We start from the raw sequence: 114,067 nt of genomic DNA, 5'->3' as shown, positions 1-114,067 counted from the left end.
GGGTCTTCCTCCCATTTTCCTCTAAACTCAAGAAGCGTTGCTTCTGAGAAAGAAAAAGATTACCTGTGATGATGACTAGAAGGATGCTGAGTGGGACTTGCTGGCGGTCCAGTGGTTAAGGTTCGGCGCTTCCACTGCCGGGGGCACAGTTTCAATCCCAGGTCAGGCACTAAGATCCAGGACGGCGTGACACACAGCCAAGATAAAAAAAGGATGCCAAGTTCCAGGTCAGAGTCATCCCTACTGTGAAACTCACTTTGCCTCCCCCAAGTGTGGTGTCTCAGCCTCTTGCTTTTGGGGGCTCCCTCTGTGGGGTGCCTTCTGAGCCCCTGTGCACTTTTCTCAGGATACCGACCATAGTTCATGACTGTGTGCATATCTGCTATTGCTTGAATTACATCTTCTGCCCACACTGGCTCCATAAGAGCAGAGACAGTGTCTTTCCTTTCTTAAAAAACCAACTTCATCAAGATATAATTTCATAAGATAAAAGGCATCCATTTTAAGTGTGCAGTTTAATAAATTTTGGCAAACGTATACACCCTTGTAACCAACCATCACAATCAAATTACAGTTCGTTTCCACCGTGCCTCCTGCGGTCAGCCCCCTCCGCACCCTGGCAGGCCACTGAGGGTCTGCTTTCTGTCAGTGTGAATTCACTTTGCCCAGCCCGGAATCTCAGATAGGTGGAGGCATGCAGTGTGTCCCCTTCTGCGTCTGGCTTCTTTTCTTTCGCAGAATGCTTTCGAGATTCGTCCAGGTTGCTGCGTGTCTTAGCGTTTCTTCGTTTGTTGCTGAGTCCCTTGCATGGACGTGCCACCATTTGTTACGCTCCATCTGTTTGTGGACATTTGGGTTGTTTCCATCTTTAGTCATTATGAGTAAAGCTGATACGGACATTCAGGGACAATCATCTGTGTGGACATAAGCATTCATTTCTTTGGGTAAATATTGGGACTGGAACTGCTGGGTCACGTGTAATAACTTTTTAAGAACTGCCAACCTGTTCTCCAAAGAGTCTGTACCGTGTAGCTCGTCAGCAGCAGCTTGGCGGGGCTGGGGCTGGGGGAGGGAGGGGGTGGGCGGGCAGCAGTGACTGCTCAGTCTCCAGCTCTGGAGACCACGGCGGTGCCTCTTCATGCAGAGCAGCATCCTCAGCCCCTGGCCCAGTGCTGCTCACCAAGGGCACCCCATCCATCCTATCGAATGCATGTGTGAAGGCACTTTGCTTTTGTCATTTTCTTATCAATTCTAAACCAATGTTTATTCCACTTCCACTTCTCTGGGTGTTTTAAAATCTTTTGTTATTCTTAATAATCATATTGTACACATATTGTACAGGATCAGGGTACAGAAATTAGAACAGTAATGAAAAACACAATTTTAAAATTACCCCTTCTTCTGTCTGTCTAGAGATCCACATTCCAGGCTCCATACTGGGTGCTGGGAAAACAGAGATGAATAAAACACACTGACAGGGGGCTTCCCTGGTGGCTCAGTGGTAAAGAATCCACCTGCCAATGCAGGAGATATAAGTTCAATCCCTGGTCTGGGAAGATCCCACAATCCATGGAGCTACGAAGCCCATGAGCCACAACAATTAGCGCAGGGCACCAGCTCTGGGTGCACCCCAGCCCCTGGGTTTGCTGAGATTTCCATGCTCGGGCATAATCTCCCCAGGAGCTTACAGCCACCTTTGCTAGCTCCTCCTCCTCCAGGCCCCAAGCGTGGAATAACCAGGTGGGCTGACTCCCTGGACCTCTCTTCTCTAGCTACTCTCTTTCCTTCACTGCCCAACCAGTCTCCAGGCTCCACAGGTCACCCATCCAGTCCTGAGACTCATCCCTCCTCCAACCCCTGCAGTCTCCCCTGGGCCCCAAGCCTGGGGGTCCATGGTGTGGCTGCCATTCTTTCCTGCTGGCTGTCTCCCAGGTATCTGTGCTCTCAAGGGAACTCTGGCCATTCCTGCCTCCAAACCTGTCCATTCTCCATTCTTTCCATCCCAGAAATAGCCACCACCATTTGCTCTAATCCACAACCAAGGAATCCTTCTTGGCTCCTTTTCTCCTCCCCACCCACATCTGATGCTAAAGCCGAAGCTCCAATACTTTCACCACTCGTTGCCAAGAGCCGACTCATTGGAAAAAGACCCTAATGCTAGCAAAGATTGAAGACAAAAGGAGAAGTGGGCAGCAGAGGATTAGATGGTTAAACAGCATCACTGGCTCAATGGACATGAATTTGAGCAACTCCAGGAGACAGGGAAGGACAGGGAAGCCTGGTGTGCTGCAGTCCACAGGGTCACAAACAGTCAGACACGACTTAGTGACTGAAGAACAACAGCCAGCAACTTCACTTCTGGGAGTACATACACACACACACACACACACACACACACACATATATATACATATACCAAAGAGTTTAAAGCAGAGACTGGAACTGATATTTGAACACCCATGCTCATAGCAGCATTATTTACAACAGTCAAAAGGTGAAATCCACCCAAGCACCCCCTTGGACAGATAAACCAAATTCCATCCATGCAATGGAATATTACTGTCTTAAAAAGGAGGGAAGTTCTGACATGGATGAGGCTTGAGTTCATTATGCTCAGTGAAATAAGCCAGTCTCAACAGGACAAATGCTGTATTATTCCATTTATATAAGGGACCTTGTGTAGGCTTGATCATAGAGACAGAAAGTAGGATGGTGGGGGCCAGGGGCTGAAGGGACGGGGTGGCGAGTGGGTGTTTGACGGGGACAGAGTTTTGTTCAGGAAGATGACAAGGTCCTGAAAATGGATGGTGATGACGGCTGCACAACAGGGCGAATGCACTTAATGCCACTGAACTGTACACTTAAAAAAGGCTCGAAAGGTAAATTTTATATTTTGCCATTATAAAAATTTTATCCCCCCAAAAGTATACATCAGCTCTTGGCACTTTCCTGCTGGAAACTCGCTGAAGGCTTCCCGCTACTCTATGCTCTCCTCTGGGCCCAGACTGCTCCCCCCGCCCCCCACCCCCTCCGCCACCAGACGCCAGCCCCCTCCCAGCTGCTCCCCAGAGGAATCTCTGGAGCAGCTCTGCAAGCTGCCTGCCTGCTGGCAACTGTCACCATGGTGGGCTCTGGTTTGCCCACATTAGCCCTGTATTCAGGCCATTATCTGTAATGACAGCCTGGCATAATTATATTTTTACAATTTGTATAATTATATTCTATTGAGCCAAGTGATCATTATTATTTTTATTCAATATTTATTAAGCACTTTCAGCCATGCAAAGCAAAATAAGATGTAGCTTCAGCTCTAAAAAAATCTTCCTGCCTAATCCCATTCCAAATTCATTTCAACTTCAGTTTTCCTCCTTCTTGGTGCCTCTCCAACTTCTATGTGTTTTTTTTTTTCTTTTTTTGCCTGGGGCTTTTTATGCATATAAGGTTTATATTATACAAGCTTCTCTTTATATCATACAAGCATTTCAGTGACGCTCAGGGAGCAGGTGTGATCACCCTTAGCTTACAGGGGAGGAATGTGATAGGCAGACTAGGGGAGCTAGTAAGTTAGTAATTTAGGTCCTTGTGATGGGAAAGCCTTTACCACTTCTCTCGTGCAATGTGATAGCTTGGCTTATTAGGAAGGGCTTCTTTCTTTTCCACCTTATTTACATCTTACAAGCCAAACACTGCGCCAGTCCAGTGGGAGAAACACGTGCACAAACAGATGGCTCTAAAACAATGTCCTAAGCCTGGGATCACAAAGTCAAAGGCTCCCAGGAGTCAAGCAGGGAGTGGAGATGACAAAGCAGACAGGTGCGTGATAGATAGTGGTGGGAGCTGTGGCAAACCCAAGAGCATGTGACTCATCTAATGCCAGCCACCAACTCTGCCATGAAGCAACGTGGGGTCATGTCCCCTGACCTTCCCACTCTCTGAGATAGATTTACAGGTGAAATCTCCAGAATTTTAAATGTTGCCAACTTTGGCAGATACTGGTTGTTCTCTAATCTACAATCATTCTTTGCCTCAAACCTCACCTCCCATGTCCCTCAATTTTTGTCAGTGGGGATCAGATATCCTTTGATCACATGAAGATAGCCCTAGGGGTTAAATCCTAATTGATATAAAGCAATCCTAGCAGTCTCCTTCTCTTCAGACAGTAATTGGTCTCAAGGTGAATCAATTCTGACAAATAAATGGAAGAAGAAGACCCCTAAGGGGATCTTCTCTTGCTTTGGAAAAAGACAAAGGCTTGAGACCTAATGAGGAAAGAGCCTTTTGCTTGTGGCCCTCTCCCCTTATTCCTGCCTAATGCAGTGAAGTCTGGAACAGCAGCAGCCCTTTTGGAACTATGAGGCAATAAACATGAAGACTGAAACCAACATTCCAAGAATGACAGAGCAGAAAGATGGAAGGTCCACAATGATATCCTTCCTGCATCAGCCCCAGCTGGGGCCATGGCCACTATACATAAGCTCAGTGGAGCAAGCCCTGGGCAATGCCACAGTGGCTGCAGACAGAGAACAGCTGACGTGCACAAGTGAGGCACCCTGCCACCTGTTTACCAGAGGCCTCCCATGCAGGAGCCCTTTGGTGGGCATGGATACAGGCCACACTTACCTTCACACCTCTCCTCATTTTGGCAAGTTCACCCACAAACCCCTTCCCCAGACCCTTTTGTCTCTAAGTCTCCAATCTTGTTCTTTCCAAGCTCCCAGAGCACCAGTCATTCTGTTAGCTGCCGCCCCTGAACTGGTGTCGATCCTGACCTCTGGCTTTCTCTCTTCCCAGGCAGGTGGCCTTCTAGGGGAGCCCCTTCACCTCTACCTTTCAGGCACACTGGGTGAAGCTGCTTTGTGTAGCATTCCCAGTGTCCCTGGTGCCAGCACATTTACAAAGCAGTCTATTACCTGGGTCCTAGGCTGGCATTCTTCCGCCCATAGAGAATCTCCTGAGGCTGTCACTGTGGGGAGTGGGGGGCTTGGGGGGGGGGGCAGAGGAGGTTCCTAGAGTCTCAGCCACATGTTCATGTGACTTCCTTATGCTCCAGAGATGTGCTCAAGGCTGGCATCATCTTCCACAACAACCTCCCCTGGACAGTGCAGTGAGGCATGCAGCTCAGCTCACATACTCTCGTGGGGTCTGGTATTTGGTCTCTCTCTACCAGTGTCCAGCAGCAGATCTGGAGCTGTTGTTCAAATGGAAAATAGTTATTTTCAGCAGCTGTATCTTTGCTCCTTGCCCCTTAGAGTCTGTGCTAGGATTCTCTTCCTGGGATCTGCCCCAGACACCCTGCCCTAGATCTGTGGGGTTATCTGGTGAAGGGGTCAACAAAGCACACTCAGACGAGGTTCAAGTAGTCTTTTAAGGTCAGAGAGCCTCCAGCTTAGCTAAGCAAAGTGATCAAGCCCCTCCCAGATGTTGGAGTGAACACACACTGAATCCAGTTCAGTTCAGTCACCAGTCAGGTCCGACTCTTTGCAAACCTATGGACTCCAGCATGCCAGGCTTCCCTGTCCATCACCAGCTCCCAGAGCTTACTCAAACGCATGTTCATTGAATTGGTGATGCCATCCAACCATCTCATCCTCTGTCATCCCCTTCTCCTCCTGCATAGTGGGAATTTCTAATAGTGTACTTTCATGGACTTGAGAAATTTCATAGAAATAGCACCTGGAAAAACAGCATGATTTGATGATTATTTTTCATATTTTTCTTAGACTAATAGACTTCTTACAAACCCCAAGGCCAGACCTAGAAGGGAGTATGACTGGGATCATGAAAGTATGGACCTTGGAACACGGAGTCGGCATTAGGTATGAACACTGCCTATGCACTTGCTGATTGTTCCAAAGACTAGAAGGGAACGGCCTGGGGTAAACACAAGGAGTTCTAGACTATGTCAATGTAGTGTCTTGGGAAAGATAGATCAAAGAAAGTTTTGTAGTCTGCAATCAGGAATAAAAGCTGGACTCAGAGTGGACTCTGCACCTCAGTCCAATAGAGGCTGCAGGTCCCCTGACCCATTGCACCAGATTTTGTGTTCTGTTTTCATTCTCATCGCTTGTTCCTGGACCTTTAGGGTAAAACGCCTGCCTTCTATCTTTGCCAGTATCAGAGTCTTTTCCAACCAGTCAGTTCTTCGCATCAGGTGGCCAAAATATTGGAGCTTCAGCATCAGTCCCTCCAATAAATATTCAGGACTGATTTCCTTTAGGAATGACTGGTTTGATCTCTTTGCAGTCCAAGGGACTCAAGAGTCTTCTATAACACCAGTTCAAAAGCATCAGTTTTTTGGTGCTCAGCTTTCTTGATGGTCCATCTCTCACAGTTCGAGTAAACTTCAGGAGTTGGTGATGAAAAGGGAAGCCTGGCATGCTGCAGTCCATGGGGTCGCAAAAAGTCGGACACCTATGAGAGACTGAATTGAACTAAGTGAACTCTCACATCCATACATGACTTTGGAAAAACCATAGCTTTGACTAGGCAGATCTTTGTCGGCAAAGTAACGTCTCTGCTTTTTAATATGCTGTCTACGTTGGTCATAGCTTTTCTTCCAAGGAGCAGGTGTCTTTTCATTTCATGGCTGCAGTCACCATCTGCAGTGATTTTGGAGCCAAGAAAATAAAGTCTGTCATTGTTTCCATTGTTTTCCCATCTATTTGCCATGAAGTGATGGGACCGGATGCCACAATCTTTGTTTTTTTTGAATGTTGAGTTCTAACCCACTCTCCTCTTTCACTTTCATCAAGAGATTCTTAAGTTCCTCTTCGCTTTCTGCCATAAGGGTGGTGTCATCTGAATATCTGAGGTTACTGATATTTAGATTCCATCTCGAGCTTCATCCAGCCCAGAATTTCACATGATGTACTCTGCATATAAGCTAAATAAGCAGGGCGACAATATACAGCCTTGACATACTCCTTTCCTGATTTGGAATCAGTCCATTGTTCTATTTCCAGTTCATGTATGTTGCTTCTTGACCTGCATACAGATTTTCAGAAGGCAGGACAGATGGTCTGGTATTCCCATCTCTTGAAGAATTTTCCACAGTTTGTTGTGATCCACACAGTCAAAGGCTTTGGCATAGTCAATAAAGCAGAAGATGTTTTTCTGGAACTCTTTTGCTTTTTCAATGATCCAACGGATGTTGGCAATTTGATCTCTGGTTCCTCTGCCTTTTCTAAATCCAGCTTGAACATCTGGAAGTTCTCAGTTCACGTACTGTTGGAGCCTTACTTGGGAGAAATTTGAGCATTACTTTGATAGCATGTGAGATGAGTGCAATTATGCAGTTGAGCATTCTTTGGCACTGCCTTTCTTTGGGATTGGAATTTTCCATGAAATTGGAAATCACAGGATTTCCAGTCCTGTGGCCCCTGCTGAGTTTTCCAAATTTGCTGGCATAGTGAGTGCAACACTTTCACAGCATCATCTTTTAGGATTTGAAATAGATCAGCTGGAATTCCATCACCTCCACTAGCTTTATTCATAGTGATACTTCTATGGCCCACTTGACTTCACACTCCAGGATGTCTGGCTCTAGGTCAGTGATCACACCATTGTGGTTATCTGGGTCATGAAGATCTCTTTTGTAGAGTTCTTCTGTGTATTCTTGCCACCTCTTCTTAATATCTTCTGCTTCTGTTAGGTCCATACCATTTCTGTCCTTTATTGAGCCCATCTTTGCATGAAATGTTCCCTTGGTATCTCTGATTTTCTTGAAGAGATCTCTAGTCTTTCCCATTCTGTTGTTTTTCTCTATTTCTTTGCATTGATCGCTGAGCAAGGCTTTCTTATTTCTCCTTTCTATTCTTTGGAACTCTGCATTCAGATGGGTATATGTTTCCTTTTCTCCTTTGCCTTTAGCTTCTCTTCTTTTCTCAGCTATTTGTAAGGCCTCCTCAGACAACCATTTTGCCTTTTTGCATTTCTTTTACTTGAGGATGGTCTTTATCACTGCCTCCTATACAATATCACAAACCTCTGTCCATAGATTTTCAGGCACTCTGTCTATCAGATCTAATCCTTTGTATCTGTTTATCATTTCCACTGTATAATCATAAGGGATTTGATTTAGATCATACCTGAATGATCTAGTGGTTTTCCCTACTTTCTTCAAGACTGAATTTGGCAATAAGGAGTTCATGATCTGAGCCACATTCAGCTCCTGGTCTTGTTTTTGCTGACTCTATAGAGCTTCTCCATCTTCAGCTGCAAAGAACATAATCAATCTGATTTCAGTATTGACCATCTGCTGATGTTCACGTGTAGAGTTGTCTCTTGTGTTGTTGGAAGAGGGTGTTTGCTATGACCAGTGCATTCTCTTGGCAAAACTCTTTGTTAGCCTTTGCCCTGCTTCACTTTGTACTCGAAGGCAAAACTTGCCTGTTACTCTAGGTATATCTTGACTTCCTACTTTTACATTTTCCACTCCCCTATGATGAAAAGGACATCTTTTTTGGTGTTGGTTCTAGAAGGTCTTGTAGGTCATCACAGAACATTCAACTTCAGCTTCTTTGGCATTAGTGATTGGGGCATAGACTTGAATTACTGTGATATTGAATGGTTTGCCTTGGAAGCAGAGATCATTGTGTCATTTTTGAGACTGCACCCAAGTACTGCATTTCGGACTCTTGTTGACTATAAGGGTTACTCCATTTGTTCCAAAGAATTCTTGCCCACAGTAGTAGATTATAATGGTCATCTGAATTAAATTCGCCATTTTGGTCCATTAGTTCACTGATTCCTGAAATGTTGATGGTCACTCTTGCCATCTCCATCTCTCGGACCACTTTCAATTTACCTTGATTCATGGACCTAACATTCCAGGTTCCTATGCAATATTGCTCTTTACAGCATCAGACTTTACTTCCACCACCAGTCACTTCCACAACTGGGGGTTGTTTTTGCTTCGGGTCTGCCTCTTCATTCTTCCTGGAGTTATTTCTCCACTCTTCTCCAGTAGCATATTGGGCACCTAGCAACCTGGGGAGTTCATCTTTCAGTGTCATAATTTTTTGCCCTTTCATACTGTTCATGGGGTTCTAAAGCAAGAAAACTGAAGTGGTTTGTCAATCCCTTCTGAATCCAGACTCTCTGGTAAATCAGTTACACTGATTTAACTGATCAATCAAGTTACATTGATTTAACAGCCAAAGCTGTTAAATTAAGCTGTTACATTAAGCTCTGTCCACCTGGACTGATGTCATTAGAATCCATTCCCCACACACTCCTCAAGTTTCCGATGATAAAAGCAGTGAGTATGCAGCAATTCTTTTGTTGTGTCAACATCTCTGGCCTTTGCTGCTGCCTCCCAGGGCACGCTGGGATCTGATTCCAATTATGGACTGTTGTGAATGAGAGGCGTGTCCTGAAGGCTCAGCATCCCTGTTCCAGGTAAGCACAGTGAGCTCATTAAGAGGACTTCAGGGGGTGAGAGGGGAGTGAGCTCAGCAGGCAGAGGGGCTGTTTGCTCTGACAGAGGCTCAGAGCGGTAGGGGTGGTTAAAGCTTTGCTAGTATCCTCCCTACTGTCCTTTTCTAAGCCTCAGGACCCCACTCTTCCCAATAAACAGCCAAACTTCACAGAAAAGCCCGGGTGAACTTGTGACTTCAACTTCTGTGGTAATTATCTCTCAGGTAAGACTACAGGCAGGTCTGACCTTTAGCCCCATCAGCCCTGAAGCTACAAAAGATCAGGAAAGGCTGAGGGCTTGCTCTGAGAGTTTACAGTCAGAGCTTCCAACTTTCTGAAATCTCCCCATCTCAGGAAAAGCCCATCTCACAAGGCTCCACCACCTTGGGGCAGCCTTGCCTTCAGCAGGCTGTCACCCAGGCAGTGGTAGGGACAGCCTAAGTGACTGTTTGGCCAGTGCCTGCTGCCAGGGAGGTCATCTCTGCTCTAGCATAATCATATCATCAGCTCCAGATCCCCATTTCTGTGGGTCTATTTCCCGTACCAACTACGTATATCTCAATGTTCAATCAGGAAAGCAGAAACTTCTTCATATATTTCAGAGAGGGATTTAAAGCTGAGAAATGACTTTGAGGGTGTGGAAGGGCAGATACTGGAGCATGAGGGAGCTGCCACTGAGATGCAGCTTGGAGATGAGGAAACTGCTGCTGCCCCTGGCTGGGGGCTGGGCCCACATTGTCCCCTAGACTGCCCAAGGTGCTGCTGCAGAGTGGAACCCCACCCCACTGTGCGCAGTGCAGGTGACTTCCTGTAACCACCCCCCACCCCAAATCCCCACCTGCTGCCAACACCTTCACACAACCATAAACGATGCTTCCTCCTCCATCCGTGCTGCACCCTCTCACCTGGGTCTCCCAGAAGCCAGCTGGCGGGGGGTTCTGGGAAGCATAGTTACCTAGCGCCCGGGGTACAGGTGCAGGTGCAGTGGGGAGGCAGCAGAAGCAGCGGGCACACCTGAGAGGCTGTTAGGATACATGGTGAACAAGAGCACTGACGACAGCATGATCTGCTGACTCATGGGCTGCTTCTCGTGCAGGGAAGTTCTGAGGATCACAGATTCTTCCCTTCTCCCACTCTCTTAGGTTCCAAGCTTGTTTCCTTTTTTACAAATGCTGGGCACATTCCCTCTTTCTGCAGATCTCTGTCTTTGCCCCACTCGTTACTTCTCAAAATGGCCAAATACAGCAATGTGTCCTGCCTATTCCACAACCTGAGCTTCTCACCCTCCTTTTCTCCTTGAATTATTCTGGCTCTTTTCATCTTCCAGATGCTTGCCACTCTCCTTCCTAAACTTAACCCATCCTGCTCTCAAATATGCTGAAGTCCTCTTTCTCCTTGAAACCTGATTAACAAACAAACAATAACCTTCTAGAGAAACGTAACTTAAAAACGATGGCTGTCTGCTTCCTGTGTGGACCAAGGACCCTCATGGGTAGCCTGTTTGCAGAGGGAAGGCTTTCCTTTGGCTTGGAGCTGAATCCTGCAGACTGAAACAGCGCCTCCATCTCTGCTTGGCACAGGACTTGCTGCCAGTCAGTCACCCCTCAGCAATCAGGATGAGCTTTTAAGTTGGGTCTGCTCCCTAGCTTCAGGACTCTTCAGGCTCTCCACTGCTCTCAGAAAGCAAGCCAAGCTTCTCACCTGCCCATTGGAATGGGTCCCACCTACCTGGCTCACCATGTCTCCTGCACTCTCTGCCTCACTTGCTAAGCTCCAGCCATACTGGCCTTTTTGTTCCTCAGATCTGCCAAGGCGTCTTCTGGCTCAGGTGTTTTCCCACAGGCTATCATGTCAGAGTGCTCCATTCCTGCCTCCAGATCTGACCTTAGGGACTTTGCTGGTGGTCCAGAGGCTAAGGCCCTGCCCACCCAAAGCAGGGGCCCTGAGTTGGATCCCTTGTTTGGGAACTAGAGCCCGCAAGCCCGTTAGGATGGGGAGCAGCCAAACAAATAAACATTAAAAAAAAACAAAAAAACAAAAAAAAACTGACCTTAAGTTTCATTTCTCAGACACACCATGCCATCACTCTCATAGCATTTACCACAGGGGATGTTACTTTTCTTATGTTCCTTGTGCTTGAAACTATGGTCTGTGAGAACAGGGACTAGAGCCATCTTGCTCATTGCCTGTAGCTTTCCTCTGTGCCTAGAAGGGCCTGCCATGCACTGGGGGGGTCTTGCCCAAGACCTGAGGTCACAGTGGTGAAGATAACACTGTCCTTGTGTTCTCGGCTTTCTCCTTCTGGAGACAAAGCACACAGTAGGTGCTAAGGCGGCTGGGTCATCATGGCCAAAGGGAGATGTGAAGACTTCTGGCACTGCAGAAGTCAATAATCTGGGGCATCTGTGTTCTCTGGCTTCGGCTCCTCTCATTAAGACTGAAGGGCAGTGCTTTTCAGAGCCTACGAAACTTGCAGAAACACGCTCTGCGAGTACACATTTTATGTTTTGTAATCATTGCCTAAGTGACAGGCAGAATTGAATCAAAAAGGTTAAACAAGGTACACTTTTAATCTTCTGGACCCCTTTCATGTGAATTTTGGAATCAAAGTTGATTTGGGGTGAAAGGACCTTCTAGGAGGAACAAGGAAAAATTTACACAGTAGTTTAGGCTTCTGCAGAGTGCGGCACGGTTGGCAAAGCACTTCCTTCTTTTCAGCTCCTTTGACGCTCATGGCTGACCTGAGAGGGAGCTACTGCTGGATGGGTTGGGGGATGGCTTTGATCTTTATGCACCAGGCATGTTCACACCTTTTAACAACCCAAGACGGTACGCTTCTCCTGTCTCATCTTTGCAAATGAGGAAACCGTGGTTTGGAGAGAGTCCTTTGTTGTGAGTGGAAAGACAAGTCTTATTCCACCTCCCAGCAGTATTCAACCCCATTGAAACAGTATTTTTCAATTGGCTTTATGGATACATGCTTCTGCTAAGTTGCTTCAGTCGTGTCCAACTCTGTGCTACCCCACAGATGGTAGCCACCAGGCTCCCCTGTCCCTGGGATTCTCCAGGCAAAAACACTGGAATGGGTTGCCATTTCCTTCTCCAATGCATGAAAGTGAAAAGTGAAAGTGAAGTTGCTCAGTCATGTCAGACTCTTAGCGACCCCATGGACTGCAGCCCACCAGGCTCCTCTGTCCATGGGATTTTCCAGGCAAGAGTACTGGAATGGGGTGCCACTGCCTTCTCCTAAATTATTCCTGCTGCTGCTGCTGCTGCTGCTGCTGCTGCTGCTAAGTCGCTTCAGTTGTGTCCGACTCTGTGCAACCCCACAGACAGCAGCCCATCAGGCTCCACCGTCCCTGGGATTCTCCAGGCAAGAACACTGGAGTGGGTTGCCAGTTCCTTCTCCAATGCATGAAAGTGAAAAGTAAAAGTGAAGTTGCTCAGTTGTGTCCGACTCTTAGCGACCCCATGGACTGCAGCCTACCAGCCTCCTCCATCCATGGGATTTTCCAGGCAAGAGTACTGGAGTGGGGTGCCATTGCCTTCTCCATATGGATACATAATCTGTTGGTTGTTCTTTTGCTCAATGGGCACTTTCGTGTTTCCTTTGCTGGATCTTTTTTTCATCTCAAAATGTTGGGGTAACTCAGGTTATGGTCCTCAGATCTTTGTACTCTTATCTACACTCTCCTTCCAGATACATTCATTCAGGTCCTTGGTTTTAATTACCACCTGGACAATGGTGGTCTGTATTTCACTGCTCCAGCCTGCCAACCGGCCAGTCAACACTGCCACTAGTGTTTCAACAAAATTGAGACTTAATTTACTCTAAACTACACCCCTAAACTACTCTAAACTACAGCCAAATTTGCTCCTCCTGGTTTCCCCAGATCAGTCAACAGCACCACCATCCTTTCCCTTAGCAAGACCATGATGAAGTAAAATTTGTATTTTATGGCAAGAAAAGGAAACAATTAAATTTTAAATTCTGTTGGGCCTCCTCCTTGTCTCCCTGATGTGCAGTGTGCACCTGCATTACATATTCACCACAGCTCCTCAAAGTCAGGAGGGCCTGCTCAACTGTGAAGATCAACTTTTTTTTTCCCTTTCTTTTGATGCTAGCAATGGAACTTCTTCTAAGAACACTGTGCTCTCTGCTCTTTAGGGGGGTCGTGTGACTTGCTTTGCACGTGCTTACCTGGGTTGTATATCCTTGGTGAACTCTATGTAAAACATCAGTATGTCATGTTGATGTACAATCCTCTGTCTTGAAAATGTACCTACTATGCCTTTGACTTCTAATAGGTATTAAGGGCTCTCAGAGCTTTCTGAGAATCTGCTTCTCCGTTATAATCCTCTGGCTTGAATAAAATCCCTTTTTTCTTCTTGATAGTTAACTGAATTTTCAGAGATTACCTGTTGGCTCTATCTTCAAATTAGGTCCCCCAAATCTACTATAATCTACCATTTCCACCACCTCTCTCCATCCCTGTAACAGCTTCTTACCTGCACTCTCTGTCTGCTTCCATTCTCACTCCTCTATGGCCTATTCACATATGGCCACCTGAATATTCCTTGCAAAACTTAAGTGGGGCCTCCCAACTCTTCTGGAAAGAATTCCATGATTTACAACTCTATCTGATCTAGCCCGTGGCTATTTCCTACCATTCCTAACTCACGACACCTTCAGTCACACTAGCATCCAACTCCTCACTTGCAATCATCTTCAACTCTACAATCTCTATCCATCCTTGCGACTCCTCTCTGGTCTATTCACGTTCAGAAGTCAGAGGCATCTTTATGAAACTTCAGACACATCCCATCATCCCTCTGATACCTTTCAAGCACTTCCCATTTTTCTTAGAGTATAATCCAACAGGACCTAGCCCCTGGCTACCTCTCGGACTTCACCTAGGACACCTGCCCACAGAGCGGTCATTTGGGGCTTCTTAGAAAGGTCCTCCCTCAGGGCCTTTGCCTTGCGGCTCCTTTTCCCGGCAGAGAGCTTTCTAATCAGTAGGGTAGTTTTCTCTCCTCACTGCCCAGCCTTCTCCATTTTTGCCCGGGTTTCTCTCTTCCCACGCTCTTTTCCTTCACGGAATTCCTCAGCGTCCTAAGGCCGAACCCTCACCAACAGCCGCCCCCACCCCACCGGAGCCTCAGGTCGCATTTCCGCTCCGCGCGCACAGCCGCGGGGGGAGCGCGGCATCACGGGATTTGTAGTCCGCCCCCGCCGCCGCGCCACCCAACACTACAACTCCCACGGGGCAGTGGGACGTCGCTCTCCTACACCGACCGTGTAGGCCGGCCACCTTGCGGCTGGTAGGGGCTGCCGCCGCCGCCGCGGGGCCGGGGCGCAGAGATGGCGGACGTGGTCATGGGCAAGGATAAGTGCGGGGAGCAGCGGTTGGTGTCGCTGCCCCTGTCCCGCATCCGGGTCATCATGAAGAGCTCCCCTGAAGTGTCCAGCATCAACCAGGAGGCGCTGGTGCTCACCGCCAAGGCCACGGTGAGGCGGGCCGCGCGGGGAGGAGTCGAGGAGAGGGGGACCGCGGTGGGGGCCGCCCGAAACCATCGCGCCCCGCCCCGCCCTCCGGGCCCTGCGCGCTGCCGTGCCCACTTCGGGCCCCTGCCCTGCCGCCCCTTTTCTTTTGAGGGCCGCCTTACGCCCCTCTTGTGTCGCGCGCGCCCCAGCTCCCGCGCGCGCCCTCCGCCCCGCCCCCCGATGCTGCTCCCGCCCTCCTTCGCGCCTCCACCCGCCCGCTTTTTCCGCTCCCGCCCTCCTTCGCGCGCCTGGCCGCCCGCTCTTTCCGCTCGCGCCCTCCTTCGCGCCCTCGTCGCCACGCCCACCCCGTTCCCGCCGTCCCTCGCGCGGGGGAGGTCTGGGCTGCGCGCGTAGGCGACTTTTGATGTCCCCTCCTCCGGCGTCACTGTGCCAGGGGCCCCACAGCCCCTCCTTTCGTCGCTTCCGGTCTTTTAAGTGGCTTTGGGCCCCAGCTCCTTAAACGGTGCAGGGAGAGGGCCCGCGGCTTCCTCAGGAGGTGCGGCCGGGCTTGGCCGCTTGCCCACGCTGTCCCGAGTCTCCTGGGCCAGTTGTACAGTGCACGAGTCGTGTCCGACTCTTGGCGACTGCGTGGGCTGCGGGACCCCAGCCTTCACTATCCCCCGTAGTTTCGTTGAGTCGGTGATGCCATCCAGCCATCTCGTCCTCTGTCGTCCCCTTCTGCCTTCAGTCTTTCCCAGTATCAAGGTCTTTTGTAATAGAGTCGGCTCTTCGTCTCAGGTGACCAAAGTATTGGAGCTTCGTCTTTAGCATCAGTCCTTCCAGTGAATATTCAGGGTCGATTCCTTTAGGTTCGACCGGTTAGACCTTCTTGCTGTACAGTAAGGGACTGTCAAGAGTCTTCTCCAACACCACAGTTGGAAAGCATCAATTCTTCGAAGCTCAGCTTTCTTTATGGTACAACTCTCACATCCATACATGACTAGTGGAAAAACCATAGCTTTGACTATAGGGACCCTGGGCCAGAATTGAAGTTTTAGGCCCAAATAATTGTCTCTCGATTTGGTGTAGGTAGGCCAGAACCTTCCTGTTCTTCAGGTTTCTGCTTCAGTCTTTAACTTTCCTTGGAATCCATTTTCCAGCCCTGTTAGTTGGGTAGACAGTGTCCCAAGGGTATGTTGGTCAAAGCTGGAGCTAAAGGAAGTAGGAAATTGAGTAGTTTGGGGATATTTGTACCATTTCATTCTGTAGATATTAAGGAGTTAAGAGTTTTGCAGTTACTTCTTTAATCCCATACTAACTCAGTTAGGTGGCTTTAAAATAAAACAGAGAGAGGCTCATTTCAGGTGGTTGCCTTAGGGAAGGTATCTGGGTAGAACAGGAAATTGATCATTTTTTACCTTCAGGTTGTTGACTTAGGGTTGTAGGGGGACCACCCTACACAATGTACATTGAATACACAATGTGTTCCTGAGTGCAGAAAATTTTTGGACGGTCTCTTGCCCCTCTGACTGTAGAGGTTGGGCATTAAACAGTTATGATTTATTATATTTATATATTTTTTGTAAGTTAGAAATCTAAAATAAACTTTTAGGAAATCCCTGTTTTCCTGTCAACTTTAATTCAGCCTTACTCTCTTCCTGACCTCATATTTCTCCTTTCATTTCTCCTATAATTTGATGAACCAGGATAATTTGCAATCATCTAAACTTAATTTAATTAAAAAGTGAGGTCTGTGGTAGGTTTTCAAAGCACAGCTTTCATTTTACTTTTTCATTTTGTTTCAGGAACTCTTTGTTCAATATCTCGCCACCTATTCCTACAGACATGGCAGTGGAAAAGAAAAGAAAGCCCTCACCTATAGTGACTTATCAAATACTGCGGAGGGGTCAGAAACTTTTCAGTTTCTTGCAGGTACTTCACTTTTGAAACATTCTGGTTAAAAAATAGTAATTACAGCTTTTCCTCCACTCATTTTCTGCTTTCACTGAAATAGACATTTTGGTGCTTTCTCCAGATGCCACAGTTTACCTGGCACAGGACCAGAGGTTTAGTCTATTTGAGTATGTTTGTAATGCGGTTTACCTAGAGCACGAATTAAGTTGGCAGCCTGCAAAGGGTGTCTGGGCAAGCCGGGCAGGCCCACCCCTCAGACTCCTCCTTACTTGAATGGGGAAACACAAACTCATCATTGTTGTCGTGGAACAAGCTGTGTGCACCACAGCTAAAAAGAGCTTAAGGTGATCCTCGGGGCCAGCGCTGTGTCAGGTGGGTTGGACAGGGTTGCTTCCAGTAGTTACCAGCACAGAGAAGAGCATAGTTTGCAATCAGTGAAATAGAAACAGGTATTTAGCACTAGTCAGGAGGCAGTGCTAGTTTCCTGCTATTTCACCCCAGAAATGTAGGCTGCAATTTGTCTCATCTTGGAACCTTAGAGGTCATAGCAGGGACTAGCACATTTTGAAATTTGCATTGCTGATGTTAGCTTTATGTTTTTAAGATATATTACCAAAGAAGATTTTAGCTAGTAAATATCTGAAAATGCTTAAAGAGAAGAGAGAAGAGGAGGAGGAGGAGAATAACAACGATGAGAGTGAGGACGACGAAGCGGAATCCTGACCCCAAAGATCAGCCTGGTGAGGACCCTCCTGGATTAGCACCTTGGCTGTGAAGCAAGTGTTAGTCTGTCCACCCTCCAGAGACTTCACGTACATTATGTTCTTCCCTGGCTGAGACCGAGCATAACGCACCTCTGCCATAAATAGCCAACAGGAAAGGAACCCAGACAGCAGCCTCTCTTCCCCAAGCCCACACTGCTGCTGGAGTGGGAGGGGACTGCGAACAGGCTGCGTACCGGAAGGCACAGCCCGTCTGCAGCGCTGAGCTCCAGAGGCAGAGGGACTCTGCTTACCTTTCTAGTTTGAAGATAGATTTTCAAGAACTTGTAAAATACCAGTTGTGTAGACTCACATATGTATATTTTGAAATTAGTTCTTGTAAACAGCTAGATCCTGTTTTAGCTAAATATGTAGTCTGTAGGTAGGATTTTTGTATTTCAAGACAATCTGGCTTTGTATTTGTCCCAATACTGCATTTTTTTAAACTGTAAAATAAAATTTTCTTTTTTATTAAAAGCTGTATTTTTTTTTACATTTTATTTTTAATTGGAGATTACTTTACAGTGTTGTGATGGTTTCTGCCATACATCAAGATGAATCAGGTATACATATGTTCCCTCCCTCTTAAACCTCCCTCCCTATCCCACCCCTCTAGGTTATCCCAGAACACCAGCTTTGGATTTCCTGTGTCATACAGCAAATTCTCGCTGGCTATCTATTTTACATATGGTAATACATGTTTCAGTGCTGCTCTCTCAAATCATCCCACCTTCTCCCTCCTCCACGGTGTCCAAAAGTCTCTTGTGTATGTCTGCGTCTCCGTTGCTGCCCTGTAGATAGGTTCTTCAGTACCATCTTTCTAGATTCCTTACATATGCGTTAATGTACAATATTTGTCTTTCTCTTTCTGACTTCCTTCACTGTGTAATAGGCTCTAGGTTTGTCCACCTCATTAAAGCTGACTCAGATGCACTGCTTTTCATAGCTGAGTAATCTTTGTGTGTATGTGCTACTTCTTCATCCATTCATCTGTCGGTGGACATCTAGGTGGCTCTGCGTCCTATCTGTCGTAAGTAGTGCTGCAGTGGGCATTGGGGTGTACGCGTCAGTTATGGTTCCCTCAGCGTATATGCCCAATAGTGGGATTGCTGGGTCATATGGTAGTTTTATTCCTGGTTTTTTAAGGAATCTCCATACTATTCTGTATAGTGGCTCTACTAGTTTTCATTCCCACCAACAGTGCAGGAGGGTTCCCTTTTCTCCACACTCTCTCCAGCATTTATTGTTTGTAGACTTTTTCTGTACCGTGTGAGATGATACCTCATTGTAGTTCTGATTTAAAAGCTGTATATATTTTAATAGTAAAATGCTTTATGGAACTAGTTTTAGAACCCTCTAGTAGTCTTTTTTTTTTTAAATTAGTTTTGGCTGTCCTGAGTCTTTGTTGCTGTGTAGGATTTCTCTGGCTGTGGCCTATGGGCCTCTCCGAGTTGGTTCTATGGGCTTCTCATTGCGGTGACTTCTCTGTTTGCATAAATTAGTTTAGTTTTGGCTGCCTGAGTCTTTGTTGCTGTGTAGGATTTCTCTGGCTGTGGCCTGTGGGCCTCTCCGAGTTTCGGTCTGCGGGCTTCTCACTGCAGCGGCTTCTCTGTTTGAGAGCACGGCTCTAGGTGCATGGGCTCAGTAGGTATGGCTTACAGGGTTAGGTGCCCCAAGCCTTGTGGAATCTTCCCCATCAATGATCGAACCTGGGTCTCCTGCGTTAGCTGACCAACATGTGGGATCTTAGTTCCCCAACCAGGGATCAAACCTGAGCCTTCTGCAGTGGAAGCATGCAGTCTTAACCACTGAAGTCCAATAACAAGCACTGTCTAATACTTCTATTCCTGGAGAAAAACTTCATATCACATTATTAAATGAAATACACTAAGAAATATTACCTCTGCCTAAGCATGTCTTTCTTAAAAAATTACAAAGCATTTTGTATTATTGAAGATCTCCATCATTTTTACTATTCCTTCATAGTAACTGTTTTTACTATCCCCAAGAGAAAACCATAAGCCCTATTTCTATTCACGTAAGGTATATTTTAGCTCTTGCCTTTTCAGGCTTTTTTTAAAATAGAGTTTGAATTTTCACCCAGTAAAATCATCCTTTAATGTCCATTCTGTTGGTCATGTCAGCAGTCAACATATACAGAGCTATTCTGTTACCCCAGATGTTCCTCTGTATCCCCTTGAAGTTAGTTCCTTCCCTTATCCCTAGGCAGTTGCTCCTGTTTTCTGTCCCTCTTGTTTTTAAATTTTATTAAAATATTTTAAAATCCACTTTTTAAATATACAGGTTTTTAAAAAAATAATTTCATGTATTTATTTTTGGCTGTGCTGGGTCCTCATCGCTGCACAGGCTTTTCTCTAGCTGCGCCGAGTGGGGGCGCTACTCTAGCTGCGGTGCGTGGACCAGCCACTGCAGTGGCTGCTTCTGTCGCGGAGCACGGGCTCTGGGCTGTTGGGCCTTAAGGAGCTGTGGCTCCTGGGCTGTAGCACAGGCTCAGTAGTCGAGGCACATGGGCATGTGGGATCCTCCTGAACCAGGGGTCAGACCTGTGTCCCCTGCATTGGCAGGTGAATTCTTTAGCACTGAGCCCCCGGGGAAGCCCCAGCTTGCAGTCCTGAGCTCTCAGAGGCAGGCATGTAGCCGCCGCCCCTGAGGTACAGTGCTCCCCACCTACGCCCTGGCAGTGGGAGTCCCAGACTTCTTCTGGAAAGGGCCATAGGGAAATACTTCTCCGTTTTGTGGGCTACAGAATCTCTCACTACCAGACAACTCTTACTAGTTCAAAAGCAGCCACAGACAACACATAAAGGAATGAGCATGCCTGTATTTGAGGAAACTTTTCTTTATGGACATTGACATTTAAATTTTGTATGATTTTCATGGGTCACGGAATCTTTTGACTTCTTTACAACCATCTAAGAATGTAAAAGTCAATATTATTAGTTTATATGCCATACAAAAACATAGCAGGCCACGTTGCACCCACAGACCATGGTTTGCCCACTCATCTTTCCAGGATGTCATATAAATGGAATCACATAGTATGTAGGCTTTGAATCTGACCTTTTATTTTTAGTGTAGTGCACTGGCAGGTATCAGCAGTCCATTCTCTTTTACTGCTGAGTAGGATTCCTTTGTATGGATGCACCATTTGTTTACCCATTCCACAGGTGAATGGATACTTCGCAATTTGGGTTGCTTCCTATTCTTTGCCCCACCCCCCACCCCCGTTTTTTTTTTCCTTTTTAAAAATCTGAAGAACTTATTTCCATTTTAATTGTTAGAAATAAAGCCCTATAAATATTTGATACAGGTTTTGTGTGATTGTGATTTTGTGTTGTGATTACTGTTATGTTTATCTGAATTTTTACATTTTCTATAGTGAACGCATGTTATTTTTTTAATTGTTCTTAAAAATAAAAAAATAGCTTTAAAACAAAAACTTTGGCCTGCTTTAGCTCAGTGTCTATCCTAGAGATTCTCAGCTATTTTCCTGTTTTCTTAATCCTACCTTCCTTATTTCTCAACACGACGTATTCTTTTCAGTACAGACAGAAGTCAGACAGCCCAGAGAGAGGCCACCAGGCAGAGAGGAAGTGACCCACCGGGCTCAGGCCCCAGATACAGTCAGCTGTATCCCACACAACATGGAGCTCAGGGGCTCACGCTTGATTGGGGTTTAGCTGAATGACTTTTTACTTCACCCTTTCTCGTGGCTGCTAGAGTAGGGACACCCACCTTATCCTAGATACGACATTTGTTCCATCCAGTTCAACCAAGGCTTTTATCCCCAGACTCCCAATTCTCAAGGGGCCCAACGTATAAAATAAGGCCCTAGACTTCTGTCACCCAAGGCATGCTTCTACCTCAGAAGCCTGGAATCTTAACCTGTGTGGATGGAAACCCCCAAATAAACACATGAGTAACAGAAGGTCTTTGGGAGAGGCCACTGTAAATACAAGGAATTTTATTTTATTTTATTTTTTGCTGACATACTATGAGGCAAAACAAAATTGACACCATACAAAATAACTTTATAAAATATCATTCACATCATATTTTATCAGATTTACAGCATTCTGTGCATGTTAAAGGTTATGTAAAGAGGTGAAAAAAACACTATGCCAAACTTTTTAGTATTAGTTTATATACACACAATAAGAAACAAAACAAATAACTGTTAGGTTTTCCATGGATTTATTGCAAAAATAGTGCAAACTACTTAACCTAGTAAGCTGTAAAACAAACTCGAAAGGACCCAGCTAAGCTTAAACACCACAATAGATGCTCAGTCTCAGCCTTTAGCTTTCTTCACCAGTTTAATCTTTGTCAATTAAGACCACTCCCCGTCTGTTCAGTTTAGGGTGAGTGCTGGGAACATAGAAGTGTCAAGACCGGCTCTTCAGAGCCCAGATGGACGCGGCTGCCTAGCGCCAGCAATACCTTTAGGATCATGCTACTTTACTCAATGGCAAGTTTGTGAGGTCTGTGTTGAAAACACTAAAATGCCATGATGTTTAAGTCTGACCTTAGAAGTAAGTCATCCAACCTCTTGGTGATGTGGAGAAAAGAATTAAGAAAGCAGCATGAACAGAAAGGATTAGAAACATTATTGTCTGCTTATAAACATGGTATCCTTTTTCTCAGGTGTATCTGGGTAAAGTATTAATCTCCTGGTGGGCAACCTTTGAACCAGATATTGCAGTAAGTTAAAAAAAAAAAAAAAAAGATACTGTAACCCTACAAGAGTAACTTTAAGATCTCTTCAACAGCCTGTTGGGGTCCAAAAAGCATATATCTAACCAAAAAAATAAGAGCAGAACAAAACGCTACATATACAAGCTAAAGAAACAAAATGCAGCATATTCAGGTTCTTTTTCTTGAGGTACCTATATAAATTTAATCACCTGCCCCAAAGTACTCTTGTTAGGTAAAAAACAAAATGCTTACTGATGAGCCAATTGTAGGGCATTTATTATTACTGAGAAAGTGCAACAACGCTGATCTTTACATGCAGCATACTAAAGGATGATTTACTCTTTACAAAATATAGCTTACGTATTGACCTGATGGAAGTTTAAAAATTAAAAAACATTTAACTAGAATCATCCCGATTTTTTTTGAGATCCTGCAGCAAAAAGCCTCCCAAATCAACCTTCAGAGTTTCGCCACTAAGGAATGTTGGTTCTCTTGTAAAATTCAGAGATCTCTTTAAAATAGTAAAACTATATACTACAGGAAAGATCCCTAATTTTTATTTCTTATTGGTATAAAATCAAATTCTTAAGACTCCAAAATATTGTGTTACCTTCAAAGAATTAAAAAAGATTGCCATAGTAGGAAAAGTCTAGACTTGTAAACTGCCAAATATAAAAGCATGGAAAGTCATCGATCTCCTATCTTATTTTCTCACCTGCCAGAAAGCTTTCCTAACTCACAGAAATCCTGGGGTGCTGTGCAGCACCCCCTGCTCCCCTTCCCCACAGCCAAGGGCTCTCCCTTCCTCTGTCGATGGCTATCAGCACCCCCACCAGGAGGTCGGGAGAGACTGAATCGACAACAGTCCATCCGTTGCTTATGAAAGGAACTTATAAAATATGCCTGGGGCGGGGGTGGCGGGGCACGCGTGATGAAAGAAGCAAGGACAAGAGTGTGTGTGAGCTGTTTTGGCCGCCCCTTCATTGGCACAGAAAATGAAGTGATAGCTACAAATATATGCATAGAAGAGTTTGAAATTTGCTTGTAAAATGTCATATTCGCTCTTGGGCATAATTTTTTCTTTTCACAAGAGGGCAGTTGGGATTCCAATATGTGTTAGTAGTTAGCTGGGGTGATCTCTCAGATTCCAAGGCCAATTGGGCTTTTTCTCCCCATGTACAATATAAAATATTTAATTTCATACTGATTTTTTCAATGTATTAGGATTAAACATGAAAGGCACAAAAATAAATAAAAATATTATTAAATAAACGGAAATTATGTTTTCAAGCTTTGTGTGGAGTTATCTATTTCACTGTTTTGTTACTTTCTCCAATTCAGTTTGACAGGCTTAGTAAATAGCACCCAACTGTTTAACTGAGGTAGATCCACATTGTAAAGAAAGCTGGGTCCCCTCCATTTTATGTCTAAATTTAAGATGCTTTTACAGAAACAAAAACCCATTTAGTCGTAAGCAGAAGCAATGACAGGTGGCACTACCTGAAGAAAGCTTAGAACATGAGCAGGTCTGCAAAGATTTATACCCAAATCATACTCTCCATCAGCCATAAAAACATCTCAAACTGGAGGGAAAAAAAAAATCAAACATTTAAAAATAACCCTGACAAAGTCTCAAGACTTTCAGAACAGGTCTTTGACCGACTGCCACAGGAATGCACAATGGCCCATTTTCATCAAGCAATGGCAGCAGCCAGACCAGAGAGCGAGCAAGCACTGTACCAGCGAAAAGTTTCCCTTTGTGACTCCGGAGAAAAGACTTGCTGAATTGAGATACAGCATCTTGATCTGAACAGTTTAAACTCATTCTGCCTAATATTTTTGCATACTCTGAAACTTACAAATTTAATATCCGATTAAGGCTTAATTTAAAGTGGCATTACCACCTAGCATCATGCAAGCATGGAACATCCTCAAAACACACAGAATGGTATTAAACTAAAAGACAAGGACAGGAAGCCTCAGAATTGTATTTAGCAGGTACTGTAATTTCATATTTAATTTTACAATTCATGTAGCAAATGAAAAGTTATACAGAGGCCAATGCATATAAACACTAGTTTATACAGGAACTGTCCATTTACACAACAGCACTGCACGGTCTCTATACTGCAAGCACACGACGCTGCCACGTAGACCCACCGCACAGGTGATCGCGTCCGCAGACAGCACGCACAGTACCGCCTGAAATGAGGCCCTTCAGCTGCTCAGCGTCTTAGAAAACAGTAAACTTTACATGGTCATAGTACATTTTGATTCAAAATGTCTAAATTTTTTTTTTTTTTTTTTTTTTGCAGGGGGGAAATTAAGGGGAAAGATCTACCTATGGAACTTTTGAATTCATTTTTGGTTTTTTCAATTATTTTATAAAAATAAAATAAAACTAGAAAAGTTGATAAAACTCAGGGGTAAAAACCCCTCAATACATATTAGGTAAGCAATCTAAAGTGTACCAGAGGTAAGAAAAAATCTGGATTTAGACACTACATTCTTATGTTTAATGAGTAATTAGCCACTTTGCTGCACAGAAACTCACAATTATTCCCTTAAAACTCTTTAAAAAGTAAAAACTCACTTGCGTCTATAATTACAAAACATGAGTTGATACTTTGAACAACTACATTTAAAATCCACGATCAAACTCAGGAGGTGACTTTCAGTTTAGTGCTAAACTGCAGACTTCCCAGGATTCTAGTCACATGTATATCTGGCTTTGAAGAGGAACCGAAAGTCATTGCTGTCCAGCCCCCCTGCCAGCTGGTGCCTCTGCCTTTCAGGAGGGAGAGTGAGGGGAGAGTGAAGGACCAAGAGTGGCCACCAAGAAGGCCTTTTAAGTTTAAATAACATTGGGTCATTTCCCCCACTTAAAACCATCCACTGACAGAGAAGGGTGGCTTTTAACTGGACCATCAGCCAAGAAATCTCTTCAACTCAGTACCTGGCTTGGAAAAGTCCGAGCTAAAACCTATATCTTCGAGGTGGCAGAGCCTGAGTCCTGCGTGCACGGTTCCAGGTGACACCACTCCCCGCACGTCACAAACCACCACAAAGAGCACTCCCGCACCTGAGACCGCACCTGACCTCTGAGTCTTCACACGCGTTTCACAAAGACACAATGCCAGCTCCAGTTCCTTCCTGAATACAAGCTCGTTCCGTTACACCCAACATTCTCGATGAGTAACTGAGAACAAAACCCCCAGGTGGGCCGGTGGTCACGGTCAGCGCCTGACTGAGAGAGAGGTGCTATGGACAGATGTGCTCAGGGCCTGGGAGGAGCCCCCAGCCAGAACCCAGCGGTTCCTGCAGGGGACCGTCCGTGGGAGCCAAGGAGCAGAAGCAGCTTCAAGGGCAGAGGGCCAGCTTCCTTCCAACAACAACGCAGCCCTGATGCGATTCCAAAAGGACCCACGTGAAAGGCACAGAGGCTGAGATGGGGTCTCCAGAATGTGCTCCACTTGGCACCACCAGAGGCCAGGGAGGCCTGGGCACCACCTGCCTCCTGGGCCGGAGGGGCTGCTCTCGCCCACACCTAGGGTTGTTGCCAAGCATCTCCAGAGCCCAGAGGAGCCCAGCGCTCCCCACACGTACCCAGTTCTGTCAAGTCAATCCTGGGATCGACTCCCAGGTCTGAGGACCTTGAAGATTCCAAAAGTACTGAATGAGGTTGGCCTGAACACGAGGTTCCCAGAAACACATGGGGTGGGGGTGGTCAGTATTTGGTGTTTTAGCTTTAACTCTGAACTACTCACATCCAAGGAAGTTGTAACTAGAGAGTTGTAACTAGCTCCAAGCAAGTTGTAACTAGCCTCCTCGGACTGTCTGAAGGTGAGGACTCAACCCTCAGTCGCACCACCAGGGCCATCTAAGGTCTAACACACTGCATTTCTCACATCAACCAGTAAGACAGAAACGTGTTAACAAAAGCACCAATAACCTCCTTCAGTTCCCTCATCTCTAGTGACCTTTCATGAGCGCAAAGGTGGTGAGGAGGGAGCAGCCCCATGCTGGGACCCTGGGGGCCTGCGATTCTGGCTGCAAACCCAGTCACTGAAGAGCCCAGCAGCCACTGGGCTGAAGCGGGTCAGTGGATGTGGCGGGCACCCCCACAGGCAGCCCCCATGCCCACACCCCTTGGGGTGGTCTGTCTATAGGACAGCGCGACCGCAGAACTGCACATTCTTAAGACTGCAAAGGGCACTTGGCGCTCTGGGAATTTAGCACAGCATGTGGCGTTAAAGGCAAGGGCTTCCTAATGGTGCCCCTGGAACCTCTCTGGGCCAAAGTCAAGGTTGAGGTGCGTCCAGAGGAGCTTGGGGCTACCCCCTCCCACCTAGATGCCTGTCCCTCCAGACTTCGGAGCAAATGCTCACCTTCTGAAGATGAGAACACGAGTAACCTAAAGAGAAGATGCAAAGGAGCAGAGCGTGAGCCTGATAGGCCCACAGCAGCATGTGGGCACAGCATATTTCTAACGGCAGAGTGGTAAATCACATGGGATGCCAAGCTCTCCCAGGCCAGCCGCCCTGCAGGGGGGCGTCCAGTCCGGAGCACCGGCAGCGGGAACCGCCGCCCGATCAGGATGCCGCTGCCCTGGCCGCTGTGTTCCTCTCAAGCAAATGGCCTTGGATTTGAACAGAACATTTTGCTTTGGAACCTTGGCTCGTTTTAAAGTATGGAGTGACAGCACTCAAGGGTTCCCAAGTCAGAGGTCAGTGACACCCGCACTGCATTTTGAAACCATGCAGCTACTAAGAACTATTTGCACGAGAGTTGGTGTTTCAGCACCTTTGTGATTTTACAGAGTGTACAAAAAGGGAGAGGAGAGAAGGAGCCACTTTCAACCCATTCATAAGTAAAGCAGGAAAGAAAAAGTGCTTTCTTATATCAGATAGGACAGGGAAATGCCAGGACAGCAGGCCCCTTCCAGGTCCCGCCGCCCAAGGCCCTGCACCCGAGGGCAGCGCAGAAGGGCCCTCGCGCTTCCTTCCTGCCGGCCACTGAGAGTCCCAGCACTCGGAGCCGGGCAGCCCTGAGGAGTCCCTGGTCCACCCGGACAGCCGGGTGCGGGGAGGGGACTGCCCGGGGGTCACAGTATGGCACGCAATATTCAAGCCAGAACTGAACAGAGAGGTGTTCACGATTCTGTTTATTCAGGCAACATTTTGGCTATTTTCAGTGTGGACAGCTACGCTTAAAAGCAAACATGAATCTATTGAGAATTCAGAGGTAGCCTTTATCTGTGTTAATTTATTTATTCTTAAACTAAAAGGTACTTATGAGAAACCACCTTCTGTAGTGATATGGCTAAGCCAATACATTCACTTTAGACAACAAAATGGCAAAACATCCAAAAAAAAGCGTTAAGTGAAGGCGCCAAGACGGCGTCAACGTGACGGGAACACACCTCAGGTGACTGGCTGGCGTGGGTGTGAAAGCTCCTTTGTGTGTCTGCTACTGGGGAGCCTGCCCACAAGTGGAATCACTCACTGGGCTGGAGCCCACACTTCTCATCTGGCCAGCACACGAGGCCCGGAGGGACGGACAGCACTGGGGCTCAGGTCTGCCTGGCATCCACGGATTAAGCCACAGATGACCGTTCTGACACAACAGCGACCTCACGGCTTTCAAGTGACGGCTGACCGAAGAGAAGCAAGGGGACCCCGACTCGCTAGTAACATTGGCCGTTCAGACACTTCCTCTCCAAGCTGTCAAATGCTGGACGGAGGTAGAAGCAAATGCTTTAGGGAGTCATGGCAAATGACAAGGAATTAAACAGACCAGAAGTATTCAAGGGATTTGCAACTAATCCTCTTAGAATTAAATCTTCAGACTGCAAGGAGGGAGCACACTCTTTCGACAGACCACAAACTTCCTTCCAGAAAAAGACGGCGAAGAGGCTAATTTGTCCTTCATGAATGGTCACCACGCACGTGCGCGCACACACACGCGCATACACACACACACACACACACACACACACAGACGCACACAAAGACACGGCTGCAGAGGGGGAAGGGCAGCGGGCAGCCCACACAGCTCTAACACATAATACTGAAAAACGTGGCAGAGTCACTGAAACAAAGCAACGCGTTGTCTCACACCATTTCTTATCCTAAATCTATTTACAATCATTTCAAACAAGTACAGCAGATGCAAAGGTGGACGTAATAAAAAGGAAGCTGTCAAAAAATCAGTGCAATTATTTCGAGTTGAAAATTTTCCTTACAAAAAGTCAGCATGTGTGTGTAACACGGACAGCCTATCACACAGTCACACGTGCACTGTGTCTACACTGAGAAACGTCACTGCAGCCGCAACTGCTGGCACGGCAGCCAGAGAGAATATTCTTGGTTGCTTTGGGGGAGGGCTTTACATATAAATAAGGTATCTGCACTCTGAAAGCGAGGTGTATGAACACTGAGGAAGTTTCTGTTTATTTGTACATTCCTTTTCTCATGAGCGTGAGAGATGAGTTAGAGAGAGGTCACAGGGAAATTCTATGGCTTGTCCGGGCCACTGGGATTGTCCACTGTCTGGATTATGTTAGCTTCTAAAGCTCCTCCTAATTGAACTACTTTAGGTGTAGGAAAATGCCCATGAAAAAATCCTTTGAACTGTCCAACAGATCAAAGTCCCACTCAAGGATTCCATCAGATCCCGAGGGACGGCTCCGTGAAGCAAGCCGAGCGCTTGCCTGGCGCCGAGCGGCCGAGAGAAGCCGCCCCGGCCTCCAGAGGCCTCCTCGAGGCAGTCTGGTCTCCCCGCTGCAGGACGCTTGGCTGGCCTACCCTTAACGTATTGTATCAAATATATAATCTGCCTGAAAAACTGCCTTGTAAAAATAAAATTTAAATCACCCTGCAGATCAATGCAAAATCACACTGCTGCATATATAAGAAAAACAATTCATCCAGAAAAATTACATTTGTGGCTTTCAAAAATAAATCATCCAGCAAACTCGAAGGTAAACATCAGGTAATTTATAAAAGTTAGGGGAGATAATTTCTGTCATATTCACCAGGTACCACATGCACGGGAATATCCATTATCAGGCAAATCAAACCAGAGCGGAAAGGAAAAAAAATAAATAGCAACATTTGCATTTAACAACAATAACAGTAACGTACAATATATATCAATACCCACCCCCCACAACCCTGCTGTAGTAATTGAACTTGAACTGTCTCTTTTAAGGAGCACACACTGGGGTAAACATCAGTCACAGCACTGACTGCGGCCAACTTCACACAGCACACAGAGATCACTCCACCTCTGACCAGGCCCTCCCGGGGAAGGCCACAAAGTGGCCAGGGGTGTCTTGTGGTTCCAGGGTGCAAACACCCATGCACGGAGTGTGAAAATGCTACCGAAAAGCAACACAATCTTGAAAAGAAGAGGCAGACCCTAAAATGTAGTATCAACTGTATCTGTGAAGACTTTTTGAAACAGAAAACCAAAACCCAAACAATCCCTTTCTACAGGTACAGGTATGCCCAGTTTTACACAATGTATCTGAACCGGGGACATCTGAGCTTATCAAAGTAAGTACACCAACAGCAGGCTGGCATCTCAGCAGGGCCAGAGGGCTCTCCTCGTGGCGACCGACACCGCTCCCTGGGTTTCTTTCATCGCTTAGCAAGCAGGGCAAGAGCCCGTCTAGCAGACTAGGAAGTGGTGAAGGGAGGGGACTACATCAACTTTTCTTCGGGTGAATGTTACCAAATACATTAGGAAGAGTTCCAGGATAAGAATCTAATTCAGACACCTCTTCTAAAGAGATGAGATAAATCCCAGTTTTCCTTTCAAATGAATCCAGATTTCTACATCACAATTTTCACATTCAGTCTGCTTAAAGCAAGGCACACCTTCCTTAACAGTGGGGTGGGGCAAAGCCAGCGAGCGGATACATCTGCAACCTGCGTGGACCTCAGGAAACCCTTCAAACACGGGCGGAGTCCGGAGGTGCCCAGAGCCCCTCTCGGGCCGGCCTCAAGGTCACTCTGGGTGGGCTGGGCGTGACCTGCTCAGACAGGCCGGGGCCCCTCTCGGCTTCCACGTGAGCAGGGCTTGAACTCACTCTACTGAAATCTGAGGTTTCATGCTATCTCAGAACTTATCCTAATAATGGGGGGATTGGTAGGAATCTGGGAAAACAGTTCTTTACCTGAGAAATTGTAACTACAGCCATTAGAATTCTGAACATCAGACATGCACAAAGGTGTGTAGCTACCCCAGCTGGAGACGTCTGGTTTATGAATTCTCTTAAGTAGTAATAGTTTTATAAAACAAGCCTAGGGCTGTAAAAAGTACCCTTCTCAAAGTACTTTGGCCCTCTAGAAAGAAAGCTTTTCTTCAAAATGATTTTTTTTTTTTTTTTAAAGAATTTAGGTCTCATTTTCTGCCAGCCTGTAGTCTTCCCCAGCGCATTAGCTCAGAAGACGTCTTCCTGAACTGCCAGAAGGGGTGCCTGGGGGAGCTTCCTCTCCAGAAGGTTCTAGATCAGTTCTCAGACTCCAGGTAGCCCAAGCCCCAAGCTGACGGTGACAAACTCAATGCCCAGCCACCTGCCCCGGAGGCTCTGACTAGGCAGTGAGCGCGGGAGACTGAGTTGCTTTTACCACCGCTGCCCCGACCCCCCGAGATCCTGTTGTAAGTGGTAAAAGCATACCTTGGAGACACACAGTTCTACATGATACTGAACATGGCTGAAAACTAACTTCATTGAAGACTTTAAAAGTATTTTAGTGAAAATATTCCCTCCTTTGCTTGAATGCTCCCAGTAATTTAAGCCAAGAGTGTACTTTACTGGTGTCCCTCGGAATAGGAGAAAGTGCCACTTGATAATAAAATGACAGGGAATTGCAACAATTCTTTAAGCAGAGGCTTCTGTCATTTAACAAGAAAAAAAAAAGATACAGCAAGAAGAGACTAATGCCATTAACAAGACACCCACATGTGCACACACGCGTGCATGCACGCACACGCACACACACACCACTCTGAGTACATACTGACACAAATAATAGTCATCCCTTTGTTGCTGCCCCCAAAATCCAGGCCAAGCGTCCCCCACAGTGTGTCCCCACCCCTCCTGGCCCCTCAGAGTCCCCGCACAAGACGGAGGCAGGCGCTCACCCCAGCAGGAGACACCCCAGCGCAAGAGGTCAGTGTTGGGCCTGGATGGGCAGGGCCATCGGCAGGGCCCAAGGAAACCTACAGGCGTGACGCAGCGCTAGGGGAAGGCTCGTCTCCTTCCTGGACTCTCTGTACTGAGCGTTGACTTGGTTTCTGTAACAACTGCCTACAAGGACAGAAAGCCCACTTAGCACAGCGGAGCTCGTCAAGCCATCCACAGCACCACTGTCAGTGCGACGGTTTCTCGGCTGGCGAACCCACGTCCGGGGCCAGGATGCAGATTCTAGCAAAGGGGCTGCCTCTCCCGCCACCCCGCCACCAGCCACCCGTCGAGGGCAGCGCTCCTTCGCAGACCACTGGCCTCGCATCTGGCAGAGGCCCACCACCAACAGCCTTCCCTAGTTTCAGTGCATAGATCCTATGACGCTTGGCTAACAAACCACACGCAGAGACGTGCACGCTGCTACACGGACTCGTTCCTGGGAGTGGAAGGACACATACATTCCATTTGTGCTTAATCGGCTGAGCGACACATGAGGGTGAGGGGGCGGGGAAGGGGGAGAGACTGCCGGGAGCACACCCAAGCCCCCGGAGGGTCCAGGCTGTGCACTCAGCACGCGGGGGCGGGCCGCAGCCACACGGAGTCAACCGCATACTCCTGCACTTCGGCATTGAGAACCACAAGGGGTGGTCCAGGCTCCAGAACTCTCTTGATATGCTGAACAGATCACAAGAAGCACCCCGTAGTCAATAAAATGAAAAACAGCATCTATCTACCACATTAATACTGCAAACCAGATATATATATTTTTTCTCTTACGTTAAAGACATAACAGTGAAAAAGGATTGTACTGTATTTATCACCACAGACCCGTATTCTTTAGAAACTTTGGAAAATAAATGTCACAGTCCTATAGGACAAATCTTATGATTAGCCTGTCGGCATATTGTCTTTTTCCTTTTCTTAAATAATTTTTTATTAAAATGGCACTTGTCTGCCAATCTCTCTGGACCTGTAAATGTTATAAACACACACGGCCCATCTTCTGCCACCGTGCCCTCCTTCGAGCTGAGTGGAAGGCGGCCGGTGGCAGAACGAGAGACCCCGGGCGTCTCGCCTGGCCCCTGCCCTTGGGTCCCGGACAGCTGGTGGGAGCCAGGTCAGGAGCACGCCGGCATCACTCTGAAATAAACTTTAGTGACAACGTCAGAATGTTCAAGGCTTTAAAACCACAACGTGTTTTGAGTTGCTTTCACTCTCATAGAATGTTCACAGCTAGATTGAGCCCATCAATTTCATAGAGAATCATGTGTTAAAAATAAGTAAATTGAATGACCAAATAAATTAAAAATGTTTTAAAGCCCTGAGTTCATAGACTGGTTTTAGGAGATTTTTAGGAAACACGGGACTCTATTTCAATAAGCAGCTTATAAGATTTTGGCAAACCATATTTCCTACGACAATGGGGGTCTCATACAGGTCTGCAGTTCAAAATCCAAGTTTGAAATCTGGGACGGAAGGCATTCTGGAAAATGGAGAATCTACTAAAATGGATGACGTGTCATGTTCGATGCTGGCTGTCACGGAAGGGCTGGGCATTTGTTGGTCTGAGTGTAGCTGGTCTCGTGTGAATCCCACTCGGTACACAGTCGTAAACACTGAAACATGTCAAGCAAAGTACATGGTGCGCAGCGTGTCCTGGTGGACCTGCACGGCCTTTGCCAACGCCTGATGGTCTCGTCCATTACTCTGCCCGGAGGTATGGCTTCCTTCAGCACTGCAGGGGTCGGGGGAAGGGAGAGAGAGAGAGAGAGTGCAGCCTTTAACGCATCACGAGGCAGCACACTGATAGCTAAGTGAGGACCACACACCAGCCCTCTAGCAAGACGGCCAACAGCTAGCGAGTGGCGGCGAAGATGCCGGCTTTCGGGTGTCTGAGTCACAATTGGCTCCAGCTACTGGGGACCCCACCGTGTCCCACTCTGGAAAAGCAGCTGCCAAAGCCTGTTGCGGAAACGACCCTGGCAGAAGAGGCGTGCCACTCACCTGTCGTGTTCTTTGTCCACCAGGTGGTACCTGGCCCGGAAGGCCACCAGGTGAGCATAGTACGCTGGCGCCGGGATGGACACGGAGCGTGTGCAGCGCACGTAGGTGTGACACAGCTGGTAGGTGAGGATCTGCAGCTCATCGGAAGAGAAGCGATTGTCATCCCAAAGCACGTGGTAGTGCGAGGGCCTGCTTGTTCCCTGAAAGCAGGTCAGAGGGTGAGAGGCAGACACGGAGAGGGCTCCAGGACTCACCTGCCCGGCTGTGCTGAGAAGCCGTGCTTCCGCCCGCAGCGGAAGCGCCACAGAGGACGCTCAGTGACGAGAACTTTCTATTACTTACAATGCATCATCAGATGACCGCCGACTGGTAAAATGCAGACCACACACACATTCACTTGTGCGTAGGAAATCACAGGAGAGGCAACTGTACAGAAGTAGCTGTTCTGAGGACAGCATCTGTGTGCGTTAGGTCCTCTGTGATGTTTTATTTATAAAGACAAGAAATCTCTAATAAGTTATTCATTAACACCTTTTAAATAGGAGTTTGAACATGTATTTATTTTGTGCAGTGTGTGTAGTCTGGAAACTTTTGAAACTGAAGGAAATGGACTGGTCACCTGCTCCCCTTTCTCCCCCACAAAGTGGGGGTGCCCGAGGGCCACTGCCCTGCCTGGCGGGGCACCCATGGCCGGTCAGCCGGGGGAAGGGCTTTCTCTGGCTGCCACGTGACCCAGCTGCCTGGTCCTTCCTGATGCCCCCGCTTGGGTGCTGGCTGCTTCCACCGTCTGGTCTGTGCTCAGGCTCCCAGAGTTGGTGGGCGGCAGGCCTGCTTGTCCTCTGAGGAGCCACGGTCTGCACCCACTTTGGGGATTTAACCCCAGGTGGTCACAGGGCCCACGGGCAGCGGGGCATGAGCGTCAGAGGGTCTGCTGAGGACACAGCAGGGCCAGGCCCCAGAGGCTCATCCTGTCACAGCACTTGTCTCAAAAGCAAGACTCCCTCAGTAGAGAGGGCCTGCGCAGGAAGGCAGGGAAAGGCTGGTCCAGCAGCCGAACTGGAGGCCATGGAGGGCCAGAGCACCACCCGGAGGCGGGAGGCCAGGAAAGAGATGGTGATGGACGCTGGGCGGCCAGTACAGGCGAGGCGCCCGCCGGACACGGAAGCCGCCACAGGGAACACCACGGGAGCCTCCACGTTCTCTAAGCCACGCTCCTCTTCCTCCTTTTCAACAACGCTTTAAAGATGTACAACCCACTCAGCCCTCGGCTGTGCCCACAGGCTGCAGGCTGGACGTGCCCACGGCCAGTTGGCCACGCCCTGTTCCAGGGCCTCGGCAGTGTGTGGTTCCCACGGGACGTCCGAAGTACGGAGTCCACAGTGATCCTCCAAGTTTAGATCAGATCCCTCAAGAAGGGACTTCAGCCCTTCCTCCAGGAGCCCCTCTTCTGCAGGGCACAGCCTCACATCGGGGTGGTGTAGTGCTGACAGCGGGCACAGCTGCACGGGGCACCACTCCCCCAGGATGGCTCCTGGCAGGATGTGGGGCTCCTAACCGGAGGGACAAGGCATGCCCGCGTGACCCCTGCCCGCTCACCTGTGAGGTGGGCATGCGAGGCCAACCCCGCCCCTCAGTTAACCCCCTGACCCCCAAGTGCTCGCCGAGCCCTGGCACACAGGGACGCCCCTGGTCCCCTCCAGCCTGCCAGGCCTTTGCCCTTGCCACCAGACATCATCTCCCCCACGCCCCTGACAGCGCCGGATGGTGCTGAGCCCCCGCTGTCCAGTGGTCACCCGCCAGCCTCCCCTCAGGACTGCCAGAGCCCCAGGCTCACTGCTGACCACCACGTCCCGGGTGCCCACCTGAGTGCCTGGCACATGGCCTGCGCTCTGCAAGCGTTTGCTGAATGCATGCATGATGTCTCAGAGACACCGAGCCTGTCCACCCTCTGTCCTCACCTGGATGCCAGCATGACTACACAGGTAGAAGTCAAACTCAGTCGGGTGGGTGATTTTCGTGTCCACGGTTGTGCCTGCTGGAATGTTTCCGCTTTTCCCAACCTTGAGCAACACAAGAGCCCATTAGACGCGGCTGGGGGTGGCCAAGTGATGCAAGCAAGCAAACGAGACTCAGCCACACTGTCGTCTATTCTTAAGACCTTAGGTTGGCCTATGCATTTGCTCAGGACTACAGCATTAAATTAAACACGCACTAACAACTGACGTTACACTAGTTCCTGTTTTGTTTGGGCTGGAGTTATTTTTTGCCATCTCATAAAGGCCCCTGAGGACTTTCACTCAAGCATCTGTGTGGACCACTTGAAGGGTGTTTTTTTTTTTTTTTAACTGTTGAGGCCAAGATGGAAACTGTCATCAACATACAAATCTAAGACCAGACGATGGATACCTGACAGCCATTCCTACCCCCAACGCCCCCGCCAATACTCAAGGCAGAAGAGCTAGAAAACCCGGACAGATGCCTAGGGCTTCTCCAGTCCACTGGGGAGGACAAGCCGCCCCACCAGAGACCAGCCCAGGAGCTGGGTGTGGGTGGGACTACAAGTCCTACCAAACCACTCACCCTCAGTTTACACTTGACCATTGAAAATCCACCCAACACCCAGCTCCTGGAACGGCAAAGTCCCAATCAATCACGAAGTCACTCGATTTTTTTTGTTAAGTTGTGCAATTTCAAATACACATACAGAAGAGAAAATCTCCCATATAACCCCTATGCACCTTCTGCAAGCGCTTGCTGAACGGGTGCATGCTGCCTCAGAGACGTGAGAAAGAAACGAAATACCTGAGAAGAGTGCCTACCTTTGCACCCCCTTCCATGCTGCAGTCTCAAATCTAGACTTCCTTACTCCCACACAAACTCACAATTTTTGTTACATATTTAAGCCTCCATTAGCGTTATACTGTGTTACTTTGCACATTTAAAACCTGTATACATGTATCCTATGTATTTTGCTACTTGCTGTGTTTGTTCCACATTGCAATTTTGACCAACAGTCATTTGGTAGATAATGTTTATTACTTTTTTTTATTACTTTTCATTGCTATGTAAATGCCAATATATAAACACACCACAAACTCTTCTCCTGTTAGCGGGGAGATTTTTTACTATTTGTCCCCCTGAATACAAGCATGTGGGTTTCTCCAGGGTAGATCTCTAGAACTGCCGAACTGTGCTCCAAGTTGGCTATCCGCCTCCACTCCTGTCCAAAGGGCAGGAGAATCCTCGGCCTAATGATGCACTGACCTTGCGCTAAGTGCTGTGTGTCAGCTCAGCCACCCTCCCAGCACTCTCACAAGGCAGTCCAGGGCAGAGGGGCTGACAGCTTGTGGTCAAGCAGCCGGAAGCTGCAGGGATGGACTGGAGCCAGGGTTTCTGACTCCAGACCCTGTGCTCCTCACCACAGCACCCACATCCTGGACAACGTTTGGTGATTTTATCAGGCTAACCTCATAATGTGAGTCCCCCAGACTTTTTCTGTCCTTTGAGATTCTTTCTACAAGATTATTCTCTGAAGCTTTATTAAAACTTGCCTATAAAAACCTCTGGACTAACTTCATCAAATAAGCTAAGTAGTTTCTCTTTTTTTTTTTTCCCAGCCTGTGCCACACATTAACATGGTTACCTCGTGACACCTTGGTACAATTTGCCTGTAAAACTCTCTGGGCCCGATGCCTTTGGGACGACAACTGGGACTGTCCTCCTCAGCTGATCCTGGTAACTGAAGTCATTCTACAACTGATTATTTGCATCTGTTTCTCCTGTTTTCCAACGTGCTGTCATGAAGCTGTTATCCAGTATGATTCAAATAACACCCCCTCTGCAGCCAGCCATTATCACCTTTTGCTCCCAACATCATCACGAGTATTCTCTCTTTTGTTCAGTCCTGATAGGTTTATATAATCTTCAGAGAAGTATGCCTCACTTCTGTTAATCTGTGCTGTGGGTGATTCATTTTCTAGTTCACTATTTTCTATTTCTATAGAGAAAGTGGAGTGCAGGAAAAAGCTGACTTTGATCCCCCTGACTCCTGGGAAGAGAGGTCTGCAGGCTGAGGCGGCAGGGGGGCTGCACACACCAGCTCCTCAGCTATCCCTCGACCCCTGGGGATGACATCCTTCCTGCGGCTTCAGACTTACTGATGGCCCTCTTTCTAGTTTTACAACACAGCAGCTGTGTCTCTACCTCCTCCGTAAGTGCTGCGTTAGCTGCACTGCACAGGGTTTGGTATGAAATTCCCCTTTTCGTTCATTTCTGATCATTTCACAATTGATTACTCTTTACCTTTTTAGTGCATGCGTTCCTTACAATCAAACTGAAAAATTTAACTTTTCTTATGCTTTTTTCTACCACGGATTTAAAACTGGGTAATGGAAAATGCGGTTTGTAGAAGGGTGAGGTCTAGCCCTCTTCTGAGGCCGCCTCTGTGCCCTGGGATGAGGCCAGCTCATGCTTGTGCCCTGGGCGTGAGCTCGGCCACCACAGCAGGGCTCTGTCCGCCCCAGCTTGTTTCCTCCACTCTTCCCATTTTCAGTCTTGGTACCTCTTTCACTTTGTGACAGTGGTCTGTTAAAACAGACCTCTCTAGTGGTGTGTTTGTCAACTTCTCGGGGACTGCTCCCCATGGACACTAACCCCCAGTGTCCAGTCCTGCTGGTGGGCAGTCTGACCTAATGTCCTTCCCTCCCGGGAGGTCTTATATCTTATGCAGCTACTTTGACGCCATGCAGTTTTAGGACAATGTGTCTAGGTGTGGATTTACTTTTATTATCCTGTTAGGAACAGAACAGTCTTTTAATCTAAGGAATCCCATCTCTCCCCAGTTGTGGACAGTTCTCAGCAGTCACATCTTTAAGTCTCGAGCCTCCTGCTCGCACACGGTTCTTACCCTGGAGCAGCCAGGTGGTGTAACGGAGCCTGGACGCTCCTCCAGACTGGACCCCTGGAGAGCTGCCAGGCCCCCTTCCAGGAGCACCCCAGCTGCCCTGAGGGCTCCCACTTCCCCTCATTCTACCTCATCCTTCACACCATGCTGTCTAGGACCACAGCTGCTCACCGGCTCTGAAGCCTCACCTTTGGTCATTTCCACATGGGATAAAAGACACCCCCCCAGACGCATCCCAACCGGTGGGGTTTACAGGTTCCAACTGCTCCCCAAGCTGAGGCGAGCCCTGCTCCAATGCCTGTGGCCGGTCCCCACGAGCCTGGGATGCCCGTGTCACCAGGCCCTCAGTGTGGCAGGGTGGGTGGGGGGCCCAGGGACACTCACCCGCTCGTTCTTGTCAGTGCAGAAGAGCCGCGTGTGGTGTCTCTTCTGGACCACGATGAACGTGATGCCTGGCTGGTAGTCCTTCTCTAGCTTAATGCACGCCTCACGGATGGCCAGTAACTCGTGGTGCAGAACCTGCAGAAAGGAAGCAGGACATGCTTGAGGACTGCTAAGTTTTGGGGCCTCGCATTACCTTAAAACAACTCCCTTTATCACATGTACGTTTGATACATATTTAAGTCTTATAGCTCTGCTAGCTTGCTGCTAGCTGTTGGGATTCCGTCTCTTTGAGCCTGTTTCTTCATTTCTATCATGGAGCAAATGGCTCCCAGGTTTCGTGGTTAAATGGCTTAGGTTAGATAATGCATAAACAAGCAGAGCATGGTGTCTGGAATGTTCTAAGTGCTACCATCCACAGTGGACATGAAGGCATGATGGGAAACACACACACAAATCAATCCGACAACTTATTTCTGGATTGGAGAGAATCTACTTAGAGACACACAAGCAAACAAACTCCACTAGCTCAGGTGCTGAGCCTAGTCCAAAACCCAGCTCCACCACTAAGCAAGCCTGTGGCTATCAAAGCCACAAAACCTGTCTGATCCCCAGTTTCCTAAGGTTTAAAATGGGAGTTTTTCTTTTTTTTTTTTTTAAATGGGAGTTTTTCCCAAAGTCAGTCTCTCGCATCAGGAAGCTTCCATAAGCCTTTTATCCTTCTTCATCAGAGGGCAGACAGAATGAAAACCACAATCACGAAAAACTAACTGAACTGATCACATGGACCACAGCCTTGTCTAACTCAATGAAACTATGAGCCATGCTGTGTAGGGCCACCCAAGATGGACAGGTCATGATGGAGAGTTCTGACAAAAGGTGGTCCACTGCAGAAGGGAATGGCAAACCACTTCAGTATTCTTGCTTTGAGAAGACCATGAATAGTATGAAAAGGTAAAAAGATATGACACTGAAAGATTACCTCCCCAGGTTGGTAGGTGCCCAGTATGCTACTGGAGATCAGTGGAGAAATAATTCCAGAAAGAATGAAGAGACAGAGCCAAAGCAAAACAACATCGTGGATGTGACAGGTGATATAAACAAGGTCCGATGCTGTAAAGAACAATATTGCATAGGAACCTGGAATGTTAGGTCCGTGAATTAAGGCAAATTGGAACCGATCAAACAGGAGATGGCAAGAGTGAACGTCGAGATTCTAGGAATCAGCAAACTAAAGTGGACCGGAATGGGTGAATTTAATTCAGATGACCGTTATATCTACTACTGTGGGCAAGAACCCCTTAGAAGAAATGGAGTGGCCCTCATAGTCAACAAAAGAGTCCAAAATGCAGTACTTGGATGTACTCTCAAAAATGACACAATGATTTCTGTTCGTTTCCAAGGCAAATCATTCAGCATCACAGTAATGCAAGTCTATGCCCCAATCATGAATGTTGAAGAAGCTGAAGTTGAACAGTTATGTGATGACCCACAAAATCTTTGAGAAATAACACCAAAAAAGATGTCCTTTGCATCATAGGGGACTGGAATACAAAAATAGGAAGTCAAGATATACCTAGAGTGATAGGCAAGTTTTGCCTTGGAGTACAAAATGAAGCAGGGCAAAGGTTAACAGAGTTTTGCCAAGAGAATGCACTGGTCACAGCAAACACCCTCTTCCAACAACATAAGAGACAACTCTACACATGGACATCACCAGATGGTCAACACCGAAATCAGACTGATTATATTTGTTGCAGCCAAAGACGGAGAAGCTCTATACAGTCCGCAAAAACAAGACCAGGAGCTGACTGTGGCTCAGATCATGAACTCCTTATTGCCAAATTCAGACTTAAATTGAAGAAAGTAGGGAAAACCACCAGACCATTCAGGTATGACCTAAATCAGATCCCTTACAATTATACAGTGGAAGGGACAAATAGACTCAAGGAATTAGATCTGATAGAGTGCCTGAAGAACTATGGATGGAAGTTTGTGACATTTTATAGGAGGCAGTGATCAAGACCATCCCCAAGAAAAGGAAATGCAAAAAGGCAAAACGGTTGTCTGAGGAGGCCTTACAAATAGCTGAGAGTAGAAGAGAAGTTAAAGGCAAAGGAGAAAAGGAAAGATGTACTCATCTGAATGTAGAGTTCCAAAGAATAGAAAGGAGAGATAAGAAAGCCCTTCTCAGTGATCAATGCAAAGAAATAGAGGAAAACAATAGAAAGGGAAAGACTAGAGATCTCTTCAAGAAAATTAGAGATCCCAAGGGAACATTTCATGCAAAGATGGGCTCGATAAAGGACAGAAATGGTATGGACCTGAAAGCAGCGGAAGATATTAAGAAGAGGTGGCAAGAATACACAGAAGAACTGTACAAAAAAGATCTTCATGACCCAGATAACCACAATGGTGTGATCACTGACCTAGAGCCAGACATCCTGGAATGCGAAGTCAAGTGGGCCTTAGGAAGCATCACTATGAACAAAGCTAGTGGAGGTGATGGAATTCCAGTTGAGTTATTTCAAATCCTAAAAGATGATGCTGTGAAAGTGTTGCACTCACTATGCCAGCAAATTTGGAAAACGCAGCAGTGGCCACAGGACTGGAAAAGGTCAGTTTTCATTCCAATCCCAAAGAAAAGCAATGCCAAAGAACGCTCAAACTACTGCACAATTGCACTCATCTCACACGCTAGCAAAGTAACGCTCAAACTTCTCCAAGCCAGGCTTCAACAGTACGTGAACTGAGAACTTCCAGACGCTCAAGCTGGATTTAGAAAAGGCAGATGAACCAGAGATCAAATTACCAACATCCGTTGGATCATTGAGAAAGCAAAAGAGTTCCAGAAAAACATCTATTTCTGATTTATTGACTATGCCAAAATCTTTGACTGTGTGGATCACAACAAACTGGAAAATTCTTAGAGAGATGGGAATACCAGACTACCTAACCTACCTCCTGAGAAATCTCTATGCAGGTCAGGAAGCAACAGTTAGAACCAGACATGGAACAACAGACTGGTTCCAAATAGGAAAAGGAGTATGTCAAGGCTGTATATTGTCACCCTGCTTATTTAACTTACATGCAGAGTACATCATGAGAAACGCTGGGCTAGAAGAAGCACAAGCTGAGATCAAGATTGCTGGGAGAAATATCAATAACCTCAGATATGCAGATAATACCACCCTTATGGCAGAAACCAAAGAGGAACTGAAGAGCCTCTTGATGAAAGTGAAAGAGGAGAGTGAAAAAAGCTGGCTGAAAACTCAACATTCAGAAAACTAAGATCATGGCATCTGGTCCCATCACTTCATGGCAAATAGATGGGGAAACAATGGAAACAGTGAGAGACTTTATTTTTGGGGGCTCCAAAATCACTGCAGATGGTGACTGCAGCCATGATATTAAAAGATGCTTGCTTCTTAGAAGAAAAGCTATGACCAACCTAGGCAGCATATTAAAAAGCAGAGCTATTCTTTGCCGACAAAGAACTGTCTAGTCAAGGCTATGGTTTTTCCGGTAGTCATGTATGGATGTGAGAGTTGGACCACAAAGAAAGCTGAATGCCGAAGAATTGATGCTTTTGAACTATGGTGCTGGAGAAGACTCTTGAGAGTCCCTTGGAGTGCAAGGAGAACCAACCAGTCAATCCTAAAGAAAATCAGTCCTGAATATCCATTGGAAGGATTGATGCTGAAGGTCCAAAACTTTAGCCACCTGATGCAAAGAACTGAGTCATCGGAAAAGACCCTAATGCTGGGAAAGACTGAAGTCAGGAGGAGAAGGGGACGACAGAGGGTAAGATGGTTGGATGGCATCACCGACTTGATGGACATCAGTTTGAGCAAGCTCAGGGAGTTGGTGACGGACAGGGAAGCCTGGTGTGCTGCAGTCCATGGGGTCACAGAGAGTCAGAGATGACTCATCGACTGGACTGAACTGAAAATAGAAGCATTCCCACCTTGAAACCTGCTGTGACGCCCACCATTATCTGAGTAGCACCAGGGGTTGGGGTACAAGGATACTGGCCCCTGTCTCTCCTCTCCCTTCCCCTGTAGAGGTGGCCTCCAGAATGTGTCCCCTAGCCCAGACTCCCCACAGCCTAGAAGGCAAAGTGTGGAGCCGGAACAGGCCCTGTCTGGTGCGTGCTGGACTGAACCTGCTGGACTGGCCTCGCCCAACCCCGGCCCCTGCCCCCGCCTCTCCTCCCGTCCTGCTGCAGGGTCCTGACCACCCTGCACGCCCCACCCCTACTACACAGTGACCAGATAAACCTGGAGGCAGAACAGAAACCCGAAACGCCCTATTGCAGAGGGACGGGGAAGTGCAGACACAGAGAGGAGGGCGGAGGCAGCGAGGCAGTGCCCACCTGCTGGAACTGCCCCTCGGAGACACCGTCGCGGTAGAAGATGATGCGGGTGGGCTTGAAGCGCGTAGACTTGTAGAACTGGATGAGCAGCTCGCGCACCATGGCCGCCAGGTCCTGGATGATCTCCTGCCGGTGCTGCTGCACGCGTACGGTGGCACAGTAGCGGTTCGGGTGGGCGTCCATGCTGCCCACGACCTGCAGGGCAGCGGGGTCAGCAGGCGCCCCGAGGGCCAGTCACGGGCAAACCCACCACCTTTACGCGTCTTCTGTGTGTGCGGCCCTGGTGTATATGAATGCGTCCCCAAGAATGTAAGTTTGCCCAAGGGACCTAATAAAAAACTCAACGACTGTTCAGAACCCCTCTTCCACTTATAATCAGATGAGGCTGAATTACATCAGCCCAGAGGTGGCCCCTGGAGAGCCTGACAGTGCGCAAAACTCTACTAAGCACATTGTTTTCCCCAAGCCAGGTGCACAGCCACACGCAACACCCCAAGGCTCCCACCCCCAGCAGTGAGGAGTGTACCCCAGGAAAGCTGGCCTGAAAGCAGTTGCCTGCAGGTGCCAACCAGTGGGAACAAGTCAGCAGGCTGGGCACAGGACCGCACTGGGCCAAACCACTGTGCTTTCATCGCTAATCAGACAATCACAGAGATGCTGGACAGGTAGGAACGCACATGGACAGAGGGACTGTGGGAAGCGATACTCACGGCAGCAATGGATGGCTTCTTCCCATCCCCGGCGGGGGGGTGAGTGACATCTGCCCCCAGAAAGATGACGGGCTGCTGGAACACTGGAGGCCTGCGGGGGAAGCAAGTGTAAGGGGCCACGGCTTGGGGACGCCGCCCGGACCTCTCAGGACATGGGCACCAGCCCTACTCTGGGGCTCTGCTTTAAAGACTCCTTATCTCTCTGACACAGACAGAGAACGTCTGATGGGGACAAAGAGGCTCGGGGTGAGACCTGCTGCAGAGTGACCCAGAGCGGGAGAGGCTGCAGGCAGCGCACACTGCACGAGGGAGGTCAGGTGCGGACAGCCGCTGAGGCTGCGCCCAGGGACGGGAGGGCTCTCCCCGGGGAGGTGACCGAACGTTTCCGAGATAGTTGCGTCCACAGAGTCCAAGGTCTGCAGCCAACCCTGGACCTGCGGCCACACTGCAGGGCGCCTGGCAGCCTCATCGCTCTCTACCCAGCACCCCAGTGTCTCCAGACACAGCCACATATTCTCGAGGGGGTGAATGTGTCCCAGTGGGGAAGCATGGAGCTAGGCTGTTCTCCCAGGGTCTTCTAAATGCTGGCCACACTCCAGCAGTCACCCCCCCAAAGAGGCAGTGTTGGGGGCCCCGTTCTCCAACAGCTGGTGGGCCCCAGCCTCACTGGCTGTGCGACCGAAAGCCTTCTTGATGCCTCATCCTTCTCTCCTCCCGGACTCACGTGCTGCCCAAGTGCCCTGCACCGAGCCCCCCAGGCCCCACAGCTTTTCCTCTTGCCCTCCCCTTCCTCTGATGGGTCCCGGGTGCACCCACACACGCAGTTCTGACTCACACTTTGAACTGGCACAACCACAGCAGCCACTGGACAGTCCACTCTGCCCCCCCGGCTCCCCGGCACGCCTGGCAGCAGAGCTCTGGGATTAGCTGAGCCCGTCTCCTGCCTCCAGACCGGGCCTCATGCTGCCATGGCAACAGGACTGCTCTCTGCAGGGTCACCTGCACCCTGCTCACGTCCCCCAGCCCTGCGGCCGAGAGCCTCACACCTCGCCACACCTGGCTGGTCGGTGCTGTGTGGCAGCCATGCACGGGCTCCCCGCCACCCTTTCCTGGGCTCCAGAGCTGTCGCCTCGCTTCCACGACCTTCCAACCCTGCACCCCCCAGGGCCCAGGCCTGGCTGTCCTTCCTGTCTACACTGCACCCCGGGGTGCTCTCCAGCCCACAAGCTCTAACTACCACCCGCACGTGAGGAGCCCTAAACAAGCCTCTCCAGCACAGGCTCCCCCCAGCCCGCCCCTGCACCCCTGCTTCAGCTGGCGTCACCTCATCGCTCCCAGAGCCCAGGGTGGGGCAATCTAGACTCTCCTCTTCCACTCACAGACCAAACCCTTCCTCTCAGCGAGCCGGGCAGCTCCATTGCCAAAACACCCACGGCTCTGGGCTCCCCCGGCCTAGCTCCCACCAGCGGCTCTCCTGGGACGATGCCGGCGGGCCTAGCCCTCCTGTCTGTCCAGAGCTGGGGTCGCCTTTCAGAACAAGGTCAGCAGGGCTGCTCCTGTGAACCTCCCCAGTGGCTGCGTTCCCCTGGAGCGAGTGCCAGGCCCCCAGGCTCGCCCCTCGGTCTCTGAGCAGAATGACCGCCACGCTCCCAGCAGGCAGGCTGCCCCAAGGCCCTTGCGCGGCCTGCACCCTCTGGAGCAGGCTGCTCCCGGTGTCCACACAGCCCTGCCCCAGTGCCCAGTCTGCACCATGCCACCTCCTCCATGAGGCCCTCACCCTTCTGGGCTCCCTTCTGCTGTATCACTGCTGCTCAGCCCCCAGAGCCTGGCCCTGGCCTGGGGTCGACAGCACCGCCTCCTGCTCTGGAAGCCCCCTGTCCTAGCGCTGACCGTAGGGCACTTGGGGCGCTGGTGCGGCCCTCCTGTCTACACGGCACTAGCCACACAGCTGCCACATCTCACATGCGGGACCCACCTCCGGATGGGGTCAGAAAGCCCTTCTCCTTGGGCCGGCACCAGTCCTCAGGGGCCTTGGACACCGAGACCAGGAGCAGCCAAGACCCTCGTCCTACTCACTTCTTGCGCCTGCCAAGCCCGGGACAGCACTCGGCATAGCTGAGCAGAGCCACCCCAGCATCGCCCTGCCCAGGGTGTCACCACAGCTGCCCCGTGCATGGCAGAGGGCCAGCCTCACCTCCCCTGGGGCAGCAGGATGTTGTTCACGCCGCCCAGTTTGACGTTGATTTTCAGACAGAGGTTGGACAGGGTCTGTGGCGTGGTCCTTTGCACGTTCTTCATCTGCACACACTGCGTGGCCATGCCCAGCACCGTGTCTCCCACACGCTTGACCTCGGCTGTCGAGAGAATGGGGTGCTCAGCATGGCTTCCCGGAGCTCCTCTGCCCACCCCGTGCGCCTGACACACACACGGCCAAGCCCAGACCCAGCTCCGTGCCAGTTGCGGGGCGTCCCCCACCGGCTCAGGGAGGCCTGCTCTCAGTCAGGGGCGTTCCTGCAACTTCTCCAGGGCACAGGGCAGTGTGCACAGGGCCAGGCTGGAAACCAGGCACTCGGGTCAGCAAGCAAGTGCTTGAGTAATCAAAGATATAAACCCCTGAATCCTTGGTCCCTGGCCAATACAAACCCGACGCCAAAGTGCTCTCCAGGCCTACACCCCCTCCATTCTGGGTTCTCTTGTGAAGCGAGTGGGCAACTGCTCTCTGGACAGGCCAGCAGAGACGGGAGACCCTGGGAAAAAAGTCACCTGGGCTTCCTCCTGCTCCTGGATGCAGAGCCCATAGGAGACGGGGAAGCCAGTCAGTGAGCCAATCGCGCCTCTCTTCCCTCTTCCCCATGGTGCCCACACACCTCCTGCACAGGGCCTCCGGTTCCCACCGGGCTTCCAGCAGACCCACAGGCACCCACCTCCCCATCGCTTGCCTACACCCGGGAGCTTCCCCCACCAGGGCCTGGGACTCCATCCCAGGGCTTGGAAACTCTGAGCTAGGTGGAAGTGCAACCGGCCTTCTGGCAGAAAGGACTCTGATCAAATCCCAGAGGATTCTAAGATGGCACGGCTCACAAGAGGAGGGCCAAGTCCCAAATAGGAGCTGAGGACTGCCCCCGCCCCTCCGAGGGGATTACTGCGTGCATATCGCGTGACCATTCTTCATCCAGCCGAAGTCTGTGTCCGCAGCGGACAAGGTAACTGCACGCCTGCCGCATCCCGCACCCCCTCGGGACACCCATCTCGGGGAACCGGGGCCTCAGACGACACTGCCAAGGTGGCCCTGGGCACGTGCATGCCACAATCAGACACCACCTGGTCTCACTCAGACACAGGCCTCTCCTGGGTGTGGCAGAGGCCGCACCGCACACCCATAGGGCCAGGGCCGGGGCAGCACCAAGACCTACCGTAAACGGGGGTCTTCCCCGGCAGGATGACCACCACCAGCTGCAGGCCAGCGTATGTGTTCTTCAAGTGCCGGAACATGGGCTCCACGCTGTCCGCCCCCTGGGCATATTTACAGAAGCACGGCTGGCCCTGGATGGGCATGCCCGCGTCTCTCGAGATCTTTCTGAGCTGCTCCGTGAAGGACCTGGAGGAGCAGGGTCGTTACATGAAGAAGAACCCAGAGTGCCGATGATCCAGACCCACGAGAGGCCCTGAGAAAGGGCAATATTAACCGATCCAGACCCCAGGTCGTTTTCATTGAGCTGAGTCCCTGCTGAAGCCCGAGACGAGGGTGTTTCAACAAGACAATGTACAGAGGCTGCCGACGTGCTCAGCACACAGGTCCCTGAAAAGTCAGGATGTAACAGGAGATGCCGTATCGTGGCCTCGCCGCCCCCACCAGCTGTGACCCTCCCAGGCAGCGACAGGACTGTTCTTTTACAGTCGGGCACAAACAGCTGCCGCCTACTTGCCCGCAGACGCCGAGCACTGTCAGGGCAATGAGAGCCATGAACTGACTATCCCTTTGGATTCCCCCGGTTTATCCCATGCGCACAGCTTGGACTCAGATGACATGGCCACGGGAGAAAACAAGACAGCCCGCGGCTAAGAGCAGCACCAGCAGCTGCGGCCGTCACAGGCGGGGCGGGGGAGACGCGCCACAGCTTCCATTTTAGCGCAGGGACAGAAACATCCCAGCCTTTTACGATAAAGCGAGGATACGCCGCCCCACCCCAGCCAGTTAGCGCCCAGCCTCCAGTACGTTAGTGCAGGTGAAGAAACGCACAAGCGTGAATCTGCGTCTACGCCCACGGTGCACCTGCCCTGGGGCCACCTGGCGCCAGGAGAAATGACACAAGGGCCCCAGACAGAAGCGGGGAGGCAGCCTGAGGTCAGACTGTACACCCCATCCCTCCCCGCTCTCTCTGCCGGCGGTGTGGGAGAAAGGGCCCCGGCCCTTATGCCAGCTCTCCAGAACGCCTAGAGCTGCAGCTCCCTGGGACCAAGGCCGGCTCAGACGCCCACCGGCGACTCCCTGCCCTGAGGGCCCCTCCTACTCCCTCCCAAGGGAGGTGGGAGGCACACGCCCTCCATTCCCTGTTAGGTTTTGGCTGCTTGGAGAAGCCTGGGCAACCAAACTACGTTTATGGTGCTGCTTTCAAAGTGTCTGACACCGGGTCAGGTTGGTCTGATATAGAAACATGAATCTAAAGTGCTTTTAAAACCAGTGCTAGCTCAGTGAACTCAACTTTCTCCTTTGCCACTTATTGGGCTTGGCTGTTAAAGAACCCGCCTGCAATGCGGGAGACCCAGGTTCGACTCCTGGGTTGGGAAGATCCCCTGGAGAAGGGGTAGGCTACCCACTCCAGTATATTTGGGCTTCCCTGGTGGCTCAGCTGGTAAAGAACCCGCCTGCAATGCGGGAGACCCCAGTTCTATTTCTGGGTCGGGAAGGTCCCCTGGAGAAGGGAATGGCTACCCACTCTAGTATTCTGGCCTGGAGAATTCCATGGACTCTACAGGCCACAGGGTCGCAGAGTCAGACCCGAGTGAGCAGCTTTCACTTTCACCGTACACTTGCTCACTTACTGTTTTCTCTCATAACCTGCTGCACCTCTGCACCCTCACTCCCACAGCAAGTCTGAGAAGCAAAGCTCCCCCTTCCTGACAGGCCCACCCTGAGCAACGCCCTCTGCCAGGCCCCGCCCTCCCCTCGGAGGCTGCCACCTGCTCCACTCGGAGCAGGCCTCCCCACACCCACCCCGGGACCGTGAGCCCGGCCGGCAGCCTTACTTGAGGTGCACCTCCGTGCACTGGCGCTGGGGGGCGAAGCAGGCGATGGCCCACACCTTGATCTCAATGCCCGTGTGGAACTGCTTGTTCCTCATGTCCCACACGCCCTGGACTGGGGTGGCAATCGCCTTATTCTGCAAATGGCAAGACGTTCAGAATGAGAAGAAAACAGCCCTCTGACCCTGGGTTTTGTCACTGTCCCCACTGTGGCTGGTCCCCAAGCAGAGGGAGCCTCCTGCGCCCGAGGACCGGGCCTGTGTGCAGCCTCCAGTGCTGAGTAGCCCCACGCCGTGGGGGCCTACAGGGGCACCAGTGCTCACAGGAGGGCTGGGCGGACGCACAGACCAAGGACGGAGGGACGGAGAGAGGGGGTGGGGGAGGTGAGCTGGGCGGAGGGTGGCTGGAGGGCAAGCAGAGGGATGGAGGGGGGGTAGCGGGAGCACGGAGGGCCCAGAGCCCCACCCACCCTCACAGGTAGCCTGCAGGAACAGGAAGGCCTCCTGTGTCAGAAACAAGGATTTTCCCTCCGCCAGGACCAGCCAGGGCAGCCAGGGCAGCCAGGGAAGGGCACGGAAGCAGGGCGCTTCTCCCAGCCCCATGAGTGGGGACCGAGCCACACCCCCGTGTCCTGCTCCCCACCGCCCGCCACTGCTCAAGCTACTCCCATTTGAGAACAGAAACAACAGAAACGCATCTGCTTGATTCTGTCATCTCTCCACCAGAAAGGACCAGGGCTCAACACTGACTGTCACCTAAGGAATCTGTTAACTGCCTCCAGGTGACACTGGAGTTCGAGGGACTGGGAGGAAGGGCCGCTGGAAGGAGCAGAGCCGTGGGCCTAAGGCCCTGCGGGGCTCAGTGTGTCTCAGTTGCGGTCATTTACTCCATTTTTCTAATGGAAAACACTTTTTTATTTTTCTTACTAAAGTAATACAAATATACGGTAAAAGTCAAACGTTACAGAAATGAATGTTTCATATTTTTTTCTAAACTAGCACCCTGTTCTGGCCAGCCTCCTTCTGTAAGAGAGCGAGCCGCCACCACGTGTGGGCTGTTGTCAGACCCTAGACATCAGCGAATGTTGCCGGGGGACATTTAATGTTTTGTCTGACAGGACAATGGGTAGGGCCGGTGATGAGACGTGTTTGCTCCCACTATTATGTTTAAGAGATTTAGAAAAATTTGTTCATTTAGAAGCATGAAAAACTTCGAATCCTTAGGATTCTAACATTCCTGCAAGGTTAAAGAGCTGTTTTGTTCTCTAGACGCCTCCTGCCTTCACTAAAGACGCAGGATCTGCAGTCCTGGCTTTACCAGGCCTCACTCCTTCTGGCATGCAAAGGGGAACCCGCCTCCCTGCTGGGCTGCAGGAAGGTAGGAAGGTGCCCTGGGGGCAGTGTCTGGGCTCCCAGGCACACAAGGGGGTTGAGAAGGAGCCAGGGGGCCTCCTGGAGAGAGCAGGGAGCAGCCCCAAACACCCACGGCCCGGCGGGGGGTGGGCGTACCCCCCACAGGGGACTACCTAGCAACACTCTAAAACAATGAGGGAGCCACGTGTCACACGCACTCCAAGACCTCCTTGTGATCTAAGAGAAAACAGTAAGTTAGAAAAGGACAAGGTATAGAAGTGTATTTAATACATTACTATGCACACAAGAAAGAGTGAAAAAAACACATGGGTAATCCCCAGGGTGATTTTACAAAGAGAACTGCCTCCTGGGAGATCAGCTGGGACGTGAGGGAAAAAAGAGATATTTTCCCCTATAATTCTTTGCATTTTTTGAACTTTTAAACATTTTTAGAAATACAACTTGTGTTTTAAAATAAGAAAGGGAAAAACCTGCAAACAAAACAAAATGAAAGCCTGCAACAGGCCCCACTCCACCAGCTGGGACAGGGTCAAGTCAAGCGGAACACAGGTTCCCACGGGTGCTCCCTAATGGACAAACACCATGACTTTTGCTTCTTTCCTCCTTTAGGATCTTAGTTCCCGGACCAGGGATTAAACCCAGGTCCCGGCAGTGAAAGTACCCAGTGCTAACCACTGGACTGCCAGGGAATTCCCGAAGTTGTGACCTTTGAAGCTGCGCTCTACCCCACCCCCCACAACCCCGCCTACCCACCACCTTGCTGGAGAAAACCCCAGCAGAAAAGAAGAATTTCTCATGAGCCCTAAGGGGCTCAAGGGTCAGGATCAAACTGACCAGAGCCAGAGGCCAAACATTTGCATTAACTAAACTGAGGTACTTATTCCCAAATACCACCCAAACAACAGTTAGAAAGCAGAGGCAGCAAGGAACTTGTGGACAATTTATCACTGACCGTGTCCCCCACACACAAAGAACGATGGCTTTAAAAGTCTGGTGGGGTAATAAAGTTTACCTTTAGATAAACAAAAGGGGGTCTCGGGAAACTTTAAAGGGTCAAGGAGACCAGTCCTCTATGAAGCCCAACAGCTGTTACAGGTTCACACAGGAGCAGGAAGGACACTACCTTGACCATGGTCTACACCTCTAGGGGTGAGGAAGTGGGTTGGACGCTCTTGCTTCACGGTCAGCATTCGGACACACACTCCCAACACCCACAGAACAGCCCCGCCCAGCCTACCACCTACCCTGCCCCCGTAGAGGATGGAGGGTGGCTGGAGGACCCGTCCGGTCACGTCTGTCATCTCATCTTTTACCATGATTCCAAATTCACGAACGTAAGGATCTGTATTGAAACTGGCACTTCTCATCTTGAAAGGGAAGAGAGAAGAGGCTCAGAGTTGGGGGGCAATGTTGGCTTCCTTCCAGAAGCTGCCACTGTCCAGAGCGCCAGGGTGCCATGCCCGGGGACCCTGTCCCCACCCGAGGCCTGCACCAACAATGGGACGCTCACCAGCTTGCTAATCTCTTCCTGCCGATCGGGGGCTGACCTGGCAGTTGCTCTAATCATGGTTGAGGTCTGATTGTCGGTCAGCTTTTTTATACATCTCTGTCCCGCCACTATGTTACAGACCTGCGAGGAAACATGAGAGCTGGGGTCAGCAGCGGGCTGGGGGAGTGGGCGGGTCTGGGGCTGAGCACAGACACTGGTGGGGCAGGGGCGGGGATTTGTTCCTGAGATCCACTAGGAACGGCAGCCCTGAGGAGGCCCTCCAGTCTCCAGCAGAACCCCCCAAGGAAATCCGGTGTAACACAGACACAGCCTAGGGACAGCGCAGGGGACCAACACGGCCGCAGGGCGGGCGGGCCTGGGGCTTCAGCACGGCTGTGTGGACCCAGTCCTCAGACAGGAGCGTAAGCAGAGCTTCCTGGGAAGGGAAGCTGTCTACCTTCTGGGCACAGACGGGAAAAACCCAACCATGGCCCAGATGTTCGAGCAACCAGACAAGCACTGAGAATTTAAAACGCTAACAGAAAACAGTTAGAACTCGGGCCTCCATTTCAGCATTTGATCTTTTCCCAGGCAATTATTTTTCAAACCAGTAGTGGATTTTACACTTCCTGTGCCAGGGGTCTGCTGGGCACACATACACATGATCCTGACCTTCACACAAATCCTGTGAGTTACCAAATCCATCTTATTAATGTGAAAATTGAGGCTGGACCACGTCTGTGAACCTGCCCGAGGTCCCACAGTGGCGGGAGTCACAAAGTCTGGCCCAGCCCACAGGGACAGAGGGCGGGGGCTTGCCTCCAGGGGAAGGTAGGTGTGTTTCTGCTCCTGTCCGACTTGTAAACACGGGAGGTGGGGGTAGCGCAGAACCAGCTTGTGCCTGTCCTTGAAGTACTGGGCCACCGTGCACTCCACTGTCTGCCCGCTCTCCTGCTGCAGCGGGAACCTACGGGAGAGAGACAGCTCAGGCCTAGAGTCCGCCCCGGGCCCCACGCACCTGCTCACGCAGCCTTCCTGGGTCTGCTTTCTCAGGGATGGAAGAGGCGGAGGGCCACCCAAAGCAGTCAAAACCACACCATGCCCTCTGGGTCATCGGGAACATCCCCAAGTCCCAAACTTTAATCTCCAGAGTCAGAAAGAGAAGAATACCCCCACGCTCACGATAAGCAGCAAGCACAAGAGGCACCTACATCTAGGGGACATGGAAAGGATCCGGACAAAGGCAAAGCCAGGAAGAACGGCCCGTGCGCATTCCAGGCCGCCTCTCACTGACTCTGAAAGTTGTTCGCAGGCTGCGTGCTCCAAGAGCCCGCCCCAGACAATCTGAGACCTTCCAGACAGGATGGCAAAAGGGATAAGCCGAGTCTGCTTGGACCTCTGCAGTCACACAGGCTGGGCTGGGGACAAGGGTGCCGGGCACGGGGACCAGGACACAGGCCCACCCTGGCCGCCTGCTGCACGAGGCCCTGGGCGCCCTGCTATAAGCGGTGCCCAGAGACACACCGGTGCTTCTCCTGGAATGACCACAAAATAAACTCAAGTCCTCACTAGACCCAGGAGGCCTCCAGGTCGGGTGCAGGGGGCCACACGCTTAGACAGCAGGGCACCCGTGCGTCCAGGACACCTACTACCTCGACGGGGGCCCCACCTGCCTGTGCTGTGATGGGGCACCTGCAGAGGCCGAGTCCAGGCGTGTCCACTCGCGCCCACCACCCCGCCTGGCCCCTGCTCAGTGCAGAGGACTGGACAGTGAGCCCACACGGCCCTTGTCGCGCTGGTGACATTCAAGGAGAACTGCTGGGGAGTCCCCGGGAGTTCCCACCCACCCCACCACATCCAATCTCATCCCCACTCCTGCCTCCAACAGGACAGATTTCATAATTTCATCCCACGATGTGAAGTATGGATCGACTAAGCCAAAGGGGCACTTCCAGAACTCACCATGCAGAGTCTGGACTTGTGAGTGACAGAGAAGGCCCCAGAGGGGCTGGGGGGAGTCTGAAGGGATTTATGTTTGGTGGCTGGGGGGAGCCTGGAGGGAGTCGCGTGCGGTGGCTGGAGGGAGCCTGGAGGGAGTCGCGTGCGGTAGCTGGAGGGAGCCTGGGGGGAGCCTGGAGGGACTCGCGTGCGGTGGCTGGGGGGAGCCTGGGGGACTCGCGTGCGGGGGCTGGGGGGAGCCTGGGGGGAGCCTGGATGGAGCCTGGGGGGAGCCTGGGGGGACCCGCGCCCAGTGGCTGGGGGGAGCCTGGGGGGAGCCTGGATGGAGCCTGGGGGGAGCCGGGGGGACCCGCGCCCGGTGGCTGGGGGCAGTCGGGAGACTCACGTCTGGTGGCTGGAGGGAGCCTGGGGGGAGCCGGGGGGACCCGCGCCCGGTGGCTGGGGGCAGTCGGGAGACTCACGTCTGGTGGCTGGGGGGAGCCTGGGGGGAGCCTGGGGGGAGCCTGGGGGGACTCGTGTGAGGTGGCTGGAGGGAGCCTGGATGGAGCCTGGGGGGAGCCGGGGGGACCCGCGCGCGGTGGCTGGGGGCAGTCGGGAGACTCACGTCTGGTGGCTGGGGGGAGCCTGGGGGGAGCCTGGATGGAACCTGAGGGGAGCCTGGGGGGAGCCTGGGGGGAGACGGGGGGACCCGCGCGCGGTGGCTGGGGGCAGTCGGGAGACTCACGTCTGGTGGCTGGAGGGAGCCTGGGGGGAGCCTGGGGGCAGCCTGGGGGGAGCCGGGGGGACCCGCGCCCGGTGGCTGGGGGCAGTCGGGAGACTCACGTCTGGTGGCTGGGGGGAGCCTGGGGGGAGCCTGGATGGAACCTGGGGGGAGCCTGGGGGGAGCCTGGGGGGAGCCGGGGGGACCCGCGCGCGGTGGCTGGGGGCAGTCGGGAGACTCACGTCTGGTGGCTGGCCGGCCTCCGGGTCACGTTGCACACGCGGTACTTCCTCTTCATCTGCCCGCAGTGTGTTATCTCCACCTTTAGACCTGAGGACACAGAGCGGCTGGGCTTCAGCACCAAGACTCGGCCTGGCCTGTCGCGACACCCCACCGACAGACCACTGGATTTCAGGGGACCGTCACCTGCAGACCCACGCTGAGGGCCTGGGCCGTCTCACCCGCAGGGGTGCCTGAGGCCTGACGAGGCCTGAGGCCTGTGCTCAGAGACAATGGATGACGTGGGCTCTGCTGAGAGCGTGGTGTCCGTGCCCATGGCCTTCTGTGCTTCCTGTGGGGATATTTTTAGCAGAAAACCCTGCTGCTGGCCTCTGTATACCCCCGGGAAGGACAGGTGCTGAGGGCTGGGCTCCGGGGTGTTCCAGCAAGCAGGAGGACCCAGCCCGACCACGGTGCCCTGGACTGCACTTCCTTGAGTGGAGACCAAGCTTGATGATTACAGACACCCCAAGTGGTGAGGAGCCAATGTTCCGGAACATCTGAGACGCTGGTTAAGTCCTGAGGCCACCCTGGGCTGCTCTCTTCCGTGCTCAGACGTCACGGGCCACCCTGTCCCTGTGTTGATGAGTCTGACATCGACTGCCCCCGCCTCTAAGGAGAAATGTGGGCCCCCTTGGCCGTGTGCCCCTCAGGTCTAAGGCAGGCAGCTGCTTACCTTTGATTTCTTTGGTAAACTTGACCCTTTGGGAATCTGTCAGAGGTTTCTGTTGTTCTTCAATACTTTTAAAATCCAAGACTTCACAAACAAACTCAATGACTGGCTGTGCCTTATAGAACGCCGTCGCTGAGACTGTGGACGGGAAGAGAAGACGTGACGAGGTCTGCCTGGCGTAGCCCCCTGCACGGCAGAGCCCCCGGCCAGGCGGGAGGGCACCTGGCTTCCGTGCCCCCCGCCTGTGGAGCGGACTCGGAGCGGGGGTGTGGCAGCGGGGACTTGCGCTGGGGCAGGGACTGCCACTGCCCATCCCGGCCAGGGCGGCGCTAGGGGCCGGAGGCGGCTTCGGTCACCTCTGAGTGAAGTAAAGCTGGGCTCTACAGCCACAAGCCGTGGGTTTTCTGGCAGTGTCTGACCACCTCCTGGCCTCTATCTCGCTGAAGTTTATCCAACACAAGGGCAGCTGGGAGCCCCCTGCAGCACCCTGAGCCAGCCTCTGGGGAGGGGGCCCCACAGAGGCTCTGATGGTCGAGCCTCAGCGCTGCTGTCCTCGCTCACAAGCAGGTGTGTGCGGAGCTGGCCTCAGGGGCCCTCCCCCTGAGCCCCACCCTGGGACCGGGGCTCTGCTTACCATCGATATTCAGCATCATCTTCCAGAGAGAAGGCCGGACGGACTGATGGAAGCCAAACCACACCTCTCGGCCCCCGCCCAGCGGGTTGGAGCAGCCCTCAGATGCCGTGAAGAAGGAGCGGCCCACGGGGGTGTACCTGGAACAGGAGCTTCATCTAGGGGGGCCGGCGGGCACACACCCTGAGGATGGCCAATGTGCAGGGGACATGCGGGACAACGTCCCCCCGAGAGCTGAGGGCACGTGGCCTGGTCCTGCCTCCCATTTCCCGCAGGACCTCCCACCTCGATGCCTCGCCTGCAGCCAGCACTTCACACCTTTCTCGGGCAGGGTGGGCAGGGGTGCAAGTGCAGGTGACCGCGGTCAGCCAGCTAGACAGGCGCTTCCTGGGCCTCAGGGCATCTGGCGCTGAAGGCCAAGGACCTCTCGTAGACCAAGTCCCCGGGCCATGCCCGCTCCGCTCAGCTCCTCCACAGGGCGGAGAGGGAGACGCTAAACTCAGATCTCGCTTGGGGATGGTGGGTCTGCGTGTGGAAGGATCCACACCCCTCCCGGGGCCAGTTCCCACTGGGGCTCAGAGCTAGAGGCCCCCACACTCTCAGGGCAGCGGTCAGCGGCTGTGGCATCGCTGAGGGTCCCCAAGGGAAGACCCTGCTGCCTGCAGACGCAGCCGCCAACCAGACACGCGGCCCGCTCTCTACCTCCCCTCAGACGTGCTTATCCTGCCTCTTTCTCCACTTTCCCCAAAGACTTTCCTCCTGATGATAAAGGTAACTTGGTGATTAATTCAGAGGGATTTGGTGAGGGGAGAGAACCATCACAGCAATTCCTGCTGCTCATTTGAAAAATGGATTTGACATTTTGGCAACAACCCTTAGGAGTTGTTCCCTGCCCTGACGGACAGCCTGCCCTATCTGCAGAACAGCAGGGCACCCTGTGAAAACCCACCCGGCCCTTCAAGGCGCCTCCTCTTACACTCACATCTCAGAGTTCTGGTCAGGGTTGGGAAAGTGCAGTTTGGAGGTTCATTTCAGTTTCAAGTGTTCCTTCTTTTACTTAATCATTCAAACAGTTCCCGAGGTCCCACTGTGCGGGATATATGCGGAAGGAAGAGGCGATCCCGGGAGAAGCCCAAGCTCCCGCACGGGGACCTATTCAACTCTTGGGCCTCTGTCTGGTCAATTACAAGCCATCCAAGTGTCCCAGCAGGTTCAAATGCAGTGATTAGTGGGGGTAAAACCCCACAGGATAGAGCCAAAGTGGGAAACCCCCAGGGTCCTGAAAGGCTCCTCCACATGGCACAGGCCAGCTGAACACAGAGCTGGAACATGGGCGCGCAGGCGACCGAGAAACGGGACCCATCTCACATGACCGGTGGAGCGACCGTGCGCCCAGAGTCAGGGAGTGTGTGCCTGTCTTGGGACACAGGGAGCGGGTGAGGGCAGCTGCTGGGGGATCCTGGGCGATTCTTCTTTCTCCGGTGGAACTGTGTGTGCCTGAGAGTGCTTTCTCCACCTCTGTGTGCCCAAGACTCCGCCAGCTCACTTTCCTGGCAGGCACTGCTGCTCTTGCCCTATAAACCCGGGTGTGTCACCACCCGGAGCCCCAGGCCCAGCGCATCCTGGGAGAGCAGATTCACATTCTCAGGAAATGGCGGCGTCGGAGGCAGACCCTCCTGCTCCTCTGGCCCCCACCCCACGGGCGGTCCTCACCTCATGGACGGCAGATGCCTCATGACCACGTCCAGGGCCTGGATCGTCTCGAAGGGGACGCTGGGCAGCCGCCCCGAAAGTGCATCGTGTAACGCCTGTAAGCTCACGCAGGACACCCACTTGATGGACACCTTGAAGATGCGGTCCTTCCCTTCTCCCGGCAGCGTGACCTCCAGCTCCACCTGGGAGGGGACCCGAGCACACGGCTACTCACGCGTTCTGAGGAAGCCAGTGGGGAGCTTTCACGGCCCCGGAAGGCGCCTCCCCGTGGCCAAGCCAGCCAAGCACAGTTTCCGCACAAGTTTCCCCACTCAGCCCCGCTCAGCTCCTCTACAGGGCGGAGAGGGCGACGCTGAGCTCAGACCTCGCTTGGGGGTGATGGGTCTGCATGTGGAAGGGTCTGCACCCCTCCCGGGGCCAGCCGGCTTCCAGAGCACCCGCGGTCAGGGAGACTCAGCCGGTCCTCCACCCAACGGAACAGGGATGGGTGTGCCGCCCCTTCCGACCCAGAGGTCCCGGCCTCCCAAGCCTGAGCAGATACACAGGGGCGCGGGAGCCAGGGGTCAGCATTGCCGGGGGCTGGGCGGCTTCTGTGAGGCGGAAACCCCAGGACGGGGAAAGCGGGACGCAGGCATAAACAAGGCTGTTCTTGGGACGGAGGAAGGGGGTGCGGGCAGCTCTCTGGGGGTCCTGGGCAGTTATTCTTTCTCGGGTGGGGCTGAGAAAACTGCAGAGGATGTGGGGTGGGGGGGTTCCTGTTTCCTGGGTCTCTGAGTCCATAAGCTAGTTCTGCAGTGCATAAATCATGAGCATGAGCCTTCTCAGAACAGACTCGAGACAAAACAGAGCAAGACACTAACAATGATCGAGATGGACGGATGTTTGCAACCTTTCTGTCCGATTAGACTTGTCTCCAGTGCGACGTGGGGAGACCACAGTCACTCAGTGGAGGATGTGGACAGTGGGGACATCATACCCCAGGCTCAGCCTCGAGCAAACAGGCCGCAACGCTGCTGGAGGGCTGTCGGTGCCCACCTGTGCACAGAAGTGCCGTGGGACAGCATCACCAGGGCCAAGAAGGCAGAGAAAGCAGCTTCAACCACCACCATGAAAGCGCAGGCGGGGGCCAGTGTCAGAGGCCCTGCCACTCACACGTGATGACAGCGGTGGCGGGGGGGGGGGTGCTCATTCTCACTCTCGCCCCACCCCCAACGCCTGCACTATCCCTCCGCTCACCCCCCGCCCTTCGGGGAGCGCTGCCTGTTAGACTGCTACCCGCCCTCAGACACCCCAGAGCAGCAACCAGACCACATGGAGCCCCGCACATCTATGACTCATGCAGGCCCCAAACCAGACATGGCCCGGGCTCCGTCCAAGGAGCAGCAGGGTGTGAGAAGGAAGCCCGTTCTTCCCAGTGGATGGATCTCAAGCACCTAACACTGACCAGAAGCAGCTAGCCAGACGGCTGCGACAGTAAGGTTCGTCTCAAGACAGAGGACATGTTAAGGGTGCGCACACAGCCAGCAAGAGCCGTCAAGAGAGCACCAGCTTAACCCGAGTCATCAGGACGGGGACTGTAGGGGCAGCCGGGGAGGGGTGAGTGAGACCGGCAGAGACCCGCGTGTGGCCGCAGAGCGCGGCCAGGAGGTGGTGGGGACTCACACCCGCTCCCTTCACACACTGACTCCAGCGGGCACATCATGCCCACTGTGCTCAGGAACCAGTGCTAAATTAGATGGCTGTTAATGTCATTCTTCAGAAATGCCTCTATAATCCCACCAAGTGGGGATTTGGTGGGGTGTTTCCCTTCAGGAAGAGGTCCTCCTGTTTTCAAGTAGAGTCCAGACCAGCCTCCTCTCAGTCCCCGGCAAAAAGGGAACGGAAGAAGCTCCAGGCTCTGCGACGTTCTCCGTCAGACACGCCTCAAGAGGCCGCACTCTGCAGCCTGACCGGGCAGGCGGCTCCTCCGGGATGCCGTCTATAACGCGGGACAGCGGGCGGCCCCCGGCCTCACAGATGCCGTGCGCCCGAGGACGCCAGCGCACCAGAGCCATGACCAGGAAGATGCCCCCCGCCACCTTCTCACCGTGGGCAGCGTCAGCAGAAGCACCACCGCAGGCCTAGAAAATGGGAGACGGCCCTGAGGGCTGACCTCTGCAGTCAGACAGAAGTCACACGCTGGGTCCTTCCTGTCTGAGTGTCACCGGGGTGACAGAGCAGAGTCCCACCTGGAGCCACCGTGTGGCTGGAGGGAGTACCAGGGAGGGCCGGGAGCACCGCTCGCCACGGGCTCTGCTCACCCAGCCGTCCACAGACCCACAGGGGGAGCACCATGGGCAACAAGCGAACACGCTCCTGGCTGCAACTCACGTCGTGTCCCTACTGAAGACGAGCCAGGAGCAACACCTGCATGGTGAGCAGCCCAGACAGCTCCTTGGTCTCCTGCACGGAGAAGGGAAAGGCGAGCCTGGTGTGCAGGGGCCCTTCAGCCAGCACGGGGTTGGCAGGGAGGAGGAAGGGCTGGCAGGAGAGACGAGGAGTGGAGGACAACAGCTGCCCGCTGGGGGTCCGGGACCCAGGCACGGTGTGGACACCCCAGGCAGCCGCCAGCAGACTGGGGCAACTGGGGACATTAAAGGATTCCCTCTTACTACACAATTGCCTGTGATGCAAAAAAAGTAGTGTATGGAAAAAAGAGCACACATAAAAGGAAAAAAAAAGATGGCTCTTTGCTACAAGATGTAAACGGGTGGGAAGAGAAAAGGGTAGCATCTCACATGAGCTCCCAAACAGAAGAAGACATGAGTTTCTGCATCTTGCAAATACGTGACAGACATTACAGGTCACTGGAAGGAGGGGTCTGGAATCGGGAGACTCCACCCAAACCAGACCCTGAGGCTGTGGTCAGCTTCTCTAAGCCCACTTGAGGAAAGAATGAAGATGGGAGCGCTCCCAGCTAAGAGACACCAAGTGGCTCAGGGGTAAAGAATCTGCCTACCAACGCAGGAGATGTGGGTTCGATCCCTGGGTCAGGAAGACCCCCTGGAGGAGGAAATGGCAACCCACTCCATTGGCAAGTCTTCTTGCCTGGAGAATCCCATGGACAGAAGAGCCTGGCGGGCTACAGTCCAAGGGTCGCAAAGACTTGGACACGAGTGAGCACACATGCAAAGCACCCACCAGGACCTGGTGAGACGCCCAAAGTGCTGCTGTGGCACCAGGCACCCCACGAGCAGCGGTTACGGTGGCAGAGGCGAGCCCTCGGCCTGCAACCGTCGCTGTTAGCATCTGCCAAGTGTGTGCCAGGCCCCTGGCACTGTAACAAGTACTTTAGACCCTGACGCCCCTCCAGGCATGATTTGAGACCAGGAGCGTGGGCATCACCCAGGAGAGCTGCTTAAAGCTGGAGACACCTCAGCCCCAGAACCAGAACCAGCACTTAACAGAGGCCCCAGGGCTACGGGGGAAACACGAAGAATGGAGAAGCCGTCTCAGGGTCCATTCACTCACTGGGGGCGGCACAAGGACCCTGGCAAGCGGCTGCCACACCGCCTTCCATTTTACAGGGTGGCAGGAGAGGCAGCTCACCCGAGGCCCCACCACTACTCAGGGACAGGAATGCACTTGGCTCACACCCACTACCACCCCGGCGCCCGTGTCGACGTCAACAACGACGTGTCTCAGCTCTGACCACCACATATCCTACCCCATCCCTTCTAAAGGAAAATATTCCTCAGGGCCCCCGTACCTAATTATAAATATGAACAGACAACACTGTGAGTAAACTCCCCAGGCTTTTCTTTCTTATACAACTTTAAACAAAAACAAATGTGCAAATTAAACACAAAACTTTATAACTAATACACTTGAAATGGAATGTATTGCATGGAATTCTCTAGGCAAGAAGACTGGAGTGGGTCCACCCCATTCCCTTCTCCAGGGATCAAATTCGGGTCCCCCACATTGTAGGCAGATTCCTTCCCGTCTGAGCACAAGGGAAGCCCCGTTTCAAAGGCAGAGAGCATGTTCATTTGCAAGAGGTGGTTCTGCTCAGCTGACTGGCTGGCATCAGGTCCCCAGAGCCAGGCAGGGCTGGTGAGAGGCAGGCTGTTATCTCAGGGGCCCTCATCACTGCCCCGCCCAGCCTCGGCCCTAACAGAGGCCTCCTATCAGAGAACCGCAATTCCCAGCCGTGCTGCTGGGAGCTGAAACAACCGCCCCTGCTGGCCATCCAGCCCAGTAGAGGAGCTTAGTCATTTTAAGATTATCATTAAAATGCAAAAGCAAAACCACAATGTCCTGTCTGCAGAGAACTTGCAGGTGACAGGGCAGTAGCCTCAGATCTCAGATCCTCTAAGCTCTGAGCTATTTTCCTTCTCAGGGACTCTTTTGGTAAGAGGCTAACTGTGTAGGTCATTCCTGAAGGGAATCAGCTTTTACATTCTTATTGGGATAATTGTTCAATTACTTGTTTGTGTTTTGATGTTGTTCACCACCCCCCCCCCCCACCCCTCAGGACATGTAAAAATGATTTCCACGCCATCTTTGGTCTTCCTCTCTTACAAACAACACCTATCATCAAAGCAGGGCAGCCCAGTGACTGGAAGATGTGCCAAGAAGCGGCAGCTGCTAGGCAGAAGGGTTACTGCTTTTTAAATAAAGCCACAGCAAGGATAAAGACAATAAGGAGAGATGACATGATAATCCAACCACGACTCCCAGGTTGATGAATCATGGCATCACTTTGGACGAATCGCTGGTTACAGCCGAGTGACCGCTTGCTTTTGCTGCCAATGTGGCACCTGTCTACACCTGCACGAACACACTTCTCTCTAGGTCTTCACAGACCCAGCCCATGATGCAGGCTCCTGTCTGGGGTTGGCCTGGAGCATGCGCGTAGGTGTGTGGTTCACATTTAAAAGTTTCATGGTTTCGGCACGTTCTCAGTGTCTCTCTCTGGACTCAGATGACGTCACCCTCTGCCGCCGCAAACCACAGCGCACAGATGATGGTGTGCACGGACCCTACCGTGAAGCACACAACCGCTGGGGGCTCTCTGACCGTGGGGGAAGTGACTCTGCGTTGTGACGAGAGGGACAGCAGGCTTGACCTCTCACACACTGCTCCACCCAACCCGCCTCCGTGAGCTCACCTTATCCCTCCCGATCGGAAGGGGCATCGCTGTGTAGAGATTCTTCCTTCCGTCAAACACTGGTTTCCGATCCCCAAAGATCTGTGTTTTAAAGTGCTGAACCATATGTTCCACTATTTCCCTGAAAAAAGACAGAATTTGAGCAAAACATCAATAAAACCAGGGAAAGGGCATATAAGGATGACATTCTTTTGACACTGGTTTTTAAGCAATTTTGATAAGCCCTGTGACTCATTTTAATAACCTGACTTTCAACTTCCTTCTACCAGAAACCAAACTAGACCCTTGGGTGGTTTACACTCACTCACCCCAAGGCTCAAACACAGGAGAACCCCTTCCACGACCTCACTGTGCAGGCTGAGGGCCCTGCCCCGTGAGGGAGCACCCTGGCCCACAGATACCGGTGGCCGGCGTGGGCTGGCCTCGCACTTCTGTGACCCGTGGCAGAACACGCGCTGGGTGCTGCTGCCTTTTCAGTCTGGGCTCTGGAACAAAGACCCTGAACCTGACATGGAGGTTTGCTGTTGTAAGCGACAGAGATTCTGGGGCTCTCCTCGGGCAGCAGGAAACCAGCGGGCACGAAGCAGCTGTTCTGCTGTGGGGCTCGAGGACCGAACGGGCTGTGAGCCCACCTTGCCCTGCTCTGCCTGCCTGTCCACCCACCAGCCTCTCCGCACACCCGGCACAGCAGCACTGCACGCCCACCTGACTCTGTCAAGGACAGAGGATGGGGAGGCGCGCCGGAGCTCAGCTTTGCTCTAAGCCTCTGCCTCTGCTTCGCTGGCTTCAGGAGGAACGCACCAAGCCTCTAACAGCCACCGAGAGAGCCTGGCCCGGAAGGTATGAAGCCTCCAGGACAGCTGGTGCCACTCTGACCCCATCCCCGCCGCCCCGACCAGCAGCCGGGGTGCAATCTCACCTGCCACTCCACACACTACCCTGGGCCACCCACGACAAGGCAGCCCCTTCCTCCACGCTGTCTCCAGACCACTGCTCCCCAAGCTTTGAGGACCCCATCTTCTTGGTCAAGACTGGGGTCTTGATGGGTCTTCACCATCAACTCAAGGTCCAGATGGCTCTATTGGGACATTCCACCCACATTCAAAGAACAAATCACCCAACCGAATTCAAGTTTATTGTGAACAGAATTAAGAGGGCACACGCCCCAACTTTTCTCTTAAACACGATGAGGTAATTATGGGACAACCTCACTTATAAACACAGATGCAGAACAAAATAAGAGAAAGCCCCACCCTTCATGGCGCCTCTCTCTCCCAGGATTGGAGTAATCAGCCAAACCAATGTGGTCCTCCCTAAAGGGACCAGTGAAGTCTATTACAGCGAAGAGCGGACTTCACCACAGTCAAGTGTGCAGGGGATGAGGGGCAGGGGACAGCTAGTTCCAAGGGGCATACATGATTCTTTTATTGGGGCGCTGAAAACACTGTGAGATGTTTAAAAAACAAAACCACCAACTGACAAACCATATTCATGGACAGGAATATTCAATTTCCCAAACAAATTCACTCTCTCAATCCCAATAAGAACCCAGAGGGGTTAATTTTTATCTGACAAGATTTAATAAACTGCAAAGTGTATTTGGAAATAACGAAGGATAAAGGCAGGGAGGGAGAGACAAGCTGAACTCAGGACAGACTCGAGGACCCAGAAAACGACCCACAGAGGCAGACATTTCACTTATGAGAGCAGGAGCAGGACAGAGCGCAGGTGAACCGACCGAACGAGACAGACAGAGAGCAGAGACAGCAGACACACCTGTGACTCCGGGGCTGACGAGGGGCGCAGGCGAGGGAGGCGGGGAGCTGCACAAGCTTCCAGTTATGAGAGCATATGTCACCAGACATTTTTGATGTATTCTTTGGTTAATTTCTAATTTCACAGATTTTTGCATTAACACCTTCTCACTGTGAATTTCAAACACGGATAATGCCCTAAGTCTGCCTAGACCACCTCTACTTCAGTTCTCTTCCCAGAAGCAACCTTTTTATCTTCAAAGCTATGCATTTTCTATAAATACATAGGTACATCAAAAAAAGAAAACAAACAACGTATTGTTTCTTTAAACACATGACACCAAACACATGGTTCTGGAGCTTGCTGTTTTCCTAGGATTGTGTTTAAGACCTTCCCTTGTCATTATATATAGAAAGTGCCACTAAGTCTAGAGACAGAAATGTCACTGTACCATGTACTATAACGTGATACTGACAAACCATATGGTTGTCTGTATTTCCAGGTGTGGTACTCACACTGTGAAGCTCCATTTCACTGCTGTCCATGGTTTCAGTGTTCCACGGTGTGTTTATTTAACCATCCCCAGTGGGTGATTTGAAACAATTTCTTTTCCCTCTCTTTTTGCCATGACAATATTAGATGTGCTTGTACACATCTCTTTGGGATAAACACTTAGAAGCAGAATTGGTGAGTCAAGGATATATGGTGTACTAAGCCACCTTCTGAGAAGTCTGCACGGGTGTACATTTCCTCCCATGAGCAGCAGGCTGCAAACCGCACAGCCAGGCTGCACCACCCCCGCTGCCCTGGCACAGACAGCTCCTGCTCCGTGTTCTTCAGGAGCCACTTGACCGAGCTCAAGAGGAGTACAAGGGAAAGGACAGTCAGAGACCAGGAGCACACCTTCTTCCTTCAAGCAGCCCATCCTGTGCATCTGAGCACGGGAAGTGCTAATTCTGACCTGACAAGGTTTCCAGTGCTGGCGGAAAGGCCTGCACGGCCTGGACCGGCCCTGGGCACTGGCTGTTGCGGGTGCCCAGCTGCGGCCACCATGGCACTGGAAGCCTCCTGAGGGGCCCTGCCTTATACTGAACCCCTCCCACAGCACCGCTCAGGACAGGGACGGGCTGTGCTGCCAGGGATGAGGGCGCACTGGGCAGGTGTTCACAGTGACGCATCAGAACGTGTGTAGACGGCATTTTTCTCCCAGGGCTGCACGAAGCCTCAGGCACTCAGAACTGACACGTGCTTTAACACAGACTGCAGCGTGGAAGCACACGGGATTCTGAGGACTCCCTGAACGGCGTCAGTCTGGGGGACTGCCTGCGTCTGACTCGCTCCCACTCCGGGCTCCCGCCTCCTGCCCACTGGGAACGTGAACCGCATCTCCCTCGGCCCACCGTAGCCCACTGGCACGGGCAGGTTCCACAGTGGTAGCATGGCTGGAGAGAGGGACTATGTCAAGGAGCTAGCGCGTCGTGCGTTCTTCTAACACAGAAACTTTACTTCTGACATTTTTCCAAGCTCTTAGGATTGATTACAATTTTGAGATTGAACCTGAGCCAAGGTCCATCAGAATTACCAGCAAAATGAACGCGGAAGGCACGTACATGGAAGCAGGCAGCGACTTTCGGGTGGGCTCTAAACCCAGGGGAGCCGCATGGCACACGAGCAGGGCCTGGGCTGGCCTGGCCACAAAATGCAGCTCAAGACTCATCTGGGCTACTTCCTGCTTGACATAGGCGATTTCTAGACTCGGGGCAACTCCAGAACCTTGCAGTCATAATGGCAACAGGCCTGTGGGAGTACAGTCAGGTAAAAACATCCCATTTTAGTCACCATCAGCCTTCTTCTGCTGCCAGATGACAAAACCTTAGTCATGCCTATTTTCATAAAAGAAACCTTCCTGTACACTGTGGTTGATGGCATAATAAGAGCCCACTGCTGCCACGCCAATCCAAAGCTCAGGAAACGTGCTTTTCCACGCCTTCATTTTGGTTCTACGAGTATATCCAAATCACAGATTCTCACAGGATTCTGTCCCAAGGAGACTCAAAATCAGACAAGCCCGTCCATGGCGCGTCTCAAAGCATGTAAGGCACATTAAAGATCCCAGAAGACCTTCAGTAAACAAAGCTGTCTGAACCAGTTGTGCCCAAAATTCTGGTTTACACACACATTTTTTAGTAAGCACATATTTAAAGGACCTCATATAACTGTCAAGTATTGTTTCTTTGGAGACATGTCTTTTGGGGATAAATATGCAGAAATAGAATTGGTGGGTCAAAGGGTGTGTACTATTTTTATTTTAGCATGTACACCAAGTCACTTTCTAAAAAGTCTAAACCAATGTGTACCGGCCACACTGAGTGCATCCAACTGCTCAGTTTTACAGACAAGGGAAAACAAGCCCCAAGCACTCTTCCTCTTACAAAGACTCATCGGGAAAAAATCTACAGCCAAGAGTACTTTATAGGGTACCAGCACAAACCAGGGAGCCGATCTGACTTCTCAAACTGCAACTCAGAATTCTGTTTCTGACCATAACGAAGTAGGAAGATGTATCCTCCCATCCTACAAAACTAGTGAGAACGTGAGAACCATTTATGGCCCTGGAAATCAGGAGGTTTAGGGCTGTGATCACTGGGGAAGGAACACACATCCACTCTGCTGGGAGTAATTTCTAAACCACAACACGAGATAGGAGCATTAGCGAGCAGCAGTCTCATCCTGAGGAGACAGGAGCAGAAAGCTGGGAATCTGTGCGGCTGGATACCAGAGTAAAGAGCAAATACATGATGTTCAGCAAACAAAGAACCCACGATCCAAGTGAGGAAGCAAAGAAAGGTGATGTGTAATCTAAGGGAAAACCTGCCAATAGACACAACCCGAGATGACCCATACGTTGCAATTAGCAGACACGAGCTACTATAATAAATATGGTATTACTATAAATACATTCAAAGTCGTCAAGAAAAAAGATGAGAATGAACAGACGAGAAACGGCAGAGAAGGTAAGCTATGAAAAAGAACCAAGTGGGAATCCCAGGACCAAAAAGTACAGTATATAAATGAAAAAAATTTACTGGATGTTTACCACCGAAGACTAGATATTACCAAAAGAGAGGACGGGAGGAACAAAGTGACGTTAAAGAGAGACCGGCGAAGGCGACCCAAACCGAGAAAAGAAGGGGAACTCTTTTTTAAAATTACAGTCACAAGACAGTATCACATGGTCTAACACATACAGAATTGCAATCCTGGTAGAAGAGGAAACTGAACAGGAAAAATAGTTAAAGAAATGATGGCCAGTATTTCACCCAAATAACATGAAAGACACAAACATACAAATCTAAACAACTAAAGGATCCCAAGAAGGAAAAATACAAAGAAAACTCCACCTACATACATCACAGTCAAACTGCTAAAAAGCAAAATTAAATAGAAAGTATTTGGAGGAAGAAGGCAGATACATACTGGGGAACTATAATTAAAAAAAACAGAACGAAACAAATCCCCGAGATTTCATCAGAAACAATGAAGATTAAAAGACAATGCTTAGTCCCTCAGTCGTGTCCGACTCTTTGAGACCCCATGGACTGTAGCCCACCAGGCTCCTCTGTCCATGGGGCTTCTCCAGGCAAGGGTACCGGAGTGGGTTGCCGTGCCCTCCTGCAGGGGATCTTCCCCACCCAGGGATCAGACTCAGGTTTCCTGCACTGCAGGCAGATTCTTTACCATCGGAGCCACCGGGGAAGCCCCAAAGTCAATGTAATAACATGTAATTTAAGGTACTGGGGGGAACTGCCAGTTTAAAATTCTACATCCAGCAAAAATCTTTCAAAAATGAGCAGAAAGTAACCATATTTTCAGATTTTAAAAAACGCTGCGAGGATTCATCGCTGGCAGGTCTGCACAAGGATAAACGGGCTGGAAATCCTTGGGGGTCTCCCAGGGCAGATTTGAATCCTGTTTACTACACATCTCTCACGTCTGCTTCTGCTTCATTGACCACTCTAAAGCCTCTGGCTGTGTGGATCACAACAAACTGTGGAAAATTTTTAAAGAGATGGGAATACCAGACCACCTTATTTGTTTCCTGAGAGATGCGTATGCAAGTCAAAAAGTAACAATTAGAACTTACGTGGAACTGGTTCAAAATGGGAACCAGTTGGGAAAGGAGTATGACAAGACTGTATACTGCCACTGTTTAACTTATATGCAGAGTACATTATGTGAAATGCTGGAAAAGATGAATCACAAGCTGGAATCAACACTGCTGAGAGAAATACCAACAACCTTAGCTATGCAGATGATACCACTCTAATGGCAGAAAGTGAAGAGGAACTAAAGAGCCTCTTGAGGATGAAAGAGGAGAGTGAAAAAGCTGGCTTAAAACTCAACTTAAGATCCTGGCATCTGGTCCCCTCCTTTTATGGCAAATAAGGTGGGGGAGAAAGTGGAAGCAGTGACAGACTTCATTTTCTTGGGCTTCAAAAATCGCTGCGGATGGTGACAGCAGCCATGAAGTTAAGAGGCTTGCTCCTCGGAAGGAAAGCTATAACAAACCTAGACAGTGTATTAAAAAGCAGAGACATCACTTCGCGGACAACGATTAGTACAGGCAAAGAAATGATTTTTCCAGTAGTCATGATGAATGTGGGAGCTGGACAATAAAGAAGGCTGAGGGCCAAAGAACTGATGCTCTCAAATTGTTTCTGTAGAAGACTCTTGAGAGTCCCTTGGACTGCAAGGAGACCAAACCAGTGAATCCTTAAGGAAACTCAACCCTGAATATTTATCGGAAGGACCGATGCGGAAGCTCTGATACTCTGGCCACCCGATGAGAAGAGCCAACTCATCGGAAAAGACCCTGATGCCGGGAAAGACTGAGGGCAGGAGAAGGGAGCAGCAGAGGATGAGATGGTTGGATGGCATCACCGACTCAGTGGGCAGGAGTGTGAGCAAACTCTTAAGAGACAGTGAAGGACAGGGGAGCCTGATGTGCTGCAGTTCATGGGATTGCAAAGGGTTGGACACGACTTAGCAACTGAACAACAAAAGAAACTGAAACGAAAAGTGGAAAGGTAAATAAGCCTCAGCCTGGGTGAAAATATTTCCAGTACAGACTCAAACCTAGAATACACTAGTTAAAAGCCCTACAAATCAGTAACAAGACAAACACAACCCATAAAATAGGGGTAAGACCTCAACAGATATTTTACTAAAAAGTAACACATGAAAAGGTGCTCAGTTCATTGGTTATCAAGAAATGGAAGTTAAACCACAATAAGTCGGTGATGGACCAGGAGGCCTGGCGTGCTGCAGTCCATGGGGTCGCAAAGAGTCGGACACGACTGAGCAACCAAACTGAACTGAAGAAACCATTACACCCTCACTGAAATAGCAATAATCACAGGGACTAACTGAGCTGAGCGCTGACGGCGGCAGGTGGAGCGGCAGAGCCTCACGGCTGCCGGGAGCGGGAGATGGTACGATCGCGTCCCACGCAGCGAAAGCTGCACTACCCTCTGACCCACCTACTCCACCCCAGGTATTCATCCAAGAGAAGCGAAAGCACGTCCACAAGAAAGACCTGAACGAGCATGTTCCCAGGAGCTTCATTCATCACAGCAGAGCGCCAGGGCACCGAATGGAAGGACGAGTAAGTGAATGATGAAATGATCGCTTCACTACACATTCCTCTGCAGCAAGAGCAAGAAGGTCTCAACTCGCACAGAGCCGCAGGTCAGGCTCACAGCCCGCTCAGTGAGAGAAGCAAGGTGAAGGTGGCTCTCTCGCGGGCCGGGGGCTGGGAGGGCTGGGGCACGGGGCAGCTTTCTGGGGTGAACCCTCACTGAGCTGCACACTGACAGTGTACACTCACTGTATCTCAACACAAGCATGTTAAAAAGCAAAGAACACAATGGAAGCTTCCCTGCGGGAAAGAGGACCCAAGGGATCTGCTGAGAACTGAAGGGTGGATTCGTCTTAAAAGACAGACAAAACAGAATACCTGTTAACTCTCCTCGGGCATTTCTCTGGCTTGATATCCAACTCATAGTGATAGATGTCAATTTTTGGAATGTCCATTTCAAAGAAGTTGGCCTGTAACTTGATTGTTCTCCCGGAGGTCCCGAAGTCGGGTCTGGGTGGAGGCTTGAAGGCATATCCTTGGATGGGTGGCGGTGGCGGAGCAGGAGGCGCGAGCGCTGGAACACAAAGAGGACGCCCGTGACCCAGGGCCCAGCTGCCCGCCGCCTCCCGCCCAGGACTGGCCCGCGGGCCCGCCCTCCCGCCCTCTCCTCTGCACCGCCTCCTCCTGGAGCTCTCCCCACTCTCGCCCGGGTCTGCTTGGTCAGAGCCCCCCAAGCACCAGGCTCGAGGCCCCCCTGAGCCACGCTGCTCCTTGTCCCTGGTGGCCTCGACACTGAACCACGCCTTCCTCCCGCAGGCCATGCTCAGCTCTCCTCACTTCTTAGGATGACAGGCTCCTCACAGTTCAGACCCTCCCCAGGCCTGTGCCTCCATCAGGGAGTGAGCTGCGGCCTGCTCCACTGTCAAGACCCTTCCCACACACTTTCCACGGCCGACTGCTCAACAGTGCTCATCAATTTCATCTGCTTTTCCCTTGAATGCCTCCTTTCCTATCCACCTCGGCTCAGACGGTAAAGTATCTGCCTACAATGCAGGAGAGACCCGAGTTCAATCCCTGGGTTGGGAAGATCTCCTGGAGAAGGAAATGGCAACCCACTCCGGTATTCTTGCCTGGAGAATTCCATGGACGGAGGAACCTGGTAGGCTATAGCCCATGGGGTTGCAGAGTCGGACACAACTGAGCAACTTCACTCTCTCTGCCCCAGCTTGGGTTCCCGTGTCATCCTGGTGCGGACATGTCATCCAGGTGGCCCCCTCACCCTGTGCAAACGCTTCTCCGGCCCCCAGCACGCAGCCCCAACACTGAGGCACTCATGCCTCGGCCTCATCTCCTGCCGCGAAGAGACCCCCGCCCCGCCCCCAAGAGCCAGCTCACACCTCCGAGCCCTGCACACACCGGCTCTGCCCACGAGCCCTGAGCAGTTCACTCAGTGCCACAGCGCCCGGGTGTCCAGCTCACCGAGCTCCACTTCCAGGGCAAGTCTGCTGTGCGTGCTGTCAACGTCCTGGGCCCTCGGCCTCCCCAGTCGGACCACGAGCAGCTTGAGGATCTGGTCTGAGAGCATCTGACGCACAGGAGCCCAGACACACCGGATCCACCCCCCGCACTCACATCAGGGGAGGCCCAACTCAGGTGGAAAAGGCTCGCCAGTGTCCTCTGTGATGGACCACCAGAGTCACGCAGGAGGGGGTTCGCAACACCAAGAGTCAACAAAGCCAAGCCTCCCCGACACCAACACTCATGCAGACACTGTGATGCCACGTCCCACAGACCACTTCCTCCACGACGCCCCTCTCCCAGGGGCTTCTGACAGCTATGCTTGGGTCAACATGGCACACGACTACGCCTGCCATCTCTCAGCCTGGAAGCCAAGGCTCATCACCCCCTTCTCTACCACAGACCAAAATCACCTCCCCACAAAGGGGGCATCTCAACAGTAAGCCAGCTCATGACTTAAAAACACAGCATATACACCAAAATTTAAAAAAAAAAAAACATTATAAACCTCTCTGGTTACCATACTTGCTATGTATATTTTGGTTCTTTCTTTACAGATGAGAGATTAAAGATGGAGCAATGTTAATTATTAACAAAGGAGACCAGGCCAGAGGGTCGTTAAAGGGACCAAGATCTTCATGGTGGTGTCCCTCCTCCATGACTCTTAAATCCATTAATTTACTCTAGGAGTGCTCCCACTCGCCACAGACAGTTAATAATTTCAATAAATAAAAGAAACTTTATCTCAACTCAAATTTTCCGTAAGTCCATTAATAAAACTCAAGCTGTGGTTTTAGGGGGGGAAAAACCAATGAAAAAAACTTCCAATAACAGAATACCTTTAATTTTTGCTCAAATATCTTTGCTTCAAAAAAGTCCTCATTAAAAAAAAGAAAAAAATTCCATGTACTTCAGTCCCAGTTGACATTCACAGGAAACAAAAGCACTCTACAAAAATAACAGAAGTGGTTCTTACTGTATTTCTGACATAAAAAAAAAAAAAATTCAGAGAGTCCTTGAATTACTTGTTTTCTAGTTGGGTTTCTTTCTATGAGAAAACAAACATGCTCTAAGGGTTATTAAATCTCTGAGTCAAACCACCTGGAGACCTTCTGGTCTCTGCACTGGGCTAGTGTGACTTCACAGATGACACACTCACAGCCTTTCACAACAGCCCATCCCTGCAACAAGCTGCCTGTGTGCCCCACGTGCTGCCCCATGCCAGGGCCCAGAGACGGAGGGCACAGGGTGAACAGGGCCTGCCTGCCACCTCCCGGGAGCAGGTCTGCGTGCGGGTCACCCAGCGAATCACTGCGCCTACTTCTCCACAGTCAGCAGGTCCCAGGACCCTCGCACTGAGGGTCCCCACCATGCCGAGGAGCGGCCCCCCACTTGCTCCCTGGGGACAGATACAGACTCTCTGGCCTCCGCACTGAGTGCCCATGGGCGTGAGACCCCTGTTCTCAGGTGGACTTGTATCCAGTGAGAGGAACCTTGTGAGTATGGAGTCAAGGTTAAACCTTTGTGTCCCAGGAAAGGTCCAGCCACAGAGCCACAGAAATCTGGCCCTGGGGCACTTCAGGAACCAGAGCACAACCCACAGGGAGGGAGTCCCAGCTTACGAATCGCTCTCAGTTTTTCTTAATTAGAAAAAAATTTTTTTAATTGAAGTATAGTTGATTTACAAGATCATATAAGTTTCAGGTACACAGTGCAGCGATTCAGTCCTTTATACACACACACACACACACACACACACACACACACACACGTGTATACACTTAGTCGCTCAGTCCTGTCCAATTCTTTGCAACCCCATGGACTGTAGCCCACCAGGCTCCTCTGTCCATGGGCATTCTCCAGGCAAGAACCCTGGAGTGGGGACTCCCCTGATGGTGCAGTGGATGGGTTTCCACCGGCCAGTGCTGACGACACAGGCTTGATCCCTGGCCAGGGAAGAGTCCACAGGCCACGGAGCAACGAAGCCTGCGCTGCAGCCACTGAGCCCGCCCGCCCAGAGCCTGCGCTCCACGACCAGAGAGGCCACCACAAGGAGAAGCCTGAGCGCTGCAGTAGAAAGCAGTCCCCACTGGCTGCAACTAGAGAAAGCCCACACAGCAGTAAAGACCCAGCACAATCACAGATAAATAAAACTAAACAGACACCTATGATTTAAAAAAAAAAAGAATACTGGAATGGGCTGCAATGCCCTCCTGCAGGGATCTTCCCAACCCAGGGATCAAGCCCAGGTCTCCCGCATTGCAGGCAGATTCTTTACCACCTGAGCCATCAGGGAAGTCCACATAAGCCCATATAAACACACACACCCACCCTTTTACAGAGTCCTTTCCCCACAGGTCACTATATAGCACTGAGCACAGTCCCCTGTGCTCCACAGTAGGTCCCTGCAGATCTGCGGTGACTTTGCCTCTCAGCTGCGTGGCAAAGGGGTCGCCTCGGAACCCTGAAGCCATCTGAGGCCCGGACAGTGACACAGCCGATGTGCCCACATCATGCACGCCCAGGCTGCCCTCCGCCTCACCCCACAGCTCAGTCACGGGCGCGGGGCTGGCCTGGGGCCCCTCTCAGGCTGAGGCTAGCGCTCCTACAGCCCCAACACCCACCACCTGGAGACAAGAAGCTGTGAAGCAAGGAGAACTGTTTGCCAATTTGCATTGCTAACCTGTATTAATAAAAGCAACGGGGCAATGCAGTGGCAACAAATACATAAAATACACAAGGCGTCTCTTCCCCACCCCGAGCCTTCAGTAACGAGAACACGGACAGTTCGTGAGAAGGCATATGGAATATAAACTCCCAGGGTAAAGCCCTGGGAGCGGAGGAAACAGGTGTGAACCCGTGTTTGTACCTTCGGGAAGGAAACCCTCACGCCGAGGGATGTGAAAGCACCACGGCCTCAGCCCTTGAGGACACCACGGGTCTATTTTTCTGGGGCGCAGAGAGTCCCGCGTATAAACCGCCAAACAGGCAGGAGGATCCACTAGCAATGCTCAGGAGGTGGAGGGGGTGCCAGCTGTCCTCCCCGAAGGAGGGACGCACAGGCACGGGCAGCGTCTGACCCGGGGAGCTGAGAAGCCAGCGCAGCCTCACCCAGGTGAGCTCTGCGGACGTCTGCCCTCCACGGCCACAGCAGGAACGGGGGCTGCGACCAGAGAGAAAGGATGAGGAGAGGACACGGCCCCCAACCCCCCGGAGCACAAGCTCCCTGGTCGACCTTGCCCGGGCTCCAGAAGCAGCCGCCACTAAACAGCCAAATAAACGGAAGCCCAAGGAACAGCCTGAGAGGAGCAGGCATCTGGGGAGACTTCCCGGAGGAGACGCCACAGAGCTGGCGTTAGGCCAGGTGGCCGGGGCTCCGGCCACCCAAGAGGGCACTCCGCTGCAAATCTCCACCTAAGAAGGCCCTGCCGTGCACACAAGCCGGGCACGCAAGTCCCGGCTCCCAGCCTCTCTCACACCTCCTCTCTTCACGGAGAAATGCACGTCTGACCCCCCTGCGAAGCTGCCAGCAGACACCCTAGCCCACGTCCCTCGCCGTCCCCAGGCCACGCGCACAGCACATCTCCCATCCGGCAACCAGTCGGACAGTTTGGTCTGCAATGATCTGCTCGCCTCCACACAGGCAACGTTTGGGGTCAGGAGGGCGAGTCCTCTGTTCTCGTCCAGGAGCACCAGCTGTCACAGCGGGCAAGCTGCCAACATAGCCCCGCCACGTGGGTGACTCAGCCCCCAGCGTCCGCTCCTGACCAGGGTGCGGTGGGCAGGGGTAAGCATCAGGGACAAAGCGGGCACCCAGAGTGCGCTGCAAGGCCGCTGACGGTCCAGTGCGTGTGTGTCAGGCCTCCATTTTTAGAGCCACAGCTCAATCAGTGAAAGGGAAACGTGCAGTGAATGAGTAATCGACTTCCTGTGTGAGTAAGCGGGTCATAGAAACCAGAGAGCTCTGCCCAGATCCCGCAGGAGCGAGCCTGTCACCACGCGGGTCCTCCCACAGAGACCCGCCCCCAGGGTCTGGGCTGTCGCAGAGTTTGGAGGTGGGTCCAAGAGCAGGGCGAGGGACCCAGCCCTCAGGAGTGCTTCACTGGTCCCAATCCCCACCCAAAGTGAGGGACGCAGGCACGTGGACAGCAAGCCACGCTGTCACTGCTGGCCTCTCCCACCCGGAGCTGGGGGCCAGGGTCACGGGCCCAGAGAGGGGCCCAGAGCCCACTGACTTCATGGACCAGCACGGGCTGCAGCAGAGCTCTTCCCACCGCCCAGGGAGAGCCTGTGGGGGCACAGCCGGGCAACCTCGCAGTCAGCTAAGACCCGCCCCTGCCCCGACCTGGGAGAAGGAAGCCCACCTCCTTGCAAACGCTCAGGTGACTGGCGGCGGGGTCCTTTCCTGACGAGAGCACAGGACGCCCCTGTGCGGCATCGCGTCCATTCAAGGAGCCGCCGCGTTTCTCTGCCCGTGATAGCAGACGTGGGCGGACTGGGTGAATCCTTCCCGTACTGTAGTCTTCTGATTATCAAAACACACACTTATTACAGAAGGTGTAGAAAAATACAAAGAACACTTCGATCACCTATTGTCCCAGGCAAGCTGGGACTCAGACACAGCCTTGTTGCCAGAAGAGCACGGGCTCTCTGCCCCCAGGCCGCGCCGCCTCAAGCCTTTAGGGAGAGCAGCCGAGCACCACGGTCCGGCCTGCCCGAGGTCCCGTGGGCAGCATTTGCAGCACGATCACAGCCGCCACCTGCTGAGGTCTGTGTGCCCAGACGAGCAGGAAACGCGGGGCTCGCCTGTCACATGGCAGCGGTCACAGGTGCTACTTCAAAGCCAGGGTGTGCACCGACCTGCTGCTGGGCTTGTTGTTAAACGTGGTAACGTGTTACGGTGTCACCCTTCTGGTATTCTGATAAACCATTCAATACAACCAGTGTCCTTTGTCACCCTATGTGCGTTGCTTGCCTTAAAAAACCATTACTCTGGAAAGGGACTCATCACGTGTCACCAGACTGACAGAGGGGCTCATGACCACAGACTCTGGGGAAGCACCTGCTCCAAGGGGACAGGGTGGCCTCATCTCTAAGCAGAGAAGAGGATGTTTTGGTGGCTGCTAACATCACAAAGCCTCTGCGGTTTCTGCGGCGGTGTGGAGGGTGGGCAGGTCTGACGTGCCTCCACCGGGAACAGCCCTTCGGGCCAACGGGGCCGCTGTCTCCATGGCTGCCCCGTGATCACCCATCCCTGATGTGATGTGAGCTCACGACGTACCTGCTGCCATGACAACAGGCTCTCCAGGCTTCTGCGCATCACACAGGCCGCCCACCATACGGCAGAGTCGGGAACTGGAAATCAGACATTCTGAGAAGGCCTGGCAGCAGTGCCCCAGGGCCTGGAGGCTCTGCCCGCAGCTCACCCAGGGCCACGACAGCAAGGCAAGTGTCCTGGTGAGAAGCGTGGAATCAGGCCGTCCTGGTGAGCAGGGGGACGAGCACAACCATTCAGAGAAGCTCTTTGTTTCTGCCGTTTTCCATGTACTTAAGCCCATGGAACGGAATTTTCCAAAAACTGCAAACTACATTAGGTCAGGTACTGGACCTGGAATCTGATGGGGAGAAGACGGCCCGCAGCAGCCTCACTCCAGCCTTCACAGGGTGTCTGCTGCTACAAACAGGGGCCAGCCGACACCATCAGGCTGAGAACAGCATCCCTGACCACAGACGACTTGAAATAAATCACAGAACTTGGAGCCAGGAGTCACCTTAGAGTCACAGAGAGTAGCTTCCCTCCCCACTCCCTGCTCTGAGTCACGGACTGCGAGGGGCTCTGGGCAAGTGCTGGGGCCGTGACGTCGAGACGGGTCTGGGGGCTGGTCTAGGGAAGGGCTGGAAACAGGAAGTACCAACCAGGCAGCGGGCACGAGGGCTTCCCAGAAGGGGCTCAGCGCTGCCTGCACCGCCCCACCCCCACACATGGCATTCCTGCTGCCTCGTCTCGTTATGAGTTAGCTGACCTTCAAAAGCAAAAAGATCTGCCTGACTGTTCACTCCTGGGTGACTGAAATGTTCCTTAAGAAAGGTCTAAACTACAGAGTTAATAAACAAATGGACATCCTGGCTCTTAAACTAAGCAGCTTGGGCTACTGGCAAGGGGACCGAGGTTCCGGGCTGCACTCACTGTCTGTTCTGTGCTCCCTGCACTTGGGTCACAGCCTTGTGGGGAGGCTGGAAGCCAGGGCCCTCCTCCAGGACGCGAGCCCAGCCCACCGGCACCCGTGTCTTAGTGGGGCTGAGATTAAAGAGCTGCCACCCAAACACCAGGAAGCCATCATAAAGCTCTTTCCAGAATCTCAAAGTAAGCATTAGTATTCAAAGGCACGCATCCTCTGCCCTCCTTTTAGAATTCTGTACTCATTATATTGGGCATCACAGCCAGAAACCATGAGGGCAAGAGAAAGTGGTTAAAGTAGCTCAGAGCTACTGAGTCCTTCCATGCCGTGCCTGGGGCCAAGCTGGGGTGGCATCGGCTCCTCTGTGCTTCTGGACATCACTGAGAGGAGGACACGGACGCATGGGATGAGCGACATGTAGGGTCCCTCATCAGGCAGTGGCCGGGCAGGACCACTGCCGGCGTCTGTGTGTCCCCCGCACCGGGCCTCATCGAGAGCATGGGCCAGAAAGCAGAGGCTGTCAGACCAGCACTCTCCCCTAAAACCAGGGCATGCGGCTGCCACCGGGCAATCCGCCTGCTGCCCACACGGGCCAGTCTCCTGCGGCCGCCTGAGCTGACTGAGCCACGTCACACCATCGCACCAGCCTTCTCGGTGGAGGGGGTGGAAGTGGCCTCGGGACGAAGCTCTGAGAACACAGACAGGACACTGTCGGCTGGAGGGCAAGTCAAACATGCACCATCTACAGGACTGCAGGCCCAGACCCGGGCGCCCGCACCCACCGGGAGCACAGAAACTCAGCGGGCGCCCTGCAGGGTGGGATCCAGGCTGCAGCCCAGACGCCTCCAGACTCAGAGGCAGCTCGTGCCCCCTGGGCCGGGGGGCATGAAGGAAGGGGGACACTCGGGGCGCAGAGAACCTGGCCCCGGTCGCTGGAGGGAGGAATCACCCCCAGCAGCATGGAAACCAGGAGCGTCTGGTGCCACCAGGGTTCTGAGCAGATAGCCAGCAGCAGCCTGGGGGGTGGGGGAGGCTCCACGGACACCACGTGGTGGAGAGGCTGACCATCAGGCCTCCCCCCGACACTCCCAGGCCCACGGGTCCTGCCCCCACCCAACCCTGGCCGCCCCCAGAGGACCTCCACTTCCTCCTCCCGTCCTTGGGCACGTCTGGTCAGCATCTGCCCAGATGAGGAGAAAGGTCAGCTGGGCAGAGCCTGGCAACCCCCTGGGCGGCCTCTCCAGAGCAGAGAGGGGTGGGGACAGCCCCTGAGAAAGGCAGCCAGCGTAGGCACAGGGCAGTTCTCTGGAAACGTGTCAGCATCGCACGGCCACAGTTCCTGTAAGCCCTTTACCTCCTCCTCTGCCAGGGGGAATCCCCGCCTGTCTCGGCCTGGTTCCTGGTGAAGCCCAAAGAAAGGGCCCCGCAGGCGGCCTAAGCAGAGAGCTGGTGATGGGCAGGTGCGCCCAGGTGAGGGCAGGCCCCGCGGGCCATGAGCCAGATGGACACTCGGGGCGCCCACAGGACGAGCACCCAGCCGCCTCGTGCCCACGCCGAACGCCACCTCTGTGTCTGCGGCAGACTCAGAGAATGCTGGAGGCAGTGGGTTTTAGGTGGTCTCCTGTGGTTTAGCCTGAAACTCCAACCAGTATCTGAAACAGTCTTCTTTGACGAATGGTCCCCAAAACCACCTCTGTGATCGGTAAGAAGGAAATGTTTTTCCCCTCATAATAAGTATTTTAATAAACTTTCCCTCTTAAGTTAAAACTGTCCCCTCTGATTCACCATCTGTCGCTACTCAGCAACATTAGAAATACCCTAATAAATACAAGGAAGGGTTAAAGAAGCACCTGTAAAATGTAAATTACCTCCCATGGAAACGCACCCCCAAACCACTGCTATGACACTAGTGTGGACGAGTGGCTCTTTCAAGCGCTTGTCAGAACATTGAGACATTCTTTACATAAAAACCCGGGAAAACATGAACACTGGCCTATCTGTGCCCTTCTCCCACACACTTCTCTGCAGCACTGACTAGCTCTGATTTTACCTTCACTCCGTGACTCTCTGATTGGTAACTGCCTCTCCCACCAGTGTTGGCATCACCAGGGCAGAGACTACGTCTGGCTTGGTGTAACTGTTCAATGAATAAATGAACAAACGAATGATCAGATGAAAAGGTGAATATACTAGTGTCTCACTAACTCTTAGTAGAGACGCCTTTATGGATGCACAACTCGATGTCAAGTGTTCTAGAGCAAAAGCACGAGGCCTTCACGAGAGTGAAGATTATCATTCCATCTCCGGCCAGAAGCCTGCCCATCTCACCTCCACAGGCCAGGGATGACCAAGCAGCGCGGCACGTCATCCTCACAGCCATCTGCTCTGATACCAGGCGCCTCCAGGTCACAGGCGGCATGCTGACCCCAAGTGGTCCCGCTGAGCCCCCCACGGAGGAGTCCACATGGCCCCTCTCATGCTTCGGCAGTCTTTCTCTCCGAAGAATCTAAATCCTTCTCATCCCCTAATCAACTGTCCCTCAAAAGCAGCTGGGAAAGCTCAGAAAACTCGGCTTCCTGCCCTTCCGCACTGACTACTCCGTCCTAGTTGAGAACACCTCTCAGCACTGAAAGGAACACACGACTTCTCTGCAACATGCGTGTCATCACGTGGAGCCCCCGAAGTTACTTGGGAGCCACGGCCACACTGGGGCCCTTCCAGTGTTCATGGGCGGAGGCGAGAGAATCCCGGAGCACAGACGGGAAACGAGGCGACAGAGGGTGCCGGAAGGCAAAGCCGGGACTCAGACACGGGTCTTGCTGCTGCCACCACGTGCTGCCCCGGGGCCCCGAGAGCGCAGGTGTGTGTGAGCCACACGACGGACGTGTGAGCTGGCCATGCACGGTGCTCGTGGCCCTTCTCGAGCGTCTCCCGAGCACCCTGACGGCCCTGTTCTCGGGCGGTCTTCCTCAGAAGGGGGGCAGGTGGGGACGCACAGAGAGGCTGTAAGCAGGCCACCAGGACAGGTCAGGGCGGGCGGAGGTGGCACATCCATGAGGTGGACAGGAGGACAAGAACAGCTTCCCGGATGTTAAAAAACATAGGCGAGCTTCTACACGTTATTAACAGTAAGTTCCAAATGGGCACCAACTGTAAACAGACATCTTTAAGTGAAACGAAAACATCCAAAGACATATATTAAAATTGAATAACCTTTTATAATTATAGGATGGGAGGCAGAGGTCACAAGAGGCAAGCTTGACTACATGAAATTTTTTAGATTTCTCTAATCACTAGATAGGTAGGTAGGTAGTTTATTCGCTAAGTCGTGTCAGACTCTTGCGACCCCATGGACTGTAGCCTGCCAGGCTCCTCTGTCCATGGGATTCTCAGGGCGAGAATACTGGAGCAGGTGGCCATTTCCTTCTCCAGGGGATCTTCCCAACCCAGGTCTCCTGCATTGCAGGCAGATTCTTTACCGACTGAGCTATGAGGGAATCACTGGATAGACTCACAAAATTTAGACATGATAAATTCACAAACCTAAAAATATAAACCTGGATTGTTGCTTAGTGGCTAAGTCGTGTCTGACTCTTGGGGATCTTCCCGACCCAGCGATCAAACCTGAGTCTCCTGCATCGGCAGGTGAGTTCTTTACCACTGAGTCACCAGGGAAAGCATAAACCTGGATACAGAGTTTAAGTTTCTAAGGATTAAAGACTATTGGAAAATGGGCAGCATCTATGAGTGGATAGTGTGTACAGAAAACTCTAGCAGCCAAAAAGCATAGGAAATATATGCAGCCTTTAGTCAAAGAAACGGGAAAACAAACAAAACAGTAATTTTTTGTCAATCTGGCTTTCATTAGCACTTGGAAAAAAATCACTGTCATCCAATCTAGGTGATTCTGAAGGGTTGTCTCAGAAATCTTTTAAAATCATGTGCCTTTTGATCTAGTAACTCAACATCTAGGTATTTATTCTAAAACACTCATGAAAGTGAAAGTGAAGTCACTCAGTCGTGTCTGACTCTTCGCGACCCTGTCGACTGCAGCCCACCAGGCTCTTCTGTCCATGGGATTTCCCAGACAAGAGTACTGGAGCGGGTTGCCATTTCCTTCTCCAGGGGATCTTCCCAATCCAGGGATCGAACCCCAGTCTCCCGCCTTGCAGGCAGACGCTTTACTCTCTGAGCCACCAGGGAAGTCTATACCTAAGAGCATTTATCGTAGAATCAAAATCATAAAATTGACAATGACGTAAAATACCACTACAGTAATTTCCTGTTACCACTCATCTACAATTGTTACATGGAACAACGCCCAAGTGGGAGAAAGTTCCAAAACAGCGTCTGATGTAATAAATTGCATTTGCCCTCTATTTACACACATACACACACACACACACACACACACACGCACGCATACACACACCCCGGGGGTATGAGAAGCAAAACTGATGGAAGGATCCTAAAACAAAACACTAACAGTGATAACTCCCTAGTGGTCATACCATGATTGGTCTTTATGCCTCTGTATTCTGTACATGAGTGCCTTATATCTATTAGGGGAAAACACTGATTAGAAGATGTAGGCAATCGTTACCCCCCATCTGATAGACGTCCACATTGATTCTAAACTTCCCTAATTCAGGATTTGCAGCAGGCCGGTTAAGATTCCCATCTGTGTTTTACAGATGGATGGAGGGAGACAGGCAGGTGGAGCTCCTTGCCCACGGCAGGCAGCAAGCACCCGGCTCCATCATCTGGAAGACAGGCCACCACTGCCTCACTCTGCAGCCAGGAGGCTGGCAGGACCCCAGGTGGGGGCAGTGCCTGGGGAGCTGCCAAAGGACACCCACTGTCCAGGGCAGGGTGGGAACCGGGGCGCCCAGGCCCCAGAGCTGCCTGTGCACATGTTATCTGAAACACAAGATTAAGGCCACAGTCTGGGTTTTCCATCCCAGATACAGAACCCGTACTGGAACCGCACATGAGAAAAAAGCCTCTCGGAAGCTGGTACTGCCCATCTGTGAACGTGGCTGGCAGCGCCCGGGGCGAGCCTGTTCCCCGCTCAGGGCTCTGCTGACTCAGGCTGGGATCCCCCTTCTCCAGCCACAGAGGCTAAATCATCTGAGGTCTGCATGTGGTACCGGGGGATCCCCACGCCGCAGGCCTGCCCTGGGGAGCATGACCTGTACGGGGGCGGGTGGGGGGTGGTGGTGGTGGTGGTGGTGGCTGGGTCCAAGAGAAGCGCTCAGCCCGCTGGGACGGCGACACGGCCGGCAGGTGGCGGCCCACGGGTAGCACTGCTTTCTGCACAGCAGTGCAGAGGGGCTGGTCCCCATCCCGCCCCTCCTCCCAACCCCACTGAGGGCCTGGCCGCTGACCAGCTTCTGTGCCAGGGCCTCTTCCCTGGGAACTGCCTCCTGACATCAAGCCTTAACTTCAATTTTGGAGCATCCACACACCTCCAGATAATGCAAATCCATGAAAACCTGATCTCTCAGCACTACTGGTGAGGCCTGATGAATGATAAGAGAAAAAGCACCAGGAAGGAAAAAATGACATCAAGAATGAAAAGCTTCAATTCTGTCCCACAGGGCTTGTGAGTGAGGTCTCAGCCTTTGCCTGCCTTGAAAAGAGTAAATGTCTGTTTCCGCCACCCACCAGTCAGCATTGCCCCCTTGCCTGCTGACACACGCCCATGTCACTCAGGACCAAGATGCCAGGTCACCTGCCCATCTGGGGAACTGACAGGTAGCCCTGGATGCCCAGGCTGCACCACCACGTCAACTGTTCTGCGAGGTCCAGCACAGGAGGAAGAGGAAGAGGGACAAGGAGGGACAGCCCCACGCGCCCACAACGTGGCTCAGCCACCCAGCGCGGCCACACCGGGGGAGGGACCAACGCCAGGGTGTCCGTGTCTGACCCCCATCCCTACCTGGAAGGCGACTTCAGGGGCGATGGCCGGATGTTCCGAAGTCACTGCGCCAAAAAGAACTGTCTTGTAACCGAGGCAGCAGGACTCGGCAGGTCAGAATTTTGGCTTGGTCCCCAGAGATGTGACGTTGCACCGCAGTTCCCTCTGATCAACCGTCACACCGAACACCACTGACACCTCTACCTGGGGCGACTTCACGTTCCTTCCTCTTCAGCCTTCTGCCTTGTTAGACCGCTCTACCCAGCACGCAGCCCAGCCCTCCCTCACTCTCCGCCGAGAGCACGTGTGCTCTCTGCTCCGCTCCTCACCCTCTCGTGAGCCGCTCCTCGCTTCCTGCCCTGGAACTGGGAGCCCTGCAGACAGACCACCTCCCACCACTCCACGTCTGCTCCGCCTTCTCACCCAGGCCACCTCTCCCCTCGGGATGTTTCTCCACGCGCTGTGTGTCCAAGTCCAGGTCCATCCTACCCGGCACTTGAGCTTTTCGCAGGCCGAGCTGCCTGTCGTCCCACAGGCTGACGCACGCCGCCACCACAGCACGCTGTCGGACCTGGCGTGCCGATGCCGGGTGAGAGCCACTGGACCTGAGTCGTAGCCCAGCACCTGTCACGACGCCCGTCCTCCCGCTGACAAGCGACCCCGTGTCTGGGCGAGCTGCCTACTGAGCACCTGCCGTGTGACGTGTGGCAGTGCACTGGACTCCCTTTCTCAACCGGAACTAAGATTTATGAAAGTGCCCATCGCCGGCTCCCTCTTATAATGGGATGCGCTGAAATGAACAATCAGGGCCCCCCAACTAGTAGGGAGACACACTGGGGCTTGAGGGGCAAGACCGCGTGATTCTGAGGCTTCACACCCCCGCTGACAACGAAGACCCCAGTCAGCCAGGAGCACAGAGACTCACAGCTATGCGGCCACGGGGGCTGCCTCTGCCCAGGGAATCGGCAGCTTCGGGGTGCTGAGGTCACACGGCCCGAAGGTCTAGGCAGCAGCCCCTGACTGAGACGTTTGACACACATAGAAGCGGCCCTAGCACTTTGAACTGTTTAAGAGCTACTTTGATGAACTGGGTGGCAATACACAGACGTTCTTTCTACGGCTTATTTTAACTTTTCACTCGTTTGAAAACAAGATCCTCTCACAATTTAGAAAATAAAAACAAACAAAACAGCCAAAAGCGCCTTCCAACTTAGCACGTGGGACTTCCTGGACCCAGTAACAATCATCTAATAAAAAGCCAGCTGAACACAGTCCCACAGCAAAGCATTTCTTCTGAGGACAGAGCCAAACCACGAGGCCTGCAATCGCCACGTGAACAGAGCTGGGGAGGTGTGGTAACGAAGGAAAACGAAACACGCAGTGTCACTGGAAACACACACAGAACTGCCCCACGCGGGTGACACGGCCACCAACACCGAGTCGAGACGGAATCCACAGATGCCGTTAGAACTGAAAATGTGCAGGGTTGCTGGAAACAAGCCTGCAGGGACACACTACATCCCAACATGTGAGAGCCTGCTGACTGGGGAAGTTAACTCACAAGCACCACCTGTAAGGCAAAAAGAGGAGCCGGTATAATCAGACTTGAAAGGTATTTCAATTAATTAGTCTTGCCCTCAGCAACAGCCGCCACCCGGTCTCATGGTGATGGAGGAGCTGTGTTCAGACCCCTGTAGCACACACCACGGGGTCTAAAAGATCCGGGCAACATCCTCTCGTTCAGCTTTCGGGGGGCGTCTCACATGGGGACGCTGCAGAGGCTCGAGGCCTGACCCTCTGCGGGGAGCCCCGCTGAGCCCGGCAGAGGCTGCTAGCAGGCCTGGCCGGAAGGCACCTCACATTTCCGGTCACACAGCCTGCAGCAAGGCGGGACTTCAGGAGCCGGGCCATCTGGGAGGGCGAGGGGTTCCTGCTGCCATTCAGCACAGGGACCAGGCCCCCCCGAGCGCCTCCCCATCGCTGAGGAATTCCCAGCATGCAACGGCCATCGCCAACAACACAGCCAACTGCGAGGCTGCCGCTTAAGCCTGCAGTTTTCAGAAGGACAACACACTAGCTGATTTAAAACAGCCAAGTCCTTCCACACATACAGGTGGGGTCCATGTCCCCAGCCTATGAGCCTGGGCCAGCTGTGAGGAGTGAAGCGGAAACGACACGGGGATGGCGAGCGGGGTCACCATGGCCAGGCAGCTCCCGCCCCCTCTGGAAAGGTCAGCTGTCCAGACAGTTCCTCCTGACGCACTGCCCAGGGGAACCAGCCTGGGCCAGGAGAGAGGCCCCTCGTGGGCAGCCCGGCAGAGGTCAGCCCTCCGGCCCAGGAGCCAGATGTGAGAGGGGAGGTCCCCAGATAGTCCTGGCCCTGGGGACCGGGCCCCCAGGAGCCCAGTGAGGAGCCACCACACCCTCCTACAGCCAAGGCCTTGCAGAGCAGAGACCCCCGCACCGTGCCCAGTCCAGACCCCAACCCAGTGAGTCCACAGCACCAGACGCTGGGGCAAGCACTGACTTCTGAGCAGCGCCTCCTGCGCCTCAGACCTGCAGGGACGTGTGGATCTTCAAGCACACGTGGAGAACGTGGAGCCAAGGGGGTTCTCTGATGGCCACCTTCCCGATCAGGACCCAGGGGACAGCGGTGGACAGCACAGACAGCCCAGAGCTAGGAGAGCCCTCCGTGCCAGGCAAGGGAGGCCGGGAGGCCGTGCCCAGGAAGGACGTCTGCAGGGCACAGTGAGCTCCCAGAAAGCAGGTCCCCTGCCACCCAGGACCGATGCTGATGCAATGCTAGCCTCACCGGGCCTGGGGTGAGGGGACAGAAACCACATGTCAGTGGGTCCCAGGGTCCCCTTGCGGCCGCCAGCCTCCTGGGGCCTCTCTGTGCACACCTGCGGCTCACGCCTGCCCACATCTGGGCACCTCCACCCTGCCGCCCAACCTGCCCCCAGCTCCTGGTTCCTCAGAGGGAATAATTGCCATTAAGAGAGGGCTCCAACAGCACCCCCAGCCCAGGCTGTGCCCCTCGCCTGCCATCAGGATAAAACAGGGCTGGGGGGGAAGCTCACCGGGACCACCTGACCCCCACCCTGCAGACCAGTGGCCACAGTCGGGGTGCTCCCCCAGCCCTCCTCCTCTCGGAGCCATGACCCCCTGCCCCCGCCCCCCCAGCTCACACTGCGCCCACTCCCATCTTAAACAAGACAGAGAAAAGGCAAGACACTGGAGAGAGACACAGACCAGAGGTGAGGCCAGCCGACGGCCGCAGAAGAGGAAGATCAGCGTGCTGAAAGAGGACGGCCCTCAGCCCACAGACGTGCCGCAGAGGAACGTCCTCTAAAGAAGGACGTGCAGGGTGTCCTCAGCGAGCCCCAACAGACGGCAGGGGCAGCAGCAGTCTCTGGCGCCCACTCCCTGCTCCCGCGGCCCACCAGCTGGCCCCACGCGCTCATCTCCCCCTAGCTCCTCGCCTCCCTCTCCAGTCAGGCAGCCCCCGCCCCCGACAGCCCCACGCTCTCCGCCAGCTCCCCTCCCTGCTGCTGCTTTGGCCCCTGCGGCCTCTCAGCTGCCCTGCCAGCACTCTGACCTCCGCCGGACCGCTCCCTGGTCCACGCCGCCCGAGCCCCCTGATGCCCTCACAACACCTCTGCTAGGATGGGCCCCCTGGACTCTGATGGCACTTGCCCACCCCGCCCTCCCCAGGAACCTCTGCTGACGCTCCCCCAACCCCTCTGAACCCACTTGGCAGGGTCACCAGAACCCTGCATGGCTAACAAACACCCACCCCCAGCCCGCGTCCTCACCTCAGTCGTGAGGCCAGGCCAGAGCGCTGGTGCCCTGTCCCTGCCCCTCACACCTGGCCCACGACAGGCCAGAGCGCTGGTGCCCCGTCCCTGCCCCTCACACCTGGCCCACGACCGCCGCCAGCCGCCCCAACTCTCAGGGCTGCACCGCGCAGGTGCCTGCAGCTTCGCCACCTCTGCTGCTGGCACACTGGCCCCAGCCGCCGCTCGTCACCTTCCGGCGGATGCCCCTACAAGTCCTAACAGGGCCCCTCCATATCCACGCAGCAGCTGCAGACTGGAGGGCCAACAGTGCGGCGGCTCAAACCCCCAGCGGCCCCCACCTCAACCAGAGGGACAGTCCTGTCGCTGCCCTGGCCGGTCTCCCCTCTTTGCCCCTCAGGCTCCTGCCCCAGGGCCTTTGCACCCGTCACGTCTGTTTGAAACCTTGTCCTTGGTGATCCCTGTGGCTTGCTCACTTTTTCACGTGTTCGTTTAGGTGTCACCTTCTTAAGAGAGGACACTGCTGACCGCCTGGCTAGAGACAGCGGAGCGTCTGCTCCGCCACCCCCTCCCACTCTAGCGGCCTCTACAGTGTCCGCAGCCTGGCGTGCTCCATGTGAGTCCTCCCTGCACCAGGCGCACCCAGCACTCAGGGCAACACGTGGCGGAGAGCAGGCTGAAGGGCCAGAGTGGCCTGATGTACCAGCTCACGTAGCGTCTCATTTCCTTCTCACTCCCTCACCATGGCGGAGTCTGCTGGCTGTCTGCCACGGCCTGGCTGCCTGCTCCTCTCTGGCACGTGGGCATATGCTGCCCAGCCACACGGTCTGTGCAGGCAGCGGAGGGTTAGTGTGTAGGCAGGAGGTTGGCTGTGGGTGGATCCCTGGGAACCCCGTGGACCTCCCCTCCAGGCCCCTTGGCTGCCCCGGCTAGAGACACACTAAGCCTGGCCCCCGGGACAGAGCGGGAAGCCCACACGCTCCTGGAAACTCACACACAGGCTTGGACTCCGGCAGGAGCCGTGATGCTGGGGTCTCGTTAGGGCTGCACATGCCCCAACTAATGATACACCTTCTGCCGCCACTGTGCTTTCCACTATGAACACGGGTCTTTTCAATAGAGTAAAACCGAGGTTAAAAACAAACATTACGAAGGAAAAACTTCAGCCTCTCTTTATATCTTTTTTTTTTTTGCTATAAAACATGGTTTCTTGTTACATATCAGAATGTTCTCAGGCTGGGAAATCTACAGGGTCATGTGTACAACACTGCCATGGCGATACAGCAAAAGAATACTTCCTTTCTTAGCGACAGATTTAGAAACCAAGCGTTTCAACTCAGATTTTATTATAAGAATGCTCCGATGTTTGTTTTAACTTACAATCCCAACACTTCGAAAAGAAATGCTACTTGAATGCTAATAAAACAAGGCACATGTTGAAGAGCAAACATCACAATGCTATTACCAAACAAATCCCAGAATGTCCTTATACCAAGAAGAGCATCTGAAAAGACTAAATAAGCTTTAGCTTTAAGAAATAAAATTTCCTTGCACCCTTTAAGCAAGGCTCCCGTGGCTGATACTCACGGCTGAATCCAATTCAACCGAGCACTAATTCATCTGTAATCCCCACACTTGGAACCAACACAACTCCCTGAGGGGACACGTAAAAGCAAATTCACCGAACGACAGAAATCGGAAACCCCCCCAATCTGCATAACCAGATATCTGAGACCTCACTTCTAAACGGTGGCATCCTGGAGAGGCACAGTCTTTCTGAGTCAGAATAATTAATTAGGAGTAAATTTGCTGAAAATCAGACAGGACTGTTGGGTCTCTTTAATCAATTCTTCTATAAGAGAAAGAGGCTCACAATTTAAAACATACCAGAAATATGTTTCTGAGTTTTTCAGAAGACTGAAAAAGGCTGAATGACACTGGCCCGTGGCTTGGACTGTGCACGGTGCCAGGTGCGGAGTGCAGGCTCCCACCCTGAGATGACACGATCATGGCATTCTCCCATCCGCGCCAGACCTCCGGGCACACCCAGTGCCCTGTGCAGCTTGGCCAAGGCAAGGTCGGGGTCTCCTGCATGCTGGTGAACCCCTCTGAGCTTATGGTGGAACCCCAAATGTCATTTTTGGTTGGTCAGGAATCAAAAAGGCATCCTTCAAGGCCGAGTGTGCTGGTGCTTCCGAGCTCAAGGCCACATATGGGAATCCGGGGTCATGAATATGCATGAAATGATCAAGGTGGGGTTTGTTTTTTTAATCACATCAAAATTAACGCAACATAAAATTTACCATCCTAACCATTTAAAATGTACAATTTACTGCCTTTTAGCGCATTCACAACATTCTGCACCCATCATCACACATTCTCAGAACGCTTCCATCACCCCAAGAAGCAGCCACATGCCCGTTAAGCAGCCTCCTCCTGCCCCACCTACCCTTGTCCCCTAGGGGCCACTGATGGGCTCTGCCTCAGCCTTCCACCTATCCAGGCATTTCACACAAACGGACGTGCGGGGCAGAACTTCGCTCAGGGCAGTCTTGCCAAACTGTCTCCACGCAGAGCCGTGCAGGGGCGTCTGATGGCCTGCACCTGGGGTCCCGCCCACCTCAGGGGCACAGCCTGCCCTGAACTTCCCGGGACGACGTGGCAGTACTGGAGCCGCCAGGCCAACGGGAACCCTGGGACCAGCCGACAGCACCCTTGCGCACAGTCCAGGCTCACGGGCCTCCACAGCTTCCTCCTGCAGGCAAGCGTGAGCAGGGAGATGAGTGACCAACACGGCCGGTGAAGTTAAGTGACGGGAACCTTTCTGGAGGGAGCAGAAGCCGCAAGCCTGCTCAAAGGCCTCCGGCCGGCCCAGAGGCAGAACGGGAGCGGGCACACTAGGACCCCTCGGGCAGGGGAGACCTCCAGGCCCGTGGAGGTCCTCGGCCAAGTGTCAAAAGTCACTGTTCTCCCCACTCTGTCTAACACCCCCGGCCTTCAGGTCTTGGAATACACTATGACCAATATGATAAATTAGGCAGAATACATTGCTTTTTCGTGCTTATAGCTTAGTCATGCTCACGGAGTTTGACTTAAACCTTACAGCTGCGACCTGCCCGACGGTCCAGCGTTTCAGGCCCCGCGCTTCCGCTGCAGGAGCCGTGGGTCTGACCCCTGTCAGGGAACTAAGATCCCACACACCGTGCGGTGCGAGCAACAAGACAAAAACAAACATGCACCTTACAGCCCAGAAAGGTTTCCTGAAAGTAAGGTTACGATTCCCCCTGGCAACACACGAGGAGCAACACTGAAGAACCTGAGCCGAGGTTTAATTAGCCTGAAGGAATCAGGTAGCTCCCAGTCCCCGAGGAGGGGCTCAGGGGGCCCACCAGCAGGCCCCTGCAGCTGCCCGCCCAGCCCACAGAGCAAACTGGGACCAGTGGCAGCAGTCTCCCAGCTCCGCGCAAGGCGAGCCCCCAACGGGAGCCACACACGCTTACGGATGGCAAGGCTCAGAGGCATGGCAAACTAAGAATCGTATGATTCAAAAATTTAACGTTTGGAAATAACACCAATTTCCATCAACAAATGAGTGGATAGAACAAAAGGTGGTCCATTCCTAGTGAAATACTGTTCAGCCATAAAGAGGAATGAAGCCTGACACCTGCTACAACCTGGATGAACCCTGAAAGGAAGCCAGATACCAAAGTCCAGCTCTCGGCTAGTTCCACTCCTATGGAATGTCCACTCAGGCACACACCCTGAGACAGAAGGCAGAGGAGCAGCTGCCAGCAGCTGGAGGAACACGGGATGGAAGACTGAGGGCTGTGGGCACAGGGCTTCTGTTCGGGGCGGTGCGAACGTGCTGGACCGAGGCAAGAGGCAACGGTTTGCAGACACTCTGAATGCACTTAAGGCCCCGAACGGTACACTTTAAAATGGCAAATGTTATGTCGTATATATTTTATAGCACACACAACGCACGCACGCATTTTCTCAGCACCGAGCTCTGAGCCCCGTGGGGAGGAACGGCACCCCGCTCCGGGGTCTCTGGTGGAGACACACTCACTGCAAGGCCATCAGCTCTGGCAGGGTCTTCAGATCTTCAACAACAACAGGTGAAAGCAGTGCTCACCTGGGGCTCTGAGAGCTGCATCTTGAGAAAATGAGCCTGTTGTCTTTTTGAATATCCATGTCATAGAGGACAGAGATAGCCGATCGGAACACAGGTTTTTAGCCGTTTCTTTCATGATACTGACTCCACCTCCTGCCTCTCTGCAGCCCCCTCCGGAGCCCGCCCTGCTCGGCCCCTGGGCACACAATGCAGCCCCTCTCATCGTCGTCCCCACAGTCGTCAGTGGAGACCCCAACACACGGCCTCCATCCCTCTCCCGGGAGCGGCTTGGGCCTGGCTGGCTGCCCACAGGCTGGGTGCGGCGCAACGCGAGCAGAGAGCAGGTCACGGCCGGCAGCACACAGGGTCACTCAGAAACCTCACCAAGTGGAGTGGCTCAGGGCTACCCAGGCAGGCACGGGTGCCAGGAAAACCAGCAGGTCCCGCACTCTCGGCCCACCATCTACCAGCCCTAAAACGCCAGGCGTCCTAAACGCTAAAGGGGCAGGATGGGAGCAGGAGCGAGGTTTACTGCTCCAGAGCGACCCCAGGGTCACCCGCAGAATCAGAGAGCAGAGCGTTCTGAAGGCCTGGACGCCTCAACGGGTGCCTTTATGGCCTCAAGGAGGGTCCCCAACGCAGGACCAGCGTGGCCAAGATGCAGATCACAAAGCCATGCTCAGCACCAGGTCTGTCTGTCCGCCCGCGTCCAATGCTCTGCCCCTCCCATCCACCTGGCACCTCGCGCTGCACTGGGCCTCCCTCCACACCCCACCTGCACCACCTGCTGGGACCGACCCCTCCAGACCCCATCGACCAGCTCAGCAGGACCACGGCTCCCTGACAGGCTGGCCAGTCACGTTGTGGGGGAGATGGGCCTACAACATGAAGGGAAGGAGACAAACACTCGGAAACAAGCCGGCTGCCAGTGGGCTGTGCGGGAGACCAGGGCATTCCAGCCAGGTTTCGTGGTTTCAGCAGGGTTTCATAGGAAACCCACTTTGAGCAGATCCTGAAAAGAAGGAATTTCCATCCGCAGGCAAGGGGGCCAGGAGGGCTGGGTCCAGGGGTGGCGGGGTGGCGAGGGCAGGTGCCGGGGCGGGAGGAGGGGTGTGGAGGTTGTGCCAGCGGCGGGCAGCCGGCAGCCAGGTGGGCCGGGCGGCATCCCAGTCCCGACGCCGCTCCGGGGGTAGACCGAGTTCCATAAATAGCCAGCAACCTTTGGTTCTGTCCAAGCGGGCAGCGTGACCACGGCAGGGCCCCGGCCGCAGGCCCACAGGACAGCGCCAGCAGGGCACCTGCCGCTTCCGACTCCCGCGGGACTTGCTGTCTGAAGCTCTTTCCTGACCATGAGCCCGCACCCTTTACCCGCTGACTGCTCGCCCATCTGCCCCCCAGATCGCAAGCTCCCTGAGAGCAGGAACCCTCTGCTCTGGTCCACTCTCTCCTGGGTGTCCAGGACAGGCCAGAGCAGGTGCCCCCACCCGGAGCCCGGAGGGCGGCTGGGGGAGGGGCAGTGCTGACCTCGGCCACAGAGAGCGAGGTTCCTGCCCTTGTCCCTGGGCCCGGCTTGTGACAAGACAGCAGGATGTCAGCATTAACTCTTCACCAACAATTTCCACACACTCGGAGTGGCTGTCTGCTGGTCAGCAATCAATTAGAACACATCCTCTATGTAGCTCGCACCGTTCGCTCCCATCTTCTCCTGGGGCAGGTCAGAAGCCACGAGCAGAAGCCCACAACCAGCACTGTGAGACACAGCGGGGTGATGGGTCTCACGCCAGCACACCGGCCGGGTGGCTCCGGGCAGCTTCTTGGGGAGGGAGGGGAAACACGCCGTGCTTGTTTTAATGGCAAAGCATATTTTTTCTGTTTTTGCCAAGCATATTAAAAAAATTTTTTAATTGTGGTAAAAGTCGCATAATTTGAAACATACTATTTTAACCATATCTCAGCACACAGCAGCTGGCTGTGGTGCCCAGGGCACTCACGCTGTTGTACAACTCTCACCCTCATGGGTCTCTGGAGTTTTCCATCTTCCCAAGCTGAAACTCTGTCCCCAACACTCACGTCCCATCTCCCCCCATCCGGCATCTCAGTGTACTTTCTGACTCTGTGAACTTGACTATCCTCATGTAAGTGGAGTCGAACAGCATTTGTCTGCACCTATGAGTATCCTTTACTTTTAAACACAGAGGTGATGAAGAGCAAGCAGGACCGGTGGCAGGGAAGGGGGAGGGTCTTTGTCTAGGCCCACAGAAACGCTTTAAACTCAGTCTGGATGCCAGCCGGGAACAGAAGCACTTCTAGACTGACAATCTCTCTCAGACGGACACCCAAACGCAACTCGTACTCAGGGCGTCGGAAAAACCATCAGCATCTGCTGGCAAACACGGGCTTTCGTGACAGACAACTTTCATAAACACCTCCTCCAAGCACAAGCAGGTTTCAGAGAACTACGGACACCGCTCACGGGAGCCACCTGTTTCCACAAAGAACTCTGAGACCTGAGGGAGAGCCACGCTCCTTCACCAAGAACCAACGGACGACCCGTGTCCTTCCACGCCGGAGACGGTCACTCCTGCAGCCTCCCACCCACACCGGCTCCACGGACAGGCCATCCAGGTCTGTCCCAGCCCCAGACTCCTGCTGCAGTCCCAGCTGGCAGCACAGACAAGAACTCAGACTCCAAATCAGACTGACTTCTTCGGTAGTTTTATGAAAACATGCATGTAAGTCGTGAAACCACTTCATCAAAGTGCAACGTCTCTCTACACACTCTGGAATTGAGACGGTTCAGGAGCCTGAAACCACACAACGCAGGGTTCTCCTAACTGAGCAGTTCTCCCCGAGTGCTCCTGGGCACTCCTGGGAGGCCCCTAAGACCCTTTGAGAGGCTTCCTGGAGTTAAAGCCATGTTCCTCGAGTCTGAGCCGTCAAACGCCCTCTCTGCTGGCAGGGACAGCTGCAGCGCCCCAGCTGGGCTGTCACTAGTCCACCAGCAGAGACACGCTCCGGTGAGAGGAGCAGGAGGCGGTTAACCTGGCCATGTGCTTAAAGGGGCAGCAGTGCCTCCCGAAGCGCTGCCTCAGGCCTTTTCGATCTGTGTGAGAGAAACAGGAAACGCTTGTTCCCTAAGAACAACAGGATCTCGAGGAAGAGTGACCACACCAGGTCGAGCTGTGGACTGACCCCTTTCTCAAGAGACTGGAGCTGGGACCTGTCCCTCCAGGAAAACGGCTGCCAGTATTTGCTATAATAATAAAGTTCAAACTTCAAAGTGAAAACTAGAATTGTGGCAAACATGTGCTTGCCACCATGAGCGTAAAGCCCCCAAACACTTACGGGTCTGTGGCGAGCGCAGCAGAGACGTGATGTCCCTGAGCACGGCGCCTCCCTGTGTCTGGGAGGCCGGTGTCTGAGATCCAATGTCCTCCAGTGATGACACGGACGCCACACGGCCACTGGCTACAGATGGCCCCCGGCTACAGACGGCTTCACGCCGCACCTGGCCCGGTTTGGGATCCTGCAGGACAGCTAGCTTTGAAGAAACGCCGACTTGTTGCATTCTGACGCGGCGGCAAAGAGCATGCACAAGCACCTGTGAAGACCAGTAACACTCCTGCCTTCCAGCCACACACCAGCGTGAGGCCAGATTTTCTTCATCTACTTCAACCGAAACAACACATCCCAGCAGACACAAAGCACAAACTGACTGCTGCTTTTATCAAGGTGAACCTAGAAGAGAGTTACAAAAGCCTGAAACAATACTATTCCTTTTTTTTAGTATTAAAAAAGGCTTTCATAAAAATATATTCATACTGGATTTCTTGTCAGCACAATATATTAAATGTTGGTCATTACAGCCCATCTAACATTTTAATGCCCTCAATTTTAATATCCTATACAGTAATGATGGCTCTAACCCACATAAACAAAGGGTCTTTTGGCTCTCCGGTAGTTTGAGAATATAAAGAGGTCCTGAAACAAAAGGGTTTCAGAACTGCCTGAACTGATCCTTCTATGGGTGTGGCTTGTCACCCGGATGGTTCCACCGTGCACTTCTCCAGGAATAAAGTCAAGGGCAGCGCATGCCAGGGACACAGCGGAGCAGACGGAGGCACTGCGGACAGGCCATGTGTGATCTGCTCCCAGCAGAGGCGGAGACGGGCAACACCGGAGGCTGGGTGGTCTGACCACCGGGGCGGCTGCACTCACCCACCACCAGCACCGTCGACCAGCAACGGCTTCCCCATCGGTGCTGCGTCTCGCTGATGTGAGCGCTGAGCACTCCACAGCCCTTCTCTGGGAAACCACCCACCAAGACGGGAAACAGACACAGAAAGTGTCACCCAAGTAAACAGAACCAACCACCAGTAAACAGGGAAGTACGTCGTCCACGCTTGTTCCAGAGGAACTGGGATGATCCACTACAGGCCTCAATGGTTGACTGACTCACAAATGTCGTTGGATGAACCCTGCTCGCTTTCTCCCAGTGCAAACAGCCTGGGTCAGGGGGAAGGTGGGCACCGGTCTGTGTGGGCAGTGAACTCTCCAGAGCCGGTAACAGAGATGCCTGCAGTGTGCACACTTCCTGTCCGCTTTTCTTTTTTTTTTTTGAGGTTTGGCAAATGATCACATAACCTCCAAGTGTATCCAGTTATTTTAGTTCAAACAACTATTTATCAAGTGCTCAAGTCAAAGATAAACATCATCCACTTCAAAATACGTAATATTTCACCAGGACAAGATCAGAGCAAACAGGTTCTCTTCACCACTTCCAGGGAGCAAACAGCGTCCCCAGTGGGCACCTCGATGGAGGGTCACTGGCAGGGGCCCGCTCTTCACCAGGTTCGGGATCCCCATGGGTCACAAGACCACAGAGGAGAGGGGAAGGCCCCTGCGGACTCTCAGAAGGGCCACAGCCTGCCCTCCTGTTCCTCAGATCAACCCACACCCTCTCCCCCAACCTCCTGCACTAACACGCACATGGTGGAACCAGGTCTCAGCACAGTGGCCCGCTATGATGACACATACCAAGGGTGACGGCCGTCCTGCAGGCCAAGGGGAGCAGCAGCATCTGGGCCCCTGGGGCTCACCAGGCATAGTCCTTTTCATTCTGATGTAAAAAGTAGGGGAAACGGGCGCTGAGATCCAGGAGCTGGGCTTTCACAAGGCCCTTCCCCCATCACCCCATCCTGGTCATCACCCTCCACCAAAGCACGTGAAAATGATTGGTGAGCACCAGGGGCAGTGAGAGGGTAAAGAAAGAAACCACCTGAGATGTTAGTAAAGGATGGTTAATGGAAACTCCCTCTGGGGCAAACCAGGGCACCACGGCCCAGAATAGAGTTAGAAATCCACGGTTTTAAAGAAAGCAAAACACAAGTCAGTATCCACTAATTCAAAACAGCATCCCTCCACTCCCCACCCCCCAAATCAACTGACTGCTCTTTAATTAGAATACTGGAGAATCCAAACCCACCTAAGCTAAGTCCATTTTCCCCTTCTACTGTGTAATGAAGTCTGCCCTACTACACGGAACGCCCTTACAATGTCCTGCACATCCGCATAATTTCGGCAAAGCCAGGCAGCTGCCTTTCCCGGGTGCTCGTCAACCCCGGGGCCCTCGCCACCTGTCAGGGCCCTCAGAGTCAAGGCCCCAGGACCGCAGGGAGCTGTCCAGATCTGAATCCGGGCCCGGTGCTTCCCGCCGTGCGCCCTGCCTGCACTTTTGTGCCTCCGTTCCCTCTCTTCTAAAATGGTGGGGGGGGCGGGGGGCGGCTAACAGGTCCCACTAGGGTCGAGTCCACACCCGAAAAGCACCTGAGTGCCTAGTACCTAGCCAGCAGGGCGCCCACCGAGCTGCTGCGGCCAGCACTCAGCTGGCTGACCTCTGGCACCTCACAGTCCACAGCCGGCAGCTGAAGCCACGTCCCAGGTGTGACTCTCACAGCGCCCTCCTCACACACAGACCCGTGGCCACTCCCTGCAGGCCAGCGCCATTCACTCATTCACAGCTTTCAGTGCGGCCCACTATTACCTGCTTCCTCAGTCCTGTGATGATGCTGTGAACAGCACTCTTAGCTGTACCGATACAGGTATCGACTAGCCAAATACAAACACTGAAAGCAAACCACTTTTAAAATCAACAAAAATGCAATAAAGTGGACGGTGACAGGCTACCACGCAGCACTCAGGTCCTGGCGGCCCAGGAGCGGCCAAGCAGGGGTCAGCCTCCACCAGCTACCTACCCCAGTCCCCAGGCCCCACAGGTGGCCTTCAGTGCCGTCCCGGGCCCCAGCTGGCCCACCTTGCACGACCCTGAAACAACCATCTGAGCAGTGGCAGAAACAACACCCAAGAACTGAGACCAAGCAGCGGGGACCTCTCCACTAGCGGAGCAGCAGCTGGCGTTCCGGCACCGGATACAAGGGCACCTGCGTCACGTTAGAATAGTCATTTCTGCGGAGTGCAGCATATTCTGGGGAGATAAACACAGGTTGGGTGAAACTTTAACATGCTTAGAGGAGAAATAGCCTTGCTTATTTTAAAAAAGGGGCGAGCTTCTTGCAAGGGTCGGTTTCCAGCTCCCCACACAGCTTGGTGACACATCGAGACGCTCCCCTTCTGTGCACCACGGCTGCCGTCCACAAGGAGGTCTGCTTCAAATTAAAACCCGCTATTGAGCTGCAGTACAAACAGGGCTGCTTTGCTTCTTCTGGGGCTTTGTTTAGAAAGGACTTTGACAATGTCCAAGCAAACAACTGGGGCCAAAGGCGGGAAAGCCCGTCAGAGGCACAGGAGCACCTGCTCCCAGCCGTAGGGGCGCTTCAGAGGCACAGGAGCGCCTGCTCCCAGCTGTAGGGGCGCCTCAGGAGCACCTGCTCCCAGCCGTAGAGGGCGCTTCACCATAGGGGCGCTTCAGGAGCGCCTGCTCCCAGCCGTAGGGGCACTTCAGGAGTGCCTGCTCCCAGCTGTAGGGGCGCGTCAGGAGACATGCGCCACAGCACTCTCTGTATCAATCTGTAGTCTCTCATCTCCAAATCAAAGCTCGCCCCCAGTGGACGCGTCTTTCTGGAACATGACGGACGACCCCGTGGACTGATGGACGTGTGGCGACGTGGGGCTCACCAGGGCAGTGGTGGGGGAGCTCTGGGGGTCTGCACTGCGGGGTCCGCGTCCTCGCACAGGCACCCCCGGGACCAAGCCCTGTCCAACTTCTCCATGCCCGGGGTCCAGGTCAGAGAGGGGCCTCCCCGCCCGGCCCCGGCCCCTCCTCAGCCACGCCCACCTCCTGCAGCCCTCACCAGCCCCAGGCAGCGCTGGCACAAGCAGGGCTCTGAGTGGCACTTTCAGACTCCCCCAGGAAGGGCTCGTTCCTCAAAGAAGCTGCGACATTTCTTCCACCTGCTAACATCACCAAGCCACTCAAGTATTCCTGCCTGGGAAACCCCATGGACAGAGGAGCCTGGTGGGTGACAGTCCAAGGGGTCACAAAGAGTCAGACATGATTTAGCGACTAAACAAAAAAGTCACTGCAGTAATAAGAAGTAACATGCGTTGAGCACATCCCAGGCACCAGCAGGCACTTTCGCATGTTAACTTATTTTACCACCACAATAAAACGGCTGTTAAACATGATCTCTGTAACAATCAGGCACGTTGAACACAGGTAATGAAACAATCATATGACATTGATAACTATGAGTAAGTATGCATAATCAACATTTGTTGGAAATAGATATCTCTCGATATTAGATATAAAATATAATACAGTATGTTGACAAATGTTCTGCTGGCTCTCTGATACATCATTTTACATGAATACATAGTTATCACCCCCATTTTACAGGCACCAGAAGTAACGAGATGCCGAGAACTGGGACGCAGCTGCAGGGGCCCTGCTCGCTTCCCAGGGGGCTCCCCTGAGGAGGGGAGGGCCTGGGGGAGTGGAGCGGCTCTCAGCCTTGGGGTCCAGTGCCCACTCAAGGGGGACTCACAGGGGTCCCGGAGCCCACCTTACACATGGGGCGTCTGTAATTAACCACAGAGGGTAGGCACGGCTAAGAGTCTGTGCTTCGTTTCTGTTAAGCCGCCTGTCTCCAACACACACACCCGTCCACCAGATAGACCCCGATGACCTGCTTCCCAGCAACGGCACTGACGATGCAGCCAGGAGACGTGGTCCTGCCCTCTGGCAGCTTCCAGTCAGCGAGAGACGGGACTCTTGGCCGCCCCTCGCAACTTCACTGGGGACGGTGTGAAGGAGAGGTGCATGTTCCAAGCGCGTGTCGGGATGGTGAGGGGCCTGCAGCCATGAAGTGCCCAAGCTCCCCGACCCGCGGACCGTTGCCAAGGCTCTGCGGAAGCGCTGGCACGGCGCCCTAGGGGAGGCGGTGGCGAGGATGGTCCCACAGCTGAGGGGCACGCAGCCACAAGAACCAAGCTGCGGCTGTCCCTGGAGGCCACCACCCCACACAAGTGCCTGCCATCAGCTTTACTTTAAACATCACTGTAAACATCCCCCCAACAAATGTAAACAGCCCTCGGAATAGCTCATGGTATTAGGTGAAAAGGGACAACGCAAAATTTTAAGTGTAGGCTGCTCCCAGCTATCTATGTATGTACAGGAAAAAATGTCTGGAAGCAAACACATTTGCTACTTCTTCCAAAGGTCGTTACCTGTGGTTTTTTTCAATATCTTCTAAATTCTCTGAAATAAGCATGTATTCCTTTCATCATGAAAGATAAAATAATTAAAAAAAAAAAAAAAAACAGAACCAAAAGGCAACAGCACCTGTGGTCACCTCCCAACAGTAAGAAAGCTCGAGGTAGACCAGGGCGGGGTGGGGCGTGGGCCCTGCCGGGGGCACACTGCTGCTCCTGGCCTAGGAAGGCCGCCCCCGGCCCTCGGGCCCACGCGGGCGGGCTGTGTGCGGGCTCCTCAGTGTTCCTGCAGCGCCTGCACCTCCGCCCCCGCCTCCGTGGGGGACAGCCAGCCCTCCCGGCGGCCACCTCTGGGCACCCAGTCACCACGCTAACGGTTCCAAGCGCGGCACCTACAGCAGCGGGGTCCCTGAGTCTGCCCCATTCATTCCCTTTTTGGACACACTGTGCGGCTTATGGATCTTGTCCCCCAACCAGGGATTGAACCCACGCCTTCGGCACTGAAAGCCTGGAGTCTTATCCACTGGACCACCAGGAAAGTCCCTAAACTGAATCTCTCATTTACTAGAAGAGCACAGAGGGAGAACTCAGGAGGACTCCTGACCGAGTGCCCCCGGCCAGACGGTGAGCAGCCACATGCACACCGGCTCTCCAGGTAGCCAGCCTGTCTCTTCAGGGGCGGGCAGCAATTCTGAAACTACTTTCCATGTCTGCTCGGCCCGCACAAATGAGCAAATACACTGGGGGCAATGAGACCTAGACTTCTCACTATCTGATGAAGACCCAACTATCTGATGAAGAAGCTATAAATAAAGAGGAAAGCTAGAGTAGGCCCAGAGATACTGGACTGAAATCAGCAATGCCAGCAAGGATGCAGGTTTTGATGTACATACAGAGAAACACCTGTGCGTATGTACAGGCGTGTGAGTACACATACATCCCATGTCCACTGAGAAGCAGGGCAGGAAAATCACAACAGAGGCTGGAGAGTCCTGTAGGTCCAGAAGGGAAGTCACCAGAAAACAGCGGGGGGAGCTGAGAAGACACAGCGCAGCCTGAGCGAGCGCCCACGGAGAGGGCACGAAAGACGGGGGAGAGAGGGGCTCCAGCCTTCTCACGCAGAGAGGCGGGCGGGGCCGGGACAGCCAATGAGGCCGGCCCCCAGGCTGGCCAGGGGCTGGCCAGGAAGCGGACCGTCATCTAACAGCCAAGCCTGAGCAAGACCTTCAGGCAAGCTCGCAGCACCGGACCAAAGCTAGTTTCCCGACTTTGGTGACGGCCCTCAAAGGAGCAATACAAGAGGGTAACACCGGGGGGCGCTACCGTGGGAATTCTGCACCTCGGGCTCCTCTCCTGTAAGTGTGACATTGCCTCACAGTAAATGAATATCCGGGTGCCGAGACACGGGCCTCCTGTGGCCTCTACTCTTCTGAATATTTGAATTCCTCCTTATTAAAAAGTCTTTTAAAACTCTTTCTCAAAATTATACTCCAATAAAAAAAATTTTTTCTCAAAGCCTGCAGACTCAACTTAAATCTGCCGGCCTCTACCAGTGCACCGCCTCACCGCCCAGCCAAGCCCTGAAGCAATCAGACATCTTCCACACCGCCTGCCTCCTGGCCCCCACGTGCTTCGCCGGCCACCCTTGGAGCCTCTCCAGCGTGCCAGTCTTGGGCATCTTCAAGCCCCCTCCCCCGTTCTCCACCCACAGCCAGGGGCTCCCGGGAAGCACACATGGCAGCTGTGCGTCCCTCACGCTTGCCCCCAACCTTCTGCATGGAAGCCTGTGTGCTCAGGGCGGCCTCTGCCCCGGCCCCGCCTCCTGCCACCACCCCCCACGGGCCAGGCTGCCCATCACGTTCCCTCTGGAATGTGCCCTCCTCCCATGTCTCCCAGGGATCTCTGGCGACTGGGTGGTGCTCCCCTGCGTTCCTGACTCAGTGAACTCGGGGTAGGGGACGCAGGAGGCGCCGTGCTTTGCACCCAGCACTGTCCTCTGGGCACTGGGCAAGACGCCTAGCACACAGCTGGCACTCAGTATGTACCCAGAAAGTGAACACTTTTGACTTCAGACACACAGGCCGGAGCTGGATATTGGACTCTTACCTTCTCCCCACTCTGTTAAATTATGAAGCTTTACTGTATTTATCTAGTTGTCCAGGTTCCAAACATCCTCTAAACTCTAGCACAAAGAAATGGATGTACCTTACAGCTGTTAGGTAGATCTGGGCAAAATGCACCTAAATCTAATATTTTTTCTACTTTGGTAAGTAATAAAATATGCCAGACGTGATATATTACACTACTAACTTCACTTTCTAAAAGGCTGTGATGACAATAATCGCTGTTGCTGAGGATGTGGAGAACCCGAAACCACTCCGTGGAAACAGTCCATCAGTTCCTCTCAAAGTCACAGAGTAAAACCCAGCAATTCCACTCCTGGTACGTGCCCAAGAGAAACAAAGACATATGCCACACACCAACCCGTAGGCGAACGTTCACAGCAGCAGTAGCCACGACAGCCGGAAGGCAGAAACCACCCAAACGCCCATCGATCACAGATGAATGGATGAACAAACTGTGGCGCAGCACATAACGGACCGGTCAACCCCGAGGCGCTGACACACACTGAGGCACGAGCCCCGAAGACGCTCGGGGAAAGAGCCGCGGAAGGCCGCGTGCTTTATGACCCCCTTACATGGAATATCCAGCGGAGGCAGAGCCGCAGGCAACGAGGCCTGGTGGTTGCCGGGCCTGGAGGGAGTGGGGAACGGGGAGGGACCGCTCAATGGGCAGCGTTTCCTTTCGGGGTGATGGAAGTGCTTCGGAACTAGACAGAGGCGCTGCCTACCTAACAATGGATGCACTAGAGGCCCCTGAACTGTCCACTGTAAAACGGTTTATGTTCTGTGGGTCTCCTCTCAATCAAAAAAAGAGCCTATGACATTCTGAACACCACGGCCTCTCTGAAACACTGACGATCTTTCTTCTCTGCCTTTGTTGACATTCAGACACACTTGGGACAGACCATGCAAGTAACAGAAAGAGCCGAGGGCAAGGGCTGCAGGCCCGCCCCAAGCTCAGGCAGGGAGGCCTTCCTCACTGTGCCGAGCGTGCAGAGCAGGGGCCGGGGCCTGGAGCGGGGGGCCAAGCCAGCACCGTGCAGAGCCAGCCAGAGCCACCACCCCCACCCCAAAATGCAGCTCTGCAAAGGTCGCCAACAGCCACCGCTCGACAACATGGGCTTAAACAGATCTTCTTTCAGAAAAACACGCAAAAATAAAATAGAAACTACTCTTCAAATAAGCGCTTGCTGGGACACCAGGAACTATCAGATAACTCGGCGGGGTGTGTCTCGTCCCACAAGGATGCCAACCTCCAGGCCAACCGGGTGGGCACCACCCTTACCCACTGCCCCTGTGGCGGACCCTGATAAACCCCTCTGGGCGCCCCCTCCTCCTGTGATAAGCCCAGACTGGGCTCAGCCCCTTTCTTGCCACGATGCTCTAGCATCCAGGACTGCCTCCATCTCAGGTGAGATGCCTCCTGCCGAAATGAGACTCAAATCCCTTAAAAAGCCAACCAAGTTCTTTCCTTTTCTTCTAAAGACAAAAGACAAAAAAAAAAAAAAAAAAAAACAAGAAAGAAAATGCCACCCAGAGCTCCTGTAGCTTTACAACCAAATTTCTCACCATCGCTCCTATTTACTTCACAGCACTATTTCTCAGAGAGGTTTCACCCAGACATGCTCTTTTCCTTAATGCACCTCTAGAATCCCGTCACTGAGAGAAGGTGGCTCACCAGCCCCGCGCCCCAGGACCCCATACCTGGTGAAACCATAGCTCCACCCGGGTCCCACACCTGCCCAGCCCTGCCCAGCCCTGCCTTGGGTGCGCACGGGCCCTAACGCACTCCACCCTCACAGCAAGGGAGGCACTAGGCCCCGGTTTACACGTGAAGACACTGGGCTAAAGCCAGGCACGGGTGCCTTCTCAGGCTCCCACTCCACGTGCCCATGGAGCTTCTAACTGGTTGCCTTCCAGGCCTGCCTCCTGAGGGCACAGCTTTGGACAAGAGCTAAGGAAGCCAGGAGGGAGGCAGTTAGTCTTGACTGCCTCGCCTCTACTGGCCAGGTCAGCATAGCTCAGCGTCAGAGACTCTCACAACGCCAGGAGCCAGCTTACTCGCCGGAGGCTAGCGGAGAGGCTGGGGCATGGAGGGAAGGCCACCACCTGCCTCTGAGAGGCTACACGTCTGCCTCTGCACAGATGTCCGCTTCCACTGCCAACTGAAGCAGACCCGCTGGCACGTGGCCCCCTTGACCCACTTCCCTCCACACGGCTTGACAGCATCCCTGCGAGGTCACCCTCCACTCCAGAGGCAGAGCACCAGGGCGGGCTGGGGGCAGGGTTTTCAGAGCGTGCACAAGTTTCAAGTCAACAGGTTTGACTTTTGAACAATCAAGAGTTGACTGCAATAAGGATTTACTGAGTAAAAAGAAAACAGACTACAGCAGACACCAGAAAGAGACAAAAGATAACCAAGACGTCCTGGGCAACAAGCAAAGGGAGTTTACATCCGGACAAAGCAGACAGACCCCCTCCACAGCACTGGGTGCTATATAAAGATGCAAAGTGAAGGCCACAGATTTTTATCTCCTGGATTTCTTAGAATTGCCTTAAATTTAGCATATCTATAAAAGAAAACTGACCCCTGCTGCTCCTTCCTCCCCGGGGTCAGCACTGAGAGGCCAACTGGGGGTGTGGTCTTCACCCCTGGCCCCGGCCCAGACACACACTGCCCTGCTCGGCACGGACCTGCCACCAACAGGGAAACTGACCATGACCCCATCAGACACAGACGAAGAGTCCTGCCACCAGGCCAGACTACCCCTTCCTGCAACACAACTGCCAAGTGCTCTCAGAGGGTCCCCATAACCTACAGAACAAAAGAGCCCTACGCTCAGCTCACTTTTAGGTACCCACAGCATCACCCCCCAAACCTCTGATGTCACACCCAGTGCCCGCCTACCTGGACCACCTCTCTTCTCCACAGGCTGCCGTGCCTTCATTCATGCTGCTCACTTCTTTGCCTTAAGACAGATCCAACCTGATCGGCCAGCCGGCCAGGGAAGTTTTTGTTGTGGAAACAGAGCATCAGTGTTGTACCAACTCTAATGAATTAATGGAACCTAATGATACAATCAACAGCAGGTAGTATTCACACTTAAAAAAAAAAAAAAACCCACCAGAACCCAAGAAAAGTAGAACCTGCCTTTGGATCTGACCACTGCTTTGCAGGAAATTCACACGGGACAAACACGCTGAATTACACCAAGGGGACGCCATCAGCCAAGTCCAATCGGTGGAGACGATACTACACGTGAGCCAGTGTCTTCAGCCCAGCAATAGTAAGCACCGGGGAAGAGGAAGGCGAAACTAGAGGCTGAGAGTGGGACTGCTCAGGGCCGGGGTGGGGGGATGAGGAGCAACAGCTAACGCGCACAGCCTTTCTTTGGGGACAGGAGGCAAGAACATCCTCAGTCAGACCGTGGTGACGGCTGCTCAAGTCTGCATGTGCTAAACAGAGCAGACTGCACTCCACACTGAGCTTCCCAGGCGGTGCAGTGGTGAAGAATCCGCCTACCGATGCAGGAGGCACGGGTTCGATCCCTGGGTTGGGAAGATCCCCTGGAGGAGGAAGTGGCAACCCACTCCAGTGTTCTTGCCTGGGAAATCCCATGGACAGAGGAGCCTGGTGGGCCACAGTCCTGGGGGTCGCAAAGACTCGGACACGACTGAGCGACTGAACAACAAAGGTACGTGAGTTCAATAAAGCTCTCCCTTGAAGGCGATACCAAAGAGACGCACCAGCCAGTCACGTGTGGGCCTCACCTGGATCCCAGTTCAACCAACTGTGAACAGATCTGGACTCTGAGCCGGTGGTGCGGGACACTGGCAACCAGGGGTTACGGGAGGGGGCGGGGGAGGCGAAGACAGACCCCCTGCTCTCTCGGGAATCTTCTGGCCTGGGCAAATAACCTGAGACGCCGGGGCTCTGCATCGAGCCGAGGTGCAGGACGGGCACCAGGGCTGCCGGGGAGACAGGCCTGCCCCTGGGTGCAGGCGCGGTGGCACACAGGCTCCTCCCCATACGTTCCAGCTGACCCTGGCTCAACTCCCCTGTGCAAGCCCCTCCGGGCCGGCTCCCTGACTCTACCAGCCCACGGGCATCACTGAAAAAGCTCTGTCCAGCTGCTCCTGGGCTCCACGTACCCCCAAAGGCTCCGAGCTCAGCCTGACTTTCCTCTCTCCCCTTCTTCTGGCCCAGGTTGCTCCAAAATGCCTTCTCAGTGCAGCTGCACTGGCTACCGTGCCACAGGGCCCCGCACAGCACACTAGGCAGTGGCCCCAGACACACCGTTTTTGCACAAGACTTGCTTCGCATCTCCATTCCCCCTCACATGAGCTCCTGCCATTCACCCCCAAAAGCTTGCGACGCCTCCAGCTCAAGGCTAATTTGTAATTACCAGTTTTGGGCCTGAGATGCCCTCCAAGTCTAATGTATGGTTCATGGATTGAGGCACACGCGTTCACATTTAACAAGCGGCACACTTGTTGGGGCAGCAGCACACAGAGGGAACCGAAGGTCCCAGCAATGTCCCCTGGCCCCAGGCGCAAGCAGAGCGGCGTCTCCTGGCTCACCCAGCTCACCACCTGCAGACAGAGCCTGGCGCTCCCTCAGCGTCACCCCACAGGCCGTGCCCATCCACTGCCCAGTCCTGTCTGCAGAGGCTTCGCTACACAGCTGGGTCTACTCCGAATGACTCTGCCAGGGACATGAGCAAGCATCAGGGCTAACCTTCCACTTCCCCAGTACTGAGCTTCCAAAGCAGCTGTGGCCCCCTGGCACCTGTGGCGTTTATCAGCAATGTGGCTCTTTGGGCTTGAGAAGTAAAGACCCAGAAGTCAGCCAGGAGGGTCATGGAGAGGAGCGGTCACTGGGCAGAACCAGAGTGGGAGAAGCCACTGTGTGCAGAGGAGACCCAAGGATAAACTGACCGTGGCGGGGGGACCGCAATAACTAGGCGGCACCTCTTGCGTCCTCTCCCCAACCAGAACACCTCCACCATCAGGCGTTCTTTCCCTGCACGAGGAGGAGACTGAGGTCCAGGGAGGCTGAGCATGGGCCCAGTCCTGGAGCCAGGACTCAAGTGAGGTCGGCCTGACCTGGAACCCGTGCTCTGGGCTTGCGTCACAACGACACCTAGCTCCCAGAAGCTCCCAGCAGACGTGCCGACGGCCTGGGTTCTGTCCAAAGTCGTCCTTCTCGTTGCTCAGCATCTTCCTCTGCTTTCTTCCCACTTCTTACCTGTACTTCTCTGTTGTTCCTACAAAAAGCAGATGGTGCCACCGTCTGCAAGGCCGGGAGAAGGCCTCCATTTTCCCGGCCCCGCTCGGCCCGCTGCGTGGACGGGCCCACGGCCCATGAGAGCAGCGGCGAGGGCCCTGAAAACACAGATGCTGCCGAGTCGGGAGCATTAGCCAGGCTCCGAGACTCAGAGGCAGTTGCCCCCTAGAGCCCCAGCTACAAAGCACCCTGGTCACGCCTAACACCCTGCCACCTTCGCGTCCTACATAAGCTCAGTTAAAGCAAGGCTGACCCAGGGGGCCTGAGAAGGGGCTTAGCAACTTTCCAGTGCAGGGGCCTCCCTGCTCCCAGTTCACACACAAAGGCCCCCACCCAGCCCTCCACCACATGAACGGCCGGCCGGGCTCGAGCTCCTCCACCGACACGAGCGTGCCGTTGTGAGAACTGACGCTCAGAGACTGTACTGTTTCACTTTGAGTCAGAGCTGACAGAACATGTCAAATGACTATGACCTATGAACCTCAGTATTTTGACCTTTTATGTGCAACTCTCTAAGAACTAGAGCTCAGAGCTGAAACACCCAGAAGTAACTTGAAAAAAAAACCCAAAACAATGCCCCTTGGGAGACCGCCTGGGAGGCAGGAGGCTCCGAGAAAAGAAGGATTCAGATACAATGAGACAGAGTCAGGTAGAAAATATCTGGATTCCTAAGGTGGCTGGTTTTAACCCTGCCACAGTTCTGTTTATTTGTTGCTATGGGTTCTTAAAGATGGATACATAACAATTTTCACTGCGAATTCATTGGAGTCCCCAGTAACAACCTATAAAAGCCTCCTTCTGCCCCAATTCTAAGTTGCATCCTCAGCAATATGAACCATAACTACAGTCAATGAAAGGCGAGGTTGTCGTTCAATCAGACCTTTAAGCTTTACCAGGCAGGGAACCACAGGTAAACTTCACTTCTTATGGTCCATCATAAAGGCCCCTTTAGCACACCCACACTCTCACCTAGACACACACCCAAACCCCCATCCACCCCGGCCGGCAACCCCATTCTCTGGAGGCTGACCTCCAAGGTATGTTTCAGGCATGGGCTCCTCCCAGGGGGCCGACCTCCAATGAAGGTGCTCCATGGGGGCTGCTCCAGGCTCATCTCAACATCCTCTCCTGCCCCGCCTCCCAACACCAATGGGTCTCAAGCTCCTTCTAAAAAACAAGCACCTGGGACATCTGCAAAGTGTAATTTCCTGGGTCTTCAGAGGCTTCCCTTGTGGCTCAGCTAGTAAAGAATCCGCCTGCAATATGGGAGACCTGGGTTCAATCCCAGGGTTGGGAAGATTCCCTGGAGAAGGGAAAGGCTATCCACTCTAGTATTCTGGCCTAGAGAATTCCATGGATTGCATAGTCCATGGTGTCACCAAGAGTCGGACATGACTGAGAGACTTTCACTTTCAGGGGCAGAGGTGGAGAAAAGCCTTCGGGTGGGCGGCGGGCTACACCCCCCTCCCCAGGGCGCCAGGTCCCACTCACTGAGCCCAGGCTGTGGGCCAGTCCACGAACTCGTGTCCACCTGAGCCCAAGACTCCATCCTCCACCCCCAGCGCCGCCTCGGCCGCCTAGAACCTCAAACTCGGCGCGTGCACACTCGCCGCGTGGTTCTCCCCACACGGACTGCTGGTCCTTCCCTCCTCCTGGGGATGAGCAGGAGCGAAGCTGCAGGACAGGCAGGGCTTCCCCTCTTCACCCCGCGGCCCTTCTGCGGAAACAGCCCCGCGGAAAAAGCGGGCTCTACCACACTGAATGCTGAAGATGCCAAGTGGCCGGCCCCAAAATGTCGCTGAAGATAAGTGTGTCTAAATTAAAGTCACGAGCAGCTGGGTCTCATCAGCCTTCCCCAAGGAAGCCCAGGGACCCTGAACAGCCGGCTTCTTTCTAGAAACAATTAAAGGAAACTGGGGGGAAAGATACACACCCTCTGAAGAAGAGATCTTACAAGTCAGTGGGGTGGGGGGTAGCGGGAGACTCTAAAGATCCTCAAAGGTGTAAAACCAAATTCATGTGTGAACTTTTAATAAAATTCAGGATCCAAAACAACCATGAAGTAAACACACTTCTGAGATAATGAGAGAAATTGATTATGGACTGTTTTAAATGCCCCCATCCTTCAGACACGGTACTTAAGCATTCAGGGTGAAACCACAGGGCTGGAATCCACTTTAGACTATCTCCACAGAGAAAAGGGGGGAAAGGGAAGATGTGAAGCAAATGTGGAAAATCTTGATAATTGCTGAGGCTGGTGATGGATAAATGGGAGCATATGATACCAGTCACTCTACTTCTGTGTACTTTAGATTATTTCACAATAGATACTGTTTTAAAAGTCAAGCGATACATTTTGAGTGTTCATGATACCAATTCACAAAACAAAAATATATTTTATCAGACTGGGACTCTGTCGTAGTGTTGCGTAACAGATTATAAAGAATAAACCCTACTGGCATTTTAAAAACTCTGACATAAACCTGAAGTTAACAGGAAATAATATTCTTCTGAACTGCGTAAGTTTTAGGAGCTGAACCTTTCACATTTTTTTTTTCCCTTAAATTTAAATCCTTCTTCAAGGTTTAACAGATCCATCAAGGGAAGCTGGACCGCTAGCCAGCCATGCCCTGCAGCAGCTCCCCAGGGCGAAGCGCCGTCTGCTATTCGGCAAAGGTGCACGGTTTCTGGGAGACTGGCCCAGATCTCTGAGATGACTGGGGTGGGCGAGAGAAGCAGCGGAGTGCGGGAGGAGTGAAATGACTCTAGAAACCACAGTGAGAGCCCCTCATTCTTAAAGTCACAGTCCTGTTCAGACAACTTTGCTACAAGACCTCCTCCGTGTGGCAGAAGTTACTTTGTAGCAGGTCTGTGAGGAATGTAACCCACAAGAGTCTGAGCACAGTGAAAAAACTGACCAACAAGCCCCCTTCAGTAGGCAATACTGAGATTCCCTTTAAGGTCTCTAAGCGGTTTGGAAAGAAAAAAAAAATTGTTCATCTATGAAGGTTCGGGGTCACAGGAGAATCCACCCATCCTAAACCACTAACTCTTTCGAATAATTTTAAAAAAATAAACAAAAACTAAAAAATAGTAACTACCTAACTTTAGAGTCCAGATACCAATTCACATACATAATAGCATTTCCTAACAGACATAACACAGTCCATAACAACTCTATTTTTAAAGTTAATTTACTTAGTCACTTAATAAGGGTATTAAAATCGGAAGTAGCAAAACTATTTGTAATTTTTTCTACAATCCAGTTCAAATGTCTTTTTATTATTCTAAACTAGGAAATACACTAAAAAGAGTTTCACCGAAGAGACTCTATTCCAGATATCCCTCTTAAATAAAATTAAAAGCCTGACTGTGTAGAATAAAACTGAACTGTATCACAGCCTTATAATTACAGCACGCTTGTAGAGCCTGAAATTTGGGTTCATTCCCATCCTGCCGTTCACTGGCTAAGAACTATCCTACAGACTCATTTATTTTTTCAATCAAAGCCGTCCGATTTCAGAGCAGGTTTATCCGAGAACAGTGAATGAGAGGGCCCCTCCCCACCAGGCCACGAAGCACAGGCCCACATCAGAGCAAGATTCTTCCAAGAGCCATGGAGAACCCGGAACGAGCCTGGAGATCCAGAGAACTAAAGCTTTTTGGAAAATAAAACAGACAAGAAAATATCCCAGTGCACAGCACACAGCACTGGCGAGCGGTTCTTCCTGAAGCTCGTGTTTCAATTATACTCTAACACCCGAGCACTGGGGCCAGTCTACATGTAACAGGTGTTTCTTCTTGGGGGTCAAGGTCAAAAGGACCGAGAGCCACTTCTCTAAAGGGAGTGTATGGAGAGTCTGCTTGGAATCACACACATCGTCCTACTGCTCGCTGGCTGGCTGACCTTCGAAAGGCTCATAGCCTCTCTGTGCCTCTGCAGTCCATCTTCAAAATGACCATCAGCAACTTAGCAAGCTGTCCAGTGGATCAGTGAACGTCAGACACAACACAAAAGCTTGACCTTCCCCAAGGTTCTTCACTTTTTCTGGGCCTCCAACTTTTACACTGAAAATCTGAAAAAATGTTCAGTGTAGTGGCTAAGACTTGCTGGGTTCCTTCAGAGGGATGGACAGGGAGATTCTCACTCACCCAGGTGTGTGGGCTACCCTGCCACATCATGGGTGGGTGCTGCCCACCCATTCTAAGAAGCCAAGTCTGTCTGCCCCCAGGACTGTGACTGTGACTGGAGCCCTGGGCCTTTCCCCACCAGGGCTGAGTCACCTTCCAGTTAAAACCATTACAGTTAAAACCATTCTTCTATCAAATTGCTGACAGCAATTTAAAAGTTGCTCTGGCTCAGCCTTGGAGAAGCTTTCTAACTAAGTGACATCAGAAAACAAGACAGTGAGTATTCACAAGGCACAGGACTGTTAGTGAATAGAAAGTGTTAAGGGATCCAAATGGATGAGAAGAGCCTGAAGAGGTCCGGCCAAAGCCCCAGCAGCAGGAGTCTTGGGAGGGCCAGGGCCCACAAAGGGCAGGACCCAGCCGGCAGGGCCTTCAGCCCGCTGGAGCCTGGTGGACAAAGGGGACAGGATATGCCCTGTCCAAGTGGCAGGGCCAGCGGGAAATTTAGAAGCCACGTGCCTGGCGGGAGAAGGGAAAAAGCTTAACAACATTTGATCATTTTCTTGCCTCAGCAAGTTAATCGCCCTTCTACTCTGCATTCCCCCCCAAAAAGTTCTTTAAAAAATGTGTTACTGCTCTAAGTTTTTCAGAACTTTTCTAAAGAAAGGGAGGCCGGCTAGTGAGAAAAGATGCTAAGGAAATCAGCACATCTCCTCACCTCCCTCTAGTTAATTGTAAAAGGCAATTAACACTTGAATAAGGAGCCTGTGTGTCTGGAATGAAAATGAGACGCGCGCAGGTTAGGGTTTTAGGGCGCCTTCCTATCCCTCTCTGTCCGCGGTCCTAACTACCAGCAAGAATTGGCCAAAATTCAGCATTTCCAGACTTTCCTTCGGAGAAGGGGCCGCAGAAGTGCTGGCAAAAAGAAAAACGAAACTGAGAGCGCTCCAGGCTCGCCGCGGCTCGGTCTGCGCCCAGCGGCCGCGCTCCTCCCCGCGCCGCCCGCACCCCGAGTTCAGCGCCCCCGGCCGGGGCCTCTCCGCCCCCGGGCGCTTCGAGCGCGGCCCCGGCCTCGGCCCCGCCGGCCCCGCGCGGCGCAGGGGCCCAGGCGCCGGGCGCAGGAAGCCGGGCAGGCGGGCGCCCGGGCCTCGGGCCTACACGCGCGCCGCCCGGCCCAGTCCGCGCTCCGGCCCGGTCCCAGCCCGCCGGGCTGCGGCGGAGACGGGGCGCGGGAAGGGCCCAGGCCGCGCGGGGCGCCCCGACGACTCGGGCCCGAGGAGGAGGCCGGGGCCGCGCGTCCGCCCTGGGGCCGAGGGAACGGCCGGCAGCCCCCCCGCGACCCCCAGGCCCCCCGATCCCCCGGCCGCGGTCCCCCGCCCGCCCGCCCGCGCCGCGCTCGCGCCCGGCCCGCCAACCGCCGCGGGGAGGAGCGCGCGGACTCACCGGGGCCGGCTCCCGAGTACATGGTGGCGCCGCCGAGGGGCTCCGGGGCCGAGGGGCGGCCGCGCGCGCGCCACGGGCCCCGACGCCGCGAGCCGCGAGGGAGCCGCCGGCCGCACGATCCGCCCCGGCGCGGCCGCCAAACAGGTTTACCCGACGCGGCCGGGGCGGCGGGCGGAGGCGGCGGCGGCGGCGGGCGGGCGGGGGAGGGGGGAAGGGGAGGGGAGGGGGAGGGGCGAGGGAGCAGGCGGGGGAGGGGCGGGGCGGGGCGAGGGAGCGGGCGGGGGCGGGGCGGGAGAGGAAGGGAGGCGCGGGCGGGGCGGGGCCCGCGCGGCGGGGGCGGGGCGGGGCGGGGCCCGCGCGGCGGGGGCGGGGCGGGGCGGGGCGGGGCGGGGCGGGGCCCGCGCGGCGGGGGCG

General features: G+C 52.9%; 2 protein-coding genes across 4 annotated transcripts; one reads left to right on the top strand and one right to left on the bottom strand.

Moving 5' to 3' along the window:
* Nucleotides 1–14,723: 14,723 nt before the first annotated feature.
* Nucleotides 14,724–18,197, top strand: CHRAC1 (chromatin accessibility complex subunit 1). The gene is made up of 3 exons (XM_052651899.1): nt 14,724–14,929; nt 16,711–16,837; nt 17,424–18,197. Exons 1-3 carry the CDS (start codon nt 14,783–14,785, stop codon nt 17,540–17,542), a joined length of 393 nt encoding a protein of 130 aa, XP_052507859.1. The 5' UTR covers nt 14,724–14,782; the 3' UTR covers nt 17,543–18,197.
* A 13,233-nt stretch (nt 18,198–31,430) lies between these two features.
* Nucleotides 31,431–113,700, bottom strand: AGO2 (argonaute RISC catalytic component 2). Of its 3 annotated transcripts, none has more exons than XM_052652001.1 (19): nt 113,654–113,700; nt 70,850–71,045; nt 63,079–63,199; nt 57,927–58,108; nt 56,217–56,353; nt 55,586–55,720; nt 54,873–54,960; nt 52,791–52,938; nt 51,993–52,112; nt 51,727–51,849; nt 49,113–49,246; nt 47,279–47,463; nt 46,060–46,219; nt 43,866–43,956; nt 43,156–43,350; nt 38,784–38,918; nt 35,455–35,556; nt 33,497–33,696; nt 31,431–33,227 (listed from the first exon to the last, which is right to left on the bottom strand). In XM_052652001.1, exons 1-19 carry the CDS (start codon nt 113,673–113,675, stop codon nt 33,119–33,121), a joined length of 2,583 nt encoding a protein of 860 aa, XP_052507961.1. In that variant the 5' UTR covers nt 113,676–113,700; the 3' UTR covers nt 31,431–33,118. The 3 variants fall into 3 exon arrangements, with proteins under 3 accessions (XP_052507961.1, XP_052507963.1, XP_052507962.1); XM_052652003.1 differs by lacking the exon at nt 113,654–113,700 and adding an exon at nt 84,418–84,522; XM_052652002.1 differs by lacking the exon at nt 113,654–113,700 and adding an exon at nt 75,469–75,590.
* Between the last annotated feature and the right edge of the window lie 367 nt (nt 113,701–114,067).

This window comes from Budorcas taxicolor, chromosome 14 (genome assembly GCF_023091745.1).
Source record: "Budorcas taxicolor isolate Tak-1 chromosome 14, Takin1.1, whole genome shotgun sequence".
Classification (NCBI taxonomy): Eukaryota; Metazoa; Chordata; class Mammalia; order Artiodactyla; family Bovidae; genus Budorcas; species Budorcas taxicolor.
Note: the sequence above shows the minus strand (reverse complement) of the source record. Positions and strands in the feature narration are given on the sequence as shown.

Bases quoted from the DNA above. Each gene is read 5' to 3' on its own strand.
- CHRAC1 (XM_052651899.1), top strand. From the start codon at position 14,783: ATGGCGGACGTGGTCATGGGCAAGGATAAGTGCGGGGAGCAGCGGTTG. The intron at 14,930-16,710 runs GTGAGGCGGGCC...ATTTTGTTTCAG, and splicing joins TGCTCACCGCCAAGGCCACG to GAACTCTTTGTTCAATATCT. The intron at 16,838-17,423 runs GTACTTCACTTT...TATGTTTTTAAG, and splicing joins AACTTTTCAGTTTCTTGCAG to ATATATTACCAAAGAAGATT.
- AGO2 (XM_052652001.1), bottom strand. From the start codon at position 113,675: ATGTACTCGGGAGCCGGCCCCG. The intron at 58,109-63,078 runs GTGAGCTCACGG...GTCCCCTCCCAG, and splicing joins TTCCGATCGGGAGGGATAAG to GTGGAGCTGGAGGTCACGCT. The intron at 52,939-54,872 runs GTGAGTCTCCCG...TCTCTCCCGTAG, and splicing joins AGGCCGGCCAGCCACCAGAC to GTTCCCGCTGCAGCAGGAGA.